Raw genomic sequence first — 131,235 nt, 5'->3', positions numbered from 1 at the left:
GCATTCCTTTGGACTGTGGGAGGAAGCCCAAGGTCATTAAGTAACTGTAACTGATACCTTGAATTTAAAGTACATGACTACAGGTGTATTTCTTTTTCAACATGGGTAGAATTGTTATTATAAACAGCAGGATGCAAAAGTTACAAATCTTCACCAAAATAAGACTAAGAGTGGTTTAAAAAATCTAATGTTTCTATGTTCTGAACTTCTGGTTCACCTGACTTCATAAGGGTTAGTATGGGCAGACAGTAAATGGTAAGAGTAACTAAAAAGAATGATTGACACATAGATATGGGTTTCAGTGGATTTGTTGGCTTTAGTAAACACTATGCTGGATGAGCATCTCAACAGATTCAAACAGGAATTCTGAAGTACTTTTATCCAATCAGACATACTCTTTCCCTGAGGAATCCAGCTCTGCAGAAGGTAGCCTAACTGCTGCAGGGACTTCAGCCCTATTTGTCTGAGCCAGGATACGGCTCTAATGTTTTATGGGACATGACAGACACCAACATGAAGCTGAAACAAGCTGTGAAGATAATGATCGTCTTCAGAACAAAACCTGGTATTAGTCCATTTATGTACCATTTTAATGTTTCCATTTGATTCATTTCCATGTATGGATGTGAATGCTGTATTCTGTACTGTCGGCTCATTTATGTAACACGCCAGCAGAGCAGACAGAAAGATGACAACAAATCCACTGTTATATACAATAAACCATCTACAAAGTGCATACATGGAGAGTAGGACTTAACTTGTGCAGAACTGAAATGGGCGATGCATTCGCTACAGTAAATCTCACTCTTTATGTTGTAGTTTAAAACCTACCTTGAAACATGTTTTTTATTCAGTCATGTTGGAGCCATGGACCCATCCATTGGCTTGCCGGTCATACTTTGTAGTTGTGGCAAATGATGTGGTTGTTTTACAAGTCACAGCAGAATATATACATGGCTGCTTGAAAATGATGTCTATCCATCCCAGTCCGACCCGACCTTCTTCATGACCCGTTTGATGTATTTTTCTTTGTCCAGTTTAGGGCTACACGATTATATGAAAACATGATTTGCAAGAATGTTGTTGGGTGCTGCGATAGCCATAGGACTTGCAATAAATAAACTAATTTAGAGGAATTAATGTTTTTCTGCTTTGTACTAATAGCAAACATCTTATCTCATCTTCAGGTGTCATTGTTTGAGAGGCACCAATCTATGTGAAGAAAACCCGGCTTTGTTTCAAGAGTCTTCATCTATGCATTAGCATTAGTCCTTTAGTGAGATCATTAGCTCTTTAAATGGTTTTAGGCTGGCTTCCAAATGACCCAACAGGGTTTTGAGTATTTTCAATGGTCCAATATCCGACTGACATCAAGGGATTTAAGTGAGGCAACAAAGGAAGAGGAATCAACAAAAAGTACCGATAGAAGCTCTCCAAAAGGGAGCCTAATTGTTGTTTAAATGTAACAAAGGTGCTGGATTTTTAAAGAGGGTGTCATCGAGGTAATACATTTTGGGAATTTACAGCAAAAGTCCCTGAAAAAAACATAATTAAAGACAAACAACAGAACTGTCCAGGGTTGTTCCAGAGCTCATCTAATTTAAAGCAATCCAACATGACTTCTCAGTAGGAATAAAGAGAAGCTTCAGAAAGAGTTATGAAAGGAAACTACTGGTTTAAAAGGACAATTAAGTCACACAGCCAGACTTTTTCCATGGATATAGATAGACTAATTCATTTGTATCAAATATGTAGACCCACACCACCACAAGATTCCTAAATGTTGAATTTTCCAGTACAACCACCTGGCCACAGTGAGCAATACGTTTTATATTCAGCTGGCAACATTGGCACATAGGTACAAGTTCCTGATGGCTTATGGAAATGCTCCCCACAACACATTTTCAGTTCAGTCGAATAAATGTTTTTTTATCCCTTAAAAAAAAAAACCACCATGATGTTCTGAAATTAACCCGTAATATTATTTATGGGGAATCAAAGTCTGAAGACCTTTTTCAATGTAATCCAGCTGCTTGTGTCAATATATTTATATATATTGACACAGACTTATATATATATTTATATATAAGTGTAGATGACGTTCTAATTATTTATGAGGTAGCTGGCAAAGGCTCAGGAGTTCTTGGATGGATTTTGAAAATTCTTCAAGGAATATAAAGAAAAATGTTTCTTTTAAGACAACAATGCAAAAAGATGCAACAATATCAAGGAAGAATCAAAATCTTAAGGTTTCCAAACAGACTTCCTCTGAAAGGAGTAGAAATAAAGAATTTAGGGGCTGAAACAATTAATTGGATGAATCAATTATTGAAATAATCATCAACTGATTTAGTAATCAAATAATCGTTAACGTGAGTATAGTACAGACATAGAGACTATTTTAAAAACAAATAATATATATATATATACAGGTCCTTCTCAAAATATTAGCATATTGTGATAAAGTTCATTATTTTCCATAATGTCATGATGAAAATTTAACATTCATATATTTTAGATTCATTGCACACTAACTGAAATATTTCAGGTCTTTTATTGTCTTAATACAGGATGATTTTGGCATACAGCTCATGAAAATCCAAAATTCCTATCTCACAAAATTAGCATATTTCATCCGACCAATAAAAGAAAAGTGTTTTTAATACAAAAAACGTCAACCTTCACATAATCATGTACAGTTATGCACTCAATACTTGGTCGGGAATCCTTTGGCAGAAATGACTGCTTCAATGCGGCGTGGCATGGAGGCAATCAGCCTGTGGCACTGCTGAGGTCTTATGGAGGCCCAGGATGCTTCGATAGCGGCCTTTAGCTCATCCAGAGTGTTGGGTCTTGAGTCTCTCAACGTTCTCTTCACAATATCCCACAGATTCTCTATGGGGTTCAGGTCAGGAGAGTTGGCAGGCCAATTGAGCACAGTGATACCATGGTCAGTAAACCATTTACCAGTGGTTTTGGCACTGTGAGCAGGTGCCAGGTCGTGCTGAAAAATGAAATCTTCATCTCCATAAAGCTTTTCAGCAGATGGAAGCATGAAGTGCTCCAAAATCTCCTGATAGCTAGCTGCATTGACCCTGCCCTTGATAAAACACAGTAGACCAACACCAGCAGCTGACACGGCACCCCAGACCATCACTGACTGTGGGTACTTGACACTGGACTTCTGGCATTTTGGCATTTCCTTCTCCCCAGTCTTCCTCCAGACTCTGGCACCTTGATTTCCGAATGACATGCAGAATTTGCTTTCATCCGAAAAAAGTACTTTGGACCACTGAGCAACAGTCCAGTGCTGCTTCTCTGTAGCCCAGGTCAGGCGCTTCTGCCGGTTTGGGCACACCTTCTCATTCAAAGAGTTTTCTTTATTTTCATGACTATGAATATTGTAGCTTCACACTGAAGGCATCAAAACTATGAATTAACACATGTGGAATTATATACTGAACAAAAAAGTGTGAAACAACTGAAAATATGTCTTATATTCTAGGTTCTTCAAAGTAGCCACCTTTTGCTTTGATTACTGCTCCACACACTCTTGGCATTCTGTTGATGAGCTTCAAGAGGTAGTCACCTGAAATGGTTTTCACTTCACAAGTGTGCCCTGTCAGGTTTAATAAGTGGGATTTCAAGCCTTATAAATGGGGTTGGGACCATCACTTGTATTGTGCAGGGGGTGGATACAGTACACAGCTGATAGTCCTACGGAAAAAGAAACAGCTGCAAGATGCTGTGGTAGCCATGCTGGTTCAGTATGCCTTCAATTTTGAATAAATCCCCAACAATGTCACCAGCAAAGCATCCCCACACCATCACACCTCCTCCTCCATGCTTCACGGTGGGAACCAGGCATGTAGAGTCCATCCGTTCACCTCTTCTGCACCACACACAGACACTGTGGTTGGAACCAAATATCTCAAACTTGGACTCATCAGACCAAAGCACAGATTTCAACTAGTCTAATGTCCATTCCTTGTGTTCTTTAGCCCAAACAAGTCTCTTCTGCTTGTTGTCTGTCCTCAGCAGTGGTTTCCTAGCAGCTATTTTACCATGAAGGCCTGATTCACACAGTCTCCTCTTAACAGTTGTTCTAGAGATGTGTCTGCTGCTAGAACTCTGTGTGGCATTGACCTGTTCTCTAATCTGAGCTGCTGTTAACCTGCGATTTCTGAGGCTGGTGACTCGGATGAACTTATCGTCTGCTGCAGAGGTGACTCTTGGTCTTCCTTTCCTGGGGCGGTCCTCATGAGTACCAATTTCTTTGTAGCGCTTGATGGTTTTTGCGACTGCAATAGGAGACACTTTCAAAGTTTTCCCAATTGTTCGGACTGACTGACCTTCATTTCTTAAAGTAATGATGGCCACTCGTTTTTCCTTACTTAGCTGCTTTTTTCTTGCCATAATACAAATTCTAACAGTCTATTCCGTAGGACTATCAGCTGTGTACTGTATCCACCTCCTGCGCAACACAAGTGATGGTCCCAACCCCATTTATAAGGTTTGAAATCCCACTTATTAAACCTGACAGGGCACACCTGTGAAGTGAAAACCATTTCAGGTGACTACCTCTTGAAGCTAATCAACAGAATGCCAAGAGTGTGCAGAGCAGTAATCAAAGCAAAAGGTGGCTACTTTGAAGAACCTAGAATATCAGACATATTTTCAGTTGTTTCACATGTTTTTGTTCAGTATATAATTCCACAAGTGTTAATTCATAGTTTTGATGCCTTCAGTGTGAAGCTACAATATTCATAGTCATGAAAAAAAAGAAAACTCTTTGAATGAGGTGTGTCCAAACTTTTGGTCTGTACTGTATATATATATATATATATATATTGCATTTAAGATGACAACTCTTTGTAACTATTCTCTATCCAGAACCCCTCTAGTGGCATAGCTTTAGCTTCATCTGGTTCAAATTCTGTAAATAATCTCCTATTAAGCACCTTTTGCTATCTGATTATTATGCAAAAAAATAGTTGACAGATTATTCCATTAGCAAAAGAAGCCTGGGAAGAAGCCATCTACCATGAATTGCGGCGCTCAAGGTGGCAGCAGGTTGGAGTAGCTCTGTTACTTGATTCTGATTTATTCTTTTTTGGGAACTCTTCCTCTTGTGGTGGATACAGTTTACAGATTTTTTTTTTTGGACAACTGTCCTCTCTCTCCGGTGTCAGATGTTGTGCAGCTTGGAGGCTTTTTCCTAATACTTTCTATTTTTGAACATTTGTTGTGATGCATTGCCATGGCAACGATGTTGTTTCGTACAACCGGGAGCAGCTGATTAATATCTCAAAAGCTCAAATAATACTTGAACTACAACCCCAAAGCCCTGATGAGTTGAAAAGAAGACACTGTGGATGCAGAGCAGGAGCTAAGAGAAGAGAGAAAAGGAGGAAGTTCAAACCATCTCTTCCGTCAATTATGATGGGCAATGTGAGATCGTTGGGAAACAAGTTGGATGAACTCCAAGCCCTACAAAGGACCTAGCCAGAGTACCGGGCATGCAGTATCATGTGTTTTACTGAGACATGGCTGCAGGATCATATCCCCGACTCCAGCGTCTCTCTGCTGGGCTTTTTAACCATACGAGCAGACAGAGATTTAAAGAGGAGCGGCAAATGTAAAGGAGGTGCACTGGCAGTACTTGTGAATAACAGATGGTGTCATCCAGGACATGTTACTGTGAAGTGTCGTCTCTGCAGTCCAGATATTGAACTGTTGGCAGTAAGTTTTCATCCATATTATTTACCCAGAGAGTTCACCAGTGTTATTTTGGCAACAGTTTACGTTCCACCTTCCGCTGTTGCCGACACTGCATGTGATGCCATCAGCTCAGTTGTTGCTAAGCTACAGACATAAAACCCCAATGCTTTTGTGGCAATTTCTGGTGATTTTAACCATGCTTCACTCTCTGCTACACTTCCAACATTTCAACAGGTTGTCAGCTGCTCTACCAGAGAAAACAAAACATTGGATTTGTTTTATGCAAATGTCAAGGACTCATACATCTCTACAGCAAGACCTCCTCTAGGCAAATCAGATCACAATCTTGTTTTTCTCTGCTCCAAATATGAGCCCCTTGTTCAGAGGCAACCTGTAATAAAGAGGACTGTGAGAAAATGGTCACAGAAAGCTGAAGAAGCTCTGCAAGGTTGCTTTGAGGCTACAGACTGGGAGGCACTGTGCCAGCCACATGGAGAGGACATCAATGCCATGACTGAGTGTGTAACCGACTATATACAGGTCCTTCTCAAAATATTAGCATATTGTGATAAAGTTCATTATTTTCCATAATGTCATGATGAAAATTTAACATTCATATATTTTAGATTCATTGCACACTAACTGAAATATTTCAGGTCTTTTATTGTCTTCATACGGATGATTTTGGCATACAGCTCATGAAAACCCAAAATTCCTATCTCACAAAATTAGCATATCATTAAAAGGGTCTCTAAACGAGCTATGAACCTAATCATCTGAATCAACGAGTTAACTCTAAACACCTGCAAAAGATTCCTGAGGCCTTTAAAACTCCCAGCCTGGTTCATCACTCAAAACCCCAATCATGGGTAAGACTGCCGACCTGACTGCTGTCCAGAAGGCCACTATTGACACCCTCAAGCAAGAGGGTAAGACACAGAAAGAAATTTCTGAACGAATAGGCTATTCCCAGAGTGCTGTATCAAGGCACCTCAGTGGGAAGTCTGTGGGAAGGAAAAGGTGTGGCAGAAAACGCTGCACAACGAGAAGAGGTGACCGGACCCTGAGGAAGATTTTGGAGAAGGGCCAATTCCAGACCTTGGGGGACCTGCGGAAGAAGTGGACTGAGTCTGGAGTAGAAACATCCAGAGCCACCGTGCACAGGCGTGTGCAGGAAATGGGCTACAGGTGCCGCATTCCCCAGGTCAAGCCACTTTTGAACCAGAAACAGCGGCAGAAGCGCCTGACCTGGGCTACAGAGAAGCAGCACTGGACTGTTGCTCAGTGGTCCAAAGTACTTTTTTCGGATGAAAGCAAATTCTGCATGTCATTCGGAAATCAAGGTGCCAGAGTCTGGAGGAAGACTGGGGAGAAGGAAATGCCAAAATACCAGAAGTCCAGTGTCAAGTACCCACAGTCAGTGATGGTCTGGGGTGCCGTGTCAGCTGCTGGTGTTGGTCCACTGTGTTTTATCAAGGGCAGGGTCAATGCAGCTAGCTATCAGGAGATTTTGGAGCACTTCATGCTTCCATCTGCTGAAAAGCTTTATGGAGATGAAGATTTCATTTTTCAGCACGACCTGGCACCTGCTCACAGTGCCAAAACCACTGGTAAATGGTTTACTGACCATGGTATCACTGTGCTCAATTGGCCTGCCAACTCTCCTGACCTGAACCCCATAGAGAATCTGTGGGATATTGTGAAGAGAACGTTGAGAGACTCAAGACCCAACACTCTGGATGAGCTAAAGGCCGCTATCGAAGCATCCTGGGCCTCCATAAGACCTCAGCAGTGCCACAGGCTGATTGCCTCCATGCCACGCCGCATTGAAGCAGTCATTTCTGCAAAAGGATTCCCGACCAAGTATTGAGTGCATAACTGTACGTGATTATTTGAAGGTTGACGTTTTTTGTATTAAAAACACTTTTCTTTTATTGGTCGGATGAAATATGCTAATTTTGTGAGATAGGAATTTTGGGTTTTCATGAGCTGTATGCCAAAATCATCCGTATTAAGACAATAAAAGACCTGAAATATTTCAGTTAGTGTGCAATGAATCTAAAATATATGAATATTAAATTTTCATCATGACATTATGGAAAATAATTAACTTTATCACAATATGCTAATATTTTGAGAAGGACCTGTAAACTTCTGTGTGGATAACATCATCTCCACCAGAACCGTGAGATGCTTCCCCAATAACAAACCCTGGATCACCTGAAGGACCTGCTTAACAAAACAAAAAGAGCCTTCAGAGAGGGAGACAGAGAATTATTGAGGAGTTTACAGAAGCAACTTAAAGTTAAGATAAGAGACAGCAAGGAGGTGTACAAGAGGAAGCTGGAGAGCAAGCTCCGGCAAAACAATATCAGAGATGTGTGGACAGGGATGAAGAAGATCACAGGCTTCAAGCAGAAAGAAGATCAGACCGATGGAGGTCTGGACAGGGCCAATGAACTGAACACATTCTTCAATAGGTTCAATTCAGAAAGAAGCTTCACATCCTCCTCTCCTGCTCACAGCCAAACAGACATTCCATCTTCCTTTGACCCACAGGACCCACAGCTGTCCAGTAACACCTCACATTTTTTATCTTCCACCTCAGCCCTAGACCCTTCTGCTTCTACATGTTTGCCTTCAACCATATCAGAAGATGCTGATACTTCCTTTGCTTCCTTCTTCCACCTGTGTGTCTCAAGAAGTCAGGTGAAGAGACAACTGGAGAGACTGAATCAGAATAAGGCTGCAGGTCCAGATCATGTCAGCCCTAGAGTCCTGAAGGCCTGTGCAGAGCATCTCTGTGGGATTCTGCAGCACCTCTTCAACCTTAGCCTGGCCCAGAAGAAGGTTCAGGTGTTGTGGAAGACCTCCTGTCTTGTTCCGGTACCAAAGAAAACTCACCCATCAGTCCTCAATGACTATAGACCTGTTGCCCTGACATCTCACATCATGAAGGTCCTAGAGAGACTCCTGTTGGCCCACCTGAGTAAGCAAACAGTAAACCATCAGGACCCCCTTCAGTTTGCTTATCGCTGTGGAGTTGGAGTTGAAGATGCCATCATACACCTGCTTCAACAAACCCACTGTCATCTGGACAAAGCCAGCAACTCTGTGAGGATCATGTTCTTTGATTTCTCCAGTGCATTTAATACAATCCAACCTGATTTGCTTTGTCAGAAACTCCAGAAGACTCAGATGGAGGCCTCAACAATCTCCTGGATCAAAGACTACCTGACAAACAGACCACAGTTTGTGAGACTGAAGAGTTGTGAGTCTAACCAGGTAGTCAGCAGCACAGAAGCACCACAGGGGACGGTACTCTCACCATTCCTTTTCACTCTGTACACCTCAGACTTCCAGTACAAGACAGACTCCTGTCATCTGCAGAAATACTCGGATGATTCTGCAGTTGTGGGGTGGATCAGAGATAGACAAGAAGATGAGTACAGGAAGGTGGTGGACCGCTTTGTGGCATGGTGTGGAAACAATCATCTCATTTTGAACGTGACTAAAACAAAGGAGATGATAGTTGATTTTAAGAGAAACAGAAATAAGACAAAAACTATGTCCATCATGGGAGACGAGATGGAGGTGGTGGAGGAGTATAAATACCTCGGTGTTCACCTGGAAAACAGACTAGAGTGGAGATGCAACTGTGAAGCCATCTACAAGAAGGGACAGAGCAGACTGTACTTCTTGAGGAAGCTTAGGTCCTTTGGTGTTTGCAGCAAGATGCTGCATATCTTCTATAAGTCTGTTGTGGAAAGTGTGATTTCTTCTGCCATCATCTGCTGGTGAAGCAGCATCAGAGCCAGGGACTTAAAAAAGCTCAACAAGCTGATAAAGAAGGCTGGTTCTGTTCTGGGGACTCCTCTGGAACCTCTGGAGATCATTGTGGAAAGACGGATTCTTCATAAAATGAAGAACATTATGGAGAACCCTGAGCATCCTCTTCATGAGACTGTCCTACAACAACAGAGTGTCTTCAGTCAGAGGCTTCTTCAGATCTGCTGTAAGACGGAGCGCTACAGGAGATCCTTCCTGCCCACAGCCATCAGCATCTACAACGGCTCTTTGAAGAAACCTTCATAATATGAGCTATGACAACATTTAATTTCCCTTTGGAATTAATAAAGTATTTTTGAATTGAATTTGAAAATAATCGTTAGTTGCAGCCCTAAAAAATTCTTATAGAGTTAATGCTAATAGCAATCATATAACTTCAATACCCTATTGTACTAAGTAATTATTACTACACACTGCAAACAACAACCTTGTTGGGGAAATATCAAGTGAAACTTAAAGTAGCATTAAAGTCACTGAAAGAAATGAGAAAATAAAGGGTACTTCATGCATTTCTGAGATGAACTTACCCTCATTTAGTTAAATCATTCAAGTGTTATGCTGCCATCAGGTGGTCAGAAACAATATTTGAATCCCAAGACTAAGCAGTATAATAATCCTTCTAACACCAGAAGGGAATTTCCCTTTAAAGAGATGAACAAAAAATAACCCTGTTTAATAAGACCTGTGGCTTTTATTTTAAATGGGCTCACTCCACTGTTTAATGGGATGTTTTAGTGGTGTAAAATAATTAGACCACAATTTCAAATCCTTTTTCACTTTTAATGTGCCATATATAGAATTCAGTTGAAGAGAACCTGAAAGCCTAAATGTAGATCAGGTTCAGCTTTCCTGACATTTCCTCATCCGCATCCTTCAGTCACAGGTTACAAAAGATCAATAGGATCTCATTCTTCAAAGGCATCAGTGAGGAGTTGGGAATAAAAGTGTTAGGTATATACAATGACACAATGAACAGTCAGCAGTGACATTATGAAAACAAAAGCCTGAACTGGTCAGGTAGGTAGCAAAGACAAAAGGCAATTACTGCTTGTTTTCCACTATAAGCTACGACAATCATCTGGTTCTCCGGATGTCGGGACGAAGCAGTGGTGTGGAAGGTGGATTTCTTTTAGAACCGCTTGTTTTTTCGTAGAATTGTACGGGGGAGAAGAAGCTTTGAAATGATTCATTATGGTCACAAAAACCCAGCATTTTAACAATAGTGTGTACACTACTGCATTTAGACGTTTATACAACAGCAGCATTTTTAAAACTGGGGTTTTGTGTTTTAGCTCAAGCCTACAAGGATACCCCAGATAATTTCACTGTTAAAAAAACCTAATCTGAATTTGGATTAAAATAGCTAATTTTATTCTCTGTGCTTCGCATATTCTTTAGGTTTCTTCACCCTCCCAATCTTGCTGACATGCAGCTCCACTCATATACTAGATCACGTACCATTTTCCTTCCCCCTTACAACCACGTGCTACTTTGAGTTGGTCCGTCCTGTGAAGTACATCGTCGTGATCACATGAAAAACGTAAAACGCTAATTAGGAATACATTAACAAGGCACTGTGGCCGTCACAATACAGGGACAGAAAACCCACAATCTTGGATAAAGAATAAATAAATTAAGACAATTATAGGTGACCAAAGTGTTTAAATTTTCATCCCTGACAGTTACAATAAATATAAACTGGTGATTTAACAATCCAACACATCTAATGGTAAATCAGAGTTTTAATTAATTATTTTAGACAAAGCTTCAAGTTATTGAAGAAATTATATTATATAAGAAACCTGCATAATATGAGGTACAACATTTAATTTCCCTTTGGGATGAATAAAGTATTTTTGAATTGAATTGAGTTGTAACTGAATGTCTGGTAGAAAATGAACTATAATCCCGTGCGTAGGTGGCCTTTTATTTTTTACGTCTGTGCACAAAAACTAAATTCTGAAGTAACAAAAATGAAAGATGATGAAGCTAAAGTCTGTCTGATAACAGAGATATGATTCATTTTCCGACAACTAAAGACCAGGACGATATTTTTTGTGCATTTCCGACGGCAGTGGAGGAGAGAGAAAGCTCCTTAACTTGGGGCTGGTGTACAGATTTGTTTATGGCAGAAATTTTATTAAAAACACATTTTATGTTCAACAATGAAAAGAAAATATTGTTTTGAATGCCAGTTCTTGGGTTGATATGAGCAGCTCAGAACTTTACCAGAACTGGTTTCCAAAACTATGATTGGTGCATCTTTAAAACCACTAAAAACAATGGCAGCTAAAAGGTAAACAATCCATTCTGGTGTGTGAGAATGGCCTTGATTATTAAAGGACAACGGCAGAAGAATTTATGGGTTCCTTTCATAAATGTGTGTTGGGCTTTTCTGTGACCGCCGGGTGCCAGCAGCCTCGCTCAGCCTGAGCTCTGCTGGGATTTTTCTCTCATGTGTCTGCGTATGTGCCGCTTGTAGTTGGAGTTGTCGCTGAAACTGCGGCCGCACACGTGGCAGCTGTACGGCTTCTCCCCCGTATGGACCCGCAGGTGTTTCTGGTAGCCATCGGACCGCGTCAGTCTCTTCCCGCAAATATCGCACGTGAACGATTTGTCGACCTTGCTGTCAACTTTTCGGTGAATCCGCGTGTGTTTGGCCCACTGACCGCGCTCGTAAAATGCTTTGCCACAGACGGTGCAGATATAAGAGTCCACTACTTTAGGAAATGCCACGTCCACAGCGTCATTCTGGCCATTTCCCGAAGCTGCCTCACAAGCTCCAGGTTGATCCTCATTGAGCTCAGAGCAGGTCTGCTGGACTGAGGTGCCAGGCCGTGGATCCAACCCCGAGTCCTCCAGGTCCTGGCTCTGGAACTTTGAGACAGGGGACCCAGTGGAACTGTTGTCCTGCTGCGTTCCTGCGGCGCTGCTCTGGAACAACACAAAACCGACATTGTTCTGCTCTGACCTCTCAGGCATCTCGCCTGGTTGATCTGTCCACACATCTTGCTCTTGTTCCTCTTCTTTGATGCGTGTTGGAGGTTCCTCTTCATTAAGATCTAGACTAGAGCTCCAGTCCCGCTGCTCAGAGATGGCTGGAAGGTACAACCAAAACAGGGTCAGTATGTGTTTTTATATCTAAACCATTAAAAGCTTGGCTTCATCATTCTCTGGCAACACCGTAAAAACCAAGAGTAATATTTTTCAAGCTTTTATTTCTACTACTTCTAAAACTTATGGGTTACAGCAAATGGAAATCTAGAGTTCAGGCTTTCAGAAACATATTAGCTATGACAAACAGTAAAAACAGATTTTAAATACAGAAATGTTACGTGCATGCCTGCGAAATCATGGGGGAATATTCCTGACTTGATATTTGGCCCAAAGACGGACACCTTCTACATGGAGCGTAATCCACAAAAAGTCATAGGTGAAGAAGCTGGCTATACACAGTGTTGTTTCTAAGGTTACATTAAAGGAAAGTTCAGTGGAAGGAAAAGTGATCCTGCTGCCTTTTTAACTACAGCCTTGGGAGGACTGTTCAAGAGTTTGGCAGAGATTCACAAGGTTTAGATGGCAGCTGGATTCAGTGCTTCAAAAGCCACCACACACGAATGGATCCGGGTCATGTTACCCCTTCATTATCTAACAAGGTATGGATCTTTTGTCCCTTCCAAATTCATACCCATGTACTTAAAACTCTGTGTATTAGTCTTTTTTTTTTTTTCTTTGTGGTTCATTTTTTTTCAGTAATTCTGGAGATAAAATGTCATGAAAATGATCAAATTTCATGTATAATTTCATTCCATTAACCATTTTTTAAGACTTTTTATTACACCTTGTCAAAGCGGGTACAAAATATCAAACTAGCCGGTCGGGCAGAATTCAGCGATAAAACTGAAAGGGTATGAAACAGTAAAGGGGCTGAATCCCCAGCATCACACACAGATATACCCGGGACATGAGCTACTGCATTCCTCTCCTTAACTAGAGACAATGTCAGAGGCGTCTCGCTTGGGCTAAACAGAAAAACAAATGGACTGATGAAAGTAAATTTTATATTTCACTGGGAAATCAAGGTCGCAGAGTCTGAAGAAATAGTGGAGAGGAACAAAAACAAAGTTGCCTGAGGTCCAGTTTGACGTTTTCGCAGTCAGTGATGCTTTAGGGAGCAATTTCATTTGCTGGTGTTGGTCCAAGGCCAAAGTCAGTGCAGAACAAATCTTTGGAAAACTTGCTGATGAGCTTTAAAGAGATGCTGATTTTATTTTCCAGCAAGATTTGGCATGTGGCTGCGCCATAAATATGAAAATTAGTTTTAATGTCCAGGTTCATTGTGCATGATAGGCCAGCAAAGTCACCAGACCTAAACATCGAGAAACTATTTAGTGTCCTCAAGAGTAAGACGAGATACCAGAACCAAAGATGCAGAAGAGTTGAGCTCTGCTGGGCTTCCTTAACACCCCAGCAGAGCCACAGACTGATCGCCTCCATGCCACGCTGCACTGGTGCAGTAATTCTGGTACAGCTATTTTTGAATAAGGATAATGAAGGAGCCTCCTTTATATTTTTTAGCAAATGCGCAGTTCCTACATGATTGTTTCTTTATTTTGAAAGAATGCATTTCTGAATGACAAACAAGTAAAGAGAAAAAACTTTTCATTTTTGATTTCATCACCTTCTTTTCCTTTAGCTTAAGTTTTCTCTAGAGCAAGTTTCTCCGTCTTTTTGAGAAACGAACCCATGAAATGTTTTATAACCCCTGGTTTAAAAAAATTCAAATATCCTGGCTTTGATTTACATGAGATCTGAGGATCATTCAGCTTTTAGACTGAAGTGCAAAATTGTTTTAAAGAAAAATGGTCAAAGAAGCCATTAAAATTCCTAAAAATATTTTATTTATATGTAAAAATTGTATGGTTTTTATATAGAAAAGTAACTGATCGTTGAAGTTAAACAAGAACATCGTAGCTAGAGATCATGGTTGTCTCCAATAAAACATACTTTGCCTTTGCGAACATGAAGCCAAAGATGGATTTATTTTCTGACAGAAACGCTAAAGTCTGGTGAACCGTTTCCTCACCTGAGCTGTCGGCCTGCAGGGAGATCTGCGGCTTCCTGGAGAGCTCCAGCAGCCGGCGCTGGCGGTCAATCTCCAGCTTGGAGCGAGAGATCTCCTCCTCATATTCCGCTATGGTTCTCCCAAACACACCGAAGATCTCTTCTGCAGCCGCGGTGAGCCGCTGGTTGATCAGAAGCCTCAACATCTCGATTTTAGACATTTCAGCGGTAACTTGGGAGGGCTCTTAACCAAGAGAAATGTAATCAAATACCGCATAAAAACTGTTCCCGATCCGGTGACTTGTGTGCCAGCTACAGTTCCAGGTTAACTTCTGTGAGAGGTTCGAAGAAGTCTTGGGAAAGACCTCCAGCGCCCCCAGCTGGCGAGGAAGCCTCAATACACGTTTTACATCACACGAGATCCAACATATTCCTCGTCACTGAGTCATTGGAAAAAAAAAAGTGGGACATCTCATCAAAAACGTCTGATAAATAACAAAATGAGAGATTTTTTTCCTTTAAATTGTTACACAAAATGTATACAACTAATGATGAAATATATCAAAACAATAGACCCCAACAATACATTTTGCAAAGATCATCCAAAAACAATCAGTAATTTAATTTGGCATTGTCATATCACAAGGACATCTTGGAAGGAATGTAACAACTTTATGATTTGAAATATTGACACCAAATTTTCACTAAGGTGTGAGCATATGATTGTTTTGGTTTTCATGAAAAGAATACTAATATAAACAGATTGGATTGATGGAATAACCTGGTCATTCAGTATATTCAGGTAATCAGCTGACCTCATACTTTGAACACATACTGTTGCTGAACCCAGACCTGACCACCTGCAGGAACCCCAGATCATAGCACTGCCCCCACAGGCTTGTACAGTAGGCACTAGACATGATGGGGGCATCACTTCACCGGCCTCTCTTCTTACCCTGATCACTCTGGAACAGGGTCAATCTGGACTCATCAGACCATATGACCTTCTTCCATGGCTCCAGAGTCCAATCTTTATGCTCCCTAACAAATTGAAGACTTTATTCCCAGTTAGCCTCACTGATTAGTGGTTTTCTTAAGGTTACACAGCTGTTCAGTCCCAATCCCTTGAGTTCCCTTCGCATTGTGCGCATGGAAATAATCTTACTTTCACTATTAAACATAGCCCAGAGTTTTACTGTTGTTTTTCTTCGGTTTGATTTCACCAAACGTTTAAGTGATCGCCGATCACGATCTTCTCAGGTGCTGTTGCAGCTTAACTTACTTCAGTAGCCTCAATGTAAAGAAATGCTGCTTTTACACAAAGAATAACTGATGCTGATGCATTTAGCAGATCACAAAAGTATAAAGTGTGTTAAGTTAACTGGTAAACTGCATTTTCTCCTACAAATAACACAGGCTGCATTAATTCACAACAATCTGGAAAAAAAAAGACAAGTCTTAATTTATTTCATATAACTTTGGCTTTCTTTCCAGTAAACAAAAAATGTGCATTTATTGTAATGTCCAACACACCAAGAGTCTCAGTAACGTTTATCTAAAACAAACTGCGTTCATTTCAGTCATGGGTATAATAAATCTAGAAGGATGAAACATAAGCATCCAACAGAGGCAACTTTAACATTTTAGTAAAGAGAACTGCAAAATGAGTCTAACCATTTCTTGCAGGTGGAATGTAAGGAAGGAAATGTCAAAGAAACCCTCAACAAAAATTGAAACTTTTACCGCTTTACAATGAACCTTCCATTTTACATGGTCCCATATTTTCAGCGAACTTTGCTCTCAGCTTCCTAAATTTACATTTTCATAGTTCAACTTTTAGAAAAACCCGAGGTAGGGCACCGGTTAAGAAACAGTATTAAACGGGGGTGTGTATGCCTCAGAAATTCTAGCATTTTGAGAGTTAAACAATTAAAATCATCCTAAATCATTCATACATGCATGACAAACTGTACATCCTGTACAACACGACTAATAAAGAAACAAATCTGTCTGGGGGAACAATATATATTAAACAATTAAAAAGGTGCAATAACCCAGTTGCACAAGTTTGTACACATTAATGCTTTAGAGAATCATCTTTTGATTTAAGCATACTGTCTTCTTGAGTTCACAACTGCCATCAACCGAAGAGGAGTGTGGAAAAAGAGATGTCCTCTAGATCTGATAGGTTTGGACCGATTTTGCACGGCAGAATTGGTAAATACAGCATTACTGAGCCAAGGTGTGTCATGCAGATATACTCCTGCCAAAGAACACTAAATGGTTATTGAATCTAAAGGTTGTTGAACAAAGTATTAGTTTGAGGTGGGCAGAAGTATGCAAACTGTTTAGAGCACCTTTTATTTTATTTAATTCCTTCAAACAGATTTGTTTGTTTTTATTTGTATTTTACAGGATATATGTCACTTTAAAGGTCTGCTTTTTTTTATTCACTTTTTAACAATTTTAAGACTAATCTAGAGTAGATTTGTAGCTCTGATTTATAACTAACAACAGTTTTTAAAAACGCTTTTCTTCATACATTTAATAAAAGTACCAACAAATAGCTCCGTTCATTTTACAGTATAACGAGGCATGGGTCGGGTCCTTATGGGTTTTATAGCCGTATTTATGTTCAACCAATGTGGTTGTGTAGAGAGCATAGACAGTAGAGCAGAGCTCCCTTTCCCTGACCTGATGCAGCACACTGCCAGTCAGCTGGCTGATAAAAAAAGACTTCTAAACCCTTCCCTTGCTTACAATTAGTACAAGTGCATTACCTGGTTGGAGCGTCATCCATAACTTTTATAAACATAATATTGTTTGAAGCTACAGTAGGCAACTAACAGCTAACATCAGTGTGTTCATTTATGTTATTGCTTTAGTTTATTATTTAAATTAAAAATACACAATAACTAAAAAACAGTAATATCATGAAACCTCATATTGACCCATGCCTAGTCATTACTAGATTGTGCACCAATTTATTTAAAATGTAAATTACTTCAGGAGTCCAGAACACCAGGTAACCAGTAATCAGGAATTCACCAGACCCAGTCCTGACTGTTACTGAAAAACAAATCTTGTTTTTTGCGGGTGCTTTGGAACAAGAGAGAATAACAATTTTTCTTGTCATCAGTAAAAATTAATAATATAATAATAATAAGTGTCCATTCCTATGCTCTGTTTCACAAGTGAACCTCGCCACACAAGGTTCGCAGCTGTCAGGTGGCAGTGATGGCGGCACAGGTCAGCCCTTTCTTCTGACATGGGTGTTTGTAGAAGCTGGACAGTTGACTGAAGCTGCGAGCACACATGGAGCAGCTGTACGGCCTCTCACCCGTGTGCGTCCGTAGGTGGACTGTCAGGTTACCCTTCTCCGTAAAGCTGTGGCCGCAATACATGCAGGCGAACGGCTTTTCACCCATGTGGCTGCGCACGTGACGCACCAGTGATGCCCGCCGGCCGAAGCTCTTGCTGCAGATGCTGCAGCTGTGCGGCCGCTCGCCCGAGTGGATCCTCATGTGGATCCGGAGATTCCCTCGCAGTGTGAAGCTCTGCCCACAGATGCTGCACCGGAACAACGTTTCTCTGTGAACTTTGAGGTGGAGCTTCAAGCTTTCAGTCTGCTCCAGCTGTTTTCCACAAACCCCACAGTTTTCCTGATGCACTGAAGCATGGGTGATCAGATAACCCATCTTCTGGAAGGAAATGCCACAAACCTGGCAGCTAAACTGGGCCAGATCAGAGGAGCACTGTAGTTCTGAACTGGAACTCTGATCTTTGTTTTCTGCCATTTCCTCGGACTTCCAGAGGTCATCTCTCCAACCTTCTTCACTGTTCTCTGTGTCAGAATCCTCACAGATAACTCTGTCATCACTCACAGCTTTTGGATCCAGATTGTGTGTTAAATTGAAGTGACTCCGTGTTATCGACTCTCCACAGTCCTCATCTATACCTTCTGACTTAATTGGAGCAGCCGAGGTGTCGACATCTTTCTCAACAACACTGTCAGTCTGAAACAGCGGGACATCGAGGCTCTGGTGTTCAGGACACTTTTTTATCCAGGATGAGTCCTGCAGAGGTTCTGAAAGAAGAAACATCCACAACAAGCTCACATTTTCAACCACACAGATCTGGCTTCTGATCAATAAAGATAAATGTATTCAGTGGCTATCTTAATGTCAGATATGACACCTCATAAGACACGTTGCTTTATATTTATATCATAAATTATTCTGACAATATATGTATTGCATTAATAGGAAGTGGAAGGGAAATCTTATATGGTTTTCAGATATAAAAATCTGAAAAGTGTGACATGCATTTGTGTGCCCCCTTTAGACTTTAAATCCAGAGGAACCAACTGCTTGAAAAGTCACCTGGTAACTAAATCAAGTCCATCTGTGTGTAATTTGGCTTAGTATAAATACTGATGTTCTGTTAAGGTTTGTTAGAGAATATTAGTGAACAAACAGCATCATGAAGACCAAGGGAAACACCAGAAAGGTGAGGGATAAAGGTGTGAAGACGTTTAGGTTATAAAACAACAATCTAGGCCTTGAACATCTCAGAGAGCACTGTTCAATGCATCATCCAAACATAGAACGAAGATGGCACAGCTCCAAACCTAGACATGACTGTCTGCCTAAAGTGACAGTAATCAGAGAAGCAGACACGAGGTAATAAATCCAGAAAACCACTGTTAAAAACGTTATTAAAATTACCTCATAAAATCTGTCGCAATCCATGAAAGGAAAAAAGCAAATATGTGTTCGGAAGAGCTGCTGAGACTAAAATGTAACTTCTTGGCCTGCATGCAAAGTGCTTTGTGCGGTTGAAAACCAATCCTGCACATCATCCTTAGCATGCAATCTCTGTGATGAAACATGGTGGTGGCATAATCATGCTGTGGGGATGCTTTCTTTAGCAGGGACAAGGAAGATGATTAGAGCTGATGGATGGATGGAGCTAAGTACAAAGCAACCAGAAATACAATGGAATGGTTTGGACTGAAACATAATTATGTGTTGGAATGGCCCAGTCAAAGCCCAGACCTAAGTCAAATTTGGCACCTGTGACAAGACTTGAAAATAGTTGTTCACAGATGCTGTCTACTGAGCATGAGCTAATTTAGGTTGCAATGTGACAAAATGTAAAAAACGTGTTATTATACATTGTGTTTTAGTGTTATTAATCAGAATGAATTGATATTGCTCTTATTTATTTGAATATTCAAGATGAGAAAGATGATAATCGCAGTGGTATTATTTTTGCTGTATATTAAACACTGCTGTTGAAAAATAATTATTTCTATTCATACTGATGGCAGAAGCAGAATGTCCACAACATTAAATTACAGGTCCTTCTCAAAAAATTTGCATATTGTGATAAAGTTCATTATTTTCCATAATGTCATGATGAAAATTTAACATTCATATATTTTAGATTCATTGCACACTAACTGAAATATTTCAGGTCTTTTATTGTCTTAATACGGATGATTTTGGCATACAGCTCATGAAAACCCATAATTCCTATCTCACAAAATTAGCATATTTCATCCAACCAATAAAAGAAAAGTGTTTTTAATACAAAAAACGTCAACCTTCAAATAATCATGTACAGTTACGCACTCAATACTTGGTCGGGAATCTTTTGGCAGAAATGACTGCTTCAATGTGGCGTGGCATGGAGGCAATCAGCCTGTGGCACTGCTGAGGTCTTATGGAGGCCCAGGATGCTTCGATAGCGGCCTTTAGCTCATCCAGAGTGTTGGGTCTTGAGTCTCTCAACGTTCTCTTCACAATATCCCACAGATTCTCTATGGGGTTCAGGTCAGGAGAGTTGGCAGGCCAATTGAGCACAGTGATACCATGGTCAGTAAACCATTTACCAGTGGTTTTGGCACTGTGAGCAGGTGCCAGGTCGTGCTGAAAAATGAAATCTTCATCTCCATAAAGCTTTTCAGCAGATGGAAGCATGAAGTGCTCCAAAATCTCCTGATAGCTAGCTGCATGACCCTGCCATTGATAAAACACAGTGGACCAACACCAGCAACTGACATGGCACCCCAGACCATCACTGACTGTGGGTACTTGACACTGGACTTCTGGCATTTTGGCATTTCCTTCTCCCCAGTCTTCCTCCAGACTCTGGCACCTTGATTTCCGAATGACATGCGGAATTTGCTTTCATCCGAAAAAAGTACTTTGGACCACTGAGCAACAGTCCAGTGCTGCTTCTCTGTAGCCCAGGTCTGGGGAATGCGGCACCTGTAGCCCATTTCCTGCACACGCCTGTGCACGGTGGCTCTGGATGTTTCTACTCCAGACTCAGTCCACTGCTTCCGCAGGTCACCCAAGGTCTGGAATCAGCCCTTCTCCACAATCTTCCTCAGGGTCCGGTCAACTCTTCTCGTTGTGCAGCGTTTTCTGCCACACTTTTTCCTTCCCACAGACTTCCCACTGAGGTGCCTTGATACAGCACTCTGGGAACAGCCTATTCGTTCAGAAATTTCTTTCTGTGTCTTACCCTCTTGCTTGAGGGTGTCAATAGTGGCCTTCTGGACAGCAGTCAGGTCGGCAGTCTTACCCATGATTGGGGTTTTGAGTGATGAACCAGGCTGGGAGTTTTAAAGGCCTCAGGAATCTTTTGCAGGTGTTTAGAGTTAACTCGTTGATTCAGATGATTAGGTTCATAGCTCGTTTAGAGACCCTTTTAATAATATGCTAATTTTGTGAGATAGGAATTTTGGGTTTTTATGAGCTGTATGCCAAAATCATCCGTATTAAGACAATAAAAGACCTGAAATATTTCAGTTAGTGTGCAATGAATCTAAAATATATGAATGTTAAATTTTCACCATGACATTATGGAAAATAATGAACTTTATCACAATATGCAAATTGTTTGAGAAGGACCTGTATACTACATTAAAACAAGGAGTTTGGGATTTACTTACTTTCTTTGATGTAGTTTTGGTACTTTTAGATACTATAAAAGCAGTGACTATTTGCTCAGTTGACACAAACGAACCTGTTGAACGGCTCCACTCGCCCTCCCCGGACCTCAGGTTGTCCAACTCCCGCTGCTGACAGTCTATCTGCTCCCGGTACCGGGCCACTGTCTTCCCGAACAAGCCCAGAATGTCCTCCACGGCTGCCGTTAGCCGCTCGTTCAGGAACATCCTGAATGTTTCCAGCTCTGACAGGGGGCTGCTCACAGGCTCTACCGCTCCGACAGCAGCGAAACGCGGCGAAGAGTAAAGCGACGGGAACATTTGTTGCTCAGCGGACATGGCGACTTTATATTCCCCCTCAGCGAAAAAAAAACTATACTAACTCGAGGCTTAAAAAGTTCCTGATAGGAGATTTGCTGGTAGAGTTGAGGCTGTAATGTACAAAGTAAACAAAGCAGGAACCGGGTCCGTGCAGAAAACACGTCCGGGGGATTTGTGGGTGAACGTTCACAAACGTTCCGTTTGCTCTGCCGAGGTAATTTTTATGAGGACCGATGTTTCACAAGGGGGCACCATGGTACAGAAAATGTCTGTTGCACGGGAAATGTTTCTATTTCTTATTTGGAAATAAGTCAGTGGAAATAAGCACCCTTTCTGTATGGAGTGAGGACTGTAAAAATACACTTCTGTACACCAAGCGGAGTAGATCCTACTGAAGTTGCAGTAGAACAGTTTACAAATCAATAATTTCTTCCTATTAATGCTTTTGATGAATTACTCAATAAAAGGCGTGGGATTTGTCAGAAGAGGGTAGTGTTTGGGTTTACCCAGGTCCTTTAATTCTTGTGCATTGCATCTACATAACAGTTTAAACTACCAGATGCAGATGCAATGTGTTCATCTAACTATTTGATTTAGCACAGTATCTACTCAAATATTGGTTTCATTAGTTACTCTGCCAAAATCTATAGGTTCAGTCTATAGAACAGAATATCCCAGAACATCCCAACATGGGTATTTAATTTATACATTTTTGAATTCATAATTAGACATCCCTTTACATTTGGAGATAGTTCAGTCTAAATTTAGCACTCAAAAGATGGTGTTCTGCATGTTTTCAACGTCTCCCAGATTCAACACCTGACTTAAATAAGTGGTTTGTTACCAGCCCACCACAGAGCGAGGTGAGAAGCTGAGGAGTAATTCAGCCATTTTGGTCCCGATGTGTGGACTTGCACAGCTCTTCCCTAGAGTATTGTGGAACAGAGATGATTATGCCAGAATAACTCACTGATACAGTAATAATATTAATAATATTGCAGGAAAAAAACCAAAGAAAAAAAGCAGTTCAAAGGAACTAAATTATAATTTTTTTTATTACATTTCCTTTAGATAGTTTTGGTCAGTCTGGTTACACTCAACTTGTTCTGTTTTGTATGATTAATTTCTCCAAAATATACATACTAAGAAAAATAAATACATCCTTAAAATATTTGCTCATTATAAGATCTCTAAATAGCCTCTCTTTTGAGAATCTCAATTCATTCTTTAAACACCAGATAGTTTGGCCAAGCCCCAAGTCATGTTTAACTTATCAAATGATGCGGACATTGTGAATAAAGACATTTTTTTTAGAAACTGCCTCATCCCATTTCACACAAAAGTCAAACCCCTGTTGAAGGTAATACAGAATAAATATATTTTAGCTTTATTCTCCACAGGATGCACAAATGGAATAGAGCACCGTAAAAAGTACGACGGAGTATAGGAATCGATGAAGAGAAAACATGAAGAATGTTCCAAAAAAACTACAAAAAACAAAACCTACACAAAAACCCACAGGTTGACAAATGCAGAGTTTCACTTCTCTACCAGAACTTCTTGACCACAGTAATAGACATGCATCAGTAATGAACCATGCCAACAGACGGGTTTCAGGACTAAAGATAAACGTTTTACACTTTGTGACCTCACAGGTCACAGAGCCCACCTTCTTCAGACAGTCTGCCGGGAGTCTCAGGGTCCAGCTCCGGCTATCGGTCGTCCTTCTGCATCACCTTGAGGCTCACAAACATTTTGTTTTGGTTTATTTATTAAACTAAATGATACGAAACTGAAGTGAAGCAGCTTTTGAGCAACAGTCTGACTTTTTTATGTAATTTGCCTTTTTTGTTCAAAGCATTGGATACATCAACTGAATAAGACTTCTGCTCAATCTCAACGTAGGGAATAACTCACACTGAACAATATGAAGTTAAATTCTCAACACTATTTGCTGTATTTTAATTTGGCTATGAAGAGGAGTTTGTTTTTTAAAATGCACATTGATTAAGTTTGGTTAGAAAAAAATTTAAGAGTGTGCCTTATGGAAATCTTTTTATAGTCAAACTTTAATATTTGGCACAGAAACACTATTCAGGTATACATGGCTTACAGGAGTTCTATAAAGGACTTACAGTCATCTGCATCATAGTAAGGTATGTAACGGGTTTAATTTATAGGAATAATTAACAACAATGCTGTTGTACAGTCTTTCCTTTTATGACTATAGCTGAGTACCAAAAAATACCTTTTTTCATATTTTTCTTTTCATTGTCATACTTTTTACAGTGCTCAATTCCATTTATGTGTCCTGTAAAAAATAAAGCTAAAATATATAGGTGAGTGAAAAAAATACATTTTATCTTGGTAATTTACAGTCTAGTTCCTCCACCGAACATGATACAAACATATTGAGCCATCATGCAAAAACATCAAAGTGTAGAGAGAAAAAAAGCCTTGTTTGTTCATATCATAAGTGGATTTGTTTTTATATTTATTCTGTTTTGTTTTTGGTATAAAGATACTGGATATTTCATAATAACTGTGGAGATAAAGACAAAGGCAGATGTGAAATAAAGGAAATGAAGCTAAGGTAAAAATATTGCACACATCTGGCAGAACTAGGTTTAAATTAATCTTTTAGTTTGAACAACATGTTTCTTCTGGCTGGAAGTACTTTTATTATTGTTTTAGAGTGGGGCAGAAAAAGTTCTGTATAACTGTATGACATATTTTTTATTAAATATGTCAAAAAATATTTCTGGATTTCTTGATAAGCAGCACCCTTAGAATGATCCAGGTCCCTGATGGAGTCAGAACATTTCCATAGAGCTACTTTGCATCAGCAGCACCATGCTCCAGTGATCTGAGAGAGTTTATAGACCTGAGAGTTGAACACTGGATGACTGACAGCTGTCCTTCATCACAACAGAAGACACAGAAATCCTCCTCATCAAAAACATGACTTTGATCTGCGTCCTCATCTGGACTCTCCTCTGCTTCACTCAGGGTGAGAAAAATCATTTTTCTGTCATGTGAAATTCATTTGGAGTGTAGCTGAGTTTCAGCTCATCATCTCATGTCCAGTGTTTCTTCTCTCTCCTCAGGGTCTGATGGACAAAATGTTGTTGTGACTCAGTCAGCAGCCAAATCAGTGCAGCTCGGCCAGACTGTTACTATTGACTGTAAGGCCAGTCAGGCACTTTTAACATCTTCTTGCGGCCGCAGTTCACAGGTCTGCCTGTCCTGGTACCACCAGAAACGTAGAGAAGCTCCTAAAGCTCTGATCTACCTAACATCAGACAGATTTTCAGGAATCTCCTCCAGGTTCAGTGGAAGTGGAGCAGGGAATGGATTAGACTTCACTCTGACCATCAGTGGAGTCCAGGCTGAAGATGTAGGAGTTTATTACTGTCAGAGTTATCATTACATCAACAGTCAGTATGTGTTCACACAGTGAAAAACCATCGTACAAAAACCTCCCTCAGTCTGACTGAACAGAAACTGAACTTTGTTCTGCAGCTGGAATCTGCTGCAGAACATTGATACAGTTCACTGAACAAACACAGTAGACACACATTTCATCAGTTTCTATTAAACTTTAGGATAAATTCAACAACCACCTCTTTGATAATAATAATAATAACAATAATCTTTATATTATACCCTATTCAGATATAAATCACAAAGTACTTTACAGAGTGCCAGTAGATTAAATACAAGTAAAGGCTTAATATAAAACAGAAAAAGTAAGAACAGCTAATAAAACATTTAACTAAAAGCTTGTCTAAGTAAACATGTCTTAAGCTGCTTTTTAAAGGAATCAAGAGAAATGAGGAATGTATGTTGATGTATTGGATGCATGTCCATTAAAAGCTCTAAAAGTCAAGACAAAAATTTCGAAATCAATTCTAAATTTAACAGCTAGCCAATGTATGGAGGACCAAACCAGTTCTATGTGTTCTGTTAGTTCCTGTTAAAAGCTTCACTGCAGCGTTCTGGATCAACTGGAGATGAGTCACAGCAGATTTGCTAAACGAGTAAAGAGAGAGTAATCTACAATAATCTAAACGAGAGGAAATAAAAACATAAATATCTCCAGCTCACATTTGGATAACATTGCACTCAATTTAGAAATATTTCTCAAATTATAAAAAACATTTTTAATCAATATTGTTGAGCGGCTGTCCAGAGACACTGATTGGTCATACAGAACACCAAGGTTTCTAAGACTGGGCTGAGAGGAGGAGCTCAGACAACCAAGGTGTTTGATCCAAGGAACTTTTTGTTCAGGAGCAATAATCAGGTTTCAGTCCCACAAGAGTTTAAATAAAGGCAGTTTTTAGCCAGCCAGTTCTTAATACAGGAGACACAATTTAGTAAACCAGCTAACTTGAATAATCTGACTTATTAAAGGAGAAGTACAATTGAATGCAGTCCGGATACAGATGGTGAGACACATTTTTAAGCCGCTCATAATCTTACCAGGGGCAATTATTTACCGTCTAAATTTTCAGAAAGATCTGAATAACCTTTTTCTGACATCTCCATGTTAGAAATTTTAAGTCAGCAAAATCTGAATACCTGCCATAAATAAAAAAGACTCAAAGAATCAAAGTCTCAATTAGGTTATGTTTAAAGTTGATAACTAAACATGTAAAAGTTTTTATAAGCTGAAACTTATTTCATCATCTGATCATTTTACATAACTATTTTTGAGAATAATATTGCATATATATTGCATTAGAAAGGAATTACATTGTAATTAAGTTTCTACAACATATATTTTATTTTCTAATTTGGGTCTGCCATAGCAATGGCAAGTAAATGAGAAAAAAACTAAACAAAACAATAAATGTCATTGAGATTTTCATGACCTTTATCAGCTTCTGTACATTTAAAAACAACTGAGCTAATGGACACGTGAAGACCAATGGGATATTTATAATGTTAGCAGTATAAAGTAAAATCTTTAATGTCATTGGGAAAAATCTAAGCTCCAACGAAGTTATCACATAAAAAGAAACACCAGAGTTTGAACAAATGTAGAGAAAGTGTCAGATGCAGTTTTTTGTGGCACTAGCAGCATTTAATTAGCTGGACAGGAAGAAAGGCAGAGAGAAAGAAGGTGAAGACATAGAGTAAATGGGCTGGGGCTCAAACCCACAACAGCTGTGTCGTTGAATATATTCTCGGCATGCCTGCTCTCACACTGAGCCACATGATACCCAATTAAGGTTGTTTTTTAGCTTTTTCCTGATGTTTCAGGAAATGAACGGGAGACTAAAGAAGCCGGCTTAGTTGATTTTTCAGTTTATTTAAATAAAAATTAACTTTCCACCTTTACTTCCTGACATGCTTTATAAAACTGTACAAAAACAATAACAAAGGAAAAAACAATGAAAACCTCACAACGAGGCCTGAGCTACTCGCAGCCTACTTGAATATAATCCAAGGATGAGTTATTAGAAACAGTTTCTAAAGAATGTTTTCAGAAACTCTCATAGCAAAATAAATACAACCTTATCACAGTGCCTTCATACAGACCAATCCAGAACATATATGACATATGAAAGGTACTTCATCATTTTATGTCATCCTGATCTTGTTTTTCATAAGAGGTCATGTGGCATGTCCTGGTTAGGAGACTTTGTTCTATCATCACTTTTTATTGTGCTGTGAAAAGTTGCGAAACTTATTTAGAACATGTTGTACTTGTATGAGGATGATTGGAACAGATGTTGCAGCAGTGAGGATGAAACATGCTGCCAGCTTGCCAGACCTACATAATCTCACTGATTCATAAAATACTAACAAAATACCCTCATCATCATCATCATCACAGTGATCCCAGTTCCTGCTGGAGTCAGAACATTTCCATAGAGCCACTTTGCATCAGCAGAACCATGCTCCAGTGATCTGGGAGAGTTTATAGTCCTGAGAGTTGAACACTGGATGACTGACAGCTGTCCTTCATCACAACAGAAGACACAGAAATCCTCCTCATCAAAAACATGACTTGGATCTGCGTCCTCATCTGGACTCTCCTCTGCTGCTGCTTCACAGGTAAAGTCCAGAGAATCAAACTCATCTTCTCTATGAACATCTGTCCCTCTGAAATGAAGCTGACAAAACCATGAAGCTGCTTTATGTTTTTGTCTCTGTGTCCTCAGAGTCCAGAAGTCAGGTCACAGTGACTCAGCCTGCAGCAATGAGAGCTGATCTAGGAGGATCTGTCATCATCAGATGTACAAGCAGTCACAAGTTTTGGAGCTGTAGTAGCGCTTACTGTTGAGATTGGTACCAACAAAAAGATGGAGAAACTCCTAAACTGCTGATCTACCACACCAATCAACTCATGTCAGGTATTCCAGGTCAAATAAATTCATGAAGCTGGAGAATATATTTTCTAGTCATCCCATTAATAAAAATTACATGATCTGAAACGAAGTAATCAGAACCAGCAGTAAAGTTTATAAAACATATTTTATTCATTGCTTAAAATCGAACAGGATTTATTCCATCAAACATCTGAATGAAGAAAAACTACAAAATGTTTTTTTATCAGATAATCAGCTAAAAATCCACCTGATTCTCCTAATATCCATCTGAAGTCCAGCAGTGTCTTTAATCTGGTTTCAGCCGCAGGTTAATTAATTTATACGTTTTCCAATAATATAGTAAAATAATTAATATTCAAATAATTTTTAATGCCCACTCTTGGATTCTTGACAAAACATCTGAAATGTTTTGCCAACTGTCTTTGCCTGAGATCAAAGACTAAGAACACAAAGAAGTAAAACAAAAATTAATTGATAGTTTGAATTTGTTCCAGTGAACAAGTGTTTAACAGTGAGTCAGATAATGATTGCTACTTGACCTTAAAGATTCATATAAAATAAAACAGTCCAACTTTTTAAAGACACTTTTAATAGCTCAGTGTTGAAAATGAATTGTAAAAATATGATTGAACCACTAGATGGACAATAAAAACAAAAACCAGTGAATGGAAACTAACTTTTAAGCTCAGTAAGAAAGTAGGTGGACATCAGAAGTTGATGAGTAAATATTTATTATTTGAATAATAACCAACATGACAAAGCAAACATGACTCAATGAAAATAGAGAATAATCAGGAGAGAAAGAGTGAAAGCAGTCACAGATTAAAGACAATATCAGCGTCTCAGAGAGTCAGTTCAGGACTGGGAACACTGGTCTCTCCTCAGGGACTCTGTGACTGCAGTCTGGGAGCCCTGGGTGGCCTCACAGGTCACAGAGCCCACCTTCCTCCACTGGTCTGCAGGGAGCCTCAGGGTGCTGCTCCAGCTGTAGAGGCCGTCCTTCTGCAGCACCCCGGGGCTCCTGCTCTGCTCCCAGCTGCTGCTGCTGCTGCTGCTGCTGCTGCCGTCCACCTTCCAGGACAGACTCCAGTCTGAGGGGAAGCCCTTGTTGGCCAGACACATGAGGGTGGCCTTCCCCTGCTGCAGCTCTTCACTGGAGGGGGGCAGCACTGTCAGGGTGGGACGGGTATCACCTAGGAGACACCAATCAGGTTAGAGAACAGGAACCACACAGCTGCTAATCAGAAAGTAGATACAGGAACATCTTTACTGTGTGAGAAATGACTTTTTCAGTTAAACATCTTCATCTGCTCCACCAGTCACTCCCTCACACACTGTTTCACTTCCCTTTAAGGAACCTCTCATGCATATCGGCACATAGTCCTCATATAACTTGAAACATGCAAAGATAAATTATAAAGTAAAATCTGAACTGATACTGTACCTGCAACAGACCAAAAATACATTATAATTGGACTAAAATATTCCATTAATTTCAAATTAAACTATGAATTATTTCTTCCTCTTCATATCAGACATTCTCTAACTTATTTTAAATGTTTACAATGATGAGAACACAAAGAAACAACAATTCCTCATATTAACTGTTAAAGTTATAATTTCGCAGGAATATTCAATTGTAGCAAACCTGCAAAACCAAACCTTCTGAGTTATTTTAGACCATCATTAATAAACTAAGGGGTCTTTTTAGCCACATTGTCCAAATTTTTAAAACACAAAGAGCAGGTTTTAGTTAATTCAGTCTTTTCATAATCAACTAACTTAGTAGAAAAAAATCTTTAGTTATCTGAATGATTAAAGAAAAGTAGAAACTGACGAAAAAGGAAGTTTTAAAAATCATTCTCCTTATCTTGTTAAGGTATATGCTATCTCTCTGACTCTTTGACCCTGAACATGACAAAGTGATTCTAGCTGAAAACACTAAACAAGTCCTAAACGAGTTAAACGAGTCTATTTGTTCCCATTTTAAGCAGACTTTAAATTCTAAATTCCTTTGACTGGCGATTTACATTTCTAGAAAGAACTGGAGTTTTATTGTTGACTAAAGCAATGAAAGAAAAATCTAAATTATAGAGAGATCGATTAACATTAGGATTATAGATCAAACTTATAAGAACGTAATGCTCATGTAATAATAGATGATGTGAGATATTCAACTTACTTCCAACATCCAGTCTGGTTCCTCCACCGAACGTGTACCACAGTGATACAAACTGATTGAGTCGTCGTACAAAAACCTCTGACTGTAGAGAGACACGGCTCTCTGACTCTGAACACAACAACCTCTACATGAACAGTTTAAGTCTGCAAAACACAACTGTTCAATGTTTTATAATTGTATTTTATCTCTTATCAATATTAACTAATTTTATTTAAATCTTTATAAACATTGTCTCCATAAAAACAGACCACTCTACAAGGCAGCTCAAATGGAAACATAGATTTTTGGGGACTGTTTTTCAGGGTAACACACAAACAAAAGGAAATAAACATGGAGGAGACATTTTTCTTATCAACACGTAATAGATTTATTGAACAAAGTTGTGAACCATATCATCAGATTCATGACCAGACACAGGAGCAGGACCTTCCCATCTTGCTCCTCCTCAAAGTAGATGGAAAGCAGCATCAGGGGTGGGAGGACTGGACCTACTGAGGGAGGAGAAAGGTCAGCATCATTAATGAACTTTGGTGACATATAGGTTTCAGAGCTGCGGTAAAGGTTTCAGTCTGAGAAATATCACTTTAAACACTTTAAAAAAGTTGACCTTATGATGATGATGCACTTGTCCAATAAGATGCATTTGACACATATACACTATATTTCCAAAATGATTTGTCTGTCTACTTTTAGATGTACATGAACTTTGATGACTTCTTATTTTTAATCTAAAAAGTCCAATTTGTTAGTGGAACCTTCACTGCCAGCAATAGAAAGTTAAACTATTCTGTAAACATTTTTCACAAGGTTTAGGAGTGTGTTCATAGTAAGATAAGAAAATCAGCCCTCTGCACGTATTCATCTCAGAGGTGTTCAAGAAGGTTGAGGTCAGGACTCTGTGCAGACTAGTCAAGTTACTCCGAACCAAACTGGGCATGACTCAGATCATAGGATGACCACAAATATCTTTCAATACAATCATTAACACTTTATGTTGGTTTTCACATAATATTCCAATAAAATATATTTATGTTTGTGGTTGTAATGTGACAATATGTGGAAAAGTTCAAGGGGTGTGAATACTTTTACAGCGTCTGTATGTGTGGAATATAAATCAGGTAGTATTAGTGGGATATATAAGTCACCTTGGACGCATGAGGACCAGAAATTGTTTGAAGCAATTTCACAGCAATTTAAATGTATTAAATAAAAAATATTTTAGCAGTATTAATGAATGTTTTAATCCAACATTGTTAGACTACAAATTAAACTATTGCACATTTTTATGCTAATCATATTAAAAAACTTATGCTTAACATTTTTGTACCTTTATGTCCACCAATGCAATATAAATTTAATTGTCACTCAAATGTTTCTGACAATCAGTAATACTGCGTTACACTACTCTCCAAACCATAATTGAGCATTTAGAAAAATATACATATATGTTTCTCTTTTTCTGATATCCAAAAAAGGCAAAATAAAATATATACATGATCCCAATCCAAGCTTGCAAAGAACTTTCAGAAAAATAACAATTCATATCAACAAAAAACAAGTATCAAAAACACATTTTAAATATTTCCAACCAATTCCTACATAAACTGATTGATTAATAAATAACCCTCATCATCATCACAGAGATCCCAGTTCCTGCTGGAGTCAGAACATTTCCATAGAGCCACTTTGCATCAGCAGCTCCATGCTCCAGTGATCTGGGAGAGTTTATAGTCCTGAGAGTTGAACACTGGATGACTGACAGCTGTCCTTCATCACAACAGAAGACACAGAAATCCTCCTCATCAAAAACATGACTTTGATCTACGTCCTCATCTGGACTCTCCTCTGCTTCACTCAGGGTGAGAAAATTTTATTTTTCTGTCATGTGAAAATCATTTGGAGTGTAGCTGAGTTTCAGCTACACTCCAAACATAATTTGTCATAATTGCTATTTTCATGTTTTCTAGGTTCATCAGGAGACATCATCCTGACTCAGACTCCTGGATCTCAGTCTGTTGTTCCAGGTCAGACTGTCTCCATCAGATGTGAAACCAATTCTAGTGTTAATAGCTACCTCCACTGGTACCTTCAGAAACCTGCAGGAGCTCCTAAACTCCTGATTTATTCAGCTTCAAACCGTCAGTCTGGAATTCCAGCTCGTTTCAGTGGAAGTGGATATGGTGCTGACTTCACTCTGACCATCAGTGGAGTTCAGGCTGAAGACTCAGGAGTTTATTACTGTCAGCAGGGTTACAGCTACCCGTTCACACAGTGATAGAACGTCGTACAAAAACCTCCTCAGCTGGAGAGGAACTGATCTGACTCAACAGCTGTTCTTAAACTAAACACTAAACTTTTCTTCAAATGTTCAACTCTTCATTAGTTATGAAAAACTGGTTCTTATGTACTTTTTGTTTTTATACCCATAGTTTGTTTGCTTGTTTTAAATGTTCTAAGTAAATCAGTTAGAGATTTAAGTGTTCGGGTATTTCAGAACCACTGACATATCAAGAAGATTCTTAAACCTCATTACTTTTTTAAAATGATATAATAATATAAATTAGCCATGATAATCTATTTTAAATTGACTGACTTCTGTTGATAGTAATTTCTCATCAATTTTAAATGTCATGTTTTGAATTTCATAAATTACAAACAGATGTTTTCTGTGTTTCATGAAAAGAAAACCTCTTTCAGTAAATGTTTATAAACTGCATAACATTTTACATGATGCAAAAACAAGTAAATCGTAGCCTCGGGATGGACAATAAAAGTATGATTATGAGAAAGTAGGTGGACACCAGAAGTTGATGAGTAAATCTTAGCCTCTAGATGGATCATAAAAGTGGGATTTATGGCATGAAAAACAAAAAACCAGTGAGTGAAAACTAACTTTTAAGCTCAGTAAGAAAGTAGGTGGAAACCAGAAATTGATGAGTAAATATTTATTATTTGAATAATGACCAACATGACAAAGCAAACATGACTCAATGAAAATAGAGAATAATCAGGAGAGAAAGAGTGAGAGCAGTCACAGATTAAAGACAATATCAGTCTCAGAGAGTCAGGTCAGGACTGGGAACACTGGTCTTTCCTCAGGGACTCTGTGACTGCAGTCTGGGAGCCCTGGGTGGCCTCACAGGTCACAGAGCCCACCTTCCTCCACTGGTCTGCAGGGAGCCTCAGGGTGCTGCTCCAGCTGTAGAGGCCGTCCTTCTGCAGCACCCCGGGGCTCCTGCTCTGCTCCCAGCTGCTGCTGCTGCTGCTGCTGCTGCCGTCCACCTTCCAGGACAGACTCCAGTCTGAGGGGAAGCCCTTGTTGGCCAGACACATGAGGGTGGCCTTCCCCTGCTGCAGCTCCTCACTGGAGGGGGGCAGCATTATCAGGGTGGGACGGGTATCACCTAGGAGACACCAATCAGGTTAGAGAACAGGAACCACACAGCTGCTAATCAGAAAGTAGATACGGGAACATCTTTACTGTGTGAGAAATGACTTTTTCAGTTAAACATCTTCATCTGCTCCACCAGTCACTCCCTCACACACTGTTTCACTTCCCTTTAAGGAACCTCTCATGCATATCAGCACTCAGAGTCCTCATATAACCTAAAACATGTCAAACTAAATTATTAAGTAAAATCTGAAGTAGCAATAAATACATTATAACTGAACTAAAATACTACATTTCTTTAAAATGAATCTATAAATTAATTTGTTCAAGAAGGTTGAGGTCAGGACTCTGTGCAGACTAGTCAAGTTACTCCGAACCAAACTGGGCATGACTCAGATCATAGGATGACCGCAAATATCTTTCAATACAATCACTTACACTTTATGTTGGTTTTCACATAATATTCCAATAAAATATATTTATCTTAGTGGTTATAATGTGACAATATGTGGAAACGTTCAAGGGGTGTGAATACTTTTACAGCGTCTGTATGTGTGGAATATAAATCAGGTAGTATTAGTGGGATATATAAGTCACCTTGGACGCATGAGGACCAGAAATTGTTTGAAGCAATTTCACAGCAATTTAAATATATTAAATAAAACATATTTTAGCAGTATTAATGAATGTTTTAATCCAAAATTGTTAGACTACAAATTAAACTGATGCAGATTTTTATGCTAATCATATTAAAAAACTTATGCTTAACATTTTTGTACCTTTATGTCCACCAATGCAATATAAATTTAATTGTCACTCAAATGTTTCTGACAAACAGTAATACTGCGTTACACTACTCTCCAAACCATAATTGAGCATTTAGAAAAATATACATATATGTTTCTCTTTTTCTGATGTCCAAAAAAGGCAAAATAAAATATATACATGATCCCAATCCAAGCTTGCAAAGAACTTTCAGAAAAATAACAATTCATATCAACAAAAAACAAGTATCAAAAACACATTTTAAATATTTCCAACCAATTCCTACATAAACTGATTGATTAATAAATAACCCTCATCATCATCACAGAGATCCCAGTTCCTGCTGGAGTCAGAACATTTCCATAGAGTCACTTTGCATCAGCAGCTCCATGCTCCAGTGATCTGGGAGAGTTTATAGTCCTGAGAGTTGAACACTGGATGACTGACAGCTGTCCTTCATCACAACAGAAGACACAGAAATCCTCCTCATCAAAAACATGACTTTGATCTGTGTCCTCATCTGGACTCTCCTCTGCTTCACTCAGGGTGAGAAAAATCATTTTTCTGTCATGTGAAAATCATTTGGAGTGTAGCTGAGTTTCAGCTCATCATCTCATGTCCAGTGTTTCTTCTCTCTCCTCAGGGTCTGATGGACAAAATGTTGTTATGACTCAGTCAGCAGCCAAATCAGTGCAGCTCGGCCAGACTGTTACTATTGACTGTAAGGCCAGTCAGGCACTTTTAACATCTTCTTGCAACTCCAATTCACAGGTCTGCCTGTCCTGGTACCACCAGAAACTTAGAGAAGCTCCTAAAGCTCTGATCTATGGAACATCATCTAGATTTTCAGGAATCTCCTCCAGGTTCAGTGGAAGTGGAGCAGGGAATGGATTAGACTTCACTCTGACCATCAGTGGAGTCCAGGCTGAAGATGTAGGAGTTTATTACTGTCAGAGTTATCATTACATCAACAGTCAGGATGTGTTCACACAGTGAAAAACCATCGTACAAAAACCTCCCTCAGTCTGACTGAACAGAAACTGAACTTTGTTCTGCAGCTGGAATCTGTTGCAGACATTGATACAGTTCACTGAACAAACACAGTAGACACACACAGCATTTCATTTCATCAATGCTTATTAAAACTAAAACTCTAACAAAAAAGTAATTTCTTTTAGAGTTTAAGAAAATTAATGAAGCTGGAAAAAACAATTCCAAAACAATCAGAACCAGCAGTAAAGCTAATTTAAGTCAATTAAGAACTTATATAATTCTTTAAATCCAATTAACATTTGCATTTAAACAAATGTTCAAATATAATAATCAGTTATAATCCAACTGATATTCCATTCTTGAACCTCAGGTCTAGAAGTTTCTTTAATGTTGTGGTAATCATGTGGTAGAGATGGATATTAAATATCATCAAGCCTTATGAGAACATGAACACTGATAACAGAAAAGTGTTTTATCTTCTCAAGCTGGAAGAAGGCTGATGAAACTCTGAATTTAGAAAGGTTACAAAATGTTTTCCATCTTTTCATAAAAAATGTCCTAAAGTCAAACAAAACAGTCATCATTAACACCCAAACTTATTTTATTCATTGTTAAACATCTAAGAGGATTTATTCTAATAAGCATCTGTATGGAAAAATAAATAAATTAATAATCTCCTGACTTCCAGGAGTTTGTTTAACTTTGTCTTAATATTAATATAATGAATTCCTGAATCTACTGAATTTTCCTACCTATAGTAACATAATTATAATCCATTTTTTTTATGTCTACTCTTGGATTCTTTTAGAACCGGACCAATACTCATGGACATATAAAATAAACCAAAATTGTAATTAGTTTTGTTATAAAACTATGAAACAGACACTTGAACAGTTGTTCTGTCTACATGAAATAAACTGATGAATTATTTTCTCTGAATTTTCACATGACAGAAAGGACCTGACATTAGTGAGGGTTATCAGCTGGAACAAACCTGTTCTGCAGGATTTTTGGTCTGTTTTTAAATCACTTCTTAAAACTCATTTCTTTGACACCATGTGAGATGTTGACTTTAGTCTGTGGAGTTTAGGTTAGTTTTACTAGATGACTGGTTATGTGTGTTTTAAAGTAGTTTGGAAATTAATATTCTATGTTTCTGTGTCTCTGTAATGGCATTTGTCATTTTAATGTATTATATATTCTATACAGCTATTTTGTCCATGTGGTAATGTAAACTGCTTAGTCAACTAAGCTGAATTGGACTAGATTTTTGTTAAATTGCAATAGTTTCCTTTTAGGTAGAGACAGAATAAACCCTTGGGAACTAAATTGATTGGTTAAGACGAGATATTCCAGTCAGAAGATTATTTTGCTCTGATTCATCAAATCAAAAAGTTCACAAAGATGTAAAAGTTCTAAAGTTACCGAATCCATTTAAGTTTAATTGACAAAAGATCATCAAGAGCCTTTGAAAAGTTCCTCTTTGAGTTTTCTTATTAGATTGATTTGTTTCAGGAGGAAACATGCTGCTAGTTGAGCTCCATGTGACTGACTCTGTGTGTTTGCATATGAGTCCTTCCTCTCTGCTCCCAGCTGTTAAGAGGTCAGAGTTGATCAGTGTCTGTCCAGGTCTTTCAGAGCCACTGACACACCAGCAGAACAATGAAGATGTTACTGACTCTACTGCTGACCATCCTGGAGCTCCTGGTTCAGGGTGAGACTCTCTGCTCAAAACTTGGTTTTAGGAAGAAATCAGCTTCATGACAATTATTATTCTGTCATCAAGGAGAAATACTGAAACAATATTTTAATGCTTTCTTTCATCTGTACATAGAATATCAGTCATTTGTAATCAAACATAATTTGTCATAATTGCTATTTTTCATGTTTTCTAGGTTCATCAGGAGACATCATCCTGACTCAGACTCCTGGATCTCAGTCTGTTGTTCCAGGTCAGACTGTCTCCATCAGATGTGAAACCAATTCTAATGTTAATATCTACCTCCACTGGTACCTTCAGAAACCTGCAGAAGCTCCTAAACTCCTGATTTATTCAGCTTCAAACCGTCAGTCTGGAATTCCAGCTCGTTTCAGTGGAAGTGGATATGGTGCTGACTTCACTCTGACCATCAGTGGAGTTCAGGCTGAAGATTCAGGAGTTCATTACTGTCAGCAGGGTTACAGCTCGTTCACACAGTGATAGAACGTCGTACAAAAACCTCCTCAGCTGGAGAGGAACTGATCTGACTCAACAGCTGTTCTTAAACTAAACACTAAACTTTTCCCCAAATGTTCAACTCTTCATTAGTTATTGACAACTGGTTTTAATGTACTTTTTGTTTTTGTTTCTTTTTACCCACAATTCTTGTTAATTTGTTTTAGCTGTTCTTATTAACTCAGTTAGAGATTTATGTGTTAGGAGAGACCAAGACCAAGAACACAAAGACGTAAAACAATAATTATGTGATCGTTTGAATTTGTTCCAGTGAACAAGTGTTTTTAAGAGTGTCATTAAGAGCTGGTTTTAATGTACTTTTTGTTTTTGTTTCTTTTTACCCACAATTCTTGTTAATTGGTTTTAGCTGTTCTTATTAACTCAGTTAGAGATTTATTTGTTAGGAGAGACCAAGACCAAGAACACAAAGACGTAAAACAATAATTATGTGATCGTTTGAATTTGTTCCAGTGAACAAGTGTTTTTAAGAGTGTCATTAAGAGCTGGTTTTAATGTACTTTTTGTTTTTATACCCGTAGTTTTTGTTTGCTTGTTTTAAATGTTCTAATTAAATCAGAGATTTATTTATTCAGGTATTTCAGAACCACTGACATATCAAGAAGATTCTTAAAGCTAATTATTTTTTTTTTTAAATGATATAATAATATAACAAGATTACAATATATTGTAATCTTGTTATGCTTTTAAATTTTATAATCATTTTACAAACAGGAAAATTAATCCAGGTAAAAACTCGAAAATGTTACATTAAGCAAAACCAAGTAAATCTTAGCCTCTAGATGGATCATCCAAGGGGGATTTATGGCATGAAAAACAAAAAACCAGTGAATGGAAACTAACTTTTAAGCTCAGTAAGAAAGTAGGTGGAAACCAGAAATTGATGAGTAAATATTTATTATTTGAATAATAACCAACATGACAAAGCAAACATGACTCAATGAAAATAGAGAATAATCAGGAGAGAAAGAGTGAGAGCAGTCACAGATTAAAGACAATATCAGCGTCTCAGAGAGTTAGTTCAGGACTGGGAACACTGGTCTCTCCTCAGGGACTCTGTGACTGCAGTATGGGAGCCCTGGGTGGCCTCACAGGTCACAGAGCCCACCTTCCTCCACTGGTCTGCAGGGAGCCTCAGGGTGCTGCTCCAGCTGTAGAGGCCGTCCTTCTGCAGCACCCCGGGGCTCCTGCTCTGCTCCCAGCTGCTGCTGCTGCTGCTGCTGCTGCTGCCGTCCACCTTCCAGGACAGACTCCAGTCTGAGGGGAAGCCCTTGTTGGCCAGACACATGAGGGTGGCCTTCCCCTGCTGCAGCTCTTCACTGGAGGGGGGCAGCACTGTCAGGGTGGGACGGGTATCACCTAGGAGACACCAATCAGGTTAGAGAACAGGAACCACACAGCTGCTAATCAGAAAGTAGATACAGGAACATCTTTACTGTGTGAGAAATGACTTTTTCAGTTAAACATCTTCATCTGCTCCACCAGTCACTCCCTCACACACTGTTTCACTTCCCTTTAAGGAACCTCTCATGCATATCAGCACTCAGAGTCCTCATATAACTTGAAACATGCAAAGATAAATTATAAAGTAAAATCTGAACTGATACTGTACCTGCAACAGACCAAAAATACATTATAATTGGACTAAAATATTCCATTAATTTCAAATTAAACTATGAATTATTTCTTCCTCTTTATATCAGACATTCTCTAACTTATTTTAAATGTTTACAATGATGAGAACACAAAGAAACAACAATTCCTCATATTAACTGTTAAAGTTATAATTTCGCAGGAATATTCAATTGTAGCAAACCTGCAAAACCAAACCTTCTGAGTTATTTTAGACCATCATTAATAAACTAAGGGGTCTTTTTAGCCACATTGTCCACATTTTTAAAACACAAAGAGCAGGTTTTAGTTAATTCAGTCTTTTCATAATCAACTAACATAGAAGGAAAAAATCTTTAGTTATCTGAATGGTTAAAGAAAAGTAGAAACTGATGAAAAATTAAGTTTTAAAAATCATTCTCCTTATCTTGTTAAGGTATATGCTATCTCTCTGACTCTTTGACCCTGAACATGACAAAGTGATTCTAGCTGAAAACACTAAACAAGTCCTAAACGAGTTAAACGAGTCTATTTGTTCCCATTTTAAGCAGACTTTAAATTCTAAATTCCTTTGACTGGCGATTTACATTTCTAGAAAGAACTGGAGTTTTATTGTTGACTAAAGCAATGAAAGAAAAATCTAAATTATAGAGAGATCGATTAACATTAGGAATATAGATCAAACTTATAAGAACGTAATGCTCATGTAATAATAGATGATGTGAAATATTCTACTTACTTCCAACATCCAGTCTGGTTCCTCCACCGAACGTGTACCACAGTGATACAAACTGATTGAGTCGTCGTACAAAAACCTCTGACTGTAGAGAGACACGGCTCTCTGACTCTGAACACAACAACCTCTACATGAACAGTTTAAGTCTGCAAAACACAACTGTTCAATGTTTTATAATTGTATTTTATCTCTTATCAATATTAACTAATTTTATTTAAATCTTTATAAACATTGTCTCCATAAAAACAGACCACTCTACAAGGCAGCTCAAATGGAAACATAGATTTTTGGGGACTGTTTTTCAGGGTAACACATGAACAAAAGGAAATAAACATGGAGGATACATTTTTCTTATCAACACGTAATAGATTTATTGAACAAAGTTGTGAACCATATCATCAGATTCATGACCAGACACAGGAGCAGGACCTTCCCATCTTGCTCCTCCTCAAAGTAGATGGAAAGCAGCATCAGGGGTGGGAGGACTGGACCTACTGAGGGAGGAGAAAGGTCAGCATCATTAATGAACTTTGGTGACATATAGGTTTCAGAGCTGCGGTAAAGGTTTCAGTCTGAGAAATATCACTTTAAACACTTTAAAAAAGTTGACCTTATGATGATGATGCACTTGTCCAATAAGATGCATTTGACACATATACACTATATTTCCAAAATGATTTGTCTGTCTACTTTTAGATGTACATGAACTTTGATGACTTCTTATTTTTAATCTAAAAAGTCCAATTTGTTAGTGGAACCTTCACTGCCAGCAATAGAAAGTTAAACTATTCTGTAAACATTTTCCACAAGGTTTAGGAGTGTGTTCATAGTAAGATAAGAAAATCAGCCCTCTGCACGTATTCATCTCAGATGTGTTCAAGAAGGTTGAGGTCAGGACTCTGTGCAGACTAGTCAAGTTACTCCGAACCAAACTGGGCATGACTCAGATCATAGGATGACCACAAATATCTTTCAATACAATCATTAACACTTTATGTTGGTTTTCACATAATATTCCAATAAAATATATTTATGTTTGTGGTTGTAATGTGACAATATGTGGAAACGTTCAAGGGGTGTGAATACTTTTACAGCGTCTGTATGTGTGGAATATAAATCAGGTTTTATTAGTGGGATATATAAGTCACCTTGGACGCATGAGGACCAGAAATTGTTTGAAGCAATTTCACAGCAATTTAAATATATTAAATAAAAAATATTTTATCAGTATTAATGAGTGTTTTAATCCAAAATTGTTAGACTACAAATTAAACTGATGCAGATTTTTATGCTAATCATATTAAAAAACGTATGCTTAACATTTTTGTACCTTTATGTCCACCAATGCAATATAAATTTAATTGTCACTCAAATGTTTCTGACAATCAGTAATACTGCGTTACACTACTCTCCAAACCATAATTGAGCATTTAGAAAAATATACATATATGTTTCTCTTTTTCTGATATCCAAAAAAGGCAAAATAAAATATATACATGATCCCAATCCAAGCTTGCAAAGAACTTTCAGAAGAATAACAATTCATATCAACAAAAAACAAGTATCAAAAACACATTTTAAATATTTCCAACCAATTCCTACATAAACTGATTGATTAATAAATAACCCTCATCATCATCACAGAGATCCCAGTTCCTGCTGGAGTCAGAACATTTCCATAGAGCCACTTTGCATCAGCAGCTCCATGCTCCAGTGATCTGGGAGAGTTTATAGTCCTGAGAGTTGAACACTGGATGACTGACAGCTGTCCTTCATCACAACAGAAGACACAGAAATCCTCCTCATCAAAAACATGACTTTGATCTACGTCCTCATCTGGACTCTCCTCTGCTTCACTCAGGGTGAGAAAATTTTATTTTTCTGTCATGTGAAAATCATTTGGAGTGTAGCTGAGTTTCAGCTACACTCCAAACATAATTTGTCATAATTGCTATTTTCATGTTTTCTAGGTTCATCAGGAGACATCATCCTGACTCAGACTCCTGGATCTCAGTCTGTTGTTCCAGGTCAGACTGTCTCCATCAGATGTGAAACCAATTCTAGTGTTAATAGCTACCTCCACTGGTACCTTCAGAAACCTGCAGGAGCTCCTAAACTCCTGATTTATTCAGCTTCAAACCGTCAGTCTGGAATTCCAGCTCGTTTCAGTGGAAGTGGATATGGTGCTGACTTCACTCTGACCATCAGTGGAGTTCAGGCTGAAGACTCAGGAGTTTATTACTGTCAGCAGGGTAGCAGCTACCCGTTCACACAGTGATAGAACGTCGTACAAAAACCTCCTCAGCTGGAGAGGAACTGATCTGACTCAACAGCTGTTCTTAAACTAAACACTAAACTTTTCTTCAAATGTTCAACTCTTCATTAGTTATGAAAAACTGGTTCTTATGTACTTTTTGTTTTTATACCCATAGTTTGTTTGCTTGTTTTAAATGTTCTAAGTAAATCAGTTAGAGATTTATGTGTTCGGGTATTTCAGAACCACTGACATATCAAGAAGATTCTTAAACCTCATTACTTTTTTAAAATGATATAATAATATAAATTAGCCATGATAATCTATTTTAAATTGACTGACTTCTGTTGATAGTAATTTCTCATCAATTTTAAATGTCATGTTTTGAATTTCATAAATTACAAACAGATGTTTTCTGTGTTTCATGAAAAGAAAACCTCTTTCAGTAAATGTTTATAAACTGCATAACATTTTACATGATGCAAAAACAAGGAAATCGTAGCCTCGGGATGGACAATAAAAGTATGATTATGAGAAAGTAGGTGGACACCAGAAGTTGATGAGTAAATCTTAGCCTCTAGATGGATCATAAAAGTGGGATTTATGGCATGAAAAACAAAAAACCAGTGAGTGAAAACTAACTTTTAAGCTCAGTAAGAAAGTAGGTGGAAACCAGAAATTGATGAGTAAATATTTATTATTTGAATAATAACCAACATGACAAAGCAAACATGACTCAATGAAAATAGAGAATAATCAGGAGAGAAAGAGTGAGAGCAGTCACAGATTAAAGACAATATCAGTCTCAGAGAGTCAGGTCAGGACTGGGAACACTGGTCTTTCCTCAGGGACTCTGTGACTGCAGTCTGGGAGCCCTGGGTGGCCTCACAGGTCACAGAGCCCACCTTCCTCCACTGGTCTGCAGGGAGCCTCAGGGTGCTGCTCCAGCTGTAGAGGCCGTCCTTCTGCAGCACCCCGGGGCTCCTGCTCTGCTCCCAGCTGCTGCTGCTGCTGCTGCTGCTGCTGCCGTCCACCTTCCAGGACAGACTCCAGTCTGAGGGGAAGCCCTTGTTGGCCAGACACATGAGGGTGGCCTTCCCCTGCTGCAGCTCTTCACTGGAGGGGGGCAGCATTATCAGGGTGGGACAGGTATCACCTAGGAGACACCAATCAGGTTAGAGAACAGGAACCACACAGCTGCTAATCAGAAAGTAGATACGGGAACATCTTTACTGTGTGAGAAATGACTTTTTCAGTTAAACATCTTCATCTGCTCCACCAGTCACTCCCTCACACACTGTTTCACTTCCCTTTAAGGAACCTCTCATGCATATCAGCACTCAGAGTCCTCATATAACCTAAAACATGTCAAACTAAATTATTAAGTAAAATCTGAAGTAGCAATAAATACATTATAACTGAACTAAAATACTACATTTCTTTAAAATGAATCTATAAATTAATTTGTTCAAGAAGGTTGAGGTCAGGACTCTGTGCAGACTAGTCAAGTTACTCCGAACCAAACTGGGCATGACTCAGATCATAGGACGACCGCAAAGATCTTTCAATACAATCATTAACACTTTATGTTGGTTTTCACATAATATTCCAATAAAATATATTTATCTTAGTGGTTATAATGTGACAATATGTGGAAACGTTCAAGGGGTGTGAATACTTTTACAGCGTCTGTATGTGTGGAATATAAATCAGGTTTTATTAGTGGGATATATAAGTCACCTTGGACGCATGAGGACCAGAAATTGTTTGAAGCAATTTCACAGCAATTTAAATATATTAAATAAAACATATTTTATCAGTATTAATGAATGTTTTAATCCAAAATTGTTAGACTACAAATTAAACTGATGCAGATTTTTATGCTAATCATATTAAAAAACTTATGCTTAACATTTTTGTACCTTTATGTCCACCAATGCAATATAAATTTAATTGTCACTCAAATGTTTCTGACAAACAGTAATACTGCGTTACACTACTCTCCAAACCATAATTGAGCATTTAGAAAAATATACATATATGTTTCTCTTTTTCTGATATCCAAAAAAGGCAAAATAAAATATATACATGATCCCAATCCAAGCTTGCAAAGAACTTTCAGAAAAATAACAATTCATATCAACAAAAAACAAGTATCAAAAACACATTTTAAATATTTCCAACCAATTCCTACATAAACTGATTGATTAATAAATAACCCTCATCATCATCACAGAGATCCCAGTTCCTGCTGGAGTCAGAACATTTCCATAGAGTCACTTTGCATCAGCAGCTCCATGCTCCAGTGATCTGGGAGAGTTTATAGTCCTGAGAGTTGAACACTGGATGACTGACAGCTGTCCTTCATCACAACAGAAGACACAGAAATCCTCCTCATCAAAAACATGACTTTGATCTGCGTCCTCATCTGGACTCTCCTCTGCTTCACTCAGGGTGAGAAAAATCATTTTTCTGTCATGTGAAAATCATTTGGAGTGTAGCTGAGTTTCAGCTCATCATCTCATGTCCAGTGTTTCTTCTCTCTCCTCAGGGTCTGATGGACAAAATGTTGTTATGACTCAGTCAGCAGCCAAATCAGTGCAGCTCGGCCAGACTGTTACTATTGACTGTAAGGCCAGTACAAAAGTAGCTTGTGGTACCCCCTGCCTTTCCTGGTATCACCAGACACCTGGAGAAGCTCCTAAAGCTCTGATCTACCAAACATCATCTAGATTTTCAGGAATCTCCTCCAGGTTCAGTGGAAGTGGAGCAGGGAATGGATTAGACTTCACTCTGACCATCAGTGGAGTCCAGGCTGAAGATGTAGGAGTTTATTACTGTCAGAGTTATCATTACATCAACAGTCAGGATGTGTTCACACAGTGAAAAACCATCGTACAAAAACCTCCCTCAGTCTGACTGAACAGAAACTGAACTTTGTTCTGCAGCTGGAATCTGTTGCAGACATTGATACAGTTCACTGAACAAACACATCAGACACACACAGCATTTCATTTCATCAATGCTTATTAAAACTAAAACTCTAACAAAAAAGTAATTTTTTTTAGAGTTTAAGAAAATTAATGAAGCTGGAAAAAACAATTCCAAAACAATCAGAACCAGCAGTAAAGCTAATTTAAGGCCATTAAGAACTTATATAATTCTTTAAATCCAATTAACATTTGCATTTAAACAAATGTTCAAATATAATAATCAGTTATAATCCAACTGATATTCCATTCTTGAACCTCAGGTCTAGAAGTTTCTTTAATGTTGTGGTAATCATGTGGTAGAGATGGATATTAAATATCATCAAGCCTTATGAGAACATGAACACTGATAACAGAAAAGTGTTTTATCTTCTCAAGCTGGAAGAAGGCTGATGAAACTCTGAATTTAGAAAGGTTACAAAATGTTTTCCATCTTTTCATAAAAAATGTCCTAAAGTCAAACAAAACAGTCATCATTAACACCCAAACTTATTTTATTCATTGTTAAACATCTAAGAGGATTTATTCTTATAAGCATCTGTATGGAAAAATAAATAAATTAATAATCTCCTGACTTCCAGGAGTTTGTTTAACTTTGTCTTAATATTAATATAATGAATTCCTGAATCTACTGAATTTTCCTACCTATAGTAACATAATTATAATCCATTTTTTTTATGTCTACTCTTGGATTCTTTTAGAACCGGACCAATACTCATGGACATATAAAATAAACCAAAATTGTAATTAGTTTTGTTATAAAACTATGAAACAGACACTAGAACAGTTGTTCTGTCTACATGAAATAAACTGATGAATTATTTTCTCTGAATTTTCACATGACAGAAAGGACCTGACATTAGTGAGGGTTATCAGCTGGAACAAACCTGTTCTGCAGGATTTTTGGTCTGTTTTTAAATCACTTCTTAAAACTCATCTCTTTGACACCATGTGAGATGTTGACTTTAGTCTGTGGAGTTTAGGTTAGTTTTACTAGATGACTGGTTATGTGTGTTTTAAAGTAGTTTGGAAATTAATATTCTATGTTTCTGTGTCTCTGTAATGGCATTTGTCATTTTAATGTATTATATATTCTATCCAGCTATTTTGTCCATGTGGTAATGTAAACTGCTTAGTCAACTAAGCTGAATTGGACTAGATTTTTGTTAAATTGCAATAGTTTCCTTTTAGGTAGAGACAGAATAAACCCTTGGGAACTAAATTGATTGGTTAAGACGAGATATTCCAGTCAGAAGATTATTTTGCTCTGATTCATCAAATCAAAAAGTTCACAAAGATGTAAAAGTTCTAAAGTTACCGAATCCATTTAAGTTTAATTGACAAAAGATCATCAAGAGCCTTTGAAAAGTTCCTCTTTGGGTTTTCTTATTAGATTGATTTGTTTCAGGAGGAAACATGCTGCTAGTTGAGCTCCATGTGACTGACTCTGTGTGTTTGCATATGAGTCCTTCCTCTCTGCTCCCAGCTGTTAAGAGGTCAGAGTTGATCAATGTCTGTCCAGGTCTTTCAGAGCCACTGACACACCAGCAGAACAATGAAGATGTTACTGACTCTACTGCTGACCATCCTGGAGCTCCTGGTTCAGGGTGAGACTCTCTGCTCAAAACTTGGTTTTAGGAAGAAATCAGCTTCATGACATTTATTATTCTGTCATCAAGGAGAAATACTGAAACAACATTTTAATGCTTTCTTTCATCTGTACATAGAATATCAGTCATTTGTAATCAAACATAATTTGTCATAATTGCTATTTTTCATGTTTTCTAGGTTCATCAGGAGACATCATCCTGACTCAGACTCCTGGATCTCAGTCTGTTGTTCCAGGTCAGACTGTCTCCATCAGATGTGAAACCAATTCTAATGTTTATAGCAGCCTCCACTGGTACCTTCAGAAACCTGCAGAAGCTCCTAAACTCCTGATTTATTCAGCTTCAAACCGTCAGTCTGGAATTCCAGCTCGTTTCAGTGGAAGTGGATATGGTGCTGACTTCACTCTGACCATCAGTGGAGTTCAGGCTGAAGATTCAGGAGTTTATTACTGTCAGCAGGGTTACAGCTCGTTAACACAGTGATAGAACGTCGTACAAAAACCTCCTCAGCTGGAGAGGAACTGATCTGACTCAACAGCTGTTCTTAAACTAAACACTAAACGTTTCCCCAAATGTTCAACTCTTCATTAGTTATTGACAACTGGTTTTAATGTACTTTTTGTTTTTGTTTCTTTTTACCCACAATTCTTGTTAATTTGTTTTAGCTGTTCTTATTAACTCAGTTAGAGATTTATGTGTTAGGAGAGACCAAGACCAAGAACACAAAGACGTAAAACAATAATTATGTGATAGTTTGAATTTGTTCCAGTGAAGAAGTGTTTTTAAGAGTGTCATTAAGAGCTGGTTTTAATGTACTTTTTGTTTTTATACCCGTAGTTTTTGTTTGCTTGTTTTAAATGTTCTAATTAAATCAGAGATTTATTTATTCAGGTATTTCAGAACCACTGACATATCAAGAAGATTCTTAAAGCTAATTACTTTTTTTTTTAAATGATATAATAATATAACAAGATTACAATATATTGTAATGTTGTTATGCTTTTAAATTTTATAATCATTTTACAAACAGGAAAATTAATCAAGGTAAAAACTCGAAAATGTTACATTAAGCAAAACCAAGTAAATCTTAGCCTCTAGATGGATCATCCAAGGGGGATTTATGGCATGAAAAACAAAAAACCAGTGAATGGAAACTAACTTTTAAGCTCAGTAAGAAAGTAGGTGGAAACCAGAAATTGATGAGTAAATATTTATTATTTGAATAATAACCAACATGACAAAGCAAACATGACTCAATGAAAATAGAGAATAATCAGGAGAGAAAGAGTGAAAGCAGTCATAGATTAAAGACAATATCAGCGTCTCAGAGAGTTAGTTCAGGACTGGGAACACTGGTCTCTCCTCAGGGACTCTGTGACTGCAGTATGGGAGCCCTGGGTGGCCTCACAGGTCACAGAGCCCACCTTCCTCCACTGGTCTGCAGGGAGCCTCAGGGTGCTGCTCCAGCTGTAGAGGCCGTCCTTCTGCAGCAACCCGGGGCTCCTGCTCTGCTCCCAGCTGCTGCTGCTGCTGCTGCTGCTGCTGCCGTCCACCTTCCAGGACAGACTCCAGTCTGAGGGGAAGCCCTTGTTGGCCAGACACATGAGGGTGGCCTTCCCCTGCTGCAGCTCTTCACTGGAGGGGGGCAGCACTGTCAGGGTGGGACGGGTATCACCTAGGAGACACCAATCAGGTTAGAGAACAGGAACCACACAGCTGCTAATCAGAAAGTAGATACAGGAACATCTTTACTGTGTGAGAAATGACTTTTTCAGTTAAACATCTTCATCTGCTCCACCAGTCACTCCCTCACACACTGTTTCACTTCCCTTTAAGGAACCTCTCATGCATATCAGCACTCAGAGTCCTCATATAACTTGAAACATGCAAAGATAAATTATAAAGTAAAATCTGAACTGATACTGTACCTGCAACAGACCAAAAATACATTATAATTGGACTAAAATATTCCATTAATTTCAAATTAAACTATGAATTATTTCTTCCTCTTCATATCAGACATTCTCTAACTTATTTTAAATGTTTACAATGATGAGAACACAAAGAAACAACAATTCCTCATATTAACTGTTAAAGTTATAATTTCGCAGGAATATTCAATTGTAGCAAACCTGCAAAACCAAACCTTCTGAGTTATTTTAGACCATCATTAATAAACTAAGGGGTCTTTTTAGCCACATTGTCCAAATTTTTAAAACACAAAGAGCAGGTTTTAGTTAATTCAGTCTTTTCATAATCAACTAACATAGTAGGAAAAAATCTTTAGTTATCTGAATGGTTAAAGAAAAGTAGAAACTGATGAAAAATTAAGTTTTAAAAATCATTCTCCTTATCTTGTTAAGGTATATGCTATCTCTCTGACTCTTTGACCCTGAACATGACAAAGTGATTCTAGCTGAAAACACTAAACAAGTCCTAAACGAGTTAAACGAGTCTATTTGTTCCCATTTTAAGCAGACTTTAAATTCTAAATTCCTTTGACTGGCGATTTACATTTCTAGAAAGAACTGGAGTTTTATTGTTGACTAAAGCAATGAAAGAAAAATCTAAATTATAGAGAGATCGATTAACATTAGGATTATAGATCAAACTTATAAGAACGTAATGCTCATGTAATAATAGATGATGTGAAATATTCAACTTACTTCCAACATCCAGTCTGGTTCCTCCACCGAACGTGTACCACAGTGATACAAACTGATTGAGTCGTCGTACAAAAACCTCTGACTGTAGAGAGACACGGCTCTCTGACTCTGAACACAACAACCTCTACATGAACAGTTTAAGTCTGCAAAACACAACTGTTCAATGTTTTATAATTGTATTTTATCTCTTATCAATATTAACTAATTTTATTTAAATCTTTATAAACATTGTCTCCATAAAAACAGACCACTCTACAAGGCAGCTCAAATGGAAACATAGATTTTTGGGGACTGTTTTTCAGGGTAACACATGAACAAAAGGAAATAAACATGGAGGAGACATTTTTCTTATCAACACATAATAGATTTATTGAACAAAGTTGTGAACCATATCATCAGATTCATGACCAGACACAGGAGCAGGACCTTCCCATCTTGCTCCTCCTCAAAGTAGATGGAAAGCAGCATCAGGGTTGGGAGGACTGGACCTACTGAGGGAGGAGAAAGGTCAGCATCATTAATGAACTTTGGTGACATATAGGTTTCAGAGCTGCGGTAAAGGTTTCAGTCTGAGAAATATCACTTTAAACACTTTAAAAAAGTTGACCTTATGATGATGATGCACTTGTCCAATAAGATGCATTTGACACATATACACTATATTTCCAAAATGATTTGTCTGTCTACTTTTAGATGTACATGAACTTTGATGACTTCTTATTTTTAATCTAAAAAGTCCAATTTGTTAGTGGAACCTTCACTGCCAGCAATAGAAAGTTAAACTATTCTGTAAACATTTTTCACAAGGTTTAGGAGTGTGTTCATAGTAAGATAAGAAAATCAGCCCTCTGCACGTATTCATCTCAGAGGTGTTCAAGAAGGTTGAGGTCAGGACTCTGTGCAGACTAGTCAAGTTACTCCGAACCAAACTGGGCATGACTCAGATCATAGGATGACCGCAAATATCTTTCAATACAATCATTAACACTTTATGTTGGTTTTCACATAATATTCCAATAAAATATATTTATGTTTGTGGTTGTAATGTGACAATATGTGGAAACGTTCAAGGGGTGTGAATACTTTTACAGCGTCTGTATGTGTGGAATATAAATCAGGTTTTATTAGTGGGATATATAAGTCACCTTGGACGCATGAGGACCAGAAATTGTTTGAAGCAATTTCACAGCAATTTAAATATATTAAATAAAAAATATTTTATCAGTATTAATGAATGTTTTAATCCAAAATTGTTAGACTACAAATTAAACTATTGCACATTTTTATGCTAATCATATTAAAAAACTTATGCTTAACATTTTTGTACCTTTATGTCCACCAATGCAATATAAATTTAATTGTCACTCAAATGTTTCTGACAAACAGTAATACTGCGTTACACTACTCTCCAAACCATAATTGAGCATTTAGAAAAATATACATATATGTTTCTCTTTTTCTGATATCCAAAAAAGGCAAAATAAAATATATACATGATCCCAATCCAAGCTTGCAAAGAACTTTCAGAAAAATAACAATTAATATCAACAAAAAACAAGTATCAAAAACACATTTTAAATTTTTCCAACCAATTCCTACATAAACTGATTGATTAATAAATAACCCTCATCATCATCACAGAGATCCCAGTTCCTGCTGGAGTCAGAACATTTCCATAGAGTCACTTTGCATCAGCAGCTCCATGCTCCAGTGATCTGGGAGAGTTTATAGTCCTGAGAGTTGAACACTGGATGACTGACAGCTGTCCTTCATCACAACAGAAGACACAGAAATCCTCCTCATCAAAAACATGACTTTGATCTGCGTCCTCATCTGGACTCTCCTCTGCTTCACTCAGGGTGAGAAAAATCATTTTTCTGTCATGTGAAAATCATTTGGAGTGTAGCTGAGTTTCAGCTCATCATCTCATGTCCAGTGTTTCTTCTCTCTCCTCAGGGTCTGATGGACAAAATGTTGTTGTGACTCAGTCAGCAGCCAAATCAGTGCAGCTCGGCCAGACTGTTGCTATTGACTGTAAGGCCAGTCAGGCACTTTTAACATCTTCTTGCATCTCCAATTCACAGGTCTGCCTGTCCTGGTACCACCAGAAACTTAGAGAAGCTCCTAAAGCTCTGATCTATGGAACATCATCTAGATTTTCAGGAATCTCCTCCAGGTTCAGTGGAAGTGGAGCAGGGAATGGATTAGACTTCACTCTGACCATCAGTGGAGTCCAGGCTGAAGATGTAGGAGTTTATTACTGTCAGAGTTATCATTACATCAACAGTCAGTCTGTGTTCACACAGTGAAAAACCATCGTACAAAAACCTCCCTCAGTCTGACTGAACAGAAACTGAACTTTGTTCTGCAGCTGGAATCTGCTGCAGACATTGATACAGTTCACTGAACAAACACAGTAGACACACACAGCATTTCATTTCATCAATGCTTATTAAAACTAAAACTCTAACAAAAAAGTAATTTCTTTTAGAGTTTAAGAAAATTAATGAAGCTGGAAAAAACAATTCCAAAACAATCAGAACCAGCAGTAAAGCTAATTTAAGTCAATTAAGAACTTATATAATTCTTTAAATCCAATTAACATTTGCATTTAAACAAATGTTCAAATATAATAGTCAGTTATAATCCAACTGATATTCCATTCTTGAACCTCAGGTCTAGAAGTTTCTTTAATGTTGTGGTAATCATGTGGTAGAGATGGATATTAAATATCATCAAGCTTAATGAGAACATGAACACTGATAACAGAAAAGTGTTTTATCTTCTCAAGCTGGAAGAAGGCTGATGAAACTCTGACTTTAGAAAGGTTACAAAATGTTTTCCATCTTTTCATAAAAAATGTCCTAAAGTGAAACAAAACAGTCATCATTAACACCCAAACTTATTTTATTCATTGTTAAACATCTAAGAGGATTTATTCTTATAAGCATCTGTATGGAAAAATAAATAAATTAATAATCTCCTGACTTCCAGGAGTTTGTTTAACTTTGTCTTAATATTAATATAATGAATTCCTGAATCTACTGAATTTTCCTACCTATAGTAACATAATTATAATCCATTTTTTTTATGTCTACTCTTGGATTCTTTTAGAACCGGACCAATACTCATGGACATATAAAATAAACCAAAATTGTAATTAGTTTTGTTATAAAACTATGAAACAGACACTTGAACAGTTGTTCTGTCTACATGAAATAAACTGATGAATTATTTTCTCTGAATTTTCACATGACAGAAAGGACCTGACATTAGTGAGGGTTATCAGCTGGAACAAACCTGTTCTGCAGGATTTTTGGTCTGTTTTTAAATCACTTCTTAAAACTCATCTCTTTGACACCATGTGAGATGTTGACTTTAGTCTGTGGAGTTTAGGTTAGTTTTACTAGATGACTGGTTATGTGTGTTTTAAAGTAGTTTGGAAATTAATATTCTATGTTTCTGTGTCTCTGTAATGGCATTTGTCATTTTAATGTATTATATATTCTATACAGCTATTTTGTCCATGTGGTAATGTAAACTGCTTAGTCAACTAAGCTGAATTGGACTAGATTTTTGTTAAATTGCAATAGTTTCCTTTTAGGTAGAGACAGAATAAACCCTTGGGAACTAAATTGATTGGTTAAGACGAGATATTCCAGTCAGAAGATTATTTTGCTCTGATTCATCAAATCAAAAAGTTCACAAAGATGTAAAAGTTCTAAAGTTACCGAATCCATTTAAGTTTAATTGACAAAAGATCATCAAGAGCCTTTGAAAAGTTCCTCTTTGGGTTTTCTTATTAGATTGATTTGTTTCAGGAGGAAACATGCTGCTAGTTGAGCTCCATGTGACTGACTCTGTGTGTTTGCATATGTGTCCTGCCTCTCTGCTCCCAGCTGTTAAGAGGTCAGAGTTGATCAGTGGCTGTCCAGGTCTTTCAGAGCCACTGACACACCAGCAGAACAATGAAGATGTTACTGACTCTACTGCTGACCATCCTGGAGCTCCTGGTTCAGGGTGAGACTCTCTGCTCAAAACTTGGTTTTAGGAAGAAATCAGCTTCATGACAATTATTATTCTGTCATCAAGGAGAAATACTGAAACAACATTTTAATGCTTTCTTTCATCTGTACATAGAAAATCAGTCATTTGTAATCAAACATAATTTGTCATAATTGCTATTTTTCATGTTTTCTAGGTTCATCAGGAGACATCATCCTGACTCAGACTCCTGGATCTCAGTCTGTTGTTCCAGGACAAACTGTCTCCATCAGATGTGAAACCAATTCTAATGTTTATAGCTACCTCCACTGGTACCTTCAGAAACCTGCAGAAGCTCCTAAACTCCTGATTTATTCAGCTTCAAACCGTCAGTCTGGAATTCCAGCTCGTTTCAGTGGAAGTGGATATGGTGCTGACTTCACTCTGACCATCAGTGGAGTTCAGGCTGAAGACTCAGGAGTTTATTACTGTCAGCAGGGTTACAGCCCGTTCACACAGTGATAGAACGTTGTACAAAAACCTCCTCAGCTGGAGAGGAACTGATCTGACTCAACAGCTGTTCTTAAACTAAACACTAAACTTTTCTTCAAATGTTAAACTCTTCATTAGTTATTGACAACTGGTTTTAATGTACTTTTTGTTTTTGTTTCTTTTTACCCACAATTCTTGTTAATTTGTTTTAGCTGTTCTTATTAACTCAGTTAGAGATTTATGTGTTAGGAGAGACCAAGACCAAGAACACAAAGACGTAAAACAATAATTATGTGATCGTTTGAATTTGTTCCAGTGAACAAGTGTTTTTAAGAGTGTCATTAAGAGCTGGTTTTAATGTACTTTTTGTTTTTATACCCGTAGTTTTTGTTTGCTTGTTTTAAATGTTCTAATTAAATCAGAGATTTATTTATTCAGGTATTTCAGAACCACTGACATATCAAGAAGATTCTTAAAGCTAATTACTTTAAAAAAAAAAATGATATAATAATATAACAAGATTACAATATATTGTAATCTTGTTATGCTTTTAAATTTTATAATCATTTTACAAACAGGAAAATTAATCAAGGTAAAAACTCGAAAATGTTACATTAAGCAAAACCAAGTAAATCTTAGCCTCTAGATGGATCATCCAAGGGGGATTTATGGCATGAAAAACAAAAAACCAGTGAATGGAAACTAACTTTTAAGCTCAGTAAGAAAGTAGGTGGAAACCAGAAATTGATGAGTAAATATTTATTATTTGAATAATAACCAACATGACAAAGCAAACATGACTCAATGAAAATAGAGAATAATCAGGAGAGAAAGAGTGAGAGCAGTCACAGATTAAAGACAATATCAGCGTCTCAGAGAGTCAGTTCAGGACTGGGAACACTGGTCTCTCCTCAGGGACTCTGTGACTGCAGTCTGGGAGCCCTGGGTGGCCTCACAGGTCACAGAGCCCACCTTCCTCCACTGGTCTGCAGGGAGCCTCAGGGTGCTGCTCCAGCTGTAGAGGCCGTCCTTCTGCAGCAACCCGGGGCTCCTGCTCTGCTCCCAGCTGCTGCTGCTGCTGCTGCTGCTGCTGCCGTCCACCTTCCAGGACAGACTCCAGTCTGAGGGGAAGCCCTTGTTGGCCAGACACATGAGGGTGGCCTTCCCCTGCTGCAGCTCTTCACTGGAGGGGGGCAGCACTGTCAGGGTGGGACGGGTATCACCTAGGAGACACCAATCAGGTTAGAGAACAGGAACCACACAGCTGCTAATCAGAAAGTAGATACAGGAACATCTTTACTGTGTGAGAAATGACTTTTTCAGTTAAACATCTTCATCTGCTCCACCAGTCACTCCCTCACACACTGTTTCACTTCCCTTTAAGGAACCTCTCATGCATATCAGCACTCAGAGTCCTCATATAACTTGAAACATGCAAAGATAAATTATAAAGTAAAATCTGAACTGATACTGTACCTGCAACAGACCAAAAATACATTATAATTGGACTAAAATATTCCATTAATTTCAAATTAAACTATGAATTATTTCTTCCTCTTCATATCAGACATTCTCTAACTTATTTTAAATGTTTACAATGATGAGAACACAAAGAAACAACAATTCCTCATATTAACTGTTAAAGTTATAATTTCGCAGGAATATTCAATTGTAGCAAACCTGCAAAACCAAACCTTCTGAGTTATTTTAGACCATCATTAATAAACTAAGGGGTCTTTTTAGCCACATTGTCCAAATTTTTAAAACACAAAGAGCAGGTTTTAGTTAATTCAGTCTTTTCATAATCAACTAACATAGTAGGAAAAAATCTTTAGTTATCTGAATGGTTAAAGAAAAGTAGAAACTGATGAAAAATTAAGTTTTAAAAATCATTCTCCTTATCTTGTTAAGGTATATGCTATCTCTCTGACTCTTTGACCCTGAACATGACAAAGTGATTCTAGCTGAAAACACTAAACAAGTCCTAAACGAGTTAAACGAGTCTATTTGTTCCCATTTTAAGCAGACTTTAAATTCTAAATTCCTTTGACTGGCGATTTACATTTCTAGAAAGAACTGGAGTTTTATTGTTGACTAAAGCAATGAAAGAAAAATCTAAATTATAGAGAGATCGATTAACATTAGGATTATAGATCAAACTTATAAGAACGTAATGCTCATGTAATAATAGATGATGTGAAATATTCAACTTACTTCCAACATCCAGTCTGGTTCCTCCACCGAACGTGTACCACAGTGATACAAACTGATTGAGTCGTCGTACAAAAACCTTTGACTGTAGAGAGACACGGCTCTCTGACTCTGAACACAACAACCTCTACATGAACAGTTTAAGTCTGCAAAACACAACTGTTCAATGTTTTATAATTGTATTTTATCTCTTATCAATATTAACTAATTTTATTTAAATCTTTATAAACATTGTCTCCATAAAAACAGACCACTCTACAAGGCAGCTCAAATGGAAACATAGATTTTTGGGGACTGTTTTTCAGGGTAACACACGAACAAAAGGAAATAAACATGGAGGAGACATTTTTCTTATCAACACGTAATAGATTTATTGAACAAAGTTGTGAACCATATCATCAGATTCATGACCAGACACAGGAGCAGGACCTTCCCATCTTGCTCCTCCTCAAAGTAGATGGAAAGCAGCATCAGGGGTGGGAGGACTGGACCTACTGAGGGAGGAGAAAGGTCAGCATCATTAATGAACTTTGGTGACATATAGGTTTCAGAGCTGAGGTAAAGGTTTCAGTCTGAGAAATATCACTTTAAACACTTTAAAAAAGTTGACCTTATGATGATGATGCACTTGTCCAATAAGATGCATTTGACACATATACACTATATTTCCAAAATGATTTGTCTGTCTACTTTTAGATGTACATGAACTTTGATGACTTCTTATTTTTAATCTAAAAAGTCCAATTTGTTAGTGGAACCTTCACTGCCAGCAATAGAAAGTTAAACTATTCTGTAAACATTTTCCACAAGGTTTAGGAGTGTGTTCATAGTAAGATAAGAAAATCAGCCCTCTGCACGTATTCATCTCAGAGGTGTTCAAGAAGGTTGAGGTCAGGACTCTGCAGACTAGTCAAGTTACTCCGAACCAAACTGGGCATGACTCAGATCATAGGATGACCGCAAAGATCTTTCAATACAATCATTAACACTTTATGTTGGTTTTCACATAATATTCCAATAAAATATATTTATGTTTGTGGTTGTAATGTGACAATATGTGGAAAAGTTCAAGGGGTGTGAATACTTTTACAGCGTCTGTATGTGTGGAATATAAATCAGGTTTTATTAGTGGGATATATAAGTCACCTTGGACGCATGAGGACCAGAAATTGTTTGAAGCAATTTCACAGCAATTTAAATATATTAAATAAAAAATATTTTAGCAGTATTAATGAATGTTTTAATCCAACATTGTTAGACTACAAATTAAACTATTGCACATTTTTATGCTAATCATATTTAAAAACTTATGCTTAACATTTTTGTACCTTTATGTCCACCAATGCAATATAAATTTAATTGTCACTCAAATGTTTCTGACAATCAGTAATACTGCGTTACACTACTCTCCAAACCATAATTGAGCATTTAGAAAAATATACATATATGTTTCTCTTTTTCTGATGTCCAAAAAAGGCAAAATAAAATATATACATGATCCCAATCCAAGCTTGCAAAGAACTTTCAGAAGAATAACAATTAATATCAACAAAAAACAAGTATCAAAAACACATTTTAAATATTTCCAACCAATTCCTACATAAACTGATTGATTAATAAATAACCCTCATCATCATCACAGAGATCCCAGTTCCTGCTGGAGTCAGAACATTTCCATAGAGCCACTTTGCATCAGCAGCTCCATGCTCCAGTGATCTGGGAGAGTTTATAGTCCTGAGAGTTGAACACTGGATGACTGACAGCTGTCCTTCATCACAACAGAAGACACAGAAATCCTCCTCATCAAAAACATGACTTTGATCTACGTCCTCATCTGGACTCTCCTCTGCTTCACTCAGGGTGAGAAAAATCATTTTTCTGTCATGTGAAAATCATTTGGAGTGTAGCTGAGTTTCAGCTACACTCCAAACATAATTTGTCATAATTGCTATTTTCATGTTTTCCAGGTTCATCAGGAGACATCATCCTAACTCAGACTCCTGGATCACAGTCTGTTGTTCCAGGTCAGACTGTCTCCATCAGATGTGAAACCAATTCTAATGTTAATAGCTACCTCCACTGGTACCTTCAGAAACCTGCAGGAGCTCCTAAACTCCTGATTTATTCAGCTTCAAACCGTCAGTCTGGAATTCCAGCTCGTTTCAGTGGAAGTGGATATGGTGCTGACTTCACTCTGACCATCAGTGGAGTTCAGGCTGAAGACTCAGGAGTTTATTACTGTCAGCAGGGTAGCAGCTACCCGTTCACACAGTGATAGAACGTCGTACAAAAACCTCCTCAGCTGGAGAGGAACTGATCTGACTCAACAGCTGTTCTTAAACTAAACACTAAACTTTTCTTCAAATGTTCAACTCTTCATTAGTTATGAAAAACTGGTTCTTATGTACTTTTTGTTTTTATACCCATAGTTTGTTTGCTTGTTTTAAATGTTCTAAGTAAATCAGTTAGAGATTTATGTGTTCGGGTATTTCAGGACCACTGACATATCAAGAAGATTCTTAAACCTCATTACTTTTTTAAAATGATATAATAATATAAATTAGCCATGATAATCTATTTTAAATTGACTGACTTCTGTTGATAGTAATTTCTCATCAATTTTAAATGTCATGTTTTGAATTTCATAAATTACAAACAGATGTTTTCTGTGTTTCATGAAAAGAAAACCTCTTTCAGTAAATGTTTATAAACTGCATAACATTTTACATGATGCAAAAACAAGGAAATCGTAGCCTCGGGATGGACAATAAAAGTATGATTATGAGAAAGTAGGTGGACACCAGAAGTTGATGAGTAAATCTTAGCCTCTAGATGGATCATAAAAGTGGGATTTATGGCATGAAAAACAAAAAACCAGTGAGTGAAAACTAACTTTTAAGCTCAGTAAGAAAGTAGGTGGAAACCAGAAATTGATGAGTAAATATTTATTATTTGAATAATGACCAACATGACAAAGCAAACATGACTCAATGAAAATAGAGAATAATCAGGAGAGAAAGAGTGAGAGCAGTCACAGATTAAAGACAATATCAGTCTCAGAGAGTCAGGTCAGGACTGGGAACACTGGTCTTTCCTCAGGGACTCTGTGACTGCAGTCTGGGAGCCCTGGGTGGCCTCACAGGTCACAGAGCCCACCTTCCTCCACTGGTCTGCAGGGAGCCTCAGGGTGCTGCTCCAGCTGTAGAGGCCGTCCTTCTGCAGCACCCCGGGGCTCCTGCTCTGCTCCCAGCTGCTGCTGCTGCTGCTGCTGCCGTCCACCTTCCAGGACAAACTCCAGTCTGAGGGGAAGCCCTTGTTGGCCAGACACATGAGGGTGGCCTTCCCCTGCTGCAGCTCTTCACTGGAGGGGGGCAGCATTGTCAGGGTGGGACGGGTATCACCTAGGAGACACCAATCAGGTTAGAGAACAGGAACCACACAGCTGCTAATCAGAAAGTAGATACAGGAACATCTTTACTGTGTGAGAAATGACTTTTTCAGTTAAACATCTTCATCTGCTCCACCAGTCACTCCCTCACACACTGTTTCACTTCCCTTTAAGGAACCTCTCATGCATATCAGCACTCAGAGTCCTCATATAACCTAAAACATGTCAAACTAAATTATTAAGTAAAATCTGAAGTAGCAATAAATACATTATAACTGAACTAAAATACTACATTTCTTTAAAATGAATCTATAAATTAATTTGTTCAAGAAGGTTGAGGTCAGGACTCTGTGCAGACTAGTCAAGTTACTCCGAACCAAACTGGGCATGACTCAGATCATAGGACGACCGCAAAGATCTTTCAATACAATCATTAACACTTTATGTTGGTTTTCACATAATATTCCAATAAAATATATTTATGTTTGTGGTTGTAATGTGACAATATGTGGAAACGTTCAAGGGGTGTGAATACTTTTACAGCGTCTGTATTTGTGGAATATAAATCAGGTTTTATTAGTGGGATATATAAGTCACCTTGGACGCATGAGGACCAGAAATTGTTTGAAGCAATTTCACAGCAATTTAAATATATTAAATAAAAAATATTTTATCAGTATTAATGAATGTTTTAATCCAAAATTGTTAGACTACAAATTAAACTGATGCAGATTTTTATGCTAATCATATTAAAAAACTTATGCTTAACATTTTTGTACCTTTATGTCCACCAATGCAATATAAATTTAATTGTCACTCAAATGTTTCTGACAATCAGTAATACTGCGTTACACTACTCTCCAAACCATAATTGAGCATTTAGAAAAATATACATATATGTTTCTCTTTTTCTGATGTCCAAAAAAGGCAAAATAAAATATATACATGATCCCAATCCAAGCTTGCAAAGAGCTTTCAGAAAAATAACAATTAATATCAACAAAAAACAAGTATCAAAAACACATTTTAAATATTTCCAACCAATTCCTACATAAACTGATTGATTAATAAATAACCCTCATCATCATCACAGAGATCCCAGTTCCTGCTGGAGTCAGAACATTTCCATAGAGTCACTTTGCATCAGCAGCTCCATGCTCCAGTGATCTGGGAGAGTTTATAGTCCTGAGAGTTGAACACTGGATGACTGACAGCTGTCCTTCATCACAACAGAAGACACAGAAATCCTCCTCATCAAAAACATGACTTTGATCTGCGTCCTCATCTGGACTCTCCTCTGCTTCACTCAGGGTGAGAAAAATCATTTTTCTGTCATGTGAAAATCATTTGGAGTGTAGCTGAGTTTCAGCTCATCATCTCATGTCCAGTGTTTCTTCTCTCTCCTCAGGGTCTGATGGACAAAATGTTGTTGTGACTCAGTCAGCAGCCAAATCAGTGCAGCTCGGCCAGACTGTTGCTATTGACTGTAAGGCCAGTACAAAAGTAGCTTGTGGTACCCCCTGCCTTTCCTGGTATCACCAGACACCTGGAGAAGCTCCTAAAGCTCTGATCTACCAAACATCATCTAGATTTTCAGGAATCTCCTCCAGGTTCAGTGGAAGTGGAGCAGGGAATGGATTAGACTTCACTCTGACCATCAGTGGAGTCCAGGCTGAAGATGCTGGAGTTTATTACTGTCAGAGTTATCATTACATCAACAGTCAGTATGTGTTCACACAGTGAAAAACCATCGTACAAAAACCTCCCTCAGTCTGACTGAACAGAAACTGAACTTTGTTCTGCAGCTGGAATCTGCTGCAGACATTGATACAGTTCACTGAACAAACACAGTAGACACACACAGCATTTCATTTCATCAATGCTTATTAAAACTAAAACTCTAACAAAAAAGTAATTTCTTTTAGAGTTTAAGAAAATTAATGAAGCTGGAAAAAACAATTCCAAAACAATCAGAACCAGCAGTAAAGCTAATTTAAGTCAATTAAGAACTTATATAATTCTTTAAATCCAATTAACATTTGCATTTAAACAAATGTTCAAATATAATAATCAGTTATAATCCAACTGATATTCCATTCTTGAACCTCAGGTCTAGAAGTTTCTTTAATGTTGTGGTAATCATGTGGTAGAGATGGATATTAAATATCATCAAGCCTTATGAGAACATGAACACTGATAACAGAAAAGTGTTTTATCTTCTCAAGCTGGAAGAAGGCTGATGAAACTCTGAATTTAGAAAGGTTACAAAATGTTTTCCATCTTTTCATAAAAAATGTCCTAAAGTCAAACAAAACAGTCATCATTAACACCCAAACTTATTTTATTCATTGTTAAACATCTAAGAGGATTTATTCTAATAAGCATCTGTATGGAAAAATAAATTAATTAATAATCTCCTGACTTCCAGGAGTTTGTTTAACTTTGTCTTAATATTAATATAATGAATTCCTGAATCTACTGAATTTTCCTACCTATAGTAACATAATTATAATCCATTTTTTTTATGTCTACTCTTGGATTCTTTTAGAACCGGACCAATACTCATGGACATATAAAATAAACCAAAATTGTAATTAGTTTTGTTATAAAACTATGAAACAGACACTAGAACAGTTGTTCTGTCTACATGAAATAAACTGATGAATTATTTTCTCTGAATTTTCACATGACAGAAAGGACCTGACATTAGTGAGGGTTATCAGCTGGAACAAACCTGTTCTGCAGGATTTTTGGTCTGTTTTTAAATCACTTCTTAAAACTCATCTCTTTGACACCATGTGAGATGTTGACTTTAGTCTGTGGAGTTTAGGTTAGTTTTACTAGATGACTGGTTATGTGTGTTTTAAAGTAGTTTGGAAATTAATATTCTATGTTTCTGTGTCTCTGTAATGGCATTTGTCATTTTAATGTATTATATATTCTATCCAGCTATTTTGTCCATGTGGTAATGTAAACTGCTTAGTCAACTAAGCTGAATTGGACTAGATTTTTGTTAAATTGCAATAGTTTCCTTTTAGGTAGAGACAGAATAAACCCTTGGGAACTAAATTGATTGGTTAAGACGAGATATTCCAGTCAGAAGATTATTTTGCTCTGATTCATCAAATCAAAAAGTTCACAAAGATGTAAAAGTTCTAAAGTTACCGAATCCATTTAAGTTTAATTGACAAAAGATCATCAAGAGCCTTTGAAAAGTTCCTCTTTGAGTTTTCTTATTAGATTGATTTATTTCAGGAGGAAACATGCTGCTAGTTGAGCTCCATGTGACTGACTCTGTGTGTTTGCATATGAGTCCTTCCTCTCTGCTCCCAGCTGTTAAGAGGTCAGAGTTGATCAGTGTCTGTCCAGGTCTTTCAGAGCCACTGACACACCAGCAGAACAATGAAGATGTTACTGACTCTACTGCTGACCATCCTGGAGCTCCTGGTTCAGGGTGAGACTCTCTGCTCAAAACTTGGTTTTAGGAAGAAATCAGCTTCATGACAATTATTATTCTGTCATCAAGGAGAAATACTGAAACAATATTTTAATGCTTTCTTTCATCTGTACATAGAAAATCAGTCATTTGTAATCAAACATAATTTGTCATAATTGCTATTTTTCATGTTTTCTAGGTTCATCAGGAGACATCATCCTGACTCAGACTCCTGGATCTCAGTCTGTTGTTCCAGGTCAGACTGTCTCCATCAGATGTGAAACCAATTCTAATGTTTATAGCAGCCTCCACTGGTACCTTCAGAAACCTGCAGAAGCTCCTAAACTCCTGATTTATTCAGCTTCAAACCGTCAGTCTGGAATTCCAGCTCGTTTCAGTGGAAGTGGATATGGTGCTGACTTCACTCTGACCATCAGTGGAGTTCAGGCTGAAGATTCAGGAGTTTATTACTGTCAGCAGGGTAACAGCTACCCGTTCACACAGTGATAGAACGTCGTACAAAAACCTCCTCAGCTGGAGAGGAACTGATCTGACTCAACAGCTGTTCTTAAACTAAACACTAAACTTTTCTTCAAATGTTCAACTCTTCATTAGTTATTGACAACTGGTTTTAATGTACTTTTTGTTTTTGTTTCTTTTTACCCACAATTCTTGTTAATTTGTTTTAGCTGTTCTTATTAACTCAGTTAGAGATTTATGTGTTAGGAGAGACCAAGACCAAGAACACAAAGACGTAAAACAATAATTATGTGATCGTTTGAATTTGTTCCAGTGAACAAGTGTTTTTAAGAGTGTCATTAAGAGCTGGTTTTAATGTACTTTTTGTTTTTATACCCGTAGTTTTTGTTTGCTTGTTTTAAATGTTCTAATTAAATCAGAGATTTATTTATTCAGGTATTTCAGAACCACTGACATACCAAGAAGATTCTTAAAGCTAATTACTTTTTTTTTTAAATGATATAATAATATAACAAGATTACAATATATTGTAATCTTGTTATGCTTTTAAATTTTATAATCATTTTACAAACAGGAAAATTAATCCAGGTAAAAACTCGAAAATGTTACATTAAGCAAAACCAAGTAAATCTTAGCCTCTAGATGGATCATCCAAGGGGGATTTATGGCATGAAAAACAAAAAACCAGTGAATGGAAACTAACTTTTAAGCTCAGTAAGAAAGTAGGTGGAAACCAGAAATTGATGAGTAAATATTTATTATTTGAATAATAACCAACATGACAAAGCAAACATGACTCAATGAAAATAGAGAATAATCAGGAGAGAAAGAGTGAGAGCAGTCACAGATTAAAGACAATATCAGCGTCTCAGAGAGTCAGTTCAGGACTGGGAACACTGGTCTCTCCTCAGGGACTCTGTGACTGCAGTCTGGGAGCCCTGGGTGGCCTCACAGGTCACAGAGCCCACCTTCCTCCACTGGTCTGCAGGGAGCCTCAGGGTGCTGCTCCAGCTGTAGAGGCCGTCCTTCTGCAGCAACCCGGGGCTCCTGCTCTGCTCCCAGCTGCTGCTGCTGCTGCTGCTGCTGCTGCTGCCGTCCACCTTCCAGGACAAACTCCAGTCTGAAGGGAAGCCCTTGTTGGCCAGACACATGAGGGTGGCCTTCCCCTGCTGCAGCTCTTCACTGGAGGGGGGCAGCACTGTCAGGGTGGGACGAGTATCACCTAGGAGACACCAATCAGGTTAGAGAACAGGAACCACACAGCTGCTAATCAGAAAGTAGATACAGGAACATCTTTACTGTGTGAGAAATGACTTTTTCAGTTAAACATCTTCATCTGCTCCACCAGTCACTCCCTCACACACTGTTTCACTTCCCTTTAAGGAACCTCTCATGCATATCAGCACACATAGTCCACATATAACCTAAAACATGTCAAACTGAATTATTAAGTAAAATATGATCTGAGATGTACGTATAACTGACCAAAAATACATTATAATTGAACTGAAATACTACATTTCTCTAAAACTGAACTATACCGACCATCTTTAACTTATTTGACACGTTTGCAATGAAAAGACAACAAAGAAACAACAGTTCATCAAATTAACTGTTAAAGTTATAATCTCGCAGAAATATTCAACTGTAGCAAAACCAAACCTTCTGCGTTATTTTAGACCATCATTGATTAACTGGTGTATTTTTAGCCACATTGTCCAAAATATAAAAACGCAAACAGCAGTTTTTAGAGAAAGGTTCAAAATAATTTAGTCATTTTACGATTAACTAAATTAGTAGGAAAATATGTGTTGAGATCACAATAATTAAAGAAAAGTAGAAATTGATGAAATATGAAGTTTAAAAATCATTCTCCTTATCCTGTTAAGGTATATGCTATCTCTTTGACTCTGAACATGACAAACTGATTCTGGCCAACAAAATTAAACGAGTCCTAATGTATTTTTTCCTCATTTTAAGCAGACTTTAAATTCTAAATTCCTTTGACTGGCGATTTACATTTCTAGAAAGAACTGGAGTTTTATTGTTGACTAAAGCAATGAAAGAAAAACCTAAATTATAGAGAGATCGATTAACATTAGGATTATAGATCAAACTTATAAGAACGTAATGCTCATGTAATAATAGATGATGTGAAATATTCAACTTACTTCCAACATCCAGTCTGGTTCCTCCACCGAACGTGTACCACAGTGATACAAACTGATTGAGTCGTCGTACAAAAACCTCTGACTGTAGAGAGACACGGCTCTCTGACTCTGAACACAACAACCTCTACATGAACAGTTTAAGTCTGCAAAACACAACTGTTCAATGTTTTATAATTGTATTTTATCTCTTATCAATATTAACTAATTTTATTTAAATCTTTATAAACATTGTCTCCATAAAAACAGACCACTCTACAAGGCAGCTCAAATGGAAACATAGATTTTTGGGGACTGTTTTTCAGGGTAACACATGAACAAAAGGAAATAAACATGGAGGATACATTTTTCTTATCAACACATAATAGATTTATTAAAAATTATTTAACCATATCATCAGATTCATGACCAGACACAGGAGCAGGACCTTCCCATCTTGCTCCTCCTCAAAGGAGAGGGAAAGCAGCATCAGGGTTGGGAGGACTGGACCTACTGAGGGAGGAGAAAGGTCAGCATCATTAATGAACTTTGGTGACATATAGGTTTCAGAACTGAGGTAAAGGTTTCAGTCTGGTAAATATCACTTTTAACAAATTAAAAATGTTAACTTCATACAGATTTTTTTGTCCAATAAATTTTACTCAATGATTAAAATACATCATTTATTAACCCCTTACTGCCTGAATTCATTTATAATTAGAATAAAAATCTATTATTGGTGTTTTTGGTATCAGGTTAATATTAATTTAAGTACAGATTGTTCATTAGAATGTATCACATACAATAAATATGTATTGAGGTATTTAATATTCAGGTTAGTAGATTTATGCCCAACTGGATATGAATTAGACCACAAAATCTTCCAATATAATTTTTAGTATGTATGGAAAATAAATAAAGTAAATCTATTTTACATGAATTATTGAAATTTTTTTTTTACCAATCATTGATACAAACCTAAAGGTAACATTTCTTTTCCCAAAGTCCGCCAATGACATATACATTGTTCATAAGCAAAAAATCCATAAAACAAAGGAAGAACAAATATCAAAAAATCCACATAAACTGATTGATTAATAAATAACCCTCATCATCATCACAGAGATCCCAGTTCCTGCTGGAGTCAGAACATTTCCATAGAGTCACTTTGCATCAGCAGCTCCATGCTCCAGTGCTCTGAGAGAGTTTATAGTCCTGAGAGTTGAACACTGGATGACTGACAGCTGTCCTTCATCACAACAGAAGACACAGAAATCCTCCTCATCAAAAACATGACTTTGATCTGCGTCCTCATCTGGACTCTCCTCTGCTTCACTCAGGGTGAGAAAAATCATTTTTCTGTCATGTGAAAATCATTTGGAGTGTAGCTGAGTTTCAGCTCATCATCTCATGTCCAGTGTTTCTTCTCTCTCCTCAGGGTCTGATGGACAAAATGTTCTTGTTGCTCAGTCAGCAGTCAAATCAGTGCAGCTCGGTCAGACGGTCTCTATTGACTGTAAGGTCAGTCCACAAGTGGCTCAGTACTCTGGTTCTCAATACTACCTGGCCTGGTACCATCAGAAATCTGGAGAAGCTCCTAAAGCTCTGATCTACGGAACATCAGACAGATTTTCAGGAATCTCCTCCAGATTGAGTGGAAGTGGAGCAGGAAATGGACTTGACTTCACTCTGACCATCAGTGGAGTCCAGGCTGACGATGCAGGAGTTTATTACTGTCAGAGTTATCATTACATCAACAGTCAGGATGTGTTCACACAGTGAAAAACCATCGTACAAAAACCTCCCTCAGTCTGACTGAACAGAAACTGAACTTTGTTCTGCAGCTGGAATCTGCTGCACAACATTGATACAGTTCACTGAACCAACATAATGATTTCAAGGGTTAAAATTTTATCTGCCATTTCTACACACAATTTTATCGAATTAGCTTCATATCCCATCCTATAAAACTTTAGAACAAGACTTAGAGAAGTTTTTTGAAAAAAGCAAAACAAGATTTCTAAAAAAGATTCATATTTTAAAGTTTTATTTATATGCAGTTCTTTCCATTTTAAGATACAAAGCCTACATAAAACGATTGTATACTCTACCTTCCTCCTGCTGTCTGTTTGTACAAATCAAAAATCTGACTGACCCCAGGAAAATACATTTTTAATGAAAGCTGAGAAAGCCTGTTTCTGAGCTTCCTAGTTACAATAATTCTATACCATTTAGGTGGTTTTACTTTCAAGCTAATATATGAACCTTTAAAATGTGGAGTTTATTGGAATTAAAACATGATTCATTAGCAGTGGCCAGAGTTTAATAAATACAAACAGATGTCCCCAAGATGTTACGCAAGACAGAGTCAAGGTGACAACTGGCTAACCATTTTTACATCTGCTGAGGACGCTGCAGAGGTTGTTTTTGGTGAGGCAAGCATGCAGTTTATGATTGTATTGTTAGACCAGAGAAAATTTCACTTGCTTTTCTTAAACACATGATGAAAATTCAATAAGATTCAGTAAAAACACATATGCACAAAAATAAAAAATAAAAAACACTTGCAAAAAATTGTGAACATTTTAAATAAAGTATTTTTTAATGCTCATTTTTAGTACATAACTACATATGAGGAATTCAATATGCAAACATAAGCTTTAAAAATGAAGAACTAAATAAACTTTAAAGGACATTGCGGCTTTTACATTTGCCATACACACTGTTAATATCACTTAAAAATCAGTAGCCTCAGATTGTAAATAATTATTTAAAGGCTGCAATCCCCTTTGCTTTATAACTTTTATAACATTACCATTTCTCTAGAATGGGAACATTACCAATTCTCTAGAATGGGAGCTATGATTTATTATTTGCTGCTCATCATTTGGATATTAGATGCAGTAGATTGCATAGAAGATAAAATCTGATTACATGTTTTTGCCACTTTGTGAGACAGCCCAAATTGTATTCATTATATGTTTAAAGCACACACAGTTTCAAAACTTTTTGCCAATCAGATGTTGATTTCTATTTGAGGCATAAAAACTGTCAAAATTATTTATTGATTAACTGTAGAAGACGGAATTTGTAATGACAAAAAATAAAAACTACAAAGAAATGTTATGCAGGATGTTATAACACAGCGAATTTCATTTGATGATTTTGAAATTTATTCATTTATTTGTGTATTTAACAAATTATTGACACTTGCATGTATTCATATAATGAGTTTTTTTTTTTTTTGCAATCTTAATTAAACCATCAAATTCCTTTCATGTCATAGAATGGTTTTAACTGATGGACGTTGTCTCCCCCTACTGATCAAATTGGGAATAGCACACTTACCTGGTTCAGCATCTAATTGATTATAGTTTAGACCACTGGATCTACACTTTCCTTAGTTATTTCTAAAAACACAGAAGAAAGAACACAAGAGTTATCCTATTTGGCTTTTACAATGTTCCTACAAGTTTAGAAGATAATATTTGACGTCATGATCATGTTTTTCCTTTCCCTCTGCCCCACTGCCCAGTTTACCTAAGTCTTTATATCTTTATAATAAAAAATGGACTGAACTTATGTAGCGCTTTTCCAGTCATTCGAAGCACCTTACATTAGAGCCACTTTCACCCAATCGCACAAACATGTACAGGTCCTTCTCAAAATATTAGCATATTGTGATAAAGTTAATTATTTTCCATAATGTCATGATGAAAATTTAACATTCATATATTTTAGATTCATTGCACACTAACTGAAATATTTCAGGTCTTTCGTTGTCTTAATAAGGATGATTTTGGCATACAGCTCATGAAAACCCAAAATTCCTATCTCACAAAATTAGCATATTTCATCCAACCAATAAAAGAAAAGTGTTTTTAATACAAAAAACGTCAACCTTCAAATAATCATGTACAGTTATGCACTCAATACTTGGTCGGGAATCCTTTGGCAGAAATTACTGCTTCAATGCGGCGTGGCATGGAGGCAATCAGCCTGTGGCACTGCTGAGGTCTTATGGAGGCCCAGGATGCTTCGATAGCGGCCTTTAGCTCATCCAGAGTATTGGGTCTTGAGTTTCTCAACGTTCTCTTCACAATATCCCACAGATTCTCTGTGGGGTTCAGGTCAGGAGAGTTGGCAGGCCAATTGAGCACAGTGATACCATGGTCAGTAAACCATTTACCAGTGGTTTTGGCACTGTGAGCAGGTGCCAGGTCGTGCTGAAAAATGAAATCTTCATCTCCATAAAGCTTTTCAGCAGATGGAAGCATGAAGTGCTCCAAAATCTCCTGATAGCTAGCTGCATTGACCCTGCCCTTGATAAAACACAGTGGACCAACACCAGCAGCTGACACGGCACCCCGGACCATCACTGATTGTGGGTATTTGACACTGGACTTCTGGCATTTTGGCATTTCCTTCTCCCCAGTCTTCCTCCAGACTCTGGCACCTTAATTTCCGAATGACATGCAGAATTTGCTTCCATCCGAATAAAGTACTTTGGACCACTGAGCAACAGTCCAGTGCTGCTTCTCTGTAGCCCAGGTCTGGGGAATGTGGCACCTGTAGCCCATTTCCTGCACACACCTGTGCACGGTGGCTCTGGATGTTTCTACTCCAGACTCAGTCCACTGCTTCCGCAGGTCCCCCAAGGTCTGGAATCGGCCCTTCTCCACAATCTTCCTCAGGGTCTGGTCACCTCTTCTCGTTGTGCAGCGTTTTCTGCCACACTCTTTCCTTCCCACAGACTTCCCACTGAGGTGCCTTGATACAGCACTCTGGGAACAGCCTATTCATACAGAAATTTCTTTCTGTGTCTTACCCTCTTGCTTGAGGGTGTCAATAGTGGCCTTCTGGACAGCAGTCAGGTCGGCAGTCTTACCCATGATTGGGGTTTTGAGTGATGAACCAGGCTGGGAGTTTTAAAGGCCTCAGGAATCTTTTGCAGGTGTTTAGAGTTAACTCGTTGATTCAGATGATTAGGTTCATAGCTCATTTAGAGACCCTTTTAATGATATGCTAATTTTGTGAGATAGGAATTTTGGGTTTTCATGAGCTGTATGCCAAAATCATCCGTATTAAGACAATAAAAGACCTGAAATATTTCAGTTAGTGTGCAATGAATCTAAAATATATGAATGTTAAATTTTCATCATGACATTATGGAAAATAATGAACTTTATCACAATATGCTAATATTTTGAGAAGGACCTGTACACACCAATACGCAGATCGGTGGGCAAATTAAGGTTAAGTGAGTTGCCAAGGGGCACATTGACATGTAGTAGGAGGAAACTGGAATAGAACCCCCAACGTTCGGATTGCAAGACAACTGCTCTTACCATGGAGCCACAGTCTCTAATCTTTCCCACTGTTGTCTCCAATTTATCTATGGTTGCATGTGTAGGTATGATGATGCAGCTCACAGCTGGCTATACTCAGTGTGATTTTTGATAGTTTTATTCGATGTTAAACTGACTCAGAGTTTGACTTTGAGTTAGGTCAAATAAAATAAAACGTTATGACGGGAAGCATTTAATAAACCGATACCAAATACCATATTTGAACCAAATAAATTAACTTAGCTTCTTGAAGTTCTGTGATAAATGTTTACTGTTCAGAAAGATTTACTTCTGGAGAAAAATAATAATATTTATTATAACTGTGCAAGTTTAATATAAATATTGAACTTTCACAATTTAGACAGGGCTCAACTGCCCTGAGAGGATTGATATATATAAATTATTCATCATTACATAAATTATGAAAGATTGCTGTTAAGCTCTTTGTTAGAGAACAGCAAGTTCTGCAAAAAGTACTGAAACAACAGTTGGACATGTGCATTCAAAGGTTTATAGAAGGTCACATTAAGTTCACTTGTAAAGGTTATAGTCCATTTATATGTTCCTAATTATTGTCCTATATATGTTCCTATTTTCATATTTTTTACATGTTCCTATTTTAATGCAAAAAACCAAATATTTTAAACCCTAATATGGACTATTTTCATATTATTTAGTTTTTATTATGGTTTTGTATTTAGTCATATATAGTCATTGTTTGAATTAGAACATTTTGGGTTAGAAGCAAAATTCAATTTGAAAACATTCCCTACATACCTACAGCTGAGATAGCTTCCCTCCTCTGGTTTGCAAGGAATGTGTTCTGCTGCATATTTCTGGTCAAGTTAACCAAGATTTGCTTAACCTTTAAAATTATACAACAAATGCTAATTTCCTTTCTTCTAATTCAATTTACTGCCACTGATCAGTGTCATCAGCAAGAGGTATCAATATAAAAAATTCAGAGTGATTTAAAGAATATGTGGCAACATGAGATTGTGACGTAAATTTTATGTCATTGTATGTTTTTACCCCAAATTAATTAACTTCCCCCAAGCATAGTTAATATAACAGTTCATTGGTCTGAAAGACAAGAAGGAAGAAGACATATTGTACAATATGCAATAAAATATGGGGTCACACCACCAAATCAATGAGTTCCCGTGTTACAATCACTTCCGTGGCTGCAGGTGTATAAAGTCTGGTGTGGAGAAACCTTGACTGGCCTGCACAGAGTTCTGACCTCAACCATTTTGAACAGCTATGGGATGAGTTAGAGGGGAACCATGAACCATGAACACACTCCTAAACCTCATGGAAAATGTTTATAGAATAGTTAAAGCTGCTATTGCTGACAAATTTATCCTTTTAGATTAAAAATAGGATGTCATCAATGTTCACGTACATGTAAAAGTAGACAGACAAATATTTTCTGGCAATTTAGTGCATCTGAAGATGTCTGACTTATATAAAGGTTTGTCATTTTTGCTACAAAACTTGGCAGACAATAGAATTAATACTTATAGGTTATTATTATTGTTAGATTAGACTTTAATATGCAGGAAATAGCAAAAAAGATTTCATTTGCTTAGTATATAAATAATGAACAATGATTCAGTGCATGTAGAGAAGTCCTGAAGAATACTATTCACCTTGAAGCAATTTAAAAATCGGATTTTTGAATCGGACGTTTGGGTGATTTAAAATAATAATTCAAAGTAAAATTCAGCTAAGGGTTGTACATTGACATGTAAATATTGATCAACCACTGAGATCAGTAAGCATGATCAATATTCTAAAGACCTTACTGAATAAAAAAAGAGAAAATGGTCCTTGAAAAAACCTTGCAGAATAAGAGCAGCTAAAGATTAAAATTAGTGTCCAGTGAGTCAGGTTGGGCCTTCAGAGTGACCGTGAGTGGAGCCAGTAAGCCCAGACGGGCTCTACAGGTCACAGAGAATATCTTCCTCCAGTTGTCCACAGAAATCATCATGGAGCTGCTCCAGCTGTAGAGCTCGTCCTCCTGCAGCATCCCAGGGTTCCATTCCTCCTCCCACTTGATTTGGCTGCTGGTGTTGACATACCAGTGCAGACGCCAATTTGAGGGGAGACCATTGTTGGCCAGACACGTGAGAGTGAACTTCTCCTGCTGCAGCTCCTCACTAGAGGGGGGCAGCAACGTCAGGGTGGGGGGTGTAACATCTACGAGAAAATAAACATCTTAAAGGACAGGAACAGCATTGCTGTCTGTCAAAAACAGACACATGAACAAATGTAGTGTTGCATAACTCATCATTAAGACTATTTTTTTTTTTCACTCTGATCACTTCAGTCACATTTAGAATTATTTTTATTTATGATCACAACAGTGTCCTCTAATACCTGAAACATTTGGCATGTTCTAAAATAAAATAAACTAATTTAAATTCTTCAACAAACATATTGTTCTCTGTGTAGAGCACTTAATTAAAATCTAACACAAAAACACATTTATTGCTTTTAAATACAGCCCCTTCTACAGTTTTTGTCAAGCTTGTGAACAAGTATATAAAGCCTTAAAATAAATGTAGCTTTTATTGCAGTAACATAGTTCCACAATAAACAAAACAAAACTTTGGAGTACATTCATGGTGGGGGAAAAAGTAAAAAAATTAAACTAGTTTTTACCAAAAATCACAATTATTGACACCCATAAAATACTTGATTGTAACTGAACCATGTTCTCAATTTCTATTTTTCTGTTTAGTTGGATCTGTGTGTCTAGGAACTTTTAATCCTGTTTCTCTGGACTGTAAATGACATGACACAAAAGCTATTATTGTAGCCACTCTTCAAAATAGGACAAAAAGGAGAACTTGACATTCGGGATGTGTTTCGATCTTCACAAGTCAGAAAATGACCTAAAAAAAATAAATAGTTTTTCTAAATGTTTAATTGTGAGATTAACATAACACATACGTTAAAAGTCACTGCTTTACGGGGGTGTCATTAAGTGTGGAGGGTGCTCTATTTCATACATGAACTTAAAAATACAATGAAAATTTCATTAAAGTGGTTTCAGGTTGCACGTTAAAAAACCTACGAAATAGCCAATTAAATTAGCCAAAAATATATTTCATATCTCTCCTTGCTGTGACCAGCTCAACAATATGACTACATAAGATGATGAGCTCAGTTTGCTATTTCAGAAACATGCAGGAAAAGAAAGTTCAACACATGAGCAAAAAGAGTATTAAAATGTAAATAACTAATAAATTTCTCACCTGCAACATTGAGTTTAATCATTCCAGTTAGACCTAAAAGGTCGCGCAGTATGTTGACGGTATAATTTCCTCGGTCCTCCAGTTTTACAGAGGTCAAAGTCAGGTACCCGTTGGCTGAGTCAATAGAAACTCTACCTTTGTAGCGGTTATTCACTTTGAGATTTGGTGGGTTCAGAGTTGCAACACTTAGAAATTCCTTTTCATTTTTGAAAGACCAGAATATGATATCTTCCTGCTTCTTCGCAACCAGGATTTTCAGGGTAATATTTTCTCCCAAATAGGCTTCCACTGGACCCGCCGGTAGAACATTTTCACCAACACTGTGCCCTGTAGGAAGGCATAAAAGTGTTTGATTCTTTAATAAAAACTTATAGGTCTAGATCAATCTAAAAGTTATGCAAATAGAGGTTATACTACAATAATGAACAGCATTTGACATTTGTATCAGCGATTATCTTCATTTAGCTAAACAAAACAAGATTGACTAAGCATTAAAAGTTAAAAGACAGCTCATGCAGTTATAACATAATAGCCATTTAATAAATAACAGTTTATACATGGAATTAATCAATCACATCTAAACACTTAACCTTACCGATAAAACAGAGAGGAAACACAAGTGATTTTAAGATGAACAGATCCATTGGTCTAAGTTTCACAACAGACAGATGGGAGGGAGGTTATTGCAACAGTATTTATAGGGCAAATACAGGGGGTTCAAGCACCTTTCTGTTTTTGTAAACTTACCATTTGTGCAAACTGGAGTTTAGGGAACCAAAGCCAAACAGTCACACATTTCAACTTATTTAACAAGGTTCCTTTTTTGATATAAACTCTGTGTTGCAGGCATCCTGTGATCTCTTTTATCGCCTCCTTGTCTGTTACCATCCGAAGTTTATCTGGTAGCAAAATGTTGTTTTACTTTGGTTTATTTTAACCTCATTGATTCCTTTAGTTTGTTTGATCTTATGCAATTGCTTTTAATATTTCTCTGAATATTGGTGTTTGCACAAATATCTTACATCAATTCAACATTATTTTCCATCTACGTGTGATGTCTTAAACACCAGAGTAGCAAATTTTCAGGGCTCTCCACCACCAGACGTTAATGGTGTGAGACATTGGTTTAGGTTTGAATTCACTTTAGATCAGTTCATGCATTTAATGCCACACCAGAGCAAAAAAAAAAAAATAAATATAAAAATCATATCACAGCACTTGACATAAAAAACAAAAGGGATGAATCAAATCCATTTACTGTTAACTCAACTGTGTAAGAATATAGCATGTTTGTACGTATGTATCTTGTATCCTCCTGAAGTATTTGCGGTTGTTGTTTGATAATAACCAGATTGTAAGTAGACCATGGACATTCATACAAAGGAACAGGAGCAGGAAAAAAGGAAACAGTAATAGAGAGAGAAAAATAGAAAAAAAAGATTTAGTTTTTTCATTTGTTTTAATTTCTCAAGAATCCGCTAGATGGCAGTACTAAGACAAAGATAAACATTCGTTGCACTTCTTTTCTTACTTTTGTGTTAGAATTTATTGCCGTTGCCTTCGTGGTTTTTACATTATACTGCAATGATTTAATCTTTATAATAGATTTTCTATTTTCTACAAGTTCTTGAGGAGCTGTTGCGTGAAACAACCAAAAGATCTCATAGCACCATTACTCTTCTTAAATACAATTTAAACATATCAAAGTTCATTCATATTTATTCCTGACGTTTTATACAAAATAGCAGTATTGCACAGTTATAAAAAAAAAAAAATGAAATTACAGAAATGCATAAAATCAATTAGAAGAATGAGGTGAATAGACATTAAAAGAGAATGGCTTATGGATTTCAATCTTTGCTTCGTTGGGGACAATTTGCCATATTCGGTCGCAGTCATCGAAAGTGTAACTCCATTTCGCTCATGCTATAAATAAAAAAAAAAAAAAGATGAATAAGCGCTCCTCATCAAAAAGTCGCTGGAAGTGACAGAGTGTGTGGGATAAAGGAGTGCGTCTGTACAGCTACGTCTACACCTTAGCTGGGTGTGTCCTTGTAAAAACAGCAGGTACCTTCACCGTTTCGCTCTTGTGTCTCTCTGCTGGAAAGACTTGAACCGTCCAGGATGGATCGGATCGGCTTGTCGCTTCTCTTTCTCTTCTCTTCTACCGGTAAGGCTTGTTGTTATTTAAAGGCTCTATAGTCTGTATCTTGTATTTTTTTTTAAAGTACCATTTAGATTTTGTTTTCGCTATCTCCTTAATGTTTTGTCGTGGATGTATTTATGTGAATGCTTAATAACTGCCTTTGATTCCCCCGCAGGGTGCTGTGTTGGATCGAACATTCTACCCGTGGGTCCTGTGGATGTCATTTTGGGGAATAATGTGACGCTAAATATCCTGCCTGCAAAGACGTCGGATGACATCATTATCTGGGTTTTTAGCGACGGGGAAAGTTCAGCTAATATTGCTACTTTGCGCCCCAATGGGGTGAACGTGAACGATGGTTATAAAGGTAGAGCTTCTGTTAACTCCACCAACGGATACCTGACTCTGACGTCCCTAAGAAGTCAGGATACCGGGGATTATATGCTCACCATGTTGACAGGGGTGGGAGATACTCTTACCGGAAAAATTAAAGTCCGAGTTCTGGGTAAGTTATTACTCTTTTTTGACTTTTTCATTAACTTATAAATATTAAAAGTTCTGTTGTTTCAGCCGCAGGTGTAGATTGGAAATGCTGCAGCCAGTGTCCTGTGTTTGTTTCGTCTCACTTGTAGTTTCACATTAAAATGTTCCGCAAATTCTTACTGCGCGTCTCAAAAAATAACTGTGACACCTAATAGGCTACTGAGAGCAGATATCCCTCCGCCGCCAGAAAATCAGGTATAACCGTGTACCAAACGCGTCGCTTAGCAACCAAACAGTTAGACCAGCCACCTTATACGGACTATATTTCGAGGCGGAGGAAATCACAAGTTGCTCAGACTTGTTTTTTCTACGGTTTATGCAGTGTTCGTGTTTGTAAATTCATTATAAGTGTATAGGAGAGAAAAAGTATGAAATAATTGCTTAAAAAGCCCACAGTATCGTCGATCCCGGAAAACTCAGGGCGTGGCTCCTAGTACTGCGTTCAGCTGGTGGAATTTGTGCTTGTTTGCGGTTTCGTTTAGAGCTTGAAGAGTTTTGTCCCGTTTTAAGTGTGACCTTATTTTCAGTGGTGTTTTGAAGCCCAGAATTCATTTGATTGTTCACATTCTAATTTTACCACATCCGTATATGTGTGTGTTTCCTGTATATGTTCTCGATTCATTCCTAAGGGATGAGAGTTTCATGTTGATTTGCATCATAGACTTCCTAGCTCTGTTAAATTGGCCAGTGTAACAAAGCATGGTCAGTGTCCTACCAAACAGCATATACAAATGTATCAGAAAGACATGAAGTTATCCGGCGTTTTGGAAAAATCAGTTCTTCCATTGTGAACAGGGGTCTGTGTGCAGATAAAAGTGTTTGTTTTTTTGTTTGTTCAGAAAGCCTTGTTTCAAATTCTGCTTTTATTGCAGTACCATAATCCTGCACATCAAAAATCCTGCTTTCAACGTTTTTATACTTCTTGAAGGTGAAAACATTACATTAAAAAAAAAAAATGGGATGTTGTTTCTTGATATAAAGGTAACTGAAGCAAATTTTCTTTACTGGTTTAAGTTGATCAAGGTTATTAGGAACTTACAGTTGGTAATACATGTCTTTCTGGGGTATAACTATGGCATGACACAGATGCCCATTTCTTAAAATCATTGTTGAGCACTAGGATGGGCGAGGCCCTATATTTGTCTCACTCTACTTGCAGTCAGCAGAATACTTAGAGAACTACAGCAGAGTGGCATCTTGGGTTCACCTAGCCTCTAAAATAACTACTAGATGCTATCTACCCTTCAAGCTGTTTAGGAAGCACCTTGGGCAAAAATCTTTTCTGTCACCATCACAAAAGTAAAACATGTGGGATCTGCTTTGCTCATAGGAGACTAGGATTAAACTTTTTAGATAAAAACTACATGTGGTTTTGCTGTGAAACAAAGGATGAATATTTAAAAAGTATGTGGATGGACCTGTGATGCTGTGGGCCTTTTTGTTTTCTAAATACCCAGGGAGCCTTGCTAAAAAAAACATCTAGGTAATGTTTTAAATTAGGATATTTTAAATATAAATCTGGTGGACTTGTTTGGTAAGCTAAAAATAAGTGTTTATAAGACTGAGCCCTTGATTCCAAATGATTTGGAGAGATTGTTTACAGCAATGGTGAAAGATCATCCATGCTCTATCTGGCAACCTCAAGAAATATAGTCAGAGAAGACTAAATGCCATCCTATTGGTAACAGAATCCATATGCTCTAATTAAAGTTAAACTTTTTCAGTGTGAGATTTTGCTACAGCAATAAAAATAGAATTTATTTTGAGGCATTTTACACATCTTTTAAAAAAAAAAAAAAAAAATGGCCATGTATGTATACAGCAATCTGCCCAGCATAAAATAGCTTGCTGAAAATAAAGGGATCTGGAACACGTGAAAGCAGCAAAACTGAAATAAAAAACGAAGATTCAATTTCAAAACAAAGATTTACCCCTGAGAGGTTTTGCCTCTGTACTGTTTAAGCAAAAATAATGTTGTAATTCAAATTTATTTAAGTTGAGTTCTGTTTCCAGTTGGTTTCTGCTGTCCTTTCATTTAGCATAAGCATATATCTGTATATCATCTTAAAATCTCAGTCAAAGAGCTTTTGAAGGTCATATTCATATCTGGTTGCCACTCCTTTACATTGTTCCATCACGCCCACTGTTGTCAAATCGGCAGTATGCTAATGGTACAGTCATCATTGGAACCCTTGGATTATTGGTAACCAATTAAGCAGGTCTAATTGTTGCAATAGTTTGTCAATTTTTGTTCGCTGTTTTGGTATGTTGATATCAGTTCAGCAAAACAACTGATTTCTTAAGATTTCAGCCCAAATGTCCACTTTAAGACACATTTAGAAATGACATGGTGTATTAAATTCCCCTAGACTTGAGAATACCATCTGATTGTTGCTTAGGAATATTGCTGAGATTTAAGAATTTTTTTAATGTGACTGTGACAGAGTGCTATTCATGGAGGTCAACTTCTGTTCTATTCATTTATATATTTTTCCTGATGTATATTTTGTTCTTCCTCAGACCCTGTGTCTAGTGTTGTGATCACGTCAGACCTCCCTGAAGCCATTGAGCAAAACAGCACAGTGGTTCTTACCTGCTCTTCGAAAGGGTCTTTGCTGACCTTTGCCTGGACCAATAACAGCAATCCCATTGTTGCTGATGGCAAACGGTTAACACTGACAAATGTAAGTTTATTTCATAATTGTTTACTTTTAATTTATTTGAATTTTGTTCATTTTAATTTTAAGATTTGGCAACTCATGTCATAACAGCCTGGTTTTGTTTAATTAGAAATTCAAACAGTAATACAGTATTCGTATATGAGCCACAAGCTTGGAAACTTGGAAACAAGTAATTGTTAAAATATGTCCACAAAATGTTGAATATATATTTCACCTATATGTTAGCTTCTATTTAGAAAAGAAGAAAGTAGAGAGATTGATGCAGCAAAATGAATCACTGTCAACAAGTTGTTGACAGCTTACACTGCGTGGAAAAGGAGTTGCTCATAAATATTTTATTGGTATTGTCTCTTTGGATTGTAACACAGGAACAATCTTCTAGTAAGCTGACTATCAAAGATGTCCTCCGGTATGACTTGGTTGGTCCTATCGTCTGCACAGCAACAAACAAGCTGGAGAAACAGAGCAGTGCCCCTTTTAACCTCACAGTCTACTGTAAGTATTTACCTACACCTCCGCTTTACAGTAACCCCTTCTCAGGCCTTAAAGGTAGAGCTTATAGCCTTAAAGAAAAACAACAGGGTTGCATTAAACTCTGAGTTGTGACCTGCTGGTTTCAATTTAGACCAACTGCAATATTGTTATATTAAGAAATAGAATACGCAAAAGTGAAATAATGTATAAAATCCATCAGAAAATGTAGGATTTATAAGATCCCCATTTATGTATCAAACCGTATGTTCCTAACCTTTATTTCTATTAAACACAAAATATATACTGTTACTTGATGTGTTTCTAGACCATAATTAGTGAAAGTTCATTGTTTTGATGTATTCAGTAAGGAACAAATCAAGGAAAATTGCCCGATTCCGCCTGCATCATCTTTATTTATTGGCACACCAGTCGGAAAAAGAAAATGTAGGTCTCTGTGAATGTCTTGAGGGCAGCATGGTGGAGCAGTTGGTAGCACTGTCGCCTTGCTGCAGGAATGTGCTGTGTTTGAATCCTGTGGGGTTTTTCTGCATGGAGTTTACAAGTTCTCCCGAGTACTTGTGGGTTCTCTCCAGGTACTACAGCTTCCTCCCACAGTCCAAAACTATGACTGTTAGATTAAATGGTCTTGCTTAATTGCCCTTAGGTGTGAGTGTATGTGCATGGTTATTTGTCCAGTGTGTCGCTGTGTCACCCTGTGATGGACTGGCTGCCTGTCCAGGATCTGCGCTGCCTTTCGTCTATTGATAGCTTCAAGGATACGCGGGTATTGATGGATTGATAAGAATTACTTTTAGGGATTTCTTAACTCTCCTATCATCTTCTCCACTGTGTGTGGTACCAAGATCAACTTGGGTTCTCATCTGACCTTGTTTGTTACAGTTTGACTTGTTTTAAATCTTTTGATTATCTTGACTGAAGATTATAGCAAGTATAGGCGAGTGGCTTTTTTCTTATAGCCATTCGCAGCCTTAAGAAGATAAACACACATTTACTTTACTTGATTTTGAAGACTGACTGAAAGAAGGTTTCCTTTTTGCATTTCACCCATGTTTCTCATAAATAGTGAAGATTTTTGTTCTTCTGTTGCAAACTGTTGTTTATTAGATAGTGGAAATACACATTTCTGGTTGGTAGGATTATCGTTAAAACGGTGAGGTAAAGGTACTTTTAAAGCTCTGTTTTTGGATGTGAGCTGAAATTCCTACTCAAATCAGTCATGGCAGTTAGACAGTTGTCAATGTTCTACATTCAATTCTTTCAGTTTTCATTGTTTGGCAAGTTACACTTGACTGAATGAGCTCCACACCTGTTTGACAACAAAAGGTTAATGAGAGCCAGTTGCTGTCACTCTATGCCAGCTCACCATTTATCATAAATAGTTAATCTATATGGTTATCTTCTCCAAAGTCACACCCATATGTGAGAATGTGCATCATGTCTGGAGATATTCCTGTAAAGAATTAAACCCTCTTCAAATTCCAACAGAAAAGCCTTATCTTAGCAGCATTGTAGCAATGTAAACTATTGCATTTGAAACCGCTGTGAATGTTTGCAAGGCGTTCCCATTCAGCCTGTGAGCTAAAGCTAAACCCACATTGTGTACACAGGAGCCTACACCTCCACTCCTTCAGCATGAATAACTTGAAAGGTAGTCAAACCACACCAACCGCAGCTTTTACCTGTTAGTAATTAATCAAGAGTTTACTGCTACGGTTCAGGAGGGCTAGACAGGTCAAGTTGTATAGTAAAAACAACGAATCAGGCCAACTGGCAAGGAATTTAGATTGAATATCTTGTTTTTATAACTTTTTACTTTTTCCTACAAATCTAATAAAGATATTGGAAATGGTTAGGCTTTCATAGTACTTATGTCAAAAAGGTCATTGCCAAATTTTCGCTTTTTTATGTGTGAAGGTCCTTTGAAAAAAAAGTTGAATCTGCAGGTCAGACTATGAATACAAATGGAAAATCATCCATGAAAAGCCTGATTGCTGCCTCTGTAGTTGTAAAGGTGCAAAGGAAACAGTAAAAACAGTTGCACAATCACCCCACCCCCCAAGAAATACAACGTTTGTACATAAATAATCATAAAAATGAACAAAAGTATGCAAGATGGTCATTGTTTTGCAGAAAATCAACCTATCAGCCTTGTAATGTTATTCTGTATGTGTTCCATAGATGGACCGGAAGATGTCATCATAAAGCCCTCTGCAACTTCACAGTACATCCCGTCCAAGTCCGATTTCAACCTGACATGTTCAGCCTCCTCCAGCCCCTCTGCCACCTTCACCTGGTTTCACGACGAGAAAGAATTAAAGGCCACTGGTCAAGTCCTTACCTTGAAAGTCATTGAGGAGCAGGGATTTGGGAAAAACATCGGTGACTACAAGTGCGTAGCTCAGAATGCCAAGACCAAACGTGCTGTCCCTTCTGCTCCTGCAAGATTCTCTGTGATGGGTGAGTAAATCTACTACAAAACACCCAATGTTTGTTATATGAAGTGCTGTGTTATGCCAATGCCCATATCATTAGAGTTGACATAGCTGTCATAAAGTATATTCTTTTAATTCAGTAATTTTAGCATCCTTTGAAGGAGCTTAACAAAGGTCACTCCTGACACTTTAACATTTTATGCTATGAAAAATAGTTCAGATCAATGTTAGTTCCAAAGACAAGTGAGACTCAGGTCTCTCCTGTGTGACACGCCTTTGAGGCACCAGACTGTTAAATGAACACCTACAAGCTGCTGGTGACTCCTTTAGTGCATTCAGGGACCCACAACAAAAAAATCACAGCTTGTCCTTGATATTTTGTGTAACAAACACACCGAGCAAGCACTCTCTGTAATTTGTAGCCAAACAATCTTTTACTCCCTGTTTTTTTTCATGGCTGCTGTTTTCCTGCTGGCAACAGATTATTTGTGTGTGTGAAACCTGCTACATTGTTGGATGGTCTTAATATTGTGCCCTATAAGAAGTTATTCTTTTTTATGAGGGTTGGGAAATAGAGCAGCAGTGTGACAGTTGGTCCTATATATGAGAATGGAAATGGCTTCACCTTTTGTTTTGGTGACTTATGTTATCTTTGGCATGTTGAAACAGCGTTAAAGTATAAAATCTAAAACAAGACAGACAGAGACTGCATACCTCCACCACTGTAAAAATTTTTATAAGAATTCACCTGTAACGTTTTCCATTAAGTCACGCACACACAAACAAACAAACTGTCAATGTTACCTCTGCCAAAAAGGTAATGTTGAACTTTTGAGGTCAAAGTAAGTCAGAAGAAAATGTTTGCAAGTCAGTTATAAAAAAACTATATTTTAAACTATATTTAAAGTGTAGAAGTCTTTGTTCAGCCAGCTGGCCTGCAGTGTGGGGAAGAGGGAGTGCTGTACTACAATATTTGCCACACAGCTAATACCTTTGCTAGCATATCATTAAAATAACTTAAACCATATAAATACTATATCAGAAAAAGAGAAGACGTTTTTGTCCACTCTCTTTGCAGAATTGTTGCAACGGTATAACAGTGAATTATTGATTTAAGTCCAGACTTTAAATAAGCTATTTTAAAATCGTTTTGTTTTGTCTTTTTTGAGCCAGTCAAAGGTGGATTGATTGGTGTGCTTTGGATCATTTTCCTTGTGGTGGTCTTTTTCTAAAATGCACTCCACTCTAATTCATCCCAAGGGTGTTTAAGAAGGTTGAGGTCAGGACTCTTGGCAGGCCAATAAAGTTTCTCCACACCAAACTTTATTCACCTGCAGCCATGCAAGTGACTGGAACACCAGAATTCACTGATCTGTTGTTGTGACCCATTACTTTTGGCAATGTAGTGTATGTTTATAGACTAGGTTTATAGCCTTTGGGTTGAGTATGGTAAGCAATGTTTTGTTGTGTGGAAATCCCCCATGGATTCCATTTTTTGCAGAGTCTTTGTAGATGTTGAATCATGAAGACAGACATTAGCTGAGGAAAGTGAGACCTACAGTGCTTTAGTATTTGTTCTGGGTTCTTTTGCAACCCCCTGAATTAATCATTGATGCGGTCTTGGAGTAATTTCTGTAAAATAAATGTTTCTAATGAGTTTTTTAAGATTTGTTGCCTATTTTATGCATTTGAAAACTGCATTTTGCATTTGTTTAGGTCTTTGTCTGATATGTGCCAAAAAAGCTAAACAGCACTATACATTAATGCTAATTACCTACAAATGTAACTTCTACTCATTACTTTCTCATCTCAGTAAATTTGTAGTTTACAAAATAAATCAAAATGATGACATAGTACATAAGTAAGTCTAAACTGATAGAAGAACAGCAGGAATAATGGCATCCTTCTCTCCTTTTAATGCTCTCAGAGCCCATTTCTGATGTTATATTTACATTTCCAACTGGTGTCCTCATCGCCGGAAACAGCACTGCCAACCTCAGCTGCCAGGCATCAGTAGGCAATGTGACAGACAGAGTCTGGCTGAAGGATGGTAAAACCCTCTCTCCCAGCTCCAACATTGTCTTCTCCAGTGACAGTAGCTCAATATTCATCAATATGCTGAAGAAAGAGGACAATGGAAAATACACATGTCAGCTCATCAACTCCGTCAGCAAACAAGAAGCTCACTTCTTGATGGTTGTCAATTGTAAGTGTTTGCTAAAATATTTATTGCATTTTATTGTTTAGCGTCAACAGTTTATTGTTAACTCTTTAACCACTGTTATGTAGATGGTCCTGAATCAGCAGAGGTGAAGGGTAAACCTGAAGTGAAGCTGGAGCAACCAGTGGAATTCACCTGTTCGGCCCTGTCTCTACCTCCTGCCAAGATTACCTGGAGGATAAATGGCACAGTGATCCCTGGTCAAACAGAAAATGTGTTGATCCTTGACAAGGCCAGTTACAAAGACTCAGGAAAATACACGTGTGAGGCAAGCAATGCTGTCACTGGCAGGGCCGCCACCTCCTCCTCTTACATTCTCAGTGTCAAAGGTAAGCTTGTTGTGTCAATCAATTATTATATTAGCAGTACATCAAGAGTGTTCGGAATAGAGTATAAGCCTACATTGAATCTGTAGCACATATTATTGGATGTTTTGACATGTAAAGCATTGTATCCTCTAAACCCATAAATGTCGTGTTTATCATCTGCCTGTAAACCAGAGACCTAGTTCTCTGGTAGCACTTAACTACTAACTTTGTTTGTGTAACATCATAGAGAGTAGAGGAAACCTGACTGGTTCTTGACTCAGTGGTTGTAATATACTTATATACAGAGTTTTGTTGGCAATGCTTGCAAATCCTCACATGTTTATGACAGAATAAACTGTGTCTCTCATTTGGAGTAGTAGTAGTGGAGTTAATACATATCACAGCATATCTTACACAACATGCATCTAGCATTGTGAGACATTTTATTGTATGAAAGACCAAAAGTGCCAAATATTTCTATTAAAAATTATCTGAAATGATAAAAAGATCACATATTGATGGAAGATTATACACAATCAGAAAAAGGCGTGCCTTGTTTACCTTGCATGATATTATGAAGCTAATCTTTGTTGCTAATCTATGCTTGAAGACCCCGAGGCCTCTGAATTCTTTTCTATGAAGACAAGTTTGTTGCATAGCTACTCTTATTTGATATAAACACAACAATTATTCTTCGGCACATGAAAATTATTCCAGTGAACCCATTCTTGTGTTGATAAATTTAGATGTTTATTTTTTGAGACATTTTAAGCATATACATTGATCTCTCTAAGACCTTTAGACCTATTTTAATCCAAAACATAAAGATCTCTCTAAAACCTAGACATTTCTTGGAATTGTCTGCAATTTGTGTGCATTTTCCAACACAATTTCAATCCTGTTTTCAACTGACAAACATGCAATCTTTTTGTGGTCAGTTCACATTTAACTGTGTCATTTGCTGTCATAAGTCAATATTTAATTTAATGCAAATTACAATTCAGCTTATGTATTGAAAAATGTTTTGTCAGAATAAAATAATCTATAATATTCCAGAATGGCACTAGTTAAGGCTGCACAATATATTGCAACTGTCAGTGCGCCGTGTTATATGTAATATTTCAAATGGGGTAATTAGAATGGATTATTTTGTGGAAACTGTTTTCAAGGTGTCATAAATTCATGTCTTACATGCCAATAATTCTTTTAGTCTTTTTTATGAAGTCTCCCTGCAGTCATCTTCATAATTCTAATACACGATAGTGCCTAAGGGGCCCAAAAAGGCCTCAGAGAATGTGGGTAGCATCGTAATGACTATTAAGTATGAATGGCATGAGGAAAATGTGCATTTATTGCACCTAATATATTTATCACAATATTTACCAATAATATCATGATCACATGGTTTCATAACATTGTGCTGTGCCAGGACTTGTTAGGATGGTTGTTTCATTCTTATAGGGTTGTAAAAGTGCATGTTCTACAATCTCCTCCATAAAAAGAATGATTGATAAATCAAACCTCCAGCTGCCCAACAGTAATGACAGGATGCATGTGAATTATTATTAAATTATTATTATTAAATTTTTGAATTAGATTAGTTTGCAGCATTTAAAGACATGTAGATCTATTTTACTATGAAGATACAAATAAAAAAATATAGGTAAATAGTAAATATGTCAATACTTCACAGAAAGCCAAAATTAAGAAATATGTCATTCACCTGCCCTAAATATTATTTGTAATTTATAAAGTGAAATGCTAATATTTCAGGATAATAGTGTACATGATCGACTTATCTGAGCTTCTAACAAATGTTTGTATGTGTAGTTAAAAGAAAACCAGCTGGCAGGTTTTTTTCTTGGTTATTTAGAATTGAATGTAGTTGTGCTTTTCTGTGGAATATGATTCAGCCTATAGAATGTCAGGTGTTGGCATTATCAGCACTAGAGATCATTTCCATTAAGACATTCCTATGAAAACTATCTCCTATGATCAGACAGATCTTACTGCATCCTATCAATATGCAAAACATGTTTCCGTGATTACTGAGAACTTAACCATTGTTGTGTGGTGTTTTTATAGAAGAGATAGACGAGGGTCTTTCAGACGGAGCTATCGCCGGAATCGTCATCGCATGCCTTGTTGCAGTCGGAGCCTCCATCGCCTTGTTCTTCTACTGCAGAGCGAAAGTACCGTAAGTACTCTTTGCATTTGGATACATCAAGTTTCTAATGCAGATTTGACAATGATCAGATCCAATGGTGGACCAGAGACAACCAGTAAAATTGCCTAAAGAGGTGGACTGGTATTGAGGTTTGAGAGCAACAAATATCAAAGTAAATTTTTGTGCTGTACTTCCTATACTTTCATGGTTTATTTTTAATTGACAGACATTTCTCTTAAGCTGAGTCTAGGCTCAGTGTATTCAAGTTTTAGTTAATGCTAAAGGTCCAAGATAGGTTTTATGTCAAGTTCTTCTACAGAAAATTGTCATCTTTTTGGAGTTATTTGGTACAGAGGAGGATTGATTGATACAGTGAAAAAAGGTTTAACAGAATTCTCATTGTCCTAAATATCTCTGAGCTTATTATTGCTGGATCTAAGGACCAATGGAAGCCAGAATAAATTGAGACACATGCATTAACATACATAAAAAGCAATGAAAGGGTGAATTGTTTCAGTCTTGGGTGTGTTTGGCTCTGTCATTGGAACTGTTTGTCTCTTTAACTGACTGTTGTTGCGGGTTTTGCGTCCGATGAAAGAAAAATTGCTTCAGTTCACTGCTTTTTCCTCTGTCTGTAACATCTCTTTTGTTTCTGTGTTTCTCAATATGTCAAACAATTTGGTGCTTTGCAACATGTTAGGGTGATCTAAAATTAATACAGATTGTATGATTGCTACTATATACAACTATATAATTTAGGCCATCACATAAAAATGTTTCACAATATAATCCGATTCTTGCGCATACAAGAAAGTGGGGTCGACAGCACAAACTCTCCACCAATAGTACAAATTTACAATAAAAAGATGGGCCCCGACTGTCAAATATGCTTTTTTTTTTACTTAAGGCATAATCAGTACCACCCATTAAGATTCTAATAAAATAAACATACCTGGGGTAGTGTAGCAATTTCTAATTTATATCTTCAGTAAATGTTGCACAGCTTAAAGGCAAGCAAGCTGCCCTCAGCCAGTCTTCAAAGTGTGCATGACAAGAGAACATACCATTCAATGTTAGGCAGATGTGTACTGAGGTCCATAAGTCTGGAAAATACTAAATATAGCTTCTCACCTAAGGTAGTTCACATATTCAGTTTCAAATTTGCACCACCACTTACAGTAAGGAAGATGCTAATCTTCAATCTGATTGTTAGAGAACTGCAGTGAAGTAGGCTTCTTGGGCTCACCCGTTCTCCATTACAAAAAAAGAAAAAAAATAATAATTAAAGACTTCACCATTGCTATTTATTGTGGGGAGCACTGGAAGAAAATCACAAAATTTTGATTTAAACTTTTGCAGACATTAAAGCTTATTTTTTCTTCCCAAGCAACAGTTATAATAACTGTTAAACAATTTTCTTCCTAAACAAGCCGTTTAGGTTAAAGTTTAAAAGGAACACAGAAATGAAGTTGCATCAGGTCTATTTTTGTCATCCACTTGATGCTTATGACTTCAAACCTCAACTGCACAGTTTTACGGCTAATAAGTTTGCGTTTGTAAAGAAAACAGTGAGATGTAGCCATTCTTGGAGCTCGCTTGATTGGAAGTTAGCAGGTAGGTGAACTGTGGTGTTACGTTTCTAGTAGAACTGGCCCAGTGTGAGATTCTCATTGTGTGATAACATTGGCCAACATGTTCATGGTATCAGTGTGTTTACACAAAGGTTTAAAACTAATAAAAATTTTAAACATAATGTAATACATTTTATTTAAAACAGTTATATTTTAATCTATAATAATTTACACACATCTGTGGTCTCAAAGTAAAATGTAAGAAAATGTAAACCTAAAATGATTCTGTTCTCTCCTTTATATTCTTTTCAATCTTTACTGCAAATTGCATTTTTTTATTGTTTCATTTGAAGTAGCCAATCAAGACCAAATGGGAAAGGTGGCTTTTTAAGTTCATAGACTGTAATGGCAGGCCATTAACAAGTCCCATTTAGAAAATGGAAGTACTGCATGCAGAATACAACTCTGCATGCTAGGGGAGCATTCAACCAATAGCCATCCAACTGGTAATTCTGCTTTGTAAGAGTTCAAAAGAAATAAACCAGTAAAATGGTAAAAACTTTTACAGAAACCTTTAGTTAAAGTGAGACTTTTCACCTCATGAGGACAGCCGAAGGTGCATAAGAATCATTTTATCCATCATGGAATTACTTACGTGTAAATTGTAAGAATAAATTCTTCACACAGTAAGACATACTTTTAGTCTGTACCTTCAGGCAGTGAAAATGATACTGCTGTTTGTAAAAACTGAGGAAACTGTGATTTAGGGTGTGAGTCTCAGATCAGGTTCTTTAACTAAACCTTCCCCTCCTTCCTTGGCTTTTAACAAATCTCCTGTCAGGCTTATCTGATTCTAAGGGGGTCATCAGGTGTCAGGTTTGGAGGTGGGGGGTGGTGTTCTTCTTCAGAGCACCTCCCAAGGCCCCGAGGTCTTCGGAGGTAACCACCCGTTCATCCAGCTGTATTGTCTACATCAAACCTCCATGCTGTTTATGTTGAGGGGAAATCAAATTCCATGGAACAACAAAGGTTCTGGTTGGAGTTGTCTGAGATCACCATTGTGTTCTGAGATCAAGAATCCATATCATAAATCTTGCCCGTTTTTATTCTGGATTCACTGAGCCGAAGTAGGCTCTGCACTTTCTAACAAAAGATTTAGAGTTTGATTCTATCTTGGTTTCCTACTGTTCCTGTCAGGATCTTTTGTACGTAGTAAATATTTTTGTGGGATTTAATTGGTCACTAGTTGAGCTCTTTAATCTAATCTTGAAAAGCTCCTCTGCACTGGAGGGTATGGAGCCTTTATTCAGCCAGCTGCAGGTCAACCTTGCAGCATGGCTACCACGGTGGTCTAAAGAAACGGTTTGCTTTGTGATACAGGAGAGAAACCCAAACAGACCTGGTTAGCCCACTAATCTTGCAATTCAGACCTTAGCTGCACACTGCAGATTGTTTTGGTCAAACAAGTCTTGTGAGAACTTTTCTGTGCAGGTTTGAAGGTATGGCAGTTTAGAAGTGTTGTCAGAGGTAACGGAAGACAGGAAATGACCTGAATTAATTATTGCTTTCTACCTTACAAAAAAGGTCAGCAGTGGTGACAACCAAATTGGAGACAGAATATTACAGACTGTGCTGCCTGTACTGGCAGGTCAGCAATATTGTGCTGGTTCAACAGTAAACATGTTGCTGCACAGAAGGATGCCCTTATTTTTTTTTATTATAGTGTATGGTGTTTTTTACGTGTGTATCAACAGGTATCCTTGTTTTCACCATTGCAGTCTTGAAATCAATTTTTTTTAGAAATAAGAAGTTATAGTTCAGAATGACACTGTCTATGGACTAGAGTATTATTTTCCTAACACACTTGCACACTTTGGGCTCTTTAGTACCAACAGGAAGCACTGTAGTCTACTGGCCTTCTTAGTTACAATATCTCAATCAAATAAAGTACTTTTGAGGTTTAGTGGAACAGAAGATTTACATCATGTATGAGCAACTGACAAATCTGCAGCAACTGCATGGTGCCATCGTGTCAATATGAACCAAAATACCTAAGGAATGCTTCCAAGATCTTGTCAAATGTATGTTACAATGAGCTATGAGAGCTCTCAAGGTATTGGTCCAACCTGGTATTAGCAGGGTGTAAAATAAACTTTATTAGAAACTGGTTTTGGATTATTTCAGTTACGGACACAGAGACAGAAATGAAAAGGGGAAAAAAAGAAGCACGAAAAAGAGAAAGGGGGGCAAAAAGGAAAAGGGTAGAGAAGGAGAATAGAAGGGAGGAAAGAAAGAAGGATAAAAAGAATACAAGCTAACACCCTGCTTGCTTCTACACCTGCAGAAACGTTCATATTACCATCTTTTTTACTGAAAAATGCACGGTACTTATGAATGCAAGATGTATTTAGTGGTAAATGCTGCTCAACATCGAACATTTGTGTATCTTTTAACACCTGAATCTAAACACCTGTGGGTCTGAGTGTGAGAACGCTTGTGTATACAAGGTTTCTCCATAAAAATATGCAATAGTGAGTGTGAGGAGCCGCAGACCTGCCCCCCTGGACCTGGGACAGATACGGAGGAGATCCGAGCCACGGACATCCAAAGTCCCCCCAGAGCCCAGGAACCCCAGGAGAACCACTGCCGGGACTACCTCAGAAGAGCATGGGAGAGTCCCCGGGGAACCACCCAGCAGCCACAATGCAGAAGCCCTATAGAGCTGCAGCGACACAGGCCCCACCGGCAGCCCGAGCAGATCCAGCCATGGACCCGGAGACCCGAGACCCCAGGACATATCACTCCCCAAGCAGAAGCCCAACAGAGCCCAGGGGTCCAGGCCCTGGCAAGCAGCCACTGGGAGTCAGCCAGCACACACCAAAGCACCCAGCCCCAGATGCCGAGAACCACAAGTACACCGGTGGGCAGAGACACCAACCACCGGCAGGTACTGTGGCGGGGAGGGAATAGGCCCCCCATTTGATGGGGGGCCTAAAGTGATCCAGGAGAGGGAGCAGCCCAAGACCCAACCTGACACAAAAAACAGGCACACACAGTCACAATCACACATTCCCACCCTGATGCGTACACATAAAAACACTCACACCCACGCACCCAATGTAAACACAAACAACAATAGACATCGCACACTCACTCACACTACCCATACATACTCTATACTCCCAGGTCCAGGTGCCGATACCCCATAGGGACAACCAGCCCCCGGACCCAGGAGGTGTTCCCCTTCCCTCCGGGGATGGAGACAGGAAGACCGCCCCAGCAACTGAACCTGGTCCGGGCTAGCCTGGCCTTGTGCCTGAACCTGAGCGACCCCGGCCCAGACCACCACCTCCCGCCCTGACCCCAGTCCCCAACAACCCTCATCCTCATCCGGAGAGGGAGCCGTGTACAAAAGAGGGGTCTACATCGTCCAAACCAGCCCACAACCAGAGCCGCCACAGAATAAAACAGTCCCTACCCCCCAATGAATTTCAGTCCCAACCCCATGAGCCCCCCACCCCCAATGAAACCTCGACATAAATCTCCCCACAGGGCCACCCCCAACCAGGACACAGATATCGAACACATGCCCCCGAACCCAAACGCCATGAATCCCTCCCCCACAGGACATGGGCGCACCCCCACAGGTGCGGCTCATCTTAGAAAAAACCAACACCCACACAGCACAAGCTCCACATACAGCCCCACTGCAGGGGCTGTATGAGGACACAACCACCCCACCCCATACACTGCAGGCCCCCACGCCACCCTCTAGCCCACCACCTCGATCCCCCCACAGACACAACAGCCAGCAGAGCAGCACACCACCAAGCCTGCCCGACCATTCAGCCTGCGCCAGAAGCCCTAGACCATCAGTCCGTGAGAGGGAAACATGCAGGGTGTATCTAATGAAGTGGCTGGTGAGTGTATGCGGGCATTGAAATGTCCAGCTTTATGAGAAAATTTGAGGCACAACAGCGGACTAAAGATCTTGAGGTCAGTCTTCTTGATACTCAGACGTTTTGCGTTCAAGGAGAAAGCAAACAAAATGGAAGAACAATACAGTTTAAGCTAAAGCCTGGGCGTGCCATACATCCATGCCTTCAAAAGTCAAAATAAAGATCAAATTCACTGATAATCAAAGGGTCTTATACGGAACCTGAATCACAAAAGAAAGCACATAGATTAAGATGCAGGTGCACACTGATAACTTACAAAGAGCCAGTGTCTCAGCTTGTGCAACACAGTAAAACCACTCGTAAAATACTCCACAATTCTTCTCATGAAGTTTAATAGTAAACCGTCAGTATCCATTTTTTGCAAGCATTTACCAGTTATATTTCACTATGTATGTATTTAAGTAGTGAAGCAAACAACCTACTGGCAAAACAGTGATCTGCAGTAAAAACTAAAAATATATTTACCATTTAAAAATAAATAAAAAATCTCACTTTTTAACACTTCGCCTCCTGCAACAACGACTTTATGAAAAATACATTCAGTGATAATAAATTCTAAGTAATACCAATGAAATCCAATTTCATGAAGACGACATTTCATGTTGGATGAACCTTAATCTGATGGTTTCTGTAAAGCTGAGTATTTGTTAAAACCTGCTGGCCACATTAGAGTAATGGGAGCAGAGTTTGGAAAGAAATGATAGATACGACATTAAAGATCTTGATCATGTTAGATAACTATGTGATGATGCACTATAGTTTACTTCATGCAATCCATTGCAGGCGTCTGAAACCATGTCCTGTTATATGTCAACATACTGAGGTCACAACAGAAACTGTCATCTTTAAATAAAAAGGAAACAGACAAGGTTGTGGTGGATATTTATAACTACAATGACTAGCAGAAGTATTCGCAGCCCTTACTTTTTCTTATCACATTGCAAGCACAAACTGAGGGGAAGGAGAGCAATGATCAGAGAAGCAACCACATGATCCAGTTTAACTCTAAAGAATCTGTAGCTTAGGTGGGGGAATCTGTCAACAGGACAACTATTAGTTGTGCACTACACAAACCTGGCAAGAGTCTTGTTTCAAGTTGTTAACAAGATGTGAGGAAAACAGGAAGCACAATGAATAAGGTGCTCTGGTCAGATACCAAAACTAAACTTCTTCATACATTTTTTATTTTATTTTTTCTTAAATATTTAGTATTTTAAACAATGTGTCACTGTATTTTAGAAAGTTTTTATTGTTGTTTCCTAGGAGTTTTTACAAATGTTCCAACATGTCTCTCATAAATAAGAACTCATGTCTCAATGTGACCTGTATTAATAAAGGTTTAATAATAATAATAATACAAACGTTTTTGGTTACATGAAAACACTGCATGATGGAAAACTTGCACATCATCCTGAACAAAGCACCCCAACTGTGAAACATGGAGGTGGCAGCATCACGTTGGGTGATGCTTTTCGTTAGCAGGAAAATAAAAGCCTGTCAGAGTTGATGGAAAGATGCATTTGTTAAAACCTGCTGGCCACATTAGAGTAATGGGAGCAGAGTTTGGAAAGAAATGATAGATACGACATTAAAGATCTTGATCATGTTAGATAACTATGTGATGATGCACTATAGTTTACTTCATGCAATCCATTGCAGGCGTCTGAAACCATGTCCTGTTATATGTCAACATACTGAGGTCACAACAGAAACTGTCATCTTTAAATAAAAAGGAAACAGACAAGGTTGTGGTGGATATTTATAACTACAATGACTAGCAGAAGTATTCGCAGCCCTTACTTTTTCTTATCACATTGCAAGCACAAACTGAGGGGAAGGAGAGCAATGATCAGAGAAGCAACCACATGATCCAGTTTAACTCTAAAGAATCTGTAGCTTAGGTGGGGGAATCTGTCAACAGGACAACTATTAGTTGTGCACTACACAAACCTGGCAAGAGTCTTGTTTCAAGTTGTTAACAAGATGTGAGGAAAACAGGAAGCACAATGAATAAGGTGCTCTGGTCAGATACCAAAACTAAACTTCTTCATACATTTTTTATTTTATTTTTTCTTAAATATTTAGTATTTTAAACAATGTGTCACTGTATTTTAGAAAGTTTTTATTGTTGTTTCCTAGGAGTTTTTACAAATGTTCCAACATGTCTCTCATAAATAAGAACTCATGTCTCAATGTGACCTGTATTAATAAAGGTTTAATAATAATAATAATACAAACGTTTTTGGTTACATGAAAACACTGCATGATGGAAAACTTGCACATCATCCTGAACAAAGCACCCCAACTGTGAAACATGGAGGTGGCAGCATCACGTTGGGTGATGCTTTTCGTTAGCAGGAAAATAAAAGCCTGTCAGAGTTGATGGAAAGATGCATGAAGCTAAATACAGGACAGTCCTTGGAGAAAACCTGTTGGAGACTGCAAACGACTTGAGTCTTGGCTGGAGGTTCACCTTTCAGAGGGAGAACCACCCTATATATACACCCAGAGCATCAATTAGATTGTAGGACATTCATATTTTAAAATAACCCAGTCAAAGTTCAGACCTAGATCCAGTTAAAAATCTGTGGGAGACATTTTATATCCACAGAGGCTCTTCAATATATTTGACTGGGTTTAACTATTTTGCAAAGAATGATGGGTAAATGTTTCACTCACTAGATGTCCAAAACTAATGAAAATCAAAAAAAAATAAACCATTTTAAAATTTTCTTTATATTTTGTGGACATGCACTACTTTGTTTTAGACCATCACATAAAATTCCAATAAAATACATTGAAGTTTGTGGTTGCAACTTGACAAAATATGAAAACTTTAAGTGTTATCTGTGGTTTAGCAATGCTCTGAAAATAGTAACTCACAGTGTTTGGACAACCATGCATACGCTCACTCATATGGGCAATAGTCATCAACATAACCCCAGTACCTGGAGATGGGGAGAACCAGCAAAAGCCCCACATCTAAATATGTGACTAAATATGAAAATGAAAGAGAAAGCTGATGAGGATGTTTAACATAGTGGATCTATTGTAAAAGATTAACAAACCAAGTGGCTTTTGGCACCACATTAATTTAAAACCACCTGGTTTTCACACTAATAAAAGAAACTAAACACAAAAGGAAGTCACAAGCAAATGCCTTGCTAGTTCTGCTTCCAGTTCAAGTCAAAGTGCCAACCATCCCCACATGCATCCTTTCGTCCAAGATTAGCTTTGTCTGGTGTTGTGCAAACATAGTGTGAGTGCATTCCCATCCTGTTCTCCTGTGTCAGTCACAGTCAGCATGCAGCTAAGTAATGGAGAGTGGGTGAGTGGGGCTACAGCATGGTGAATAATGTGGATGAAATGTATGCAACCCATTACCACCTGGTGATTGTAGCACACAAATTCAAATTTAAATTACAAAGTAAATAGTCAAATATTCTTGTCTAATAGAAATAGTTGATATTGCAGCAGTGTAAATACTTAAGGCAAGTGTTAGATTTTTACCACAATATAATTTAGGAAAAGCATAATAGGACATCTCTTTAAAGTCATAACTATGCCATCTGCTTGCTATTGTTTAAACTTCTTTTTGTGTATTGAATAAATGTTGGGGAGATAATTTATATTGTAGACTGTAGGACATAAAATACCTTGTGAGTGGTTAAACCAGTGAACACTGTGAAACTTCAGTTGAAAAGTCAAACTCCTTCAGTTTGACTGTTCAAAGTATTTGCTTGTTTGTAGCTGGAGGCAAATCATTCAGCAGCTAGGTCAGACAGTGTTTACAGATTCTTATCGCTCAAGTCCCTTCCATCACAAAGTGCACTTCTGTTTATGCATACACAAGTTTTTGAAGTTCATTTTTGAAACTTGAACAGACAATAGCTCACAGGGAACATCCGCATTTTAGCCTGTTATCATTTGTATATTATAACCTGTAGTTATTTTGTTTTCTTAATTAGAAACTGCTTCAGGATACAAGAATTAGTTACAATGACCAAATTTCTCAAGTTCTAATGTTGCAAAACCTGTTTGACAAACTATCAACTTTTTCATCAACACAGTGGCTTCCTTTGCTTTTTTGAGATTTAGTTTTCATGATATGCAAAATAAGGGTTGGTGTTAAACCAGTTTAACATCTCCTGTGTACAATCATTCACAAAAAGACCTTTTTCCACACGTCTTCGTGATGTTGCGTTCAGATGAACACGCTGCTTGATGGGAAATTCCATACACCCAACATTAATCAGTCGTAATTACAAGTTGGATGTGGATCTTAATGTTTCCCACCTGAAACGTCTCTTCTTAATCTACAATTAAGTACAGATTATCTTCTTGCAAACAAAATCAAATATCTGGTACATTTTGTTTTTATAGAGTTAGGAGTTAAAACAATAAATTTTTAACAGGTGAAGCATGTTTGTACTGTTTTTAACTTTATAATAACAATTTTTAGCACAGACATTTTTTTTGTTGGCCAGATTTGTTTGTCTGCAAGAAACAAGTTGTAACAGTACTTTCGCATGGGATCTTCCCATTAATCATATTTGGCAATCACTGAAGGATTTACTTGATAAAACATCTGTTTAATTGTTCCAGCTGCATTATAAAGGAATACAATAGAATAGAATAATTATATTGTCTGTCCTAGATGGTAATAGAATTTTTATGTTTTGACAGGGCTCCAATAACTGTTAAAAATATGTAAAAGTAAAGTTCTAATTTTAAATTGTTCAAGGTGGAAATAAATACTTTTTGTAAACAGCTTACTGGGCCAGGGGGTCTTTAAACCTTCTGCCTGATGGATGCAGCTGGAATGAGTGGTAGAGGGGATGAGAAGGATCTTCTGTAATCAGGGTGGCCTTCCTGATCACAGAGCGGTTCTGCAGTTTGGACAGTCGGGTTTGAGGTGAACTGATTAATTTGCTGGCCTGGTTTGATATTTGGAAGAGTTTGGTTTTGGAATTTAGAGTGAAAATGTTGTACCGGGATAAAGAGTTGAAAATAATGTTAGATTTAATAAGTGATTTATAGAACAGTGTAAAAATGTCCTTTAGAAAAACACCTGTCATGGTCTGGTCGGTAAAAAAAACAGTGAGTCCATAAAATCAGTGATGGGTGAACCTGTAGGTCTAAAAGGCGCTGCAGCAAAATGCTGATATTCACAGAGTTAAAAGCAGGAGACAAGTCCATAATTGAAATCCTTGTGTGTGGGTGTGCAGAGTCCAGGTGTTTGGTGATGCTGTCTAAAAGCATGAGGCTCGCATCTTCTACCCCACACCTCGCCTTATAGGCAAACTGGATTGGGTCCAGTTTATTTGACACTGTCCTTTTTAACTGGTCACCCACAGTTCTCTCCATGCATTTACATAAATCTGAAATCAGCGCCACCGGTCTTTGAGCATGTTTTTAAAAGCCTCTTGGCCTTGGTCATGTATCAGAGTGTTGTTTGTCTGTTCTTCTCAGGGCAAGGCTTGCGTTTTGAAAGAATCGCAGGAATCTTGTTTTCGTGCCTCAACTTGTCCTCCTCACCTCACCTGTATCACAGCTCTTTAGTGCATCTTTTAGTGTCTTTTTCATCTTCTTTCATCTTTCCACCTTACTGAGTCATAGCTGCCACATCCTCTTCCTCATTACCTCAAGCATTCTTCAGGTTTTTTGCTTTTACAACTTTTTGGAACATGCTGGCATAATGTTTCATGATGCCCTCTTTGGGTGGCTATATTTAGGAAGTTAGAGGTGTTTTCAAGTGTCACCAAGGTTATTTGAGGACAGAAAAGAGGGGCATGAAGGATTTAACGGGTGCAAGACCTCAAATATAGAAGAAAAAGAACAAATCATCAAATCTTCTAGAAAGAAAAGAAGGCAAAGAGAGATTAGGTTGACTTTTAGAGAACTGATGAAGGAAGTGATTCATCTTTTAAATGAAGTATTTCCATAGTATATGTTGACCTTGCTTTTTGGATCTGTCTGGACACATTTATCAAGCTTCCAAATTATTAGGCAATAACATATATTCAGAAACATATAGACTGTAGGTTAAGTATTTAGGGATTGTTCAAAGTACTGTTTTAAAGAGCTTATTATTTCACCAGTTCAGACTAATGTGAATTAAGGTTCAGTTTACTAGGTCTAAGTTTATTCCACCATGACCTTATGATCCCTTATGTCAACTTTCTCATTATTTCTTGCCTTTTGTATTACCTAAAGTGTTACAGACTTTATAAGACAATTACTGCATGTTTAAACAGGGATTTCTTTCATTCTTTCGCTACCTTTGGACCCTGTTTGTTACTGCCCTTATCAGCAGCTGGGATAATGTATCACAGTTTCGGAGATAAGGTACAGTGATTCAGGTGTACGGTATTTCTTGAGCCGGATGTTTTCTTTTGGCTTCCTGACTGCACCTCTGAGGTCACATGGTTGTTTTCGTGAAGGGTATATAAAAAAATGTGGGGTGTGTTGGGTGTGGAATTTGAGTTAAACGGGTAAAGATTAGAATGGACTGCTAATTTTATCAGTAAACCTACCTGACAGTTGCTGCTTGTAATTTATTTAATTAGTTTTTGAACAACTTGCCGTTTTTACATCATCAATAGTTTTAGCTGCTGTCAGCGACGACACTGAAACTGCCTGCAGAGTTGAAACCACCAAATACTTCACTGATTGTGTTCAGTTCATCTTAAGAATTCCTGGTAGCTGACTGTGTAGTCGAAACATCCAGAATGCCACAAAGTGAGCAAAGTGTCTTACTTTGGAGTGATGAGGCATCTGCATAATTCATGTGATTATTGCCATTCTTCCCGTCACACACTCTTTAAAAGAATTGTTGGAGCTACACTTTAGATAAAACTGCATGTAACCATTTGAAATAAAAGGATCAATTGTTGCTGTTTATCAGATTTTGTAGTGACATTTGTGAAGGGTAACCTTGACACAGCAGATAGTTTTATCTGTTTACCATTGATTGAGCTTTAATCAGCAAAACTGTCCCTAATCAAGCAATGTGCATAAAAAATTCAGCAACGTTTTTTTCAGATCAACAGATAATGGTTTGTGGCATTCGCAGTCCACTAAGTGCTTTAAAATACCAAGGTTAACAACTTATTTTTTACTTACTTAAAGGAATAGTTCAAAGTATTTGAAGTTTTTATCAGAATACTGCCCTTATCTGTTGAAAATGGATGAAATTATCAATGTAATTTATAGCCCTGAAGCTACAAGAAAAGGTGATCATTTTAGGAGATTTAAGCTATTTTAAACAACTTAAACTAAAAATTTTCTTACCTGTGGGATACAACCCTACATATGCAGAAACCGCATGTCTAAACCTTTGCAGAAGATGTTTGTCACTTCACCAAAGTTAATCGAGATGCACCAACCCATCCGATTAGCTGGACTCATCAGTTCACTGGAATAATTTCCCTAAGAAATCTAAACAGTAATCATGGTTTTGCTTCATTTGACCAGAAAAGTACCATATTCGGAGTTGCTTAGAAAACAGACACACATTTGACCAGTGCTTAATATCCACTGTAGCAGTGTTATATCTCTCTGGTATGAATATTTTCAGTTTGAGTCCTTTTAAATTGCCAAATTTAGATAAAGGTTTATTTCACACTGATTATTTAGAACATCTGCAAACTCACAGTGATAGGATATGGTGGAACTTTCAATATCACTTCAACAATCTGAAGTATTCCTTTAAGAGTACTGCTAAATAGTGGATGGGCTGCTTTAGTAAAGATGTTACTAATGTTTCAGTACACAATCAGCATCATTTGCTCCAACCACCACCACCTCACTGGATTACAAATGACATAAATAGATATAAAATGACCTCTAAGACTGTTTCATCACCAGAATGTCTAAATGAGATATTGATCATCCCAAAAGTGTGTCAAGAAAACAGTGATATAATTAGTTTTTTTTAGTTGCTGTTGTTTGACCTTGATTTTGAACTAAATTAATCTTGTTAGCATTGTGTTTGTTCCATCTGAATATATTAGTATCTTTTCAGATGAAATAAAGATTGTAAGAAGGTCAACTTTTGTCACCAAGTGCCCACAGTTTGCAATTTTTGCAAACAGCATCTATCAGAGCTAATAACTGTTTTCATTGTTTTTTTTCCAGAGTGGCGTCACCGTACTAAAGACGCTCCCCTGCTGGTAAGTCAAACTGATAACTTTATTTATCATGAAGTTGGGCAGTTTTAGTTTGAGGAAATGGGTCAGCAGCAACTTTTTTCTGAATACTTGTGTCCCCATTTGCCTTGCATTGATACACCACAATGTGCAGTACTGTTAAAAAATACTACAAAAAGTGGTCACATGATCCATTTATGACATTTATTCATGAGGGCTTTCCACACTTTGTTCGTCGCAATACCATCACTTTATAACCTCTGTGAAAATTAAAAATCTTTTTAAATATTTCAAACTTTAAAGGCATGCATACAAATATTACCGGTTTTAGTTCTGCACACAGACAATCACCAATTTATCCACCTGTAGTTTTAGTCTGATAAGTGTCCCCACGCGCTCATCTTGGTGCTAATGTTGCCTGTATTTATCTGTGTGTTGTGTGGGTTTGATGATGTCAGTGCGAAACCAGTACAGTAGCTACGAAGGCTGTTTCCACTTTGCACATGCAGCCTTGAGTACCTCTACTTGCAGTAGCAGGGTCGTAACTGTGTTTGAGGCTTTGAAACAAGACCTCTTCTGAGCCTTGCAGCTTTCCTTTTAAAGCGTCTTCCTGCAGCGTCTGTGCTGTTTACCAAAAGCTGTTTGATCTGCCAACACAAGACCACAGATAAGAATAAAGTCAAGCCAACCAGCAGCTGCCAACTTTTTTTTGAGAAAAAAAGATTATCGAAGCATCTGTGAGTTGTAGAATGCTGAGGTCCATGACAGCTTAAATAATCAAAATGCAATGTAGCATTATATCCATTGCATTTGCATTTTTATTTATTTGTTGGATCATCTTTCTTGTCAAGTAAATTTGTAATATGCTAAAAGCCTTTTACAAGTGAAAGTCTGAGATGGTGTCTCAAACTTATTGAAAACATCCTGTACACAAAAATTCTCACCTTTTAAACAGACCATATGGTTATGAACTCTCATATAAACCATCAAACACAGTCGGTTGTTTAAGATCAGCAGTGGAAAACGTAGTCCCAGATTGATAATTTATTACTATCAATACTATGGATATGCTTGCGAGCTTTAATTTAAGTGAAGTTAACAAAAAGGCTAAATATCTACATCAGAATAGTGATCCTGTCTCTCCTTTACCTCACACGATGTAGTGTCCGTTTTTTTTTGACAACCATGTGGCTGCTAGGCACCCCTAAAGATAATTTTGACTTGACACATGGAGCTTATCATCAATAATCTCACCTCTTGCTCCTGGTGTCTTTATGCAGTGCAGTTTACTCAAGTGCTAGGCTTATTCTGGCATAGTTTGATACAATTCACTGATAATTTGGCTCCAACCATATTTTAGTGCAGCTCCAGTTAATCGTATGTGGACAAAGAATATGGAAAAGGCTTTTCTCTTGGCCACAAAATGACTGTGAATGTCGCTCGATGAGTAGTTTTTTCACCTGTGCTCTTCTGTGTTTTTCCCAACACATCTGTTTGGGTGGCGAAGCATATAGAGCAGGTCACATATGACACATAAGAAGCTACAAAATTCATGTTAGTTAGATATTTCCATATGCTAAAACACAGTTTCATAACCCGTGAACATGAAAACGGGTTAATTCTTAAAAACTGGCACCGCCATATGCTGTCTCAGGTCTCGGGAGTAGACTAACAATGGTTATCTGTAGTTAATTTCAGTCAGGGACTCCTGATACTGATCATTTCAAAAAGACACTTGGGATTAGAGAATCACCACATTTTTTAGGTCTTAATAATGATGAAAGTAACAAGAGCATTTGATCATTTGTCACATTGTTTTTTTGCTTTAAATATGTCACTGCATACAATCAAAGCCTCACAAACAAATATTTCTCATTATCAAATAGCCTACTTCAGGGGTGCCCAAGTTCAGTCCTCATGAGTCCTAATTTTTCTGCAGCTTTTGGATACATCTTTTCTTCAACACACTTGAGTCAAATGAATGCCTTGTTACCAAGCATCTGCAGAGCTGAATGGCTCGCTTATGAGGGAATTCAGCCTTTTGATTCAGGTGTGTTGGAGCAGGGATGTGTCTAAAACTTGCAGGATAGAGGCTCATGAGGACTGGACTTGAGCACCCTTGGCCTACTTCTTTACACTAACTGGTGTAATGACTTACACCATTATGTCAAGTGCTAATATTGATGCTTTCATCGACCAACAGTGATATCTTTCATTTCTAAAAACAATCAACAATGCAATCCCGTCCCTACCTGGAATCAGAATATGGAATTCCTAGTTGTTGTAACAGACAGGCTAATGCAGCTTCTCTTTAATGGAACCACATATAAATAATAGACATATAAACAATAGACAAGACTGTTCTTTACAAGGGAGGTTTTCTTCATTTAATTCCATAGACCTTAAACTTTAATAAACAGTTTTCAGTACTAGTCTCAGAACTATATTACCCATGCACATGGCTGATGCCATTTTTTAACATTTGCATTTCTAAGTTACTCCTCTGCTATGAGCAGTACTGATGAGGAAGTAGTATTTGATCACTCAGGTATGACAATGACATAATGTTTGTTTCGGTTTTATGCGTAAGGCACGCATGCATGCATATTTTCAGGAACTAGCCAAATGCAGTTTTGCATTGCTGTTATTCTGACATCTTCCTTATATAAAATGTTGTGATTAGATGCCAGTTATGGTTTGCTATAGAGCTAAAGTAACTATGAGAAAATTGCTAAAAAACTAATCTCTGCTTTTAACATTGACTCCTCTCCTGTGGTTTTCTTTAGGCCTAAAACATCTACTGTTTTGTTTCCCATGATAACCGTGTGCACCTGTGAGGAGCGCATGGGTGGATCCAGCTGGTTTTCTTTCAACAACTCGTCCAACTAGCTTCTCCATTTTGACTCTCTCTTCTTCCCTCTCTCTGGCGGACAACGATTATGGAAATTTGATTTCTATTGGAACACTAGATCATGTTATGATTTGGATAACAATTTTAAATTTTACTGCAACTACAGTATCTTCAATACATTTTTTATTATTTTTATTATTAACCTTCCCCACCTCATCCCTTAGTCTGTGTCTTCTCTTCTGTTGTGGAGATGCGTCCTTCACTAAAGCTCATGGATAGATGATTGCGATGAGTGACTGTCTTTATCCTACTGGAAACCTGAGGATAACAAACACACACACAGACACACGATCTATTACCAAAGAAAATGTGATGCATTCATGCAACCATGGAGGCCACACAGGCAGAACCTTGGGTATTCGGACTGAAAAAAAGTAGCAGAAGATTTGTTATGGTATGATTTATCTCACTGTCTGTTCCAGGTGGATGGAGTAGCACAGATAAGGGATACTTCAAGCGCAGTGGAGGGTTTTAAAGTTAAATATAATTCTCTGAGCTCAAGAGTTTTGATCCATAATATCTCAGTTTGTTTGGTGCTCTTCGAAGTATAAGACGTTTTCTACCACACCTGCTGAGTCGTCTTCTTTTTAAAAATTCATGCTAACATAAGATCACTAAAAAACTGTGGGCTTCTCTCACTCAAACAGCTTTTCTCAGTAGTGCTTTTTTCAAAAAAATAAATCTAGCTGTTAAATTTACCAAAATTGCCCATGTCCCATTTATACTAGCAGCGCAACATGATCCTTTAAAATAACAGATAAATAATATTTATTACTTTAAATCTTCAAAATCCCAGAGTGTGCAAATAAAAGAAAAACATTCAGAACAGTCTCCCATATTGCACAAAAATATGTCCATTTTATGAAAATAATATAGTCCAACAGAAGCAACACATTCTCCTAAATAAAGGCTGGAACTGTTTCCTATGTGACTATTTTCAAAGTTGCCAGGTCATCAATCCATGATGATAATGAGTGCCTCAGAAGGAAAAATAAATACATCTGTAATACCCATCATGCCACATTTTTAGAGAATAAATTTGGACCAAGATGTGTTTTTATTAGATATGATTGGGTTGAGCATTTGTGCAGCTTTAAGTTCTTTAATAATGCCACACATCTTGTTTTAGTGCAACGTTTTAATCCTTGTGCAGACTGTGTTTACTTGCCCCATGCACTACTACTTACCATGCTATGATAACCAAAAGTTAAAGCTGATTTACAATGCACATACACAGTTTCCACAAACAAGATTACTCTGTAATCTAAGCTGGCTCCCTTGCTTCCTTGCTGGTATCCGTCCTGTAACTTTACATCCTGTTCTAAGGATCCTACCCCCTGTTTGACTCATCCTCTCAACTTAGAAAGAACCGACAGAGGAGGAGGGGAGGATTAAAGATGGCAGAGACAGGACTCAGCACGCAGGGCTACTTCAGTCAGGTTAGGAGGAAGGCAGGAAGAAAAACCAAATGGGAATGTGTTTTAGAGCTATCAACTTTAAAAGTTGGAGGGAAAGTTTGATGAGCTGTCAGTGTGCTGTTTTTTTTTTTTTTATTCACAACTGGAAAGATGTTTTACAACTAAATTATAGCTTATAGAGCCTAATTGTGATGGTAGTTTTAATTAAAAAATGCATCTGAAAAACATATTTGTGGTATTATGAAGTTCAGCATTTAGCTGTTTCTTCCTGAGTATTTTGTCTGCATCCTGTTTGTTTTATTTTTAACTTTGTGTGGTTCATGGTTATGTGTGACCTCAGATTTGAGCCTGCACTGATCTCCAGTAAGAAAAGTATTTATTTTGTTAAGTTTCAGAAGAAAAAAAAAACTTTTAGAATAATAACTTGTAAACAGATAACACATGCAGAAACCCATTGTTGTTTTTTTCTGGTTACTTTTCGGTTTTAGGTCTAGGTGGAGAAACAGACTGACTACAGGTCAGTTTGCCTCTTCAACAATTTGTGTCTCTTTTTTTTATCCACACTTTGGCATTTCATCCAAATTTCTCTGCATATTCATTCAGTATCAGTTTATTTGTCTTGGTAGTTTAGTATATATGTTTTTTAATTCATTTTGGCAATTAATTAATCATGTATTGGCTTACATTTTGGAACCCTAGTAAGTGGCTTAGTGGACATACCCAGGGCTGGATTTAGGAGGATGTGGGTCTCTACCCAGGTTTAGTGTCCTTCCCATGCAAGTTAGCTTTATAAGTGCAATTTACGGTAGATTAATAGTTAAATACATATCACCTTCTGTGGCTTTAAGTCTTTGCCACATGTTTTTGGTGTTTTGTTTTCAAAACAGTCTTTGTATTCTGCATTTTTCCTTATAAACAAGGCATTGAGAATTGACAAGTTTAAAACATATTTATGTGTTGGGTTTAAGGTAGAACATAGCACAGATTGTATTAATAAAAAGATGTAAATATGACATTTGTTGCCCTAAACAAGACATTTTCATATGTTTTAAACAGCATATAAACTGCCCTCATTGTATATAAGAGTTGTTGTATTCAATTTACACAGATTTTGTGACATTTGTTTGGATTATATATGTGGGGTTTTAATTGATTTTTACTGTTTAATATTTTAAGAGATGTTTTTTGATGTTTACAGAAGTGATTTTGTCATCTTTAGAGGTTTTGTACAAACCAATAACAGTTAAAATAAATGTACCAGGTCAAAATCTTGTCCCTTGTAAAAGCCATAAAGGTTTAGAAAATATATTTCTAACTTAGATTTGTTTTATTTTTCTATTTATGTTGTTTTTTCTAAAGGGGAAATTACACTTCTTCTTTGAATGGTGTAACAAAATGGGGAATGACCAATTAGACTAGATGTGTTTCTTCAAACCATCCAATCACAGTGTTAGCCTGCACGAGCATGACACCGATCTATACCCGAAGGAGTGTTCTGTCCTCATCTGCCACGCCTGAGACATATTTTAACACACTCGTACGCAGACGGAGACACTGACAAGACTCTGTTATAACAAGTCATCTTGCTTCAGCTGTAGCCGAACACGAAACATGAAAAAGTGTATTTGCAATGAAATGTTCCATCCTGGTAATAGAAGAAAACAATGCTTTGCCTTATTGACTTATACTGACCCTTCAAAGTTAATAAAGATGGCTGTAGTGACTAAGACTGCACAGTTGTTAAGGTGTTTTGGGTTACCTGGTTTTTCAGTGTTATCTAAATAAAATTCAGATTTTCTGAATAGCTGAATATTAGGTTTCTATTAAAAGTCAGCTATAATCATCAAAATAACAGAAATCAATAGTAAAATATGTCCCTATATGTGTACTAAATCTATAAAGCATCTGATTTTCCCCTTTTGAATTTGACAACTAAAATCAATTAATCTTTCAATAACAATATCTTTTTTTAAGAAGCACCTGTTGGATGTTTTTATGTCGTGACCATCAAACGCATACAAGTTCATACAATGTTTGAGATTGTAGCCCATTTGGCTAAAAAATTAAAACATCAATAATGTAAAGAGTAGGTGTCAGAAGAAATATTATAGATGGCGCTGTTCATGGACATGAAAAACAGCAGGCAAGGAACAAGATCATTATAGATAATTAGAAAGATAGAATAACTTTCCTAAAAAACAAAGCATCAAGTTACAGTACTGTGAGCCCAATCAATTAAGCTTTATTTATAGATTACTCATCCAGAGCGACCAAAGTGCTGTACAGGTCCATAAAATGAAATAATAACATAAAATAAGCAATAAAATGCAAATTGTTTCTTTTTTTTCACAAATTCTTTTCCAGAATACGCTTCACTGAATCATTTAAGACTGGATTGCTGTCTTACCATTTCATTAGTATTTGTTGTGAATGAAGCTTGCTTCTTACAAGGTTACATTGACCTAAAAATGACAGGAAGTATCTAAGAAAATACAAACTAAGACCACAGAAAGGTTCCTGCATGTGATGAGAGATAAGAATATTAAGACATTTAACAAACAGATTAAAATAAACAGAATCATGCATATCGATGTCCTCACTGAATGAACTACATTGGCTTCTTTAGAAGTTAAAGGTGAAAGAAGATAAGTGCAGTTAAATTATGACCAAGACACCATTAATCTGAGTGAAGTAGTTTTTTGAATAAATGTTACTAAATATGCTCACTGGCTACTTTATTAGTTAGAGCTCACTGGTTCCAGGCTTGACCCCTTTCTGCCTTCGGAGGTGCTTTAATTCCTTGTTGCACATATGCAACAAAGTGCCGCACACATTCCCCGGAGATTTTTCTCCATATAAACATGATAGCATGTTGCCATTGTGTGCAGCTCCCATTCCACCACAACCCAAAGCCGTTCTTATTGGATTTAGGCCTAGTGACTATGGAGAGCATTAGTGTACAGCCAATTTACTGGCATGTTCAGAAAACCAACTTAAGATGATTTTAGCTATGCCACAGTGCTGCATGGAACCAGTCATCAGAATATGGGTACACTGTGGTCATAAAAGGATGATTTTGGTCAGCAACAATACTGCCAAATTCTGGCCGTGGTATCTGGATGCTGCAGCTGAACCTGACACTCACTGGACTAGGCAATGTTTCCAGTTTCTCAAACTAGTCCATCTTATTCAAAGGCCTATACACCTCCTTTCTTCTCCATTTCAATGCTGAGTTTAAACTTCAGCTGGTCATCTTCACCATGAGGTGAAGGTGTACCAAATAAATTGGCCAGTGAGTGTAGCTGGGGAATGAAGACATTGTTTTGTGTTGCTTCTAAATAGCCAAAACATATTTCAACTTTGTCAGCTCTTAAAGGGGAGGTTACGTTGACATTTGGCTTATCATCAAATTAAATTTGCAATCTTTAAGTTTTTGTTTGTTAGGTGATACCTGATGCACATAGAAACTAAACAAACATTCCTTTAATAAATAAGCGTCTTCTCTTACCTGCAGGTCTTAGTTTGCTTTGGCAAAACATACTGGAAATGTCAAAAAGCATGGAACTGAAATGAACATAAAATATAAACACAAATATATGTCTAACACACAGCAAGATAAGAAATTCAGTGTTGATACAATCCGACAATCAGGCAGGTGAAATGCACAGAATCCCAGTTTATCACAGTGCCAACACAGAAACAAAGAGTACAAGAGAAAGCAACCATTCAAACACATACTCTTTGCCTACTCAAAACTTTGCACAATTTCGAACCTAATCAATTTGCCTAATTTGTGTGTTTTTGGGGCTGCTGAAAAAGCTTCAGGACCAGGAGAACTCCTACGCCTGCACATGAAAAACATGCAAGCCAGTTAAATAGCAAAAGAAAAAATTGTAGCCTAGAAATGCATACAAGACATTTTACAACAGTAAATAAAAATGTCAACATGTCTTCTGACTGAAAATAACTTTAAGGATCAACATAAAGAGAAATGAAAAAAGAGACACAGTCAAATTATTTGTTTTCTGTTTCCAATCTGCAGGTTATAGTGTTTCACCTAATAAGGAAATAATATTTATCATTTTTAGCTAATTTCCAGCTATGGTTCTGTGGTGATTTGCACTGCTGGAAAATTTTTATTTCCTCGGTTTTGGCTTTAATATGAAACACTTTAAGTAGTGGATATGACTAGAAAGGTGCTAGTCCATTTACCATTTCCATAAAATTATATCACAAATCAGTGTGAATCACTGTGGTCCAAGTACAACCAGTCTACATCAGGGGTATTCTGATCCTCAAGGACCTGTGTCATTATATGTTTTAGATGTGTACTTGTTCTAACACTGTAGTCTACATATTGCAGCGTTGCCATCCAGACTAGTTGGGCAAAGAAAAAGTTGGGTGATAGCCTTTTTCATTTGTGTTCACAGAAAACTATAGCAACTCAAAAACTACATCACAATCTGTACAGTACAGTAAACAAAAGTAATGCCAAAGATATTCTTCAAGCATACTCAGTCCTACAGTGAATTTTAAACACTGGTGTTATTTTTGATGTCAGATTTCTGCTAGATCACAGAATTGCCATTTAGAGTATATGTCATCTGATATGGTGCAGAGCAACTGACCTCTGACTTTCCAGTATATGTTCTCCAACAGACTTGTGCAATTTTAACAAATACAGTCCCAAACTTGCGAACTATATAGCCTTCATGAGATGCAATAACTGAATCTAATCTTGTGTTCAAGGTCATGTTGGTGAGCCTGTAGAAGAAACAAAGTGTTAGAAGTGCGATTGTTTTCTGGTTATACTCTCCCACCTATCCTCTCCATTATTGTGCACAGAGACAGTTTGAATTTTTCTCTTAGTGTGTTGAAGTCAGTATAGCTGACAGGACTGAACTTGTCCGGCAGACCTTACTTAGGAATGTGGGGCACAATGATCATTGCAGTAAGGGAGGAAAAGGGTGTTGAGTGGGAAAAAGTAACCAAAAAACACATTCCCTCATTAACTCCCCCTCTTCATCTTGACTTTCTTATGAAGTAGAATGCCTAAATGGCCACAAATCTAATCACATGACATCATTTATGCAAATAGTGCAATATTTCTAGGTTAGAGAATTTAAGAATGACAACACAAAAAAGCAGCTTAAGGTAGAAGGTAGAAGTATGCATATAATCAAAGCTAAAACTGTGCGAGAATCTGTAACAGTAAATTTAGGGCGTGGAAAAGCCCTGAGGTGTTTGTGTAAAACTGTGTTTTTTTGAGTGTTTAATAAAGCTAAATAAGAGGGTATCATTCTTGATCAACCATTCTGTCAGTTAAGAAAGGCAAAACTGTTTTTCCAACTGAATGTAATTTTATTTTTTTCTGTACATGGTACTTGGTAGTTTGATCTACCAAGGAACATATTAGACATGTCAGGAATAAAGTTGCAGTATAACTTTTCTCTATTGTGATTGTCCTAGTTGGTGCTAATAACTATTACAAAACAATGATCATCCCACAGAGAGCTGTTTATTCCATCTTTTAAAAATGTAAAGTGTGGCACAACCACCAATATACCAAGACTTGGAGGAGCTGCAGATATCCAAAACCTTAAGTAGGAGGGTCTGTTGACAGGGCAATTGGAGCTGTGCACTCTACATACAATATAGCCTTTTATGGAAGACTGGGAAGAAGAAAGGCGTTGTTTAAAGAAACCCATAGAAAAGTCCCATCTGCTGATTGCCACAAGTTGTTGAGGACATGGCAAACACATGGAAGAAGCTGCTCTGCTTAGCTGAAACCAAACATTCTTTTCGCATTTAGGTAAAAATGTAATATGTGGCAAGAAATACACTGTAAAATCACCCTAAACCCATCCATCCATTTTCTATACCTCCTCCTCCTGAACAGGGTCCCAGCTGGTGCCTATTTTCAGCTTTCTACAGGTGAGAGGCGGAGCACATCCTGGACAGATTGCCAGTCCATCGCAGGGCAACACAGAGACATACAGGACAAGCAACCATGCACACACCCATTCAAATCTAAAGGCAATTTAGAGATTGACCTGTTTTTTGACTGTGAGAGGAAGCCGGAGTACCCGGAGAGAACCAACGCATGCACAGGGAGAACATACAAACTCCTTGCAGAAAGGCCACTGGCTGGGAGGCAAACCCAGAACCTTCTTGCTGCAAGGCAACAGTGCTACTACTGTCAGCATCATGCTGTGGGAATACACAGAGAGGCAAACTGTTCAGAGTTGATGGGAAGATGGATGGAGCTAAATATAGAGGAATCGTGCAAGAAAATCTTACAAAGGTTGCAAAAGACGTGAGACTGTTATGAAGGAATGGTCTAAAATCAGTTCATATGTCAGGGGAGCCAAATACAAATGTGAATCATGTTCCTTCCCCTTCACAATTATGCACCTTTGTTTGTTTGTCAATCATCTACAATTCCAGTAAACGTTTGTGGCACACAAAATGTGAAAAAAGGTTTGAGGTGTATGAACATTGAACAAGTATTGTAAATACAGGAGTGCTGTAGCAAAAAGCCTGACAAACTTGAAACAATACATGAAATAAAGCTAAATTAGAAAAGAAAATCCACAAAACCTCAACATACAGTGTACTGTATACAAATTTAAGTGTACTCATCTTAAAAATAGATGTATATTTTCAACTTTTTGCATGTCATATATTTCTTTTATCACATTGTAAAAGTTTCCTGTTTGAGCTGACCTTTTAGGTCTACTGCAATCTAACCCCATTAGTAGGAAGTCCATTAATTTTTTCATTGTCTACCATCAGAGCACACCTATCAGGAAAAAAGATGCAATGCATCTTGTATAGATGGCTGACATCAGCATTCATTCTTCATGTAAGTACATGTCAACTCACTAATGAGTCTGATACATTTACCCAATGAAAGGAGATCATCCTGCTGAGATGAGGACCAGTACTGGAAGCCATACTGTACCTGTGTGATTATGGGGTGGAGTAATAATGGCTCTGTATGGGGAAAACTTGGCTGCAGGGACAGAACTTCTCCTGTTTTAAACAGACAGGACAGCTGCAGTTGTTTCATTGGTCAAAGAACTCACTCATTAAATTGGCTTCACAGATCACTGTCCTTGCAAAGAGCAAGGATCAACTTGATGGGCTTAGGAATCAGTCAGAATCATGTTGTTTATAAAGTAGAAATGGCCTCTCACTTAGAGTTCCCAGGCACAACTAAACGGGCTTTTGATGCTTGTAGCTTATTGTTTAATGGACAGAGAAAGAAAGTGATATTGATCTTCAACTAACTTCCAGGAAGAAAAAAAAAAAAGGTTAGGGATATTGAGCTTCCTTCTTAAGTTGTTTTGATTGAGGGATTGATTGTTTTATCATAGGAAACATTTGTCTGGCTAGAATCCTATTTGTTTGTGTACAAAATACAGAGAAATATGAGCAAGGACACATGCAAGAAATTTTCCGTACTTCCTTTTCATGAATGATATCCATATAAAACTGTTGATAATTTCCATTTACCTCCCCTTTTTTTCTCCTTCTGTTTTAGCCATTATCACTGTTTGTTTTTGGTGTTTGGCATTCTTTTGAATCAGATCACCACACTCACTTGACAGAACTCAGCTTATCAAGCCACTGAAGTATGTCTTCTCCTTTAGATTACAGGTCTGGAGTAGATACATTCTGTCATATTGTTTCGAACAGATTTGAGCCACATGCAGAAAGCAATTCAGGAGACTGAGTTTAACGGTAAGGAATTTATTTACAATATAAGGAAATGTGCAGGGAACTGGAACCGGGATACCAACTGTAAAATAAACAGAACGGTAAGCAAGGGATAACTCTGGATCTAAATTCTTAAATAATAATTCTGCCTTACTGGATTGATGGAGAGATCTGCCAGAGGGGGGTGGAGAGACCAAGGGGTTGTTTACCCGTGAGACAGGAGATGGTGAATACTGGTGTGCCAGAATGTTTAGTAAGTCCAAGAGTTTCTGAAGTTGGTGCAGTGGATGGAGGAGGGTGGACAAGGTTTGTAGAAGGAGATCCAAGGAACGCAGGAATCAGGAAGCTGCCAGCCGGTGTGATCTAACGAAATAGTAAGAGGCTTGAGTCTTTGTTCATGGAGCTGGATAGCTTCTTTCCAGAAGACGGTAATCCAGGCAGGGTTCAATACAGAAGGCAATGTCAGGTTCTGGTAAACCTGCAAGGTAACAAATACAAAATTACCAAAAGTACAAGGCAAGGTCAAGACAAAGGTTTGGCTTGAGCTGTACCACTAAGGGCAACACGCTGGCAGTGAGTTGCTGGCAGCCTCCTCCTTAAATACTCCTCAGCAGGTAATCAGGGGGATAGAGAACACCTGTCATCTCTCCTCCAGGTTCCACACCATCTAGAGGTTAAGCACAGTAAATAGCACCGAACAAACAGACATGGCACAGATCCTGACACATTCTAGAGCTGCCTTCATCAGATTGGCATATATGTTGATTGCTAACTTGTGCACCTGCTTTAATGTGGCCTCAATTTTAAGTTATTTAATATAGACCTCTTTGGGTAATAAATAATGCTTTCTCACCATGGAAAATCTTCCTGAAAATCCTGGTTTGAGTGTGTAATAAGCCCTGAGTGGTTTTTAGAGCAATTTTAGGCTGAAATTCCATAACTGAAATAAATCAAGTATAGCTCCACAGGTATAAAGTCTAAATGCAAACTTTTGGTACCTATGTTAAGGTGGAACCACTATTGTAACTACTACGTCTGATTTATTTGTGAATAAACAAAGAAAAAAAATTAAAAAATTTTGAGCTGTGCCAGTTTTTTTCTAAATAAACATTGCAAACACCATGAAAATCCTTTAGAAGTCCTAGGAGAAGCCTCAGGTTTTATTCATCAACATCCTGATTATAACTGCAGGAAATCTGGACTGAATCAGTTAAGGCATATGTGTTCCACAAAGGTTTTAGTGGGCATAGTGCCAGGAGTAGCTGGGAATGTGTTTTTCATCTCATAGAAGGGAATCTTGTCAAATAAAAGTGTTGATTTCCATTGTAGGAGTCCTTCTGCCTTTGACATAGCCTTTGGTCATGACATTTATCCTGTGTATAATAAAAATGTACAACTGTGCACCACATAAAATCAATATAATGAAAAGAAATCAAACTAGATTGTATCCTTTATTCTCCAACAGGAGAAATGTTATTGAAAAAAATAATTAGCAGTGAAAAACACTGTATGCAAATGTGCAAATACGATTATTAATAAAAACTATATAAACAAATGTGCAAAAAACGACCATCAATAAAAAAACAATGTAAACAAATGTACAAGAACAATTAGCAATAAAAACTATATAAACAAACTTGGTGACCACAGGAATTTCTTGCCAGCTGAAATTGTCCTTTGGCCATTTGAATTGGTATTACTGATTATGTTCTGGATGGTGATTGCACTAAAAAAACAGCTTCAACAGGGTCAATGGTGACCATAATGTTTTGGTGTCAAGTTTAGGCCCTGGAGGATCCCCAGGGTAAATGTACGAGCTTGTGCCCCAATGTCAGGCTCACCTGGAGAGTGCCACTTTTCCTCATAGTCATCATCATGTGTAGAAGTAGCCTGACTTGCCTGTCTCGAGAGTTGTTTACCTCTCTTTGTTGGCTCGGATGAGCTGCTCCTTTTTCTTGGGACAGAAGCTACCTTGTCTTTCATAGCTGACTGGCCGGTGGCTCATACTCCTCATCTTCTTCGTTTTAATGGAACATCATGTTTATTTTGTATCCATAATAATTTGCAGAACAGACTTTTCGCCTGGAAGAAGAAGATAAGGCCTCAACCTAAGTAGTGGGATGCTGGGTCCTTGTAGTGCCAAATGGTCCTGCCTCCTGTAAAAATACACTTAATAAAGTATTTCCTACTATAGACAAAAAAATAACAGGCCTTCAACCAGTTCCACAAACAAGCCTTGCTGTCCTGTTCTAAGGGGGGGCTAAAATAACTGGTTAAATCAATCACAAATAAAATCCCGACACTCCACTCAACAGTAGTTACAAACGTGAAAAATGGTAAAGCATTGTTGAAATAGCTGACATGTAATGTAAATTTGTTGGAAATAAAAAGTAATACTATAACTTACTTGTGAACCAGGTCCCAAAGAAGTTCCTTATCTTCATCTACTTCAAAATTTATGCTGCTGTACGAAGAATCTTCTACTTCGAGGTCACTGCCCAGCAACATTTTTTCCAAGGCTTCTAGAGTGCTCATTTTACTCTTTTGCAGCATTATAATGTTCGAAGTTCACAGAAAAACAACAAAACAACAAGCCAGCTATGTGCAAGCTGTGTGTTACTACCGCTTTTATAACCTCAGATACGCATGGGAATTATGTGACTGGAAAACGTCTGAAAGACGTGCGGAAGTCGTGCGATACATCGCTGCAAGGGTGGGATTCTCTAGTTTCCATCGGTACCAAAAATGAGGGGGTGGGGAAAAAGCATATGTTTCCTGTAGCATTTTATCTGTAGACTCAGATATGCCTGAGGGACCCTTAAGCAACATCTTGTGTGTTTAAATTGCTGTAAAACCAAAAGTACTTGTGAAAACAAATTTAGTGAATTGCTTTGTAAAGATTAAAGTCTCCTCTTGCAAGGGATTTAGGAAAAAACACCTAACGGTGTTTGACCAATTTTTAGAGCTGGCGAAAAATGGGCATCCCTCTGCTCAACCTGACGGCGGGCTTAACAAGTTAACAGAAGACAAAATGTGAATTAACAAAAGATAGAGGATTTTTGTGGCCTTTATGAAAGCATGAGTACTACTTAGACATGAGTTGGAATTCCTCTTCTTTAAAACTGTGACCTTTCGGACAGTCGCAACTCATCTGATTTCATCAGAAAACATATGTGAGTTAATTCAGCTTCGGGAAAGTTCCCCTTGATGACCTCATTTAGATCACTTCCTGATTTGAGCTAATTTTGAATCAGTGGTTAGAAAACCCGACATCTATTCATCCATCCATTGTCAGTAACTTTGAAGAGCTGCTGGTGGGTGTGTAGATTTCTAAATTCTGGCTTTTAAGCTACATGTTGGAACTCTTGGTAATTTTGCACTTTTAGGCAAATCTGAATTTCCTCATTCAGTCTGCTTCATAGATGTGTGGACTTCACCTCTGTATTCATATCTGTAGTGCAAATGCAAATAGGTAAAAACAACATGCTTGAAGGGGTTCTAGGGGGAGCTCGTGGAACTGTTTGGTCTGAAAGTCCCTCAAAATAAAAAAAAATAAAAACTCAGCTGTTGCATATATAGTCTGAGGAGGGAAATATTAGAAGGCACACTTACTATTTAAAGATATTTATATACTATGTAGTGATAGTCACATGACCTTTTTCCCTCAAACAGTCTCACATTAAGTCAGACTTAAGGTATCATGTTAAGGTAAATTGGAAATACCATATTGTTTTTATTTGCTAGATACCAGAATAAATTAAATTACTTTCTTCAAATTCAAAAGGTTTACATAAATCTTCAAAGTGTTTAGTGGAATTTCCTTTTATGTTGCATGGCTTGAGTCAAACACATTACCTTTCCCTACTTAAGCATCTCACAATGGTTTACTGGAATTTTGGCCCATTCCTGCTGAAAAAACTGGTGTAACAAGTCCAGTTTGTAGGCCACCTTTATAGATCGCTTTTCAGTTCAGCTCACTTGTTGTCTATGGGACGGAGATCAGGGATGTGTAATCAGAACCACTTTGTTGTTCTTAAACCACAAATTTGGTGGTATACTTTGGGTCATTGTGCTTTGAAGGCTTCTTTAAGAAGCCTTCCTGTTCTCCACTCATTACCTGTATTAACTGCACCTGTTTGAACTCGTTATCTGTATAAAAGACAACTGTCCATACACTCAAAACACCAACCTTTCAACAATGGCCAAGACCAGAACGATCTTCAAGGACATCAGAGATAAAACAGTACAATAAAAGCAGAACTAACAGGTCTGTGAGAGCCGGAGTTCTCACTGGTTGTTAGGTGATCAAATACTTATGCAATAAAATGCATATTAATTACTTAAAAATGACACGATGTGATTTTCTGGATTTTTGTTATAGATTCCGTCACTCACAATTGTTTCTATAATAAAAATTAAAGACTTCTACATGCTTTGCAAGTAGGGAAATCTACAAAACCAGCAGTGTATCAAATACTTGTTCTCACCACTGTATATAGTAATTTTTACTTTCATTATTTTTAATCAGGTTTCCTGAGAGTCAGGGTCTGAGGAATACTTAATTCTTTGCATGTTCCAACAAAATCAGAAACAAACACTGTGTTTATAAGATAAACGAAATGTGGGAATTCGTGTAATTTCTAGGGTGTAAAATGTTTGGCAGAATCTGTACGATTTGTCTGAACATGTCAGCCAAGAAGTCACAATCACATTAGTCATACAACAGCAACAGAAAAACATGTTGATTTACATGTCTAAATTCTCCTTGAGTGCAGTAGCTGAAGGTTTCAAGTCAGAGATATCATAAAAAACCCCAACCGTTGAAAGGAGTCAGGCTGTCTGACTTACGAGCTTACTGCAGGATAAAGAGGAAAACAAATGTTGGTGAGGTCTGATTACCGGGGAATATTTGTGGCATGATTCACCTTTTGATGCAAATGTCAGCGTCTTTGTCAGAGGGAAGGGCATGCTGCAAGAATTTTAATGATTGTTTTGTTTTAACTCCTGCAGTGATTAGTACAGGATAAAAACTGCAGCCAATAATATTGTAGCTTTAAACACTGGACAGCCTTCTTACTTAACCAAGTCACTTTTTTTTTCTCCATTATTATAAACCAGTCAGTCACAGCAGCTGTGAGGAACACTTACAACAGATTCTTTTCCCAAAACAGACTATGTCATTCATTGTATATTTCAGGAGCTCATGTGTAACTTCTACTGAAAAACAAAATGGTCACATGATGACACAACATCATTTGAAGGTGTGTCATTTGTTTTGCAATGCTTATGTGTTTGTTTCTACTAGCATTCAGATCAATTACAGTCCTGGAAATCCTACTTGTTTTTTTAGAGGGATGAGAATAATTTAAACATTTTACTTTGTATTATATTATTGCTGTTACAGAATAGCTGTTCTAGATATACATAAAAGTTTTGAAAAACTTTAATAATCTATGCCACACTAAATGTGGCATGACCGTTGCTACAATATGTTCTGATTTTTGAATTTCTGAAACCGCTGATATACTTGGCTTTCCTTGCTAAACCATGTATAGGCTTACAGAGGATGGCCAATAAAAGGGCAAATACCCAGTGAGCCGCAGCTAAGTGGGGAAAGATGTCTTGCACATGTCAGAGGAGAATGGACAAGGTTGAGTTGAAGAAAAGCAACTGTAACTCAAATAATCAAACATTACATCTCAAGTATGTAGAATACCATCTCTGAATACACAACACGTCAAACCTTAAAGCAGATGAACCTCAGCAGCGGAAAACCTCCACAGTTGCCACTTCTATTAGCTTGGAACAAGACACTAAGACCATAACTTGGACAGAATACAACATTTAAATGCTAGGGTCAGAATTTGGTGTAACCAACATGAAAAAATGGATCCATCCTTGTATCAACAGTTAAGGGTGCTGGTGGTGTAATGGTATGGAAGTGTTTTTCTTGGAACACTTTGAGCCTCTCAGTAACACCTGAGCATTGTTTAAACACCACAGCCTATATGAGTATTTTTGCTGACCATGTCCACCACTTTATGACAACAGTATACCCATCTCCTAATTATACCTCCAGCAGGAAATGCACCGTCACACAAATGAGTTTGCTATATTATATCTCCATAGTCACCAGACATAAATTTGTCGGTATGCAAATTTAAAGCAACTGCATAATGTCATCATGTCAGTATGAACCAAAAGGAAATTTAAAGGAAAAAGAAGGTCCAGCTCAGAAATAGCTGGGTGTAGCAAATAATTTAGCAGTTTAGTGTGTCAGGGCAAATAAATCAAGCTACTTAATGTGGAATCATAGAGATTTGAAATAAACTTTGACACTTACAGACAAAGGACAGTAAAAAATCACCGGGACTTTGCAGTAAGTATACACAAATGATACAGTTTACTGGCTAATTTACACACTGCTTACACAGGGATTTTTACATGATTCAGAAGTTTTTTCCAACAGACATATTTCAGGTGCAAATAATTTCAAAATGCATTCCCTCAAGATAAATATGATCATGTGTTTTAAAGACAACAAGCATGAAAAAATTAAGATGTAGATAGACTAGGGAATAATAAAAAAAACAAACCAAAGAAAATGAAACTGTGAATGATGCTGCTGAATCATGTAATTTAAAACCTCTCTCAAACATTTTAATTAGAACAGAAGCTGGCTCGAAGCTGGCACAAAGGCTAGATTCCTGGGAATGGATTTAGTGAGGACCTATCCTTGAACGGTGAAAACCATGGACTAAATATATACAAGCAGAAGTAATTGAGTGAGTGGACACAGGTGAGTGATGAGTAACAGGTGGTAATGAGTTGCCATGGAAACAGGATAATGGTAACTGAGACAAAAAAATGGGAAACAAGGAATGGAAGGTCTTTTTTGAACAATAATAACTTTTCAACATGAGTTGATTAAAGGCAACAGAAATGTGTAAAACAGCAAAAAAACAAACTGTGAAACAACTTTAATAAAATACAAATAACTTCAAAACAAGACAGATAACAAATAAATGCTACTGCTTTGTCAATTTAGTAGGTCCATTTGAGGTCTTATTTTCTGTTTCCTTAAATGTGGGTGAAAGAAATGAGAAACTCTCAAGCCAAAAATGTGTTTACTTCTAATTTTTCCAAGTTCAGGGACTTTTTGAGATTTCTTTTCTGATAGAACAGAAATATGAGGCAATAATTTGACTCAGGTTTAGTCCATGAGCTACCTTAGTATAAAGACTGGATTCACCTTCATTTAAACAACTTACAGTACATAGCTTGATATAAATCTGCTTCTCTGAAACATGAAACATGACACCTGGCACTTGCTTGTGTGTTTTCCAGTGTAAACCAGTGACTAAAGTGGTAAATGACTGGCAGGTTGATGAATTTTTGAAGAGGAACTGAAATTAAACTATTATTTCCCCAAGAATCTTGCAGTAAACAGATGTGAGTACATCATTAAACTCAAACTATATGAATATAAATAACCAATGGTATGAAGAAGACTTTTCTGGGTTAAGAAGTGTTTCTCTAGTGCAATGAATAATACACATCTTCTGAAAGTAAGCCAAAGTGCGGAGTGAATGAAAAGCAGCCAACAGCTCTTAACTGAAGAAATTTAATATGGTAGGATGGAACTGAAAAAAACAAAATGAGGAAGTGAATGCGTCAGAAAATCCTGTCAGTGACTCCTCCAGATTTTTACCTTGTATTTTTGCGTGCTTGCATATAAAAGCCAAGAAGGTTTGCCTTTTTAGAAACACCTTCATGGAGATGTGTACAGTGGCAGAGTGACATATTTTAAAGCTGTGATTCCAGTGAAAACACAACTTCCAAGAACACGACATAATTGGTTCTTAAAAAAGCTACTTTCAAATAATAGGCCCACTTTAAATTTGTATGTTATTTATTTATTGGGTTTTATTTATTAGTATTAATTTAATTATTTCACAAAGAAATGAAGTTATTAGTATTTATTGGGAGTCTGGTAGCTTTAATTATGTGTAATATAATATAAAAAATTAAAATTACCCAACATCTTAGAGTCACTGATTAGGTAACCTACTTTTTATATATTATCTGCCCTTGATAGCTAACCTGGTCCTCTGTCCATGATTTTTTTCAGCTACATAGTTTGGTTACAGCCAGGATTAGATAAATGACCTACATCTGTTTGCATCAATTTATCATTTCAGAACAGTCACCAAAAAGAAGCTAAAATACATTAAATACTTTTTAACCCTTTGCTGCTTTTACTGAATGAGACGTGATATACAAATCAGCCACTCATTCACTCTTACCATGCTGCTATTTCTGTCTTTCATTCAGTATGATGAATATTCTTGTGAGGCTTGATCATCATGTGTAAATATTACATTGTAGTATTACGTTTGATTTGAAACAGTTTTACCCTTTTCTTGTTAAGAAATATGGAAAAGGCCAAAAAAGTTAAAAAGACAAATAGAAAGCATCTTTGTTCAAAAGGCCAGCCTCCTCTGCAATCCTGTTTATTGTTATGAATAGGGAATATCATAGAGAAGGTTTGAAAAAAACTCGTTTTACTCAGTAGAACCATTTTTTTTTTTTTTACATATTATGGATTTTAGAGTTACAATTTGACTATATGACTGAATTCATTCAGAATGTAACTAAGTATAATGGGCTTCATTCCTTGATTGGAAATAAACCTCTTTATCTACTATAGGTATTAGTGCAACATAACACATGATGCAAATTAGTGATATATAAATAAAGTTAGGTAAAATATGTATGCCTTAATTTGCTTAGAATATTACATTTTACCCCCACTGGTATTATTATATTGGTCTGCACTGCCCTCTGCTGGCTGCACTTTGTTTTTTAAAACAAAATAGGATCTACTCGTGTCGTTACATGAATAAATAAATAAATAAATAAATCCTATAAAGATGAGTGATCGCAAAACTTATGTTTAGACATCTGCTCAAACTTTGCATTATTTTCATTGTGTAGCTAAGATTATTATGAAGACAGAATAAGCTAGACAGATTTTCCAAAATACACAGAGTAACATCAGAGCTACTAACGCTGGTATTGAATTTAAAATATTAATTAGTTTATTTTTTTGCAGTTTTTTTTCCCCCTCAGGCTTTCTGGGGAAAATAAGTTCTCTAACTAAAAGGTTCCCCCAGCAACTCTTCCTAAAATCTTAAAGTTAATTTCTGGATGTTTTTTTCTGAAGGAAATTTCAGGATATAGCCTGGGGCTTATTATATGTTGCTGCATGCTTTGGATTTTTAATGTCCCCTTACAAAACGGAGATCACAGAGATTTTTTTCATTATTTTCCCCTATGCAGAATTTGTAATATAGCAGCTAGTGTTGAACAGCCCTGGTTTGACTTGAAATAAACAGAAAAAGTTTACGATTTTCAAGATCATCTGTTGGTGCTTTTTTGACAGATTGTTGTTGAATGTTTTTTATGTTTCGTCTTCTTTGTTGAGGACATCTGTCATAAAAAAACCTTTCCTCTTTCTGTAGATACCTACTTACAAAGCGTATGGACTGTTAACAGTTTGGATATTAGCCTAGTTTGTATCTGTTGAGATTCAAAATCTGTCTGAGGGACAAAAATCCTTAAAACTGTCTGAATGTGCATTTAGATTTACTGGCTAAACAACAAAGCAAACAGAAAAAAAGCAATTTTTATTGCTTGCAGGATTAAATCTAAAAAGATAAAACATTAATATCAAAGTTGCTCTTTTTGATATATATTACGGTATTTTATTAGGGTATTATGTATGTTCACACCGATAAAATAGATGAGATTGTCAACTGGCTGCACAAAATGTGCATTTTAACTAGGAGCAACATTTTAAAATCCAGACACAGAGGTCAAACAAAGACATGGCCTGTGAAATTATATTGTGTGCAGCATCAAGCATCAAACATCACTCCTAAATTTAATATGTCAGTTTGAGAATCTTCCCTTATTCTAACCAACTTACAGTCATGAGAAAATGAATGCTTCTCTTACTGTCAATGCAGGTGATGAACAAACTAAGCAAACACTTGCTAGAAATTAAGAGTTTAGTACCAGTGAGATGCTGCCAATTTACACGTGCATTTCAATAATTTAGAATATTATTAAAAAGTCCTGCATGACCTTGTTTTGCTCCTGTAAGTTTTCCGTGTTATTAATAAATCCTTGCTCATTCCAAGTTCATGTCTGCTTTTTGGTCCTCCTCCCAAGCCACAAAACATGACAATAAATGCACTAGAATAATTGATCAGCACCAGATCTGACAACCCCAATGAAAGCAGGGGATCTGGCAGGTTGCTGTTCTCAAACATATATTTCTGTATTAACACAATGCCAAGAAGGAAAGGTACCTGCAGTAACCACAGGGAATCAATATGGGAAGGGATATACGGTAAGTCAATCCTTCCACAGTGAGAAAGATTATTCACCACTGAAAATGAGAAAAAAAGGTAATATTCCCCCGAGTGAAAGCCCCTCAAATACAACCCTAGGCTAGTTTGAAACAGCTGAAAAAGAATTAGTTAGTTCATTTTAAATAAATTTTTAAATCATTGTACGTTAGTTTTCCATTGCTATATTGAATTTTGTTTTCATCAGAAGGAAGGTATTTCTAAAATGTTATTTTAAACTGGTCAGCCAAATTACTTCCTCTACAAGAAGATTCTTTTTCTGACTCAATTTTCACAAAAACAAAAAACATCATAGACCTATAAGGTATCCTGATTGAGCATTCAGTATATGATTGGGTTTTTGAGAAATCCTGCAACTACAAAATAAAAACTTCACAGTCAGAGGCATTTTCGATACAATGACTTTTTAAAATGTTTTTTTTATTCCAAAAATGTTTCTATATATTCAACATCAGAGGGAGGAACCCGTCCTAGAGTCGCCCCCACACATCAATATTAATAATAATCATAATAACAATAGAATTGTCAGAATGGTGTCCTTCCTTTGTCCCTGTCCTGCTGTGAACAGCTGAGCTCTGCTGGTACAAATCTGAGGGAGGAAAACAGAAATAAAAATCCAAACATAGTCAAATGCGCAACAGAACACAAGCCCACACCTGTATGGCTGAATTTGGGAGGACAAGCATTTCCATAATGACCTAAACCCAATTATGACCTGAATCTGAAATTTAACCCTAGTTCTCACAAGGATAGCCATACAGTCGTACACACATCTAAACACACAAGCACACACATTAGTCAGCAATATTTAGATTTGCATCAACATTCTTCACATTTGCTGCTTGTGATGGTGATAACATTGCCAAAGATTGTGATGATGATATCAGTTGCAATATATACATAAATAAAATCATAAAATGAATAAAAACTTACAGGCATTGCTCTTCAAAACAATGTTTCATTTTTCTACACAACTGTAAGCCTTTACAAGTGTAAGTGCTATTCATAATCAATACGCCTATGTTCCAGGGTTGGGAGGGTTTGATTTGAAATGATTCTTAAAGAAAAAAAATCCTTTATGGGGGAAAAATAAACAAAACAAACAAAAAAGAAAATAATAATAATAATATATATATACATATATATATATATATATATATATATAATATTGCAAGTAATACTCCAGTTGGACACAATGAAAATACAATCACAAATTTAGAGCGTTGTATTCCTTCAGTTTGCTCTCCTAGTTTACGGTTAAATATGCTTCTGTGTGTGTTTATATGTGTGCATATTTTTAGGTGTGTGTACAGTACAAAGTTTCCAAGCTCCATTGATCTACAAAAACAGCCTTAAAACAGCAGGAAGAAACTGATCTAAAACAGATGGAACTGCACTGAGGTAGTTCTTCACTTTCAGTAATATTCAGTACATTTCTTCTGTTTAAGGTAAAAGGGTCCAAATTGTCTTAATTAACAAAACTTTAGATTTTTGGGTTACAACAATATTCTACAATATCGTTAAGGACACAATAAAAACAAAATATTACTGATAATAATAGACATCAATGCAGTGGTTTTTGGACATTTGCATGTACCCCTCAATTATGTGGAAATTTCTAAATTTTGGAAATGAGGTTAATGGAACAGTTCTGTCTGGTTACACCCATTTTGCCGTACATGTTACACATCTCGCATGATTGTAAAAGATCACACTCCTTAGTGTAAATGAATTATCTTCATCTACAAAACAAATGAAACATTCAGGGCTTTATGTAAAATATGGCATTAGAAATTCGACACCTGTACCAGCAATATCAACAGCACTAAATGTGGTCATCCTCGGTGCAAAACCAAAAAAAACACAAAGATTGTTGAGACATTTGCTTGTTTACATCTACACCTCAGTATATTTAATATGCTTACCAACACAATTTAGTAAGCTTAATAGGGTTTGTGTGAAGCCAAAGAAAGAAAGATGATTATTCAATCCACCGTAAAAGTATCGCATTCCTACTTTTAATTCTGACATGTAAATCCTTAGAAATTCTTAGAATTGCACCCAAGCAAGGCATTTACCAGCCGTTAGTGTACTTTTGTGATTTTCTGTCAATCGCACCTGTAGTATTAATGATCTGTGCAGACACACAAGCCAAACATGTACATGCATGCATTACAAACTGCATTGCAGACCAAGCACATCATTGCTTCTAACTGTTGTTCTCCCTCTTAACAGTGACATTCAGTGTAAACTATGTTGGCTGCTGCAGTTCCCATGTCTGTCTGTGACTTGTGACCTGCTCAGCAATCTGTGCTCAGACACCTCTCCATGTCAGTATGAACTACAGGGAGCACATTTGAAACACTAGCCTTTAGATGTGTGCAAAAGACTAACTGAAATTATATTAAAATGTGTTACGAGCTGCGTTACAGAGTCAAATCAAAGGAGAGGAATCGTGATAACTTTAGCCTGCCATAAAAAGACAAACAGCAGAGACCATATCTATAATGTTATAGGTGAGTGATTTAAGAAGGATCCAGTCAAATTGTGAATCTAATACATTTCACTGCACTTTAAAGTTTTAATGTGGTATCAGCAAAAACCTAATCGTAAATTACTTAGATCTGTATTAGGAGCTCAAAATCTTGGCTGGGAAAACCATAACACTATTGTATCTTCTGGTTTGTGGCTGAAATAATAATTGTGTTTAGTAATTTTAAAACACAACTTTAAGTCCACTAGTGGCTATTCCTGAAGAATAATAAATAATAACAGTGAATATATCCGTTCAAACTCTGATCTGAAACCTTTTAAATCTCCTAGAAACATTAATTACCCAAATATTTCAGAGAACATTTTACAGTCTCACCGCTTTCCCATTTTTAATGAACTTGTTATTAAACATTTTTAATTGGGACCACCTAAATGCCCTTATTTCAAGAAATATAGGATAAGTCTGGTTGAAGCTTGTGTATTTGAAGGAATAGAGTTTAGTTAGAAGTTAGCCTTAAGCTATAGCCAACCCAAAGAAAAAACAAACAGAAAAACAAAACAAAACACTGTTTACCGGATTAAGCATGAAGTTATATAAAACTGATCATTTTTGACTGGATGGAAAATAATTTTCTAAAATAAAATCCACAGATGTTTCCCCATTTACCAGCTTATTGTATCATCTTGGAATAAAGTTTTACTTCCATATTTGTTAGCGTAGCCTAGCAGTTCTAAAAATAATTTCAAACTGTTAGCTTGATATAAAGTTTATACATCTGAATTTTACATCTAGCCTAATGTGTACAAAAATATATGTTAAACTGACATCTTGTGGTGCATTTTAAATTCATCTGCTGATCAATTCTGTGACATCAGTGTCAGTAGATAATAGAAACAGCCTTATACGGTAAATTAAAAACTACACACCAAAAGGCCTTTGCACAAGTCTGAACATTTAAAAAATGATTTTAATGTGTCGTCTGACAAATTTTAAAATACAAATAGCTGGTAAACGTTGTCACAGGGGTCTTATTAATCAAACCTTTGTGGAAATTTTACAATACAAGGCAAAAAAGACATGCAATTTTGTCAAGGTGATTGTGTGTTTCTTCTTCACAGTAGAAAAAAAAAGTAAAAAGCTCTAATTCCATCCAACCAGGCATGAAGGAGACTTTCACCAGGTGACCAGTCAGATGTGACCTTTTCAAGGTCAATGTCTGCTTTTCTTTTTAACTCCTAATCTTGCTGATAATACTGAGCCAGCACCTCAAAAAGAAGACCACAAATTTCTACTAATGTAGTTAATATTCTTTAGATCAGAAATGGTTGATAGACAACTTTACATTTCAGACAATGACATTCATGTGCATGATCACTCTGCCTATATGAACTGAAGAACTGAGACATGGTGTGCATAGGCCTTAAGTTATTTCCCAAAAGGTAACTTAATTAAAAATAACAACATTTTTCTTCCCTGACAACACTACTTTGCAATTGGTTGGCACATCTTGAAACTGTGTAAAATGACATCTCAAGGATTTTAAACATTTTTACATTATTTTTACAAAAATAATTAACTCTGGTTGCTTCTCAGCCCTTTCCCTTCAGATGCTTCACATTGCATTTTTCTTGCTTGATAAATCTTTATATGTAACAGAAGAACTACCCCAGCACAGTTTTGAACACTTTAGGTAAGTACATGAGTTTTTGTTTCTCTGCTTTGTGGACCACAGCACCAGGCAGTCTGTACTAACAGCAAAACAGTATGGAAAAAGCTACATCCTCCACAAACGTCCAAAAGAGTGACAGAAGACCATTATTACTGTACAACTGCTCTGCTACCACATCTGCAGAAAGGACTCATCCTGTACAAACACCTAGTTCAGTATTTAAACTGAAAAAAAAAACATGAGAGCGCTGGTGAACTCGGTCCGTTTGTATTTCAAAGTCTTCTCTTCTTGCAGCAGGATGACTAGCCGAGGTAAGAGATGGAATCTGAAGTTGAACACTAACTTTATATTTGTCCACCAACTGCAACTACTTCAAGTTGCAAATTCCCGAATACAGTTTACTTAATCCTCTCTGCTACCAAATTAGGGGGCTTGACTCAATCATCACTGTGTAAAGGTTTGTAGTATCAACTGAGCCAAGTTGGCTACACTTTGAGGGATTCACGCTAAAAATGGGTTCAAATACTTTTTTCTATCCTCTTCACCAGGAGTTTAGACAGGTACAGCTATGTTGCTGAGGCCAAAAGAAACGTTTTGAATGTTTTCGTATGTATCTTTTTAGCCCTCGCTTGATGTCTTTAAGCACAATCGTGGCCCCCGAGAAAATTCGTTGGTGGGTGCGTTGGTGTTTTGGCAGGCGGCAGTGGCCTGGGTGGAGGCGCCGGTCTGTTATTTGCCCGTAGTGGGCTTGCCGTTCCCCCATCGCTATCAGCTCTGTCTGTTGGAATTGGGGGAGGAGGAGGAGGGAGGCGGGGTAATGACATGGATCCGTGGTGGTAGTGGAGGTGGGGGTGGGGATTATGGCGATGGTGGTGTCCCGCCATCGCCAGTGAAGGAGGGATACGAGAGCAGGATGAGGCAGAGGAGGATGAAGAAGGTGGAGGAGGTGGGGGAGGTGTGAGTGTGGCTGGTCGCAGGCTTTGGATCCGCCGGCACTCCTGGCAGATGCGGACGTGGCTGCAGGTCTGCAGGAAGCTGCGTGGTGGGGCAGGCGGAGCCTCAAATACCGACACAGGAGGAGGAGGAGGAGTACAGGTGGCAGAGTTGGCACCTAATGGATCATCCAAGAGCCTCTGTGGCCCTGGGCCTAAATCAAGTCCTGCTGCCATATCTGCCCCCAGTCCCGCCAAGCCCCCCGTCAGAGGGCCGGCACCACTGTAGAGCTTTCCATTGCTGAGACGCATTTCTCGCACTAGCCGAATTGGCCTAGGACCGGCTAGAGCTAGCCGGGAGGGGTGACGCAGAACTCCACCCCCAGCACTGCTCAGAGGGCGTCGCCGACGAGCCCGGGAGTTTTTCTTACAAGAAACTGCATTTCGAAACTCTGTTAACATCTCGTGACAAACAGAGACCTGAGAGACAAAAGGAAGACAAAAAAAGATGAGGTAACAAAAGGGTGAACTCTCCCCACCCAAAAGCTATGAAAACAAGGCTATCTTAGGACTGCAAAACAGGCAGAAGTACCCTGAATTTAACACATTTTTATTTCTGTTGTAGTAAAAGTAAGTCACACCAAGGGCTTCCAAGAGCTACTGATAGCCACAAGACAATCAAACAGTCTAAAGAAATCTTCAGCAGACTACCTCCATTGGCACAGTATTTATTTTAATTTTTATGACCTAAAATTATACTTACACGTTTACCACATCATAGACACAGAAATCATATTAGTAATTCTAATATAATTTAAAAAATACGTTTTTTTTATATTTTAAAATTTTATGTCCAGAATGAAATTGAAATGTTTCATTAGAAACATACAAATATGTGTAAAGGATGTTATGCATTCTCTGTCAATATTCAGTGTGTGTTGTTAAAATGTATAAAGTCAGACGCTTTCAAAAGAGAGTATATTCAAACATTGAAGAGAAAAAGCAAGAAAGGGATGTTAACACATTACTTTTAGTGTCTGTGTGTATAAATGTTCAGCAGCTTCCTGAATCCCCATCCAACCAATGTTATCTGGCCATATATCTGTGTGGGTGCATGTTAATGCCCACTAAAAACATCCAAAACAGAGTCAAATCAACAACTAATAAATAAGAGTAAGCCGAATTCAAAACAATGTACTGTGCCCGCAGAAGACAAACAATAAATGAACAGAGAGTATGAATGTGACAAAATGGATGACACACCTTCACATTTCAGATTTGTTTTCCCCTTTCGGTGAATTTACTTTGATTCAAATCAGGTTTTTCTTCAAAATCTGTATCTATAACTGTACTCTACACTACTTCTTTTACGACTAAAATGCACTAATATTAAGCAAAGGATGTCCAACTTCCAATACCTGCTGTTCGGTTACTGTTTGTGACATTTGTGTCATGTGACCTGTTGTGTTGTACTCGGATATCAGTGAGCTGTCCTGGGAGAGATACAAAGAAAGCAGCTGAAACAATAGTTTCACAAACAATTTTTGTTCAAAGCAAAGTGTGAACTCTGTAAAACAGGACAACGTTTTTGTAGCTTTATTCATTCATGATTAAGTCAAACTACACAGAAAGATGTGAGCCCAGTATTCAGCAAGTCATATCAAAACAAAAATAACATCCTAACATTAGCTAACCAATTCAGCTAACTGGTCCACATGAAGACATCATCAGCAAGAGCAACATGTCAGTTTATTGGAGACTGCATGTGTAATATCGAAATATATCTTAAACACATTATGAAGTTATGTTGTCAGAATACTATACCAGCTTTCTTAACCAAGATACCTGATGTTGGAACACCATAGGCCAGAATTTAGAACGCTATTGATAAGTAAGTAAAGTGCATATAATCACAATACCAATATAGGGCAAATATTACATGGCAAGCAGGGTAGGCACTGCGCTGCCTTGGCTATTTTGAAATATTATTTGATTTTTTTTTTTTTTTCAAGAAAAGTAGAAAGAGAAATCTATAGAATATAATGGTTAATTCTGTTGGACAGACCTGCACAATACTAGAAAGTCTTGTGATGGCGATAACATTGCCAAAGATTGCGATGATGATATCAGTTGCAATATATACATATTTTCCTCTTTCCTCTCTTTCTCGTGTGCTTCCATCACTCTGTGTTGCATGTAAAAGTCCTGTTAGCTAGACTTGGAATATATTAGGCAACAATTGTTGCACTCTAAACATTTCTTTGCAATATTAATATTGCACAAATAGGTAATGTGACGACGATATATTCGTGATATTTTGTGCAGCCTTACTGTTGGATATACTACTCATCCATTCCTGTCTCTGGGCTTTCTCATTTTTTTCCTAAGACTGTATTGTGAGATGTGGAGGTGGTTGATTTGTTTTAGGGAACATGCTCATTGTGATATTGTTTGATCCAATTACTTTTGACCACATAATTAAGTTTGTGTCCAGAATGCAATCAAGTCACTGGCATTACTTCTCGTCTGCCAATGCTTACCTG

At 37.5% G+C, this 131,235-nt stretch overlaps 5 protein-coding genes and 20 gene segments (V, D, J or C); 13 read left to right on the top strand and 12 right to left on the bottom strand.

Annotated features, from left to right (window-relative positions):
• Positions 1 to 10,336: 10,336 nt before the first annotated feature.
• Positions 10,337 to 15,941, bottom strand: LOC124879806 (zinc finger protein 629-like). Its single transcript, XM_047384551.1, has 2 exons — positions 14,657 to 15,941; positions 10,337 to 12,668 (listed from the first exon to the last, which is right to left on the bottom strand). The coding sequence occupies exons 1-2, from the start codon at positions 14,853 to 14,855 to the stop codon at positions 11,995 to 11,997; spliced, it is 873 nt and encodes a 290-aa protein (XP_047240507.1). The 5' UTR covers positions 14,856 to 15,941; the 3' UTR covers positions 10,337 to 11,994.
• Positions 15,942 to 16,072: 131 nt separating this feature from the next.
• LOC124879805 (zinc finger protein 32-like) lies at positions 16,073 to 22,095 on the bottom strand. Its single transcript, XM_047384550.1, has 2 exons — positions 21,673 to 22,095; positions 16,073 to 18,721 (listed from the first exon to the last, which is right to left on the bottom strand). The coding sequence occupies exons 1-2, from the start codon at positions 21,932 to 21,934 to the stop codon at positions 17,859 to 17,861; spliced, it is 1,125 nt and encodes a 374-aa protein (XP_047240506.1). The 5' UTR covers positions 21,935 to 22,095; the 3' UTR covers positions 16,073 to 17,858.
• A 2,710-nt stretch (positions 22,096 to 24,805) lies between these two features.
• LOC124879493 lies at positions 24,806 to 25,697 on the top strand. The segment is given in 2 exon segments: positions 24,806 to 24,926; positions 25,024 to 25,697. Coding segments are annotated over 2 exon segments (402 nt in total).
• Positions 25,698 to 28,971: 3,274 nt separating this feature from the next.
• On the bottom strand, positions 28,972 to 30,562 carry LOC124879496. The segment is given in 2 exon segments: positions 28,972 to 29,450; positions 30,440 to 30,562. A coding segment is annotated over 1 exon segment (267 nt).
• Positions 30,563 to 32,170: 1,608 nt separating this feature from the next.
• Positions 32,171 to 33,155, top strand: LOC124879495. The segment is given in 2 exon segments: positions 32,171 to 32,298; positions 32,407 to 33,155. Coding segments are annotated over 2 exon segments (357 nt in total).
• Positions 33,156 to 33,369: 214 nt separating this feature from the next.
• On the bottom strand, positions 33,370 to 33,856 carry LOC124879498. The segment is given in 1 exon segment: positions 33,370 to 33,856. A coding segment is annotated over 1 exon segment (312 nt).
• A 1,177-nt stretch (positions 33,857 to 35,033) lies between these two features.
• LOC124879494 lies at positions 35,034 to 35,607 on the top strand. The segment is given in 2 exon segments: positions 35,034 to 35,141; positions 35,239 to 35,607. Coding segments are annotated over 2 exon segments (402 nt in total).
• A 1,554-nt stretch (positions 35,608 to 37,161) lies between these two features.
• Positions 37,162 to 38,391, top strand: LOC124879462. The segment is given in 2 exon segments: positions 37,162 to 37,302; positions 37,484 to 38,391. Coding segments are annotated over 2 exon segments (357 nt in total).
• Positions 38,392 to 38,701: 310 nt separating this feature from the next.
• On the bottom strand, positions 38,702 to 40,295 carry LOC124879468. The segment is given in 2 exon segments: positions 38,702 to 39,180; positions 40,172 to 40,295. A coding segment is annotated over 1 exon segment (267 nt).
• Positions 40,296 to 41,902: 1,607 nt separating this feature from the next.
• LOC124879461 lies at positions 41,903 to 42,887 on the top strand. The segment is given in 2 exon segments: positions 41,903 to 42,030; positions 42,139 to 42,887. Coding segments are annotated over 2 exon segments (357 nt in total).
• Positions 42,888 to 43,101: 214 nt separating this feature from the next.
• On the bottom strand, positions 43,102 to 44,721 carry LOC124878726. The segment is given in 2 exon segments: positions 43,102 to 43,578; positions 44,703 to 44,721. Coding segments are annotated over 2 exon segments (357 nt in total).
• Positions 44,722 to 44,735: 14 nt separating this feature from the next.
• LOC124879458 lies at positions 44,736 to 52,015 on the top strand. The segment is given in 3 exon segments: positions 44,736 to 44,876; positions 44,974 to 45,056; positions 51,728 to 52,015. Coding segments are annotated over 3 exon segments (402 nt in total).
• On the top strand, positions 46,924 to 47,908 carry LOC124879464. The segment is given in 2 exon segments: positions 46,924 to 47,019; positions 47,201 to 47,908. Coding segments are annotated over 2 exon segments (357 nt in total).
• Positions 48,219 to 49,812, bottom strand: LOC124879469. The segment is given in 2 exon segments: positions 48,219 to 48,697; positions 49,689 to 49,812. A coding segment is annotated over 1 exon segment (267 nt).
• A 1,590-nt stretch (positions 52,016 to 53,605) lies between the features above and the next one.
• Positions 53,606 to 54,597, top strand: LOC124879466. The segment is given in 2 exon segments: positions 53,606 to 53,708; positions 53,890 to 54,597. Coding segments are annotated over 2 exon segments (357 nt in total).
• Positions 54,598 to 54,908: 311 nt separating this feature from the next.
• On the bottom strand, positions 54,909 to 56,915 carry LOC124878725. The segment is given in 3 exon segments: positions 54,909 to 55,387; positions 56,379 to 56,502; positions 56,805 to 56,915. Coding segments are annotated over 3 exon segments (573 nt in total).
• Positions 56,916 to 57,989: 1,074 nt separating this feature from the next.
• LOC124879465 lies at positions 57,990 to 58,863 on the top strand. The segment is given in 2 exon segments: positions 57,990 to 58,235; positions 58,343 to 58,863. Coding segments are annotated over 2 exon segments (357 nt in total).
• Positions 58,864 to 59,305: 442 nt separating this feature from the next.
• LOC124879467 lies at positions 59,306 to 59,803 on the bottom strand. The segment is given in 1 exon segment: positions 59,306 to 59,803. A coding segment is annotated over 1 exon segment (309 nt).
• A 938-nt stretch (positions 59,804 to 60,741) lies between these two features.
• Positions 60,742 to 61,521, top strand: LOC124879459. The segment is given in 2 exon segments: positions 60,742 to 61,074; positions 61,172 to 61,521. Coding segments are annotated over 2 exon segments (384 nt in total).
• Positions 61,522 to 63,087: 1,566 nt separating this feature from the next.
• On the top strand, positions 63,088 to 64,109 carry LOC124879460. The segment is given in 2 exon segments: positions 63,088 to 63,217; positions 63,399 to 64,109. Coding segments are annotated over 2 exon segments (360 nt in total).
• A 451-nt stretch (positions 64,110 to 64,560) lies between these two features.
• Positions 64,561 to 66,385, bottom strand: LOC124878724. The segment is given in 3 exon segments: positions 64,561 to 64,901; positions 65,851 to 65,974; positions 66,275 to 66,385. Coding segments are annotated over 3 exon segments (576 nt in total).
• Positions 66,386 to 67,053: 668 nt separating this feature from the next.
• Positions 67,054 to 68,250, top strand: LOC124878928. The segment is given in 2 exon segments: positions 67,054 to 67,167; positions 67,265 to 68,250. Coding segments are annotated over 2 exon segments (393 nt in total).
• A 4,454-nt stretch (positions 68,251 to 72,704) lies between these two features.
• LOC124878927 (immunoglobulin lambda-1 light chain-like) lies at positions 72,705 to 75,146 on the bottom strand. The gene is made up of 3 exons (XM_047383118.1): positions 75,033 to 75,146; positions 74,438 to 74,764; positions 72,705 to 73,376 (listed from the first exon to the last, which is right to left on the bottom strand). Exons 1-3 carry the CDS (start codon positions 75,079 to 75,081, stop codon positions 73,036 to 73,038), a joined length of 717 nt encoding a protein of 238 aa, XP_047239074.1. The 5' UTR covers positions 75,082 to 75,146; the 3' UTR covers positions 72,705 to 73,035.
• A 1,288-nt stretch (positions 75,147 to 76,434) lies between these two features.
• si:ch211-264f5.6 (carcinoembryonic antigen-related cell adhesion molecule 1) lies at positions 76,435 to 107,171 on the top strand. Its single transcript, XM_047383117.1, has 10 exons — positions 76,435 to 76,607; positions 76,759 to 77,088; positions 79,647 to 79,810; positions 80,176 to 80,302; positions 82,481 to 82,759; positions 84,662 to 84,940; positions 85,024 to 85,284; positions 87,349 to 87,460; positions 101,100 to 101,134; positions 103,897 to 107,171. The coding sequence occupies exons 1-9, from the start codon at positions 76,562 to 76,564 to the stop codon at positions 101,116 to 101,118; spliced, it is 1,617 nt and encodes a 538-aa protein (XP_047239073.1). The 5' UTR covers positions 76,435 to 76,561; the 3' UTR covers positions 101,119 to 101,134; positions 103,897 to 107,171.
• A 19,867-nt stretch (positions 107,172 to 127,038) lies between these two features.
• Positions 127,039 to 131,235, bottom strand: part of LOC124879269 (glutamate receptor ionotropic, kainate 5-like) — a 299,585-nt gene continuing 295,388 nt past the window's right edge. The window contains exons 21-22 of the mRNA XM_047383724.1: positions 130,111 to 130,185; positions 127,039 to 129,172 (exon numbers count right to left, since the gene is read on the bottom strand). Of these exons, the coding sequence (XP_047239680.1) occupies positions 128,399 to 129,172; positions 130,111 to 130,185 (849 nt within the window). The 3' untranslated portion in view covers positions 127,039 to 128,398. The remainder of the gene's footprint in view (positions 129,173 to 130,110; positions 130,186 to 131,235) is intronic.

The sequence above is a fragment of the Girardinichthys multiradiatus genome, chromosome 13 (genome assembly GCF_021462225.1).
Source record: "Girardinichthys multiradiatus isolate DD_20200921_A chromosome 13, DD_fGirMul_XY1, whole genome shotgun sequence".
NCBI lineage: Eukaryota > Metazoa > Chordata > Actinopteri > Cyprinodontiformes > Goodeidae > Girardinichthys > Girardinichthys multiradiatus.
This window is presented reverse-complemented; position numbering and strand designations above follow the sequence as displayed.

Coding starts and splice junctions, on each gene's coding strand:
- si:ch211-264f5.6 (XM_047383117.1), top strand. CDS start 76,562: ATGGATCGGATCGGCTTGTCGCTTCTCTTTCTCTTCTCTTCTACCG. Junction 84,941..85,023: donor CTTCTTGATGGTTGTCAATT/GTAAGTGTTTGC, acceptor ACTGTTATGTAG/ATGGTCCTGAATCAGCAGAG. Junction 85,285..87,348: donor TTACATTCTCAGTGTCAAAG/GTAAGCTTGTTG, acceptor GTGTTTTTATAG/AAGAGATAGACGAGGGTCTT.
- LOC124879806 (XM_047384551.1), bottom strand. CDS start 14,855: ATGTCTAAAATCGAGATGTTGAGGCTTCTGATCAACCAGCGGCTCACC. Junction 12,669..14,656: donor CCTGCAGGCCGACAGCTCAG/GTGAGGAAACGG, acceptor TGTACCTTCCAG/CCATCTCTGAGCAGCGGGAC.
- LOC124878927 (XM_047383118.1), bottom strand. CDS start 75,081: ATGGATCTGTTCATCTTAAAATCACTTGTGTTTCCTCTCTGTTTTATC. Junction 74,765..75,032: donor GTTTCCTCTCTGTTTTATCG/GTAAGGTTAAGT, acceptor GCCTTCCTACAG/GGCACAGTGTTGGTGAAAAT. Junction 73,377..74,437: donor GATTAAACTCAATGTTGCAG/GTGAGAAATTTA, acceptor ATTTTCTCGTAG/ATGTTACACCCCCCACCCTG.
- LOC124879805 (XM_047384550.1), bottom strand. CDS start 21,934: ATGTCCGCTGAGCAACAAATGTTCCCGTCGCTTTACTCTTCGCCGCGT. Junction 18,722..21,672: donor CGAGTGGAGCCGTTCAACAG/GTTCGTTTGTGT, acceptor TTCTTCTTTCAG/AACCTCTGCAGGACTCATCC.